Source organism: Pantherophis guttatus, chromosome 3, assembly GCF_059756535.1.
Source record: "Pantherophis guttatus breed Tessera chromosome 3, ASM5975653v1, whole genome shotgun sequence".
Taxonomy (NCBI): Eukaryota; Metazoa; Chordata; class Lepidosauria; order Squamata; family Colubridae; genus Pantherophis; species Pantherophis guttatus.
This window is the reverse complement of record NC_142065.1, coordinates 81,911,184-82,045,478: the sequence shown is the minus strand read 5'-3', so window position 1 is coordinate 82,045,478 and position 134,295 is coordinate 81,911,184. Positions and strand designations below refer to the sequence as shown.

The following is a 134,295-nucleotide window of genomic DNA, read 5'->3' as shown; positions in this document are numbered from 1 at the left end:
CAATTAATAAAAACCACAATAGCTTTATTTTTAAATTATTACTGAAAAAAAAATACTTTCCCCCCAAATTTTTATATCTGTCAATTACTTGTATTGACTTTGCATTTTAAAATTAAGTGTGTGTTTGTGAGAGTATTGCCATCTTTGTTTATAGTTTTAAATACTAGTATTTCAAATTGTTTTTTATTCAGCAACGTTAAGAATGGGTTGGATCCAAATATTTTCATGAATTAGTTTTTTTTAATCATAGAAAAAGTTTTTTACGAATAAAAGGAATCCCGCCATAAGCAGAACCCTTCTGTTATGACCAGAATAAAATCTTTGTATTCAATCAGTCTAATATATTTGCATCTTAATTGTAGAAATAGACTCAGAATGATATAAAATGTATATTTTAATTGGAGATTAGGTTATTAGCACATAGAATAGAATGGTACCGTATTTTCCGGCGTATAAGACGACTTTTTAACACATGAAAATCTTCTCAAAAGTCGGGGGTCGTCTTATACGCCGGGTGTCGTTCCCCTGTAACCAGGCAGACCAGCCCGAAAGGCTCTGACGATCCCAGCTCTGACAATCCCAGCTGAGTTCCCTGCAACTCAGCTGGGATGGCCAGAGCCATGTAAAAGGGAAAAAGTTTTCCCCCTCCAGCTTGCTTACCTCAGCTGCTAGTTGTAACGCTTGCCTTGCTTTGCTTGCCTGAATCTATTCAGGCAAGCAAGCAACTCCCTGCCTGCAATCAAGCAAGGAGTTAGTTGTGGACTTCAACTCCCAGAATTCCTCAGCCAGCAAAGCCAAAGCTGGCTGAGGAATTCTGGGAGTTGAAGTCTACAAGTCTTAAAGTTGCCAAGGTTGGAGACCCCTGTTCTATTGGGTAAGTTTTTTCCCCCTTTGGGAGCTTTAAAAAAAATAGTCAATTGGGGTTTTTTTAGTTGTTCTTTTTTAGACTTAGCCATTTAAAGTTTAGGAAGTTTTAAATTTAGCTTTCATATAAAAATAAAAATAAAATAAAATAAAACAATATTTGTGCAGCTTTCTGAGATTTAGTGTGTTTCTGTAGTGTTTCACTCCAACTACACAAACACACAAAATCTCACAAAGCTGTATGTGGAATTTTGTGTGTGTAAAGTGTGAAAGTTGGTTTTTTGGACTTTTTGTGGCTGTGTGAGGTTCCTGCTTGTTGCAGGGGGCATTTTGGGTCTAGCACAGCTGCTTTTACATTGTGGGTGAGCCAGTTGTGTTGTGTTGTGTGTGTTTAGAGTGTGAAAGTTTTTTGGGGGGGCTTTTTGTGGCTGTGTGAGGTTCCTGCTTGTTACAGGGACCATTTTGGGTCTAGCCCAGCTGCTTTTACATTGTAGGTGAGCCAGTTGATGTTTTTTAATTTTTATTTGGTGTGCATTGGAAAAGGGGCAGTCTTATATGGCGAGTATAGCCCAAACCCTATATTTTAACAGGAAAAGTTGGGGGTCGTCTTATACGCCCAGTCGTCTTATACGCCGGAAAATACGGTATTTACCCAAAAAATGAGCATACTGTAAATATATGTACGGTATGTATGTTTCTCAGATGTTCCTTCTCCATGCAATTCTGCTGACCTCTAAAAAGCCCTTCCTCAATATTAGAGGTTCTACTTTAATTTTTAAAAATGTACTAAAGAACAAACCACAGCACATACAATAATCTTTGGACATTTATGTTTATATATGTGTCAATCATAACAGCAGAAATGTATAGCTCTAAGAAGTACTGTTCAAATGTTTGTAAATATTCCATTGTCATTAACTGAATCTTACTATGTCTCCAGTTTGTATGCAGAAACTTAAGAGCAATTGATAGATTCTTTGAAAATGAAATTAAATTTCTTGAGTGTTAACAGATCCAAGTTCTAAGAAACTAATTCAGTGATCAAAATAACCAAAGAAACAAGTCTTTTTAATTTTGCTGTGGCAATTAGTATATATTAAACTCAAATCTCTGTTCTTTCTTCTTTCTTCAGTCAGACCTATTACTTGTTCTTCTCTTCAGTCATCTGTGGCCATCATTTCAAAATTAGATGTTAAAATGATTTGTAGCCTACTAGAGCTTTCCACCATCATAGTGGAAACAATTGATCAATATAAACAGATTTAGTTCTACTGTTTACTTAGCTACCTGGGAGAAAATCCAATGGCATAAGTGGAGCTTAATTCTTAGTAGATTTATAAGGATTATCAGTCTGACTCTTAGATGAAATGAATGGAATATTATCCTCCCACCTTACATTTTGGGTAGATTTTATATCAGATAGCACCATGGAAAAAATAACTCTCCAAGTTACTTTCTTTTTCTTCTTAAATTAAATCTTGCCCAAGGGTGGGATTAGTAGTTATTAATGTTTTTATTTCAGTCTTAAAAGTGATTAATGTTCAAAAGATAAATTTGAAGTTTCTTCTTACAACTTTTTTCTTTATGTAATATCGCCTTCATTTTTCATATGCTGCTCATCAATAATCTTTCTCTCATACCTTAGGGAACAGCTTCAGTTCTTTTTGCAATATACTTTATACTGTTCTTTTTATTTTAAGATGCTTTAATTTCCATGTTCTACTACAGGATAAAAGTAAAATCCATCAGCAAGTTTTTGAAGTTATGAATGATAGAATATATTTCTGGTAGACTGTGTCCAATAAAGCTTTTAATAAACAATTTCTACTACATCCTCTGGTAACTACATTTATTGTTAAGAATTTCTTATAATAAATATGAAATCTACAGGGCTATTAAATCTGTTTCTGCCAAACAAAAAATTGTGTTGGTTTCCTCCACTAATTAATTTTAGTTGGTTTCATGTTTCTTTTTGAGTCCAACCTCTCTCCATAAATCAATTTCAATACTTTCTCAATTGTTTTTTTTTCCTGGTTTTATTTATTAATTAAATTTTTACATTGCCCAACTCCAACAATGGGTGTACTTCTGCAATCTCCACTTTCCTATCTCCCCCATCTCTGCCCTTTTGGTCCACAACACTCTGTCAGTTTTAATAGGATTAAATTGGAGACAATTCTTCTCCATTTATACTTGCACAGGCATATTCAACAACAACATTGAGTATAATCATAAAATGTAAATGATTACCATTATATTTATCTTTGAAAATAATCATTATCATCCTCAAATCCAGTTGTCCCAAATTTACTTTTTCTGTTTAAAGTTAATGTCAAACCCTGTATGTTGAATAGGAACAGAAACCTGGCAGTTTCACTTGGCAGGCCCAAGGTTGAAAGATACTGTATAATTGGGTATCATCGGTGTACTGATGATACTGAACCATAAAATAGTGGATGGCCTTGCCCAACATGTAGATGTTAAAGAGGAGGGGAAAGACAATAAAATCCTGTGGCACCCCACAAAAAAGCCTATTGAGCAACCTCTCTCCCCTAGAGTGAAACCACTCTGGAGAAAGAAAGAAAAACATTGTAAAATGGTGCCTCCTATCTCCAGCCCTTGGAGCAGGCAAAGGATTCCATGATCAACCGTGTTGAAAGCCACTGAGCAATCAAGGTGCACAAGGACCTCCATCTTGGTTTTGCCATAGGTTATCTACAATACTCAATCCTGGTCTGAAACCTGACTGAAATGGGTTTAGATAATCCACTTCCTCCAGTGTTCTCATCAACTGCACACCAACCATCTTCTGAACAACCTTCTCCAGAAAGGTTGGAGTTGGAGACTGGACATTATTTATTGAAAATAGGTCCAAGAATAGAGTCTTGAGAAAGGGTACACCATCTCCATTTTTCAAGGCAAGAAGTGTTTTGTAAAGAGATTTGACACCACAACATGGACCAAACCACAGCTGACTTTCCTGGCAGCTTTCATGACCCAGAAGATGTTCAATCCAGTAAACAGGTAGCTGGCTGTGCTGACATTACAGAGAATCCAATGTACTTCCTCAGGAATCACCCGCTCAATCTTATCGCATCACAACCCGATTGTGGCTCATGCACCTCAGCCTGACTTGCCTGTTCAGAGTCCAAGTTGGAATGGATTTGAATGATTTCATCCACTAGATAGGCTAAATAGTCTTCATGGTGGCTCAGTAGATGTTCCAGGGAGTCCTCCTTATCCAATAGGGAACAGAACTAGATGGCTATCAATGGACACAATAATAGCAGAAACACACTGAAGTTCCTTAGTCCTTATCACTACAAGGTAATCCCTAATGTGGGCTCTAATCTGTCTGGTCAGACTTGCTTCAAATTTCCTCCAATGGTACTCAGTGTTTCTTCTGGTGTTTCATTTCCAGGAGCTTCTCAACAAACCAAGAAGCACCCTCAATCGGCACCTAGGGAATGGCCATATAGACTAAATGTGTCTCAAAGCCTCAGATAAACTACCCACCAAATCCTCAGGGAAAACCTCAAGATCTCTCTGTAACCATACCAGCATTTCTTAGGACAATGGAGAAAATCGGGCAGCATCCTGATTTTATGAAAATTTTATGAAAAATTTCCATATTAGCTCTCTAATTTCCAGGAACGCTCTTTGGCCCAACCTCAGCTTGTTCCTATAATTATATTTGAGTTGGTTTTATGAACCCTATTGTGGTGGTTCATTCTCGCCTGCATCAAAGGTTCATCAGAAATAAACAACATTAGGAATAATGTACTGTGGAAAACTGCAGGATACGATTGCCTTAGGCCTTCCCCAAGTTAGAAGGTAAAAAAGAAATGTCCACCTTGCATATGCTTTTAGTTGCTCTGTTTACACCTTTTGCCAGGTAAGTCTGTTTTGGCCAGGAAAGCAGAAGAAACAGATCTTTCAGATTATACCTACATGTAATTTTGCAGTAGTGGAGGTTTCTATGACTCTTTAAGGAGTGGGATAAGGAAGGATGCAACGGTCATGCTTTGTGACTTTAAAGTCTTCAGCTGATTGATCGCCTTGATAAAGTTTCAGCTTGTTCGTCAACCTCCAAACATTTATTATAGGAAAATAATTTAATAAATCCTTCTTTAACTAATCATAATACAGCTACCGAAAACAATAATCATAATAAAAATAATCATTTTCCCTAGACAGTCCCATTGAACCTTGAAGTTTGATACTGACCACTTTGAGGTGCCCTGTTTTAAAGCCAGGAAAGAAATTTTGGAACTTTGAGTGCATACAGGTAGTCCTTGAATTACGACCACAATTGAGCCCAACATTTCCATTGCTAAGCAAGACAGTTGCTAAATGAGTTTTCCTCCATTTTACGACCTCTCTTGCCACAGTTGTTAAATGAATCACTGCAGTTGTTAAGTTAGTAAAACGGTTGTAAAGTGAATCTGGCTTCCCCATTGGTATTACTTGTCAGAAGGTCACAAAAGGTGATTACATGACCCCGGGACACTGCAACCATCATAAATATGAACCAGTTGCCAAGCCTCCAAATTTTGATCATATGACCATGGGGATGTTATAACGGTCGTAAGTGTGAAAAACAATCATAAGTAACTTTTTTCAGTGCCAATTTAAACAGTCAGTAAACAAATGGTTGTAAGTCAAGGACTCCTGTACCTTTATAGTCTCTCTAAAAGATGATTACTGAAACAAAGTTTTGCTAGAGTTACATGGAACTCATACGGGACAATGATCTAGCTACTACAGAAATTACTCCAAGTGAAGATGCTTACTTAAATCATTAGTATAACATATTTCTTGAACTAAAATGTAACACTATATGGTGTTCTTTATTCAGAAAGGAAAGAAATGAGATATCTAACTCTCAAATGATATAGTAGAATGCTAAAGCTGTTATTCAACAGAGGAGTCTATATAATTTGCATCACAACTATATTTTTCTTATAACAATGTAAACAAAGGAAAATTCAATATAACAAGAGTCACATTTACAGATATACTGGTCTGAGTTTGGTAATAAACTACTCTACATGTTGATACCTGCTTTTAATTTTATTTCAGCACCATTATATGTTTTCTTGTCTTACCAGGTATATTGATTTGAATTATAAAGTGAGTTTGACAGAATCTGCACCTGAACATGAAAGAGAAACAATTTTTTTTTTATTTTCCTTCTCTGAAAAAATCAGGAACTCAAAGGAACTGCCAGAAAAGTACTTTTGCTTTTACTGCTTAGACACGCTTCCAATAACACATCAGACCATACAATATCACACATCAGATAAGCTCAGTAATATAGAGGCACATTGTTTTAAGAGCAACATGCAGTTTTACATTTTGTAGTTTATTTTGAAATGAAATAGTTCAAAATAAAAATATAAAATAGCCAACAAAGTGTTTTCCGTTATATTTGATTTGGCCCCAAGTAAATGTTGAATAATAAAAATTAATTATATTTGTTGCCTGATATTCATTACTATTTTACAATTATTTCTAACAACCTACTTGTTACATCATATTTTCTTAATTCTTTTAGCATCACACAAATTTTTATGCCAAACTCTGTTCAGTGTTGTTGTTGTTTTTGTTAATTTTCTGACCCCACAGTTTAAAATTCCCCTAATCCAATTCGCACTGGTTGGGGAATTCTGGGAGTTGAAGTTCACACCTCTTAAAGTTGCCAAGGTTGAGAAACACTGATCTAGATGGTTCCAGAAACCAAGCTTCTCCTCTCATTATACTCACTTAAAGTCAATTTCTTGCTTTCCTTTTTCATCTCTTTCCATAGACTTCAATAATGGATGAAAACACCATCTGAACTTCCAGAATGTTATACTTCCTTCCTAGATCTTTAAAGTTTACATGATATATTTATAGCTTCCTTATCTCTGTGTGAATTAACAGGAAACAATGGCTTTCCATGGATTTTACCTTATGAACGTTGTTTCTACTTTTTGTAAGCCACCCAAAGTGGCTTGGAGTCAGACAGCTTCCAAAATGTATTAAATAAATAAACATTGACAGTTGTTCTGTCACAATTTTGCTTTTGGCAGACAATACATTTCACAAACCTGCTGGCACCTATTTCTTTCAAAGCCTTGGAATAGTGAGGTATCAACTACTCCAATATTTCTGAGAAAAGTAAGAAAAGGACCAATTTGGATCTAATTTTAGCTTTTTGTCAAAGTGAAGGTAAGACAGTACTTCTGTCTTATTGCAGGACATAGATGCTCCCTTCATTCTATAATGTCTTAATTACTTTCCCTGAAGGTTCAGATCCACTTCTTCTGCAAGACCCCGGATGCTTTCTGAATTGCAGGGAAACAAAGACCTCTTCTATGTCTCTTATTTCTAGTTGCTATTCTCAACCAGTAGGGTTGCTCCTTTATTCACTTATCTTCTTTGTAGAGAGTGTGTTCTTTGTCTGCTTCTGCTATAAACTCTTATCTGATGTGACAATTTTATTGTCACCTGAAATGGGGCCATTCACTTCAAGGACTGCTGCAAGATTGTACTTGCTACAAATACGTCCCCAAATACTGTCAGGCAGTGATATAAACATACCACGAGATCTGCAGACTTCTTTCTCTCTGTTCATTTTCATTTGTCTCTAGTCTAGAGGCATTGCTGGTAGTAGCCTTATATTTTCTTTATTCCCAGGCTTTCAGATTAAGTTTTTGATTTAAAAGGGAAAATTGCCCTGGCAAACTCCCATTGCCCTGGCAAACTCCCATTAACCCTTCCTGTTCACTTTCCCTGTAGAATTTGGGTTTTTTCTACACCTTCTGCTGGCTCATTGGGAAGCAATCACTCTGAATGAACCATCAGCAACTCTTCAGGACATGAATCTTCTTTGTTTGGATTTGTTCTAAAATAAGTGTAACACAACTATCATGGCTAGTTACACTTATTTTAGAACAAATCCAAACAAAGAAGTTGTGATTTATGGGGTAAATTGTGCAATCCCAGCATACTGTCCCTTGGTGAAGACATCTTCTGTAGTTAAAGTTAATAATCGGATAACTAGGCATCTTTGATTTGGCATTTGATTAATGGTTAAGATGCTAGCCTAGAAACCAGGAGACGATGAGTTCTAGTCTGGCCTCAGGCATAAAAGCTGGATGGGTGACTTCAAGCACATCACTCTCAGTTCCTACAGGGCTGTTTTTGTGGGGAAAATAAGAGGAGGAAGGAGGATTGGGTATGTTCACTGCTTGGAATCACTTATAAAAGTAATAAAGACAGGATTTAAAAAAATCTAATAAATTAAATAAATTTGGAAATCAGAGATCTCCTCTCCCCAGAGCAGGGCCACCTGTTCTGAATGCCTGTAGAAGTGAGGGTTCCAAATTCCAACACAGACAAGGAATCGATATCATAGCATTTTCGTAGCTTTAGGTGGTCAGACAGACAGCACAAACAATGAAAAGAAAAGGAAAAAAAAGGGGGGGGGGAGGGCCAAAACAGAAAAGAATATGGATTGCAAATTAAGAGAAATGATGTTAGTTCAATTTTCATGTTAGCATTTGACATACATAGGAATGCACAAATAGATATTCTGATAATTCAGATAAAAATAAGCAAAAACTTAACAACCAGAAGTATGGAACAGATCTAGAAAAATATTGTCATGCTTTCATAATATTGGCCCCCCTTGAGCCAGACGTGGGCTTCACATAATTTAACAAACGGTTCACCCCAGCACTGAAAATGTGAGTGTGCTGCTCTCACGCACACTTACATGCATGTGTGTGGCTTAAAAAACGCAGCTAAATAGTACAACATAGCACCGGGACAGGTGGGTGGGCCCACAGGTGGGTCCGCCCACCCGCGGGTCACAACTATCGGTTCAGGCGAAGACAGGGGTTCAAGGCAAGGGTGGGATTCAGGGGTGGGATTTAGTTAGTTCGTACCAGTTCGGGTGAATCGGTATGAACCGGCTGAATCCTCCCCCTGCCTTGAACACAGATAAACACTGCCTACTCAGTTAGGGGCAAGGAGGGCGGAAGAGAAAGAACCCTTCTTCAGATATAGTGGCAACTATTACCAAATACATTCAGGGCCTGCGAAAGAAAAAGGCTGCAATTTTTGAAGGTATTATTTGCTACGAAGAAGGCAAAGCCAACTACCAGAGCAGACTGGGGCGGTACCTAAATTAATATTTATTTATTTATTTATTTATTTATTTATTTATTTATTTATTTATTTATTTATTTATTTATTTATTTATTTATTTATGGTTATATTTGAATACTGTCAATCTCCCTCATACAGCGACTCTGGGTGCTATATAAAAAGATTAATAAGTAAGTAAATAAATAAGTAAATAAAATATATTTGGACAATAACAACAACAAAAATCCATCTGCAAAACTGGCCCATTTTATTGTGTTCCCTGAAAATGTCATTTTCTGGAGAAAGATTTCCTTAATGTATCTATTTACCATTCCTAGTTCCTAGTAGTCCCTATTTGACTAACTCAAAGAGTTTAGTACAAGTAATATATACACTGTAATTCTTCAAGCAAGTACGCCATGTATAGAAAAATTCAAAAACTCTTTGTTACTATCCAGGCTACTTAGAAGATAGTGGTCTTTTATGCCTTCCTAGGAGGATGGTTCATTTTATAAAATGTCAAACATTACAACATTTAGAATTGTGTTTTGTTTTGTGTTATTTTTTAAAGCCTCCTTATTCTGGATGGCAAACTAATATATACACGAGGAGAAAGCTTTTGTTTCTGTAAATGAAATTGTGATTTACTTGTAACTGTGAAACTTTCTATTAAAAGATGCCTAGCTTCAAAATATGAAAAGAAACTTGCAACTGCAAATTGATATGATCAATTTGCTACTCCCCCACCTGTTTAAAGCCAAAATCTATTTATGAGATATTATTAAGTGCAAATAATTCCCAGAGCTTCAGGAGAGAAGATACAGCTGCAAAATGTGGTCTCATTTGCATATAAATGACATGATTTCAGCTCAGAGAGGAATATTGAAAAATATACGTTTCTACAGTGCAAGTTTGGAGAACTCCACATATTAAGGTCAGATTGTGTCATTCCCACTTTCCCCTCCCAAGTTTATTCTTGGCAGTGGCAGCAATTGATTGCATTTCCAAAAGTGTGTAAGTAGTGTCAATTTTACCCATGCTGTATATTTTTAAATCTGTACTAATTAAACTACCTTTTTGTAAGCTTGCATGGGCACACATATTAAAAACAAAACTAAAATGAAACACCATTCTCAATCTGGTGATTGCTAATGAATTAATTCATTGCCCCCAGCCAGCATGGGGGCAATGAAAATTCTAGTCCCATAAAACTGTAGAGTGCCGTGTTAGGAAAGGATTATTTAAAAAAAAAAATAATTTGAAAAATGCTAAAAAGAATTCTAGGAATGTTAAATGTTGATACGCTTCCTTCTAGTTCTAAAAAGAAATGATGGTTTAGGACTGAGCAAAGCTTCAGATTCAATTCCCAAAAGAAAGAGAGAATGTACAGAAGAATGAATGTACTACATACTTGTGACTCGTTAATTGTACAGTGACATTTAGCAGCATTTTATATCAGCTATGACGGGGATGTCAAACTCGCGACAACACGTTGTCATCACATGACGTATCACAACTTTTTCCCCTTCACTAAACCAGGGGTGCCCATCATGTGACACATCCAGCCTATGGGCCACAAGTTTGACACCCCTGAGTTATGAAGAGGGTTCTGCTTCAGCTGTATGGTTTTGGAGCTGCTTTAATGGATCATTGACAGGTGTCATCTTTGTCTTTGCCAGGCAATCAAAAGCAGCTTTTCAGAATTAAAAATAAAGTTTTAAACAAAACTACACAAACTGTGATACTACAGGAAATATGCATTTAGAAAGCCCTCCCCCCCCAAATTAAGAATACAGTTTTATAGAAGTGTGTGAAGATAATCCAAGGAATGCAAGAACCATGAAGTATGTGACAATCCTAGAAAAGGAGAAGAGGTGAAAAGAAACTCAAGAAAACCGCACTTTGATTTTCTTTAGAATGAAACGGATGCTCCGGCAGAATTTCAATGTTCAAAATTCTGTTATTACACATATCTATAACAATCCAGTAATCCAGTAATCTGTGAATTGCTTGTTCCTTAATTTGAGGAACAAATTAAAAGATGACAAATTTTATGTGTGTATATCTAAAGTGAGATAAACATTTCCCCCAAAGTGTTTATAGGTGTGCAATGTAATTTCACCACTTTATTTACTGGAAGAAATGTACAAAAGATAAAGGAGCCAACAGAAGTACTTTATTTTTCCAGGTGGAATTCTAGCAATGTAAGAAGACAAGACATACCTCAATTACAGCCTTGGAAAGTCAGCCTTGCTTTCAGTCTTTTTAATCTTCCACTCACCTTTGGATGGTGTGCATTTGTGTAAACCTCAGTGGCTTTTATGGTCCAGAAAAGCAACACAAAATGTTGGGAGAAGAAAGAAACCAGATTGACTCTCTTATTGTGAGTTCCTCAGTAGAGCACACAAGAGAAACTGGTGACAGAGCTATTATATCAGATATAAAATCTCACTTTTAAAACTAATGGGAAATATTTCTTTCCATGATATGCCTATTCTTTTCCTTAAAGTTCTTATCCTAATAGGTAAGCATTCTATGGCTACTTAGTTGTTAGTTGCAAAGTCACATCCAACCCATCGTGACCCCATGGACAATGTTCCTCCAGGCCTTCCTGTCCTCTGCCATCCTCTGGAGTCCATTTAAGCTCACACCTACTGCTTCAGTTACTCCATCCAGCCGCCTCATTCCCTGTCATCCCATTTTTTATTTTTATTTTTGCCCTCAATCTTTCCCAGCATTAGGCTCTCCTCCAGTGAGTCCTTCCTTCTCATTAGGTGGCCAAAGTATTTGAGTTTCATCTTCAGGATCTGGCCTTCTAAAGAGCAGTCAGAGTTGATCTCCTCTAGGACTGACCGGTTTGATCGCCTTGCAGTCCAAGGGACTCACAGTAGTCTTCTCCAGCACCATAGTTCCAAGGCCTCAATTCTTTGGTGCTCAGCCTTTCTTATTGTCCAACTTTCACAGCCATACATTGCAACTGGGAAAACCATAGCCATGACTATACGCACTTTTGTTGGCAGGGTGATGTCTCTGCTTTTTTGTATCCTGTCTAGATTTGCCATAGTTTTCCTCCCCAGGATCAAGCGTCTTTTAATTTCTTGGCTGCAGTCCCCATCTGCAGTGATCTTGGAGCCCAGGAAAATAAAATCTGTCACTACCTTCATTTCTTCCCCATCTATTTGCCAGGAATTGAGAGGGCTGGATGCCATGATCTTAGTTTCCTTAATGTTGAGTTTCAAGCCAACTTTTGCACTTTTCTTCTTCACCCGCATCAAGAGGCTCTTTAGTTCCTGTTCACTTTCTGGCATTAGAGTGGTATCATCTGCATATCTGAGGTTGTTGATATTTCTCCCGTTAATCTTAATTCCAACTTTTGATTCATCTAGCCCCGCCTTTCTCATGATGTGCTCTTCATATAACTTAAATAGATAGGATGACAGTATACAGCCTTGCCAGACTCTTTTCCCAATTTTGAACCAATCAGTGGTTCCGTGTCCAGTTCTCACTGTTGCTTCTTGACCTGCATATAGGTTTCTCAAGAGACAAATAAGATGGTCTGGTACTCCCATCTCTTTAAGAACTTGCCACAATTTGTTGTGATCTACACAACACGCCATGACAAGGAAGTAATCCATGAAGGAGTCTATGACTACTAACTTTGGGGATTTAGAGGATTAACATTTTGAGACAATTTTAATACCCTCTAAATATATTTCCTGCTGCTTAACAGTGAGTTATGGAACAACTTCATGGTTGTTCAATATTGAAAGAGAGAGAGACAGAGAGAAAGAGAGGGAGAGTCAGAAAAAGAGTCAGTAAGAGAGAAACTTCATTTTAATCTTCTTTAACATTTTATCCTATTGTGTATGACCTTGGGTCTTGCCACAGCCTCAGTTCTGTTGGCATTTTTACACAATGAGTTATTATTACCCATACTTGGCTCTTTCTGAATTTTTCCTTGAGTGACTTCAGCTATGGATAAAGAGAAGAGAGGGGAGGGGACATTGGATCAAGACAGAGGGGTGGAATTTACTTCTGATTTTATAAGAAATGTCAAGCCAAAGCAAAGATTAGATTAACCTTGTGAAAATAGGGGACAAAAGTTGCAGTCAAGACTGAAAAAAAAGAGTCTGATAAGATGCCTCAAAGAGAAAAGGGAGAGTGGGTGAGCAAAACAGATCTCCTAGCCTAAACAATAGGTTGATGGCCCTAAAAGGGTATTCTTTTGGTTAACAAACAAAGAACAGATAAGTAATTGATAAGCATTTGTCTATTGCTCAGATTAACAAAAAGAATCGCCCGGGATGAATCTATTCCATATGGAATCTCTTTAAAGATATCCAGCCTCTCCCAAGACCAGCAGTTATGCAAATGGAAAGAATTTAGGGGGGAGGTTTGGAAAAATCATATTTAGGTCTGTTGGAAGAAATGTCCATCTGGGTTCGGTTCCAAGTGGGGAGAAAGACACTGGAAACATGGAAATTGCTTGGAAAGATGGTTTAATGGTGGACAGGACCACATGGGTTTTTTGGGTCCTAGGCAAAATGAGCACATGGGTGAGAGAGGGAGAGAGATTTATACCCTCTGCTGGGCTTTGAACTTGCTTCCTTTTCCTGTAGCAAGAAATGTATCCTGATTGGTTGTCGGACTCCCATGCTTGGTTGAATCTTGCTGGGTGATGTAATCTTCTCAGGTGTCATGTGGTGAGATGAGTAAAGGGCTAATCCTATTATGTCCTGAGGGTGAAGGTCCTTTGTGTTGTAGATAAACTGGCCCAGCCTTTTGTCTTGTAAATAACCAAAGTATCTGCTGGGGGCAGGGAGCTGGGGCTGAATTTCTGTTTTAAGATTTCTATTTCTCTTTTAGGGGAAATATTCTGCCTTTTTAATATTTCCTAGAATATTTCATTTTCCTAGGAGAGGGGTGGGTGCTAACTTCCTACAATCCCCTTTTTTTGCCAAAATATGTGGGTGGAACGCATATGTTATTGGCAAAAGTTTAAAAATTGATCAGATCAGGGAGCTTGATGGGTGCTTTTAATGGGGTGGGTGCTAACTTCCTATAGGTCCTTTTAATATCATTTTCATTCCCATTTGCTGAACGTGAGGGATCATGGTAAGGACAACTGAGGGCACACTACTTTATTTCGATTTGTGGTCCCTGCAGTTTTCTTGGCAAGGTGTTTCAGAAATGTTTGACCACATTTTTCTTAGGGCTGTGAGAGAATGGCTGGCCTGAGGTCAGCCAGCTGGCTTCCTGCCTAAGTTGAGACTACAACTCACAGTCTCCAGATTTTTACCCAATACCTTAACTACTACACCAAACTGGTTCTCCCCAACTGGACATACCTGCCAAATTCTCCTTATGCATAGGGTATCAATCAGTGTTGGGTTGCCCCCGGTTAGGACCAGTTTGCAAGAACCAGTAGTAAAACCGGAGGGAGGCTCCGCCCACTGTCTCAGACGAGAGAGAGAGAGAGAGAGAGAGAGAGAGAGAGAGAGAGAGAGAGAGAGAGAGAGAGAGAGAGAGAGAGAGAGAGAGAGAGAGAGAGAGAGAGAGATTTATACCCTCTGTTCTGCTTTGAATTTGAGCTTGTATTATGATTGGTTGTCAGACTACCAAGGGGCAGGGGTCTTAGCTAACTTTGTAGGCTGCCTGTGTCCCAGGCTTGGTTGAGCCTTGCTGGGTGATGTAATCTTCCCAGGTGCCATGTGGTGAGATGGATATAGGGCTAATCCTATCATGTCCTGAGGGCCATGTCTTAATCCCATCACCCTGGATCTGAAGTGCGGGCAGGGAGCTGCAGGAAGTTGCTTTGTCTTTAAAAACATGTTTATCCCTTTCTCATCTGCCTTTTTAATATTTCCCAGAATATTTCATTCTTCTAGGAGGGGGAGTGGGTGCTAACTTCCTGCAGCAGCTTCTGTGATTGCCCTCTAAAAGCATTGCTATTCTTGTGCAGTCAGCTCTGTTGAGGAAAGAGGACATTGAAAATGCATGACTGGGAACCACAAGCATGTAATTTTAATGCTTTTTTACTTCATCCCGTCAAAAAGTACAATCAATTCTCATTCTTCCCAGTCCTTTGCCTGAAATGATGCATTCTCAGATCCAGAGTGCTGAGGAAGGGTAAAGAAAGACTAGGCTGATTTACAACCTGCTCCTCTTGTTGAGATAAGTTTGTCCCAGGGGCTTGGCTAAATTCTCTCTTTTTAAAAAGCTGAACTGAAATGCCAACATGCATTGGGGATAATGGTGATATAAGTGTTTTTGGGTCCTTCAAGGAAATTACGTTAGCAGTTTAAGTTGTTGCAATACTGTTCGTGACAAGCTTGTTATTCCATAGAAATGAATCCCAGCCTCTGTAATTTATATCAACCAATCAGGATATTCTTAAAAGTTCAGGCAATTAATAATATCTCACATCTTGGTAGCTTAAGGAAAACAGTTTTCAAAATTACTGTAGTGTGGGAACAATAAATTCCCGCACTGGAAAGGCTGCATGCCATATAATTTATTTTAGATTTTCATCTAGGGTATATTATGACACTCTGCTTGAAAGTCAAATTGTCCATGTAAAATGTTTTCCAGGTGATAAGTTTACCCTGGGGGTTTCAATAAGATAATAGATTCAAAGTTATATCCAACTCGGATATCTATAAAAGCTGGTTATCAGGGTTTTTTTAAAGCATCTTATGAGCAGGAGCCAAAAAAAAAGAAAAAACCAGTAGCATTTGGACACTATAGCATTTTCTCCTTAATAAGGGAGCAATTAGCTATTTCTGGATTTGGCAATAAATATTCTGATGACACCCAGGGCTGGAGTTCTGAGTTATTCAAAGTGGGTTTGTCTAATCTTATTCAGGAGGACAGGACAAGTAGTAATGGGTGGAAGATCATTAAAGAGAGATTCAACTTAGAACTAAAGAGACATTTCCTGGCTGTGAGAACAATTAATAAGTGGAACGGTTTACCTCCAGAGGTTCTGGGTGCACTGTTGCTGGAGGTTTTCAAGAAGTGATTGAACAGCCATTTGTCCAGAATGGAGTCTCCTGCTTGAGCATGCGTTGGACTAGAAGACCTTCAAGATACCTATTATTCGATGTTCTATGTCCATGATGGCGGACCTATGGCCATATTGGTGGGCATGCAAGTGTTGCCCTAGCTCAGTTCTAGCACACATCTGCACGCTGGCCAGTTGATTTTTGGGCCTTCTGGGCCCATCGGAAGTCGGCAAATGGACTGTTTCCAGCCTCCAGAGGGCCTCCAGTGGGGGAAGGCTATTTTTGCCCTCCCCAGGCTCCTAGAAAGCCTCTGGAACTTGGGCAGGGCAAAAAATAGACCTACCGTGCCCACCTCATGCTAATCACATGCCAAAAGTGGGGGGAGCATGGGGGGTCACACGCGCATGCATGGGGGGGCGGGGCACATAGAATTATGGGTGTGGGCACGTGCGCGCGCAACTACCCCGCACTCCCCCAGCTTTTGGCATGCGATGGCAAAAAGATTAGCCATCACTGTTCTATGTAGACTATATTAGGCTTCTAGAACTTGAAATGTTTTTGCCAACTAGATTTTTAAGCAGATTGTTTACAGTATTTTTTTTTTTACTACTGTACTACTACTAATTCCAGATCATTGCAATTTAACTATTGGATTCTATCAGTCACATCAGGATACAGAACAAACAAAATCATCTTTTTTTAATGTTGGTGTAAGGAGGGAAGGAAAGAGGCAAAAAGCTTCTGATCAGCAATGTCACTTTCGTTGTATTGTTTTCCGAAACTGCAGTCAAAAGGATTAAAATCTGTATTCTGAAATATGATCTTGAATTGTTTATTGCCCCCGTTCAGTTGAGCTGCAAGCAATGCTATTTTTTTTTTCATGTGTGTTGCTTTGAAGTTTGTTTTTTAAAGCAAAGTCATTCATAACTCTTAGGAAAGTACAAATTAAGTAGATGGGAATATTAATCTGCTTCATAAAACATATTCAGCTAGCTCAGAAAAGTTGGACCGGTTCGGGAACTGATGTGGCTCTCCATCTTCCACATGGGCTTTTCAAAGAACCCTGTAGAGATTAGAACATTTCCCTTCCCATGTGCTCAGATGGAGAACTCATTCTTTCTTTTCCCAAGAATCCAGAAGAGCAAATCATTATTAGGCAGGCGGCAAGGTGGTGGTGGGGGGTTTCTACTGGTTCAGACCGGTTCAGGCAAACCGATAGCTCCGACAATCAGCTGGGAGTGAACTGGTTTGCTCCGATGATCATGTGGGCCTGCCCGCCTGCCCCTGTGCTTTACTGACCTATATCTTCTCAGCTGTTTCGCGCGGCAGAGTGGATTGCTGTGCCTCAGCTGTGTTACTCCCCAGCAATAACGCGGAAGGTAAGTTTTCATAAAACTGGGCACGTGCACATGAAGCGCGTGATCACCGAACAAGTTGTTAAACCAGCAGGATCCTACCACTGGCAGGCAGACATTATTAGGAAGAAAGAGGGCAATGATCTTCTTAGTCATGATCTCTACATTATTATTTCCTTTGCCACCAAATGTTTTTACATATGATTATTTAAAGCAGAGGTCTTCAAACTTGGCAGCTTTAAGACTTGTGGACTTCAACTCCCAGAATATGGGAGCTATGCTGGCTGGAGAATTCTGGGAGTTGAAGTCCACAAGTCTTAAAGCTGCCAAGTTTGAAGACCTCTGATTTAAAGCAAAAAAGGGGTTCCTTGCATTCTCTCTCTCTCTCGCTCTCTCCCTCCCTCTCTCTCAATAAAGTTTGATTTTCTTTCTGTTGTGAGGCTGATCTGTCTCCCCAAGTGTTAGATGTGCACCAACACTTATCTTATTGGGGAAAAGAGGCTTGTAAAATATCTGTATTTCAAAAAGTCAGTACAAATATGTCCATTCGGGTGAACATATGCATGTATATATTTATATATGTATGTATAACTCTGGATGATTTGGGACACAGGCAGAGTGAAACCAAAGATTCCTTCTAATGTGTGTCATGATGTCAACAGATGTGAAAATCACATCTGGTGACACTGCGGTCAAATTCTCAGAATCCTGTGCATGCAAATTTGAATCTAGTTACTCAAAAGCCACATCTGAAACGAGCCCAATGTGACTGGTGCATCCTTCAAACAATATTTTGAGCAAAACCAAAGAAAGTGAAACATCCTTCTCTCTTTTCCTCTTATCTTTTTCACAACACGTGTTTTTTACTCCTTTGAAGAAAGACCTGCTGGAAGCATCTCTCATCCCTGCATTTATATTCTCCTGTGTTGCAGAATTGAAATGAGAGGTGTCTTTGCTAGGAAATGGCATTAGCAACATCATTTCATGTCCTGGCTAACATCTGTAAACATCTGCACTCGCCTACCAATTTCAACAAGAGGTTTCAAAACATATTTGTTTAAAAGGTCAAGAAGGAATACAAGCCTCCTGATGCACCACACACTAAGTGGTTTAATATGGCGTTCATACAGGTCTCATATTGGACATTTTCCCTTCCTAATTATGCTAACAGCCTCCAGCCTGAGGCATGCTTAAAAAATCTCCATCTGTTTGGGGGGTGGGGAGAAGCAAGAAACCTCTCTCTTTTGAAACCCAGCATTATTTTTTTCCCTGATACCAGCCCTTAAAGGAACATTACCTGTTTTTAAAAGTAACTTCAGTGGTGGGTTGCTCCTGGTTCGGTCCGGTTCTTGTGAACCGATAGTAATGATGATGGGAGGCTCCGCCCACCCGCCCTGATGTCATCACTGGCGATCTGCACATGCACAGAAGCTCCCGTTGCAAACCGTTAAGGTAAGTAGAACCCACCCCTGAGTAGCTTCCTGTGAAGTCTCCTAACTCTCTAAAATAGCTTAGCAAACCTATGGCATGTGTGCCACAGATGGTACGTGGAGCCATATCTGTGGGCATGCAAGCATTGCCTTACCTCAGCTCCAGCACGCATGTGCGCGCTGGCCAGCTGATTTTTGGGCCTTCCGGACCCACTGGAAGTTGGGAAACAGGCTGTTTCAGTCCTCTGGGGTGGGTGGGTAGGCCGTTTTCGCCCTCCCCAGGCTCCTAGAAAGCCTCTGGAGCCTGGAGAGAGCGAAAAATGGGCCTACTGGGCCCACTGTGCCATCGTGTGCCAAAAGCAAAGGGAGCATGGGGAGAGCATGCGCACATGCGCGGGAGGGCAGGGCACAGGGGGGCATTGAATTATGGGTGTGGGCACACACGCACACAACACCCCCGTGCTCCCCCCACTTTTGGCACACTATGGCAAAAAGGTTAGCCATCACTGGCTTAGCATATTAAGAAAATTCCCTCTGCTGGATACCTCTAAGCATGCTTGGCAAGGGGTAAGTCCCATCGATCACAGGGGGCTTCCTTCAGAGAAACAGAATTGTATGTGTGTGCATGTATTTTAAAATGAAAAGCTGAAGGATTAGCCTAGCGGCCTTCCAGAGAAGCAATAAATACCACCTCCGGTTCCATTGTTTTTCCTTGTACTTTCCTGTTATGGACCTCAGCTGTTCTTTCTCCTTTGCTGCATCTTGGCTCACACATGGGAACGAGCAGACAAGGTGCCTAAAACAAGAACCCCTGGCACTAGATTAAAATCTTGGCAAGGCAACTGTTCCTGTACACAGCAGGCAGGCAGATGAAAAGCGCTTTGGTCTTGTCTTTGCAGAACCGGTTGAGAAGGCAGGGCTGCAAGAATCAAGGATCAGAAGGCCCCGTGTGCCTCTTTCAATGCTGAGACCAAAAGCGAGGAGCAGAGCTACCCAATGTTTTTATGTGCTGAGCTCTACAGAGAGAGAACCTACTTGTGAATCATTGAACAAGAAATGTAATCCGACTCACTGTGTTGAAATGTGACCAGGTGAGACTCAAATACCGGTCTCTTGCCCAGAAGCTTCTGATGGTTGATATACACCTATATGCAAATACATCCACGCATGTAGCCACCATGTGATTACTTTCAAGGTAAGTAAAATTATGTATGGTGCATGAATAAAATAAGAAACACTAAATTAAAGGCCTGAAATGGGAAAAAGAAAAGAAAGCAGAGATATAGTTCACCCCAGCATCACTTACTGTGCTTTGCTATACCTTGTAAATCATCCTTGCTTATCCAACGACAAATAAGGGTTAGAATAGAATAGAATAGAATAGAATAGAATAGAATAGAATAGAATAGAATAGAATAGAATAGAATAGAATAGAATAGAATAGAATAACAGAGTTGGAAGGGACCTTAGAGGTCTTCTAGTCCAACTCCCTGCCCAGGCAGGAAACCCTACACCACTTCAGACAAATGGTTATCCAACCTCTTCTTAAAAACTTCCAGTGTTGGAGCATTCACAACTTCTGCAGGCAAGTTGTTCTACTTATTAATTGTTCTAATTGTCAGGAAATTTCTCCTTAGTTCTAAGTTGCTTCTCTCCTTGATTAGTTTCCACCGATTGCTTTTTGTCCTGTCCTCAGGTGCTTTGGAGAATAGCTTGACTCCCTCTTCTTTGTGGCAACCCCTGAGATATTGGAACACTGCTATCATGTCTCCCCTAGAGACATCAAACTACATCAAACTAAACATACCCAGTTCCTGCAACCATTCTTCATATGCCTCCAGTTCCCTAATCATCTTTGTTAGAAAGCCTTGGGATCACAGGTGATATTCTGCCAGTTCTAACTAGTTCGGGTGAACTGGTAGGGGCGGTGAGAGGCTCCGCCCACCCACCTGGACATAATCATGTCCTGTTTTCGATGTTCTGTGCATGCACGGGCACTCACTTCTGCGAACCGGTAGTGAAGGTAAGTGAATACCACCACTGCTTTTGTGGTATCTTGGCTCTCTATAGGTGTTGCAGAGTTTTGGGTAGGAAAGTTAAAATTCAATGTAATGATTTTAAGACTGAATTAGAAGTTGATGGGAAGGAAATAAATGTATGAAAATAAAGGTGACTTTGAATATTTATTTCACACATCCATTATTTGCTTCCCACTTCTCCGGCACCTCCCACAAACAAATGGGGCCCTTGTCCCAGAAAAGGTTGTGCATCCATTAAATATTGGAAGTATTCCAGCAAAGGACAGTCCATCAACCACCCATCAAATGGCCAATCCTTTTTGTTTATTTTGTTTATTTCAGTGACCAAAAGAACTTGGCGGAGTGCTGAATGGAGGAACTTATGACTAGTCTTCAAAGCGCTGGCCACTGTAGCATCCCACGGTGCATAAGGCAATTTCTGGGGGGAGAGAGTCAAACAGGCAGTGCCAATCCCATGAAACAGATGTGGAAGGGCGTCCCAAAGGTGACTGAATGATGGGGAATGGAAGGATTTATATAATTCAAGGTGTTAGTTATCACCTTAAAGCGCTCCATGGCTTAGGACCTGGGTACCTACGAGACCGTCTTTTGCCACCAATAGCCTCCCACCGACCAGTTCGTTCTCACAGGGAGGGTCTACTCAGGGTACCGTCAGTCAAATTATGTCGACTGGCGACTCCCAGGGGGAGGGCCTTCTCTGTGGGGGCTCCAACCCTTTGGAATGAACTGCCCCCGGAGATACGGAATATCCCTGATCTCCGTGCTTTCCGCCGTGCCCTCAAGACCCTGATGTTCCAACAGACGGGGCTAAACATACGAACATGTGAATGGTTTTTTAAATGTTATCTAATTCTGGGTTTTATTTAATTGACCAAACTAAGTAATAATTTTAATTAGCAATTTTATGATGTTTGTGTGTCTATATTTTTCTTGACTGTACACCGCCTTGAGTCCTACAGGAGAAAGGCGGTATAGAAATATAATAAATAAATAAATAAATAAATAATATAAATCCTTCCATTCCCCACCATTCAGTCAGAACGGAAGAAGCTTCTTGGATGAGAAGTGAAATGTCTTCAAGGAAAAAACCAAGAAAGTCCAGTTGCCTTTTGGAGAAGCATCTTCAGGACAAGCATGACCTGGATGATTGAAAATCTCCATAGACACATGTGGAAGAAGTTGAAAGAATAATTGATTTCATTTTTTTTAGGCTCAAAATTTATCTGGGAAGGCGACTATGGCCATGAAATTTAAAAAAAAAAAAACAACAACAACAACTCTGCAACGTTTGTTTCTTGGACAAAAGATTATTGAAATGCAGGAGAATATACTGGTAAGCAAAGTATTATTAAGGTCCTGTTTTTTTCAAGTTATAATATATTCTCCTGAAAGCTGGACCAATAATAAATGATTAATAATTATATTTCAGACTGAACAATGTTTAATTTGCCTGTGCAACGTAATGGCAGCAGTGAATCTCAAATCTGCTTCTATATAAATGTCACATTCTCTTGAGCTAAGTAGCTGTATCCTGAGTTTAATTTCTTGGTAACATGATAGCATGACCCTGTATACGCTACATGTTACATTCACGTGTTCATCTTAAAAGCTTCCATATTAAACTTTCAGAGGCAGAATGAATTAATCCAGATGGAGCTGTAAATACTTAAGACAATCCAAAGGAAAATTTCCATAGTTTTCTCATTTCTTTTTTTCAATAAAAAATAAAGCCTTCTGCACTATGATAGCCGAGAGAAGAAAACTTGCATACTGGCATACATAGAGGTTGATTAGCTTGGGAAAATAATGAGAATACTAAATGATTACTAATAATACTTAATCAAGATGCTGGTAAGCCTTTCCTATATTAATTTTCTCTTTTGAGGATAGTTTGAACCCCGCTTTATTAAAGAAAAGAAAAAGTAACTCAGGAGTAACTATTTAATCTTCAAATGGAAAATGTAATTTTGAAAACCATTATCTTAGGAATGCAGTAATCAAAGCAAGTAATCATAGGAGTTAAGCCTGCTTTGAATGTTATTTAGAATAGGTTCTGGATGAAAGCAACAATTGGCAGGCCTATCCCAGCATCTGTTAGACTGTTGTTTTGGTCTATGCAGTTGCACATTTAAGCAGTAAATGTGTACTCAGATATATATATATATATAGTGTGACAGTGCAATTTTTTCTAAAATGATCGAAGCCCATGTTAACCTTGCGAGGTGGTTCCCACACACCATGACATCTCAAAAGTTATTGGTATGAATTATGAACATTTTCATTTTCCATTTGCTGCTATGGAGATGGTTAAAAAATGAGCCTGGATAGCTCAACAGACTAAAAGCCTGTTATTAACATTCAGCTGTCTGCAATTATTGCATGTTCGAATCTCCCCAGGCTCAAGGTTGACTCAGCCTTCCATCCTTTCTAAGGTAGGTAAACTGAGGACCCAGTTTGTGGGGGCAATAAGCTGACTTTGTATAAAATATACAAAAGTATGAAGGCTATTGCTTAATGCATTGTAAGCCACCCTGAGTCTCCAGAGAAGGGCGGCATATAAATCTAATTCAAATAAATAAATAAATAAAAATTAGACCACAATTACTGTGCCAACAGCAGCAAACCCCATGGGGCCTACATTGCTGAAAATGCACAGTGGAGCTCAAGTCAAGAGCTGGCCAATATATACCTGGAGCAGTGGTGGGTTCCTCCCGGTTCCACCCGGTTCCGCTGAGCCAGTAGCGGTGACGATATGACATCACCAAACCGGTTCTCCCCCCCGCCCCCACCCACCCCCGCCCCCGTGTTATTCTTACCTTTTTTGGCCCCCAATCTATTGCTGCCTCCTGAGTCCCAGCTGATGGCTAGAGGGAAAAAAACTGTTTAAACTTTTGCTGCGGGGCTTTAAAAGGCTGCCCTACAGCTGATCAGTATTAAAATAAAACAAATGAGTAGATCAGTGCCTGCAAAAATACATGAGTAGATCAGTGCCTACAAAAATAAATGGGTAGACCAGTGCCTGCAAAAAATAAATGGGTAGACCGGTACAGCTCTGCAAGCAGTTAAAAGCCTGGTAGACCAGTACCTCTGCTAAATTCTAAATAATTGTCACATGACCATCAAGCCACGCCCACAAAATAAGCCACACCCACAGAACCGGTAGTAAAAAAATTTAGAACCCACCCATGACCTGGAGCACTCAAACTATTTGAAGCCAAGCCAAGAGGACAACTTCTTTACAATGCCCAGCTGGGCTCCTTGTCCAACCATGCACAATTACAGGTAGCTCTCAATTTACAATCATTCATTTTTTTTTTTTTAATTTGATTTATATGCCGCCCTTCTCCGGAGACTCAGGGCGGCTTACAGTGCATTCAGCAATAGCCTTCGCAACTATTCGAAGTTACAATGATGTTAAAAAATGTGACTTATCACATTGATGACCATCACAGTATTCCTACCATCGCCTAATCAAAATCCAGACACTTGGCAAACCGGCATGTATTTTGGATGTCCCAGGGTCATGTGTTCGTCATTGGCAACCTTCCCAGATGGCCTCTGACAAGCAAAGTCAGTGGGGGAAGCTGGATTCGATTAAGAACCACGTGATTCGCTTAAAAACTGCAGTGATTTGCTTAACGATGACGGCAAAAGAAAGGTCATAAAATTGGGTGCAATTCAGGGGTGGGTTCTAATTTTTTTTACTACTGGTTCTGTGGGCGTGGCTTATTTTGTGGGCGTGGCTTATTTTGTGGGCGTGGCCTAATGGTCATGTGACAATTATTTAGGATTTAGCAGAGGTACTGGTCTGCCAGGCTTTTAATTACTTGTACCAATCTACCCATTTATTTTTGCAGGCACTGATCTACTCATGTATTTTTGCAGGCACTGGTCTACTCATGTCATGCCCTCCCCTCAGCTGTCCTTGAAGGCCAATACAAAGACCTGTATTGAGGACCCAGATTGTTGGGGACAATATGCTAACACTGCAAACCACTTAGAGAGGGCTGTAAACCTCTATGAAGCAGTATATAAGTCTAAATGCTATTGCTACAGAAAATAATTGTCTTCCTATCCAGAGATTATGCTCCTGTGACTCTAGACACACAAAAACAACACAGCATGTACTCCTCCGGTCCCTGTATTACAGAGACATTCATATTAGCATCATTTCACCATTTATGTGTGAGCCCAGAGTACACAGACAATTCTACACCTCCCTGTTGCTTGCAGATACTGATCTTGCTACAGCATACAATTTTTTTTTACATGCAGCAGTTTTCAAAATCCATCAGATGATGACCTGTGCCTCAAACTAGTTTTAATGAGCATCTCTAGCTTATTATTTAAGAGCACCATGCACTGTAATAGATTTGGTTAGCTGTATACCAACTTTTATGCTCTCCTTATCCATTTAATGCTTTTATCCCTCCATTTATATATTTTTGGTAGTTTTTTGTTTTTATATATACCTTTTAGCACTTTCCAAATGTATTTTTATGCTTTTTAGCCTTGTGTAATTTTGTTTGGATTTTTTTTAGCTTTTTAAAAATTGTTTGTATCCCATCCTCCTTATGATGGACTGTGACCATAATAAAGATTTGATTTGTTTTGACCATAATTACAACTGTTTTTTCTTTTTATTTTGAAATCATATACTGAGAGGAGTACAGTGATTTTCTCCAGCAGCAGAATGAAATCTCAAGATTATACAGAGGAAAAGTATGAAAGTAGAATATGGCCATTTCTATTCTAATACTGAATTTTAATCTTTTTTATGTCCATCTATAGAAATGGGTAACTCTGGATCTCCCATAAAACAAGGTGCATATTACTGTGGATGGCTTTCACCTATTAGTAGTTGAAACTCCTATATTTCCATTGTATTCTAGATCAGTGTTTCTCACGCCAGCCACCTTTAAGATATGTGGACTTCAACTTCCAGAATTCCCCAGCTAGCTTGGCTGGCTGGGGAATTCTGGGAGTTGAAATCCACACATCTTAAAGGTGCCCAGGTTGAGAAACATTATTCTGTGTAGTTTTGGGATACATAACTTTGGCAAAATGTGCAGCCCTCCAGCAAACCAGAACTCCTGAAGAGGCTGGCACTGATTTGCAATTTGGATGCAAAATTATGTCAAGAATATTTCTCTTCTATCTGACTTCTATCTGAAAGGGATAAAGGAATTAGAGAAAACCAAGCTGGATTTAGAACTGGCCATAGTTGCACGTTCCCTTAATCCAGTTATGGTGTATGTGTGTGTGTTACTGGGAGGGATGATCAAGGAATGCCAAGAGTCCAAATGTATTTAAGTCCAGAAGGGTCATCCAAGGTGTGAAGGCACTCCCAGCTGCCAATTAAAACAAGCAGGCATATAATTTGTGCTAAAGAACAGTAGAGAGGAAGCATTGTGAGTTTTTGCTAGAGAAATGTGAAGATAAACCTATTTTTGGTTGACTGCATTGCTATATGATAGGGCAGAAATGTACTTGTTTGCATGTTAAAGATTCCAGATGTAATTCCTTGCATGTCCAGCTAAGACACTTAGGGAAGGCTTTATTGTGTTGGAGATTTTTTTGGGGGGTGGGGATGGGAATGGTAAAGCAAATATTGTAGGCATGATGGCCTAACTACATCCAGTTTGTTTTTGTCAAGTATGAGATCTGGATGTATTTTAAAATTCAAATTCAAATTAAGGTCAATAGGAGTGGTACCTGTGAGCAATGTCACAAAGAAACTGCCTTATAATAATAAGAAAGTGCCATCTGCTGGCAAGAAAATGTAATGTGGAAATGTAAAATGGAATGCATTTTATATTTATGCAAGAGGCCTTTTGAACTCTTATAATTGTATTACACAAGGTATACAGTATGTTATAGTGAAAGCAAGAAGTTATAACTTGCTTTGCATGGTGGAAAACCTAAATATTGCTGAACTATAAGAGTCTGCTACATCCTTAACCATTAGTTTTGCAAACGGAAAGGTCTGAATTGTAATTTAGCAACATTTGGAAGGCCAGAAGTTTTCCCAGGGTTGTTATAAAGTATATCCCATGAACTGGTAGTTTCCCTTATACTCTCATATGGTATCATTTAAACAAATTGTGAGTAATCCAACCAAGTTAAAATGTTTGTTTGGACTTTATTCCTCCCGTTTGGCTTTGATTTCCTTGCAAAAGCAAAGCAAAGCAAAGATTGCTGTGACCATGTGTTCATACCGATGTTAATTTCCCAATCTTGCTAGAATTCCAGAGAAGCAAGATTTCCCATATAACCTAAATGCAAGCAATAATGACAAAATGTTTGCCTCCTCCTTCTCTCCCTCCCTTCTCCACTGGTGAAGACAACAAGTGGAAAGGGATTAAGTATGAAAAGAGGCAAGAGAAGCTGGGCCATACAAAGATCTACCACAGGAAAGAGCCATCCATGGAAAAGAAAGAAAGTTCTTTACCATTGGTAGGAGGAATAAAGAAGCAGCGGAATCCACAAAGTGAAGTCTGGAGAGAACAGTAGATCATGACCATGAGATTTGAAACGCAGAGGAGGATTTATTAAGCTAGTTTCATTTCTAGCTGGTTAAGCAACTGGAGTCGTGCATTTTAAAGCTATAGTGTGGAAAAGCCCTGGGAATTTTTCTATAAACTTGCAGAGCAAGTTTAAGAGGGCAGTTCTTTCTTCTCGAGACCAATTCTCTTTTACTAATGAAGAGAAAGCTACCATAGCCTCTGCCTCTTGTGATGCCTTTTTAAAGGTCATTGGGTTGCAGTCTAAAATAAAATGGAAAACACTGAGTATTTCCTGATAACATTGGCCAAAATGTCCCAAGGTGCTTTTTCTGGAGGCAACTGGATTTTTTGGTTTTTTCCCCTTTGAGGACGTTTCGCTTCTCATCCAAGAAGCTTCTTCAGCTCTGACAGGATAGTGGGGAATGGAAGGATTTATTCCTTGCAGACAGCTGGTCATTTGCATCCTTTTAGAGGGTCGAAGCACTTCGAGGTTTATCTGTGTCCTCAGGGTCACCTGAGTAGTATTCCTGGTTCCTGTAGTCTACAATTTTTTTCCTCTGGAAATCCATTCCTACTTCCACACCTTTCAAAGGGTGTTCATCCCAAATTGTATAGCTAAAAGTCTGTAGAGCGTCTCAGTGATCCAGGTCATGGTTGTCCCAAATTGGCCAAAATGATTGGATGAGAGTGATGTCCCAGTGTCTGGAGGCCGTGTGGGCCTGGATGGGGAGGAACAGGCTTCGACTCAACCCTTCCAAGACCGAGTGGCTGTGGATGCCGGCGTCCCGATATAGCCAGCTGGTGCCATCGCTGGCTATTGGGGGCGAGTCATTGACCCCCACAGAGGGGGCTCACAACTTGGGCGTCCTCCTGGACACACGGCTGTCTTTAGAAGAGCATATGATGGCCGTGGCCAGGGGGGCTTTTTATCAGGTTCGCCTGATACGTCAGTTGCGCCCCTTTCTGGATCGGGACTCCTTATGCACAGTCACCCATGCCCTCGTCATGTCTTGCCTGGACTACTGCAACACTCTCTACATTTATTTATTTATTTTAAATTTATATACCGCCCTTCTCCCTGAGGACTCAGGGCGGTGTACAGCCAGAATTAAAAAACATAAAATACAAATATTAAAAAACAATTAAAATATATATAAATTTGGCCCAAAATTAAAAATACAAACCAATTAAAACATTTAAAATTTCTTCTTAAGCCAGCCCGGCTTGCTGGAAAAAGTGGGTTTTAAGGGCACGGCGGAAGGCACTAAGGTCTTGGATTCTCCTTATCTCTGGGGGCAACTGATTCCAGAGGGTAGGTGCCCCCACAGAGAAGGCCCTCCCCCTGGGGGTCACCAGCCTACATTGATTGGCTGATGGCACCCTGAGGAGGCCCTCTCTGTGGGAGCGCACGGGACGATGGGAGGTCGTCGGTAGCAGCAGGTGGTCTCGAAGATAGCTAGGCCCGATGCCATGGGGCGCTTTAAAGGTGATAACCAGCACCTTGAAGCGCACCCGGAAGACCACTGGGAGCCATTGCAGCTCGCGCAGGAGCGGTGTTACATGGGAGTGCCATGCTGCTCCCGTCACTACCCGCGCTGCTGCATTCTGGACCAGTTGGAGCCTCCGGGTACTCTTCAAGGGGAGCCCCATGTAGAGACCGTTGCAGTAGTCAAGGCGAGAGGTGACGAGGGCATGAGTGACTGTGCACAGGGAATCCCGATCAAGAAAGGGCCGCAACTGGCGAATCAGGCGAACCTGACAAAAGGTCCCCCTGGTTACAGCTGTCAGATGTTCCTCCAAGGACAGCTGCATATCCAGGAGGACTCCCAGATTGTGAGCCCTTTCTGTGGGGGCCAAAGACTCGCCCCCAATAGTCAGTGATGGAGTCAACTGACTATATTGGGATGCCCGGAGCCACAGCCACTCAGTCTTGGAAGGGTTGAGCTTGAGCCTGTTCCTCTCCATCCAGATCCGCACAGCCTCCAGGCACTGGGACATCACTTCAAGGGCATCATTAGGGTGGCCTGGAGTGGAGATGTACAGCTGGGTATCATCAGCGTACTGGTGGTATCTCACCCCGAAGCCACGGATGATCTCGCCCAGCGGCTTTACATAAATGTTGAACAGAAGGGGCGAGAGGACCGATCCCTGCGGCACTCCACAGATGAGAGGCCTCGAGGTCGACTTCTGCCCCCCTGCCAACACAAACTGCGACCGGTCGGAGAGAAAGGAGGAGAACCACCGCAACACAGTGCCTCCCACCCCCAACTCTTCCAGCCGGTGCAGCATGATACCATGGTCGATGGTATCAAAAGCCGCTGAGAGATCTAACAGGACCAGAACAGAGGAGCAACCCCTGTCCCGAGCCCTCCAGAGATCATCAACCAACGCGACCAATGCCGTTTCCGTGCTGTGCCCAGACCTGAAACCTGACTGGAACATGGGGGTCCCCTTGAGGAGCACCCGGAGGCTCCAGCTGGTCCAGAATGCAGCCGCGCAGGTGATTATGGGAGTGACGTGGCGCTCCCATGTAACACCTCTCCTGCGCGAGCTGCACTGGCTCCCGGTGGTTTTCCGGGTGCACTTTAAGGTGTTGGTTCTCATCTTTAAAGCGCTCCATGGCTTAGGGCCAGGGTACCTACGAGACCGCCTGCTGCTACAGATAACCTCCCACCGGCCAATACGCTCTCACAGAGAGGGCTTCCTCAGGGTGCCATTGGTCAAGCAATGTCGGCTGGTGGCCCCCAGGGGGAGAGCCTTCTCTGTGGGGGCACACGCCCTGTGGAATGAGCTACTTCCTGGAATATGACTGATCCCGGACCTCCGGACCTTCCGTAAGGCCCTGAAGACTTATTTATTCCAACAAGCCAGCCTAGCCTAAATGGTTCTTAATGGGATTTTTAAATTTTATAGACTTGGGATTTAAAATTGGGTGGCCGATTGATTTAATCTTTTTTAATTATCTTAACTTTTGTATTGTATGTATTTTAATTTTGGCTGAGTCCCTTTGGGAGAAGGGTGGTATACAAATTAAATAAATAAATAAATAAATGAGATGAGAGGTGAGGTGAGGTGAGGTGAATAAGAGAGAGAGAGGGAAAGAAAGGAAGAAATAGATCATAGACCATTAAAATATAATAAATGTAAATATGACAAGTAAAATTCAGCAAGAGATTTTATTAGAGAGAATTACAACTGTGTGTTATTTAAAATTACCTTACAGTGTCTTTGTTTTTGAAACTTAAATATAGCATCTAGTTTACACATAGACACTAATGTATGTATGTGCACCAGTGTCCATAAGAACATCTTTTGCCATCAGCTTGTTACTGTATCCAATACAGCTTTTAAATATCATCACCACCACCACCATATTCTTCATCAGATTGTATTAATTAAAATGGTTGGAAAGTAGCAAGCAATCTTACTCATTTACCTTCTGATAAATAGCTATTCTGTGAGCAATCGTCACCCGACTGCTATTGTTAAATGATTAGGCAAGCTTGCCCTTGGCTTCCATTTTATAAATGTCTGTTACATACTCGCAAAAATTCATGTATGCTTCCCAGCTCTAAAATGACTAAAGTCTGTTTCACGATGAGTTTGACTGTTAGTATCTCATAACGTGACTCTTACAGAGTCATATTCACATGGTTCTCTTGGCAGTAATGCTAAATTAATGTATTCACTGTTTCTTCCAAGAATCTAAGTAAGATCATTTCACAATTTATGACTTATGGCATCATCTGCAGGCATCCAACTAACATTCCATCACGATAACCATACTGAGGACAGATTTATATATTTTAATGATGGCTGGATGATGCTATAAGATGCAATGTTACAATTGAGGAAGTTACATTCCTACACTTCTGGATCTTCCTTATGGTGCCTCATCCATGTCCTAACCCAGTTTTCTTAGTTGCTTAGTTTTCTAGATAAGGCAAGCTTCGCTAAGTGCTTCCTACTCCATAGCAGATTTTTTCCAACCTGGTGTTGTCCAAATGAGTTGGAACTACAATTTCCAGATTTTTCAGTATCTGCATGGGATAGCAATTCTTGGAGTTGCTAACACATTTGTGGGCGCCAAGCTGACGGAAATGCAGTGTAGAACTCAGTTACCACAAGAATTACTGATGAGAATTGTTCCATTTCAAACTTACCAAGATTGCGGGGGGCGGGGGAGAGCAGGGGTAAAATCTACTTACCTTCCCTATCGGTTCGGAAGTGCGTGCGCCATGTCACGTCCGATTTTTTACCTTTTGTGCATGCACAAAAGGCTTTGCACATGCGGAGAGGGTTAAAAACCAGAAAGTAACGTGGTCCGAGTGGGTGGGCAAAGCCTCGCGCTGCCGCCACTACCGGTTCGTGCGAGCTGGCCCGAACCGGCAGGATTTTGCCACTGCCGTGTGGGGGGGGGAGGTAATTTTTCTCAGTTATGGGTTTTGACATATTGGGAATCCATATGTTATTGTGGTTAATAGAAATTTTAGGTTTTACATGCCCAACTTGTAAGGAAGATGACTAAGGTTTTCCTTTAAGTGTCTTATTTAAATAAAATAGCTCCCCCTTTATTTTTCAAACCAATTCTAGTAATTCTCAGAGCACTCAGAACAAAGTGGCAAGTAAAAAATAGGTCAGCTCTGGATTTGAAATTGTAGATGAACATGTATTTGCAGTGTTCCTAAGATTTGTTTCCTTAGAGTAAAGTTGGCAGGTATGAGAGGAAGTTAAAGATTTATTTTTGGTGCTACTTACCAGATGTCATACTTGTTCTTCTGAGACAGTTGCTTTCATCTTCAACAGTATCAGTTCTAGTAGCAATGAAAACATGATTTCCATTCCATTTTAAGCAGTATAACACCCCCTGTTCGCATGCCATTAAAAGTGGGGAGTTGAATTGTTTGAGAGGTTGCAAGCAGAGAATTAGCTGTCATTTGAAGACTAAACATATTTATACCAGCTTTCTTGACTTTGGAAGAATCATGAAGGCATCCTTTATTCCCAAGATAAATGCTGTCCATATGTATTGTTTCATAGATTATATTTTCAGTATGACTGACAGGCCAAATTCTCTGGGTAGATTAATTAAGTAATCTGAACAGAAGAAAGAAAAGAGTAAAAGGTATACTGTAAAAGCTACTATCCCATTAAAGTACATTAATGTACTCTAGCCATTAAAATCTTTCAATATGAGAGAAGAATGAAGTCTTTGGTTGGCACTGAAAAAATCTCTCTGTGGGGACTAGACTCCCCCACTCCCTCCCTGGGAAGGCTATTCCACCAGCAGGGCCCCAGAAGTTAGAAGCCTCCGTCCTTAACATTATGTGGTACAGAGTATCTGGAAAAGGGACATCAAGAATAAACGGAATACCTGGGCAGGTGAATATGAGATATTTCTTATGATATCCTAGCTCTGAAACATTCAAGGCTTCACATTTCCATACTGATGCATGAGGGGGAGAAAAAAAGCACAAAACTGGAAGCCAGTGTAGCTGACAAAGGACTGGCAGGGATCAGAGCAGCCGGTTCTGTTAATAAGCTTTGCTTTGTACAAAGTTTTTGAGTCACCTTCAAAGCTGGTAGAATGTATTGCAGTAATCCAACCAGAAAGTTACCAGAATATATATAACCGATGCTATATTAACCCTGCCCGGGAAACTTTGCAGTTAGAATATTAGCCTAAGGATATGAAGCCCAAGATATTTAATTGCCTGAGGCAAAGAATAAAAGGCTGCCATTTTGTTCTCCCATTCCATAGCAACAGAACAGTATTCATCTGAAGGCTGTTTCAAGAACGCGATAGCATAAAACGTAGCCTCCCAGCATCTGCCAGTTAAAGGACTACCTCAGTCTTTCTAGTGTCAGGGCTGGCCTTCAGAAGAAAGAGGTGAAGAGAGAGAGGTTCTCTTCACTGCACACAAATGCTAGGTGGTGATCTGTCCAAAATCCTTTAGCAAATTCTGCATTAATGACAGTTGACTTCTGACATTTCTTCCAACTTTTAGGACTTGGGCCATATGGAAAGTCTAGAGCTATAGGTATGTAACCTCAGTCGTGACATAGCATCAATATAGCATCATCCATACATTATTAAACTAATATGATGGAATGATATGTAGATGACACTAGAGGTCACAAGTAATGAAATGATCTTAGACTCTTGCAATCACCAAGATTGGAGGAATGTAGAAAGCAAGAAAATGTGGGGGAGAATCCTATTGATAGCCACCAATGAATAAAATACTGAAGGAATACTAGCTGTTTGGGAACTTCAGGCAGGTGGTGTTCCTTCCCATAGATATCCCATTTGACTCTGAAGAATGAGAAAGCTGGATTAAATACGCATTTCATTGAATCTATTATAGAATAGAATAGAATAGAATAGAATAGAATAGAATAGAATAGAATAGAATAGAATAGAATAGAACAGAATAGAATAGAATAGAATAGAATAGAATTTTTTATTGGCCAAGTGTGATTGGACATACAAGGAATTTGTCTTGGTGTATATGCTCTCAGTGTACATAAAAGAAAAGATACGTTCATCAAGAATCATAAGGTACAACACTTATAGGTCTTCTTTTGCTTATTTAGGTACCAGAAGCATTGAAAAAAATGCTTTTCAAGTTATAGGTTGGAGGTTCTCTCAGTTTAAACAATTTTGAGGCCCTTTCGCTGAAATAAGATTCTCAGGGATTTTCAAATGCTATTAAGATTTGTTCCAACAACATATTTGTTTACTTCATTGACTATAAAATTCTTATTATCTGCCTGATATATTCTCAAGTGTTGGTTTACTCTGAAGAAGGATATAAGAGAGGAAGGACTCAGCAGAATAGAGAACAGCGTCCAGGGTTTAGCTAGTTCAGAACTCTGCAATAGCATATTTCTTCAGTGTCAACCAGAGCGTAATCCAAGAACTTCTGAAATGATAATATAAAATAAAGTATATTTACTTTGCCACTAAGGATCATTATGGAGTTAGGTCAGACGGGAAAAGATGGAGATTATGTTTAAGTCTGAAATTCTATTCCATCACACACACATTGACATCTCCTAGTGTTTTTTTTTCTTCTGGATTTAAAACTGCCTTACTTGAAACGAGCTTGAACAGTAGGAGAAAGACCTAACAATTTGTCAATCAAAACAAAACAGATGGTCCTTACAGCTTGTAGAAAATAAGGATCTCAAGAGTGATGTTGTAGCTAAAGGATTACAATATCTTTAGATCATAGAAATCCTGCTGATTTCAAACTGAAGTCCATGAGGCTTCTGAATGATAGTGATCACAAGATCACAATAGATTCATCTGAATAGTAATGAGATCCCCTCAGCCTTGTCAAAGTGAACGAATGCATTCAAAAAATGCTTACATTGACATATGCTGTACAAGCTTCTAACTTCCTTTTTTTCATATTTTAAAATTAAAGATACATAAATAAATGGGAACCTGGAAACCAAACTGCCAGTCTCCTGTACCATCTATTTCTAAGAATTGCATTTTGTGAGATCGCCCACAACATGCTTTTAAAATGCCAGATGCATTCACCAACCTAAACCGCTGCCGTAGGTAGTGCTTACTCTCTGTCTTGAAGAATTCTTCACTTTAAGGACGAAGAACCACCTACAGCAGCTTTTTAGGTTGATGAATACATTTACAATTTTGCAAGCATATTATGGATGATCTCACAAAATGCAGTTCTTAGAAATATTAGTCTCCGGGTTTTATTAATGTAAAATAGAAGTGGGGAATGAACAGATTTGGTACAAAGTAAGTGCTATAAAACAGATCAGGGAAATAACAGATAAGGGGCATGCACTTATAAGCAGTGAACGCCATCTGCCACAGGGAGACTCACTATGCAATTAATACTTAGAACCAGCATGATTTTCTCAAAGAAACAGACTCTCTTGACCTTTTGCATAGTATTAGTATTTTGCCCTGAGACTTATAGATTTAATGTCTTTTTTGGACTAGAGAAAAAAACAAAAACCCACCATTGTATCACAAAAAAAAGAGAATTTTTTTCCAAGGTCTGGGCTAATAGTGTTTTAAATGAAAGTGATGATTTATTTATTTATTTATTTATTAAGAAAATTTATATGGCTGCCAAACTCACATTGATTCCAGGCAGCTTACATAAATCCCCAATACAAAACATAATAAATCCTTATGATATTATTGTGTAGTGTGCGGATGGCTGATCACTGTACTGTTTGTATAAGTTTTTATGGTTTTTATTATAATTTATTTCATGACTAGGAATCACACAAAGTTTATGAAAGGGTAGTGTGTAATGCTAATTTGTTTATTTCCATTGTTTTCTAGCCCACCCAATTCCCAAAGGACTTCAAGCAATAGGCAGGATAATAATAATACAGTATTCTCAGAGGATGAGCAGTGTTTGAAACAATTAATGGGAAAAAACCTAAATTCTAGGTATTTGTCAAAATGAAACTTCATGAATGACTAATACCTAATCAATTTGGCAGCGTATGTAAAGCAGCTTCTGAATCTTATTCTGCTGGCTGATTCGTCCAGGAAGATGTGAGACGATTAGTCTATGAGGATCATCTCCCTCCCTTTCTGAAAATTAATGTTCCTGCTTGAAAGCAGTTCATTAAAGCATAGAAAATTTGAATTTAAGTGTGAAGGACAGTACAGAAATATTCTCCACACATCCTGTGCTTGAGCCTTTCAGATTAGAAAATTAAAATAGTGGAAGATGTCAGTTGTGTGGTAACACGGATTCCGTGTTTTATCTTATTTTGAAAGTCAGACCTGTCAGGAATTTAGACTGATGCAGACAAGGGAGGATTCAATTTATAGGTATCAGGAACGTGTGAGGGGATACAGTAAAAATAAGAGACTATTACTATATTAATCTCTGGTGGAGATAATTAGCATGTTGTGGGATGTGGTAGGCAAGAACAGATAGCATAGATATAACAGCATTTATTGACTCAACTGGAACTCTGCAACAATAGGCAAATTCCTGTAATTTATACTCTGGGCCCACAGGGCCTCAACCTATCATAATACTTGAAAAAGCCCACCCAAATATGAATGTTCTAAATTTCCCTCCAAAACAGTTGAAGTTAACAGTTAGAATCATCTAAAGGTTAGTTTCACTTTAGCATGGCTTAACACAACTATATGTATTCAATATATAACAGCCCTCCCCCCTATGATAGTTCTTACCCTCAGTCTGTTCAATATTCATATTCTTTAAAATAGGCTGGGGGCCCATGGATCCAGGTCGACCACCATAATGTTACTGTTTAAGTGGAGCATTGTCCATCTCCAATTAGACAGAGTATTGATGGCCTTTTTGGTTGCCCGTGAGTGGCGGCAGCTCTATGGCCCTTGGTACAGAGGTGAAATGCTCCCGGTTCAGACCGGATCACCTGATCCGGTAGCGATGGTTCGGAGAACCGGTAGCAAAAATCCCTGCCCCCCCCCATGCCCAGATGAGCTGTGCAATCATCAGAGGCTTTTTTTTTTTACTTTTAAAAGCATTTTTTCGGCCAAAGAGGTTGTAGAAAAAATGCTTTTAAAAATAAAAAAAAGCCTCTGATGATTGGGCGGCTCAGTTGGGATCCTCAGAGGCTTTTAAAAAAAAGCTTCTGCCAATCAGGCAAGTCAGCTGGGATCGTCAGAGGCTTTTTTTTTTACAACCTCTTCAGCTGGAGAGGTTGTAGAAAAAATGGTTTTAAAAGTTAAAAAAAAAAGTTGGCCACGCCCGCTCAGTCATATTACCCCCCCACCAAGCCACGCCCACAGAACCGGTAGTAACAAATTTTACATTTCACCACTGCCTTGGTACCTCTGTTTCTCCGGAGGTGGCCTCAGGTGGCAAACTCAGAGGAAAACAGTTCTCTACTGCAGGGGTGTCAAACTCAAGGCCCTTGGGCCATATCCAGTCCACGGGAGGCTAAAATCTGGTCCATGAGGCCATCCTAGAAACAGCAAAGGACTAGCCCGCGGTGCCTCTGCCACCAAAAATGGAGCTCGGGATGGCCACACGCAGCTTCCCCAGGCTCCGTTTTTGGCTGTGACGGCCTCCTGCAGCCCTCTGCCAGGAAAAATAGAGGACAAGGCCCTCCTGAACTCTGTTTTCCTTGGCAGAGGGCTGAAGGAGGCCATTGTGGCCTAAGCAAAGTCACATGCGGCCCTCCTGAACTCCATTTTTGCTGGCAGAGGGCTGCAGGAGGTTGAGCTGGCTACACCCACCCTGGCCATGTCCACCCTGGTTGTGTACCCCCGGCCTTCTGAGGTCAAACACAGCCCTGATGCGGCCCTCAATGAAATTGAGTTTGACACCCCTGCTCTAGTGGGTATGATAAAGCCTTGGTATCCTAAACCGGCACTGGCCCGGCCTGCCGACACTGTGATCAATGTGGCATCTAATGGTACGATCATCCCCCAGAATGACAATGGGCCTGTTACCTTAATTACCCTGGCTGCCACCCAAGGTGCCCCACTTCCATAATTCCTGGCTCAGATCAATTCATCTGGCTGTAAGTTCCTGGGAGGGGTTGGCTGAGCCATCTCCACCACTACTCTGTCTGGGTAAAGTTGGTCAAGCTTCGTTGTGAACCGGCAGCCCCACCTCACCTCTTCTGGGCTGCGACCTGTTGCTGTACTGGGCGTTGTGTGTTGACACAGGAGGAAGTTCGCCAGGTGGTGATTCCAATCCCCATTCATCATCTGCTTGAGCGCCTCCTTTATGGTCCTGACATTCGTTCGACTTGACCGTTGGCTGTGGGGTGGAATGGAGTGGATGTTGCATGGCAAATCATGTTGGCATTGAGGAATGACTGAAACTCTGCAGCCATGAACTGTGCCCCATTGTTGGATACGATTACATCTGGCAGACCATGTGTGGCGAACAGCCGGCGCAACTCTCGGATGACCCTGGTCGTGGTCATCAATGAAACCAGTACCACTTCCAACCACTTGGAATAACTGTCCACTACTATCAGGAACACCTGCCCCTGGAAGGGACCTGCAAAGTCAATGTGCACACGAGACCATGGGGCGTGCATAGTCTCCCAGCGGTGCACTGGTGCTTGTGGCATCTCCAGTTGGGTTTCTTGGCAGACCTGGCAACTCCTTATTTGCTTCTCTATGTCTTTGTTCAGGCCTGGCCACCACAAGTAGCTCCTGGCTAGAGCCTTTATCTAAACAATTCCTGGGTGCCCCTCCTGTAGGGAATCCAGCACCTTGGAGTGAAGACTGGATAGAATGATTACCCTGCTGCCCCACAGCACACACCCCTTGTGGCCCAACAGTTTGTTTTTTTGAGAAGTGTAGTGTTAGAACTCAGAGCCTGGCCAGGCCTTTGGCCATCCCCCTTACACCCAGTTGAGAATGCGGCTAAACATTCTGTCCATAGTGGTTTCAGCTGCAACATCCCCTGCATATAGGGGTGTGTCAGGCAGGTCCTGGATCGCCAGAATACGACAAGCTGGGGCCGGATCCGGCTCAGTCTGTGGTAGAGGCAGTCGGCTGAGAGCATCGGCAAGGCCCATTTCTGGACTAGCTGGTACGAGTATGCGGCCATGATATGCGGCGTGTGTGTCTTACTGGCAGGCAGGGTGGAGAGCATGGTCCCACCAGGGCTCTTTACCCAGTCTGACACCCAGTGATTTTGGTCTCTTGGTTAGCAGCAGCTCTCTCCTCTGCAGCATCCCACCTTTGTCGCTACTATTATATTGTGGGATGCGGTATGCAAGAACAGACATCATAGATACAACAGCATTTATTGACTCAACTGGAACTCTGCAACAACAGGCAAATTCCTGTAATTTATACTCTGGGCCCATAGGGCCTCAACCAATCATAATACTTAAAAAAGCCCACCCAAATATGAATGTTCTAAGTTTCCCTCCAAAACAGTTGAAGTTAACAGTTAGAATCATCTAAAGCAGGAGCTTATAGGAAAATTAGCAGAGATAATGCTGGAGATTTAGTCCAGAACTTGAGGAACAGAGATATTAATAAGGATATGTTGGACATCAGAATAACCAGATTCAAACACTATTGTATCTAGGTTAAGGCTTCCCAACTTTAGCATGTTGGCTGGGGAATTCTGGGAGTTGTAGTGCCAGAGCTGGAAAACCTTGATTTAGGTGCTTCAAAGCATAGGGTATTCACCAGTATATGACTCAAACACTCCTGTAGCCTTGACTTTGAACTACTTTAAGAACTGTCCAGTGTTACAGACTTGTGGAATGACAGAATCCAGAGCTATGTCCTGCCCTTCACCATTAGTTTCATTAAATTAATCTTCCAGCTCCTGCTTTTGCTCTGAAGCAGATATATCTCACCTGAAATGTTCACAATTGTAGTTTTCTTCACATACATAGGTACTCTTTCTTTCATGCAATTTGTTGTGGAATATGCAGAACTCCCAACAGTTGTTCATCCAGGCATGGCCCAAACCCATACGTGCTTAATGTCAGGAAGTGAGCAAAAGCTAGAAAGAATGGAATAAAACTGGTGAATCCTGAAGTACATCTTCAGCCCTGGAAACTCACTAACTCTAAGCCAGTCATAATGTCTCAGGCCAACAAAGTTATTTTATGGGAGAAATGCTAAGGCAGGAAACCTAGGAGGAATGGTGGGATATAAATCTAACAAATACGTAAATAAAATTTGAAATGGTTGCTGCTCATTTAATTAAATTAAATTAATATAAACACAGAAGTGTGTTTATATTAATAGAGTATTAGAATATCCTACAATATTCCCTATGTTAATGTATCTGTGGGCAACTTTAAAATTAAAGTCTTAAAAATGACCAATCCATTCTATATTTTTGTATCTAGTATCTCTTATTTCAAGAAAATATGAATACATTTTGATGTATAGAGAGATGCAGCAGTATTTTAGATGATCTATGGAAATTAATATCACATTTCTTTGAATGCTTCAAAGCTCCCATAAGAAACTTCCTATACTTTTAGAAAGTCATGGGGACTAGAGCCTTTAGTATTTATAATAACAAGCAGCAGCACTTGCAAGATGTTGATGCTGTTATGAGGAAGGCGCTACTTTATTTTTATTTATTTATTTATTTTGAATTTGTATACCGCCCTTCTCCCTGAGGACTCAGGGCGGTGAACAGCCAAGTAAAAACATCAAATACAAATATTAAAATACAGTTAAAATATACATATATAAATTTGGCCCCATTGATTAAAAACAATAAACAAAACACTTAAAAACACTTAAAAAAATTAGGCCAGCCCGGCTTGCTGGAAAAGGAAGGTTTTAAGGGCACGGCGGAAGGCACCGAGGTCTTGGATTCTCCTTATCTCTGGAGGCAATTGATTCCAGAGGGTAGGTGCCCCCACAGAGAAGGCCCTCCCCCTGGGGGTCACCAGCCTGCACTGTTTGGCTGATGGCACCCCGAGGAGGCCCTCTCTGTGGGAGCGCACGGGTCGATGGGAGGTCGTCGGTGGCAGCAGGCGGTCTCGAACATAGCTAGGCCCTATGCCATGGAGCGCTTTAAAGGTGATAACCAACACCTTGAAGCGCACCCGGAAGACCACTGGGAGCCAGTGCAGCTCGCGCAGGAGCGGTGTTACATGGGAGCGCCAGGCTGCTCCCGTCACTACCCGCGCTGCTGCATTCTGGACCAGTTGGAGCCTCCGGGTGCTCCTCAAGGGGAGCCCCATGTAGAGAGCGTTGCAGTAGTCAAGGCGAGAGGTGACGAGGGCATGAGTGACTGTGCACAGGGAATCCCGATCAAGAAAGGGCCGCAACTGGCGGATCAGGCGTACCTGACAAAAGGTCCCCCTGGTTACAGCCGTCAGATGTTCCTCCAAGGACAGCTGCCTATCCAGGAGGACTCCCAGATTGCGAGCCCTCTCTGTGGGGGCCAACGACTCGCCCCCAATAGTCAGTGATGGAGTCAACTGACTATATCGGGATGCCGGGAGCCACAGCCACTCAGTCTTGGAAGGGTTGAGCCTGAGCCTGTTCCTCCCCATCCAGATCCGCACAGCCTCCAGGCACTGGGACATCACTTCAAGGGCATCGTTGGGCTGGCCTGGGGTGGAGATGTACAGCTGGGTGTCATCAGCGTACTGGTGGTATCTCACCCCAAAGCCACGGATGATCTCGCCCAGCGGCTTCACATAAATGTTGAACAGGAGGGGCGAGAGGACCGACCCCTGAGGCACTCCACATATAAGAGGCCTTGAGGTCGACCTCTGCCCCCCTGCCAACACGAACTGCGACCGGTCGGAGAGAAAGGAGGAGAACCACCGTAATACGGTGCCCCCCATCCCCAACTCTTCCAACCGGTGCAGCATGATACCATGGTCGATGGTATCAAAAGCCGCTGAGAGGTCTAACAGGACCAGAACAGAGGAACAACCCCTGTCCCGAGCCCTCCAGAGATCATCAACCAACGCGACCAATGCCGTTTCCGTGCTGTGTCCAGGCCTGAAACCCGACTGGAACGGATCTAGATAGGATGTTTCCTCCAAGAATTGTGGAAACTGTCGCGCGACCACACTCTCAACAACCTTCGCCAGGAAGCGAAGGTTGGAGACAGGACGATAGTTGGCCAATATTGCCGGATCCAGGGACGGCTTCTTGAGGAAAGGCCTCACCACCGCTTCTTTCAAGGGGGCGGGGAAGTGACCCTCACTCAACAAAGCGTTGATAACACCCTGGAGCCAGCCTCGTGTAACCTCCCGGGAGGCCAGTACCAACCAGGAGGGACATGGGTCCAGTAAATATGTGGCCGCACTAAGTCTCCCCAAAATCCTGTCCACATCATCCGGAGTCACAGCATCAAACTCCTCCCAGGTAACATTCTCAAGACTATTCCTCGTCACCCTGCCCTGATCTACCCAGTCAGAGTCCAAATCCCCCCGGATCTGAGCGATTTTGTCATACAGGTATTGTCCGAAATCCTCCGCCCTGCCTTCCAAGGGATCCTCCCGCGCTCCCGGATGGAGCAGGGAGCGGGTTACCCTGAACAGGGCGGCCGGACGATTCCCTGATGACGCAATAGAGGTGGAAAAGTAGTTAAACTTTGCCGTCTTTATCGCCACCAGGTAGGTCTTAATATGCGACCTTACCAGTGTTCGGTCAGATTCAGCGAGACTGGCCCTCCAACCGCTCTCTAGGCGTCTTTTCCGGCGTTTCATCTCCCTCAGCTCCTCGGTGAATCAAGGAGCCGCGAGGGATCGACACCGGGTCAGAGGCCGCAAAGGCACGACTCGATCCAAGGCCCCACCAGCCGCCCGATCCCAGGCAGCTACCAGGTCCTCGGCCGAGTCATGTGCCAGATCTTCAGGAATTGGCCCAAGCTCCGTCTGGAACCTATCAGGATCCATCAGGCGCCTAGGGCGGATCCATCTAATTGGGTCCGCCTCCCTGCGGCGGGGTGTAGCGGTTCGAAGGTCCAGACGAAGGAGTGAGTGATCTGACCATGACAAGGGTTTCATATCTATATCCCCTATAATAAGACCACTCAACCACTGGCCAGAGACAAAAATCAGGTCCAGCGTGTGTCCCCCCCCTGTGAGTGGGGCCATGAACTAACTGGGTCAGGTCCATGGCCGTCATGGAAGCCATGAACTCCCGAGCCATCTCTGATGTTTCACCAACGGACGGCAGATTGAAATCACCCATGACCATAAGCCTGGGTGTATCAACTGCCACCGTGGCTATCACGTCGAGTAGCTCGGGCAGGGCCATTGCCACGCGGCAGGGAGCCAGGTACGTAAGCAGCAAGCCCATCTGAACCCCATGACCCCATCTCACAAAGAGGGACTCACATCCGGCAATCTGTGGCACAGTGGTCTCCCTCGGACCCAGACCTTCATTAATAATAACCGCCACCACCCCGCCCCTCCCCTGGGCCCTCGGCTGATGGAATGCTCTGAAGCCTGGTGGACACATCTCAACCAGAGGGACCCCTCCCTCTGGGCCCAACCAGGTCTCCGTAATACCCGCCAGGTCCGCTCCCCCCTCTTGAATAAGATCGTAAATGAGGGGGGCCTTATTTACCACGGACCTGGCGTTGCACAGCATCAGCCGGAGGCCCAGGTCCTGAGTATCTGAGCCACCTAGTATCCGAGGGGAGCCTTGAGGACCGGGGCATGCAATCGCTCTCAAGTAGCGAGTGCGCACCCCCGGCACAAGATAAGGTCCTCTGCTCCCGCCATATCTGCCCCTCCCATCCACCGTGCTGATGACATCCCCAATCCCTCGTCCTGCGCCCTCCAGACCGTTACCCTGTGCCAGGCTGGGCCCTGACCTAGGTGGATTACCCCCCCCCCATCCCCTTTGGTCACCCTCCCAGTTCCCCTTAAAAGATTATTAAAAACCCTAATTAAAAAACCCCTCAATCCCCGCTTTAAAACATGCCACCTCTCGGGGCTCCAAAGCCCGTCCTTAAGGTAGGCCTTCGATAGAGTGGAAGGCCATCGCCGCGAGAGGGGGGCATCTCGCAGCGCAAGCAAATCTGCCGAGGTATAAACCATACAAGTATGATGAGATGGAAAAGGGGAACCTTGGATGTCAGCGAAATTTAAAGATAGTTATTGAGGTGAGAGATGGCAAAAGAGGCTGGCCAGGATGAAGCTGGGGCCCCTTCACTCTCTCACAGTGATGGGGCGACCAGATCAGATGGTTGCAGTGCAGGCGGATGGCCACAGCCGTTCTCTCACCGCGGCTGGATGTAAAAGGCCAACAATAGTCACTCTCTCCCTGCAGATGGAGCAGCAGTCCTTGACCTAGACTCTCAGCTTCTCCCTCCAGCCTGCAATCTCTCCTCCCCCGAGCCAAGGCCTAAAGGTGGAAATCGGGCGGCAGGAATAAACTAGCTAGAAATTATGCTATAATTTCACCAGAAGTCTTATTTTCTACCTTTTTCCACTGAATCAACATGGTCCAAATGTGGAAGTGGTAAAGTGGTTTGTCATTTCAAAGAAATTGAATCACTAAATGGGAACATGGAACATTTAAACTGACCACTTCTACATTTAGTTTGAGCTAAAAAAGCAATAGTGGATGAAACATAATTCCAAATGGAATAAATACAATGACTGAAATTTGTACACGCTTATAGTTATCATATTTAAATGTTATCATCTACTTTGAGCATGAAATATTTTTAAAAATATTATCTACATAAAAATGTAGGAACAGAATTTGTAAGGAAACCATGCACATAAGAAACAGGTTGGATTATACACCATTTACAACAGGGGTGTCAAACTCAATTTCATTGAGGGCTGCATCAGGGTTGTTTGACCTCAGAGGGTTGGGTGGGCGTGGCCAGCTCATCACTCGTGTCGGGGACACCTGTGGCCAAATGCTAAGGTAGGACTTCCCTCAGACATTCCCTCACTCTCATTATAATCTTCTTTCCTCCCCTTTTTTTCCTTTCCTCTTCATTCTTTCTTCTTCCTTCCCCGCTTTCCTTATTTTTCCTTCTTTGCTTTCTTCCCATCTTCCCATCTTTTTCTTTCCCTTTCTCTTTTCCTGTCCCTTCTTGCATGCTCAAATGCAAAAGGGGAAAGATTTCCCGTTTTGTTTTGAGTTTGTTTTGCTAGCCCTCTGCCAATAAAAATGGAGCTCGGGGGAGCACGCACAGCCCCCGGGCCCATTTTTGGTCACAACGGCCTCCTGTGTGCACCCCCACCACCCCCCGAGCTCTGTTTTTGCTGGCAGAGGCATCGCAGGCCAGTCCTTTGCTGTTTCCAGGGCGGCCCCATGGGCCAGATCTGGCCTACGGACCTTGAGTTTGACACCCCTGATTTACAACATGATATATTCATTTCTATTTATTCAGTTGATTATGCATCCTTTTTTTGGGAGTCTACTTTGTTTGAAGAAAGAAAATTAGAACTAATTCTAAATTTTGTTGAGAATTTTAGTTTTACATATCAATTATTGTACAGAATGTAATGTGAGATTACAAAATGTTTTAATGAAATGTGTTCACATTTACCATACAAGACTTAATTTATGCTAGTTGTTGCATGATATGATGTACACGAAATGGCATATATCTGTCGCTTAAATTTTTACTGAATATCTTATTTATTTATATGAAGAACCAGAAACTAACTTAGACATCAGTAGAAGTCTAATATGTTCGATTGGTAGATAATACATTTTTGTGTGTGTTAGCTCTTTGGACATTATGGGATGTGATACTGCATTATCTGAAAATTAAATAAGATGTGGATACTTTTACAATAACCAAATGCCATCTTGCATATCTGTAAACTACTGTAGAATGAAACAGTATTAGATATCAGTGGCTGAAAAATGTAATGTCCTACTTCCTCATCTGAGAATACAATTATAAGCAATACATATTTGATTCTGTGAATGGGTATGTTATTACAATGAAAGGTATCCTGGCTGTTGGCATGCTGGAGTGGGAATGTTTTCTGTTGACATCATAGCAAATGAGTATTCAAAAGACATAGGACTAATTATTGGGACTATATGACTGCAAGAGTTTCTGACTTGTGTCTGAATCCAACCAATGATGTTAAATATTACCTTTAATCTCTAAATGCCTTAGAATCTAACACCTAAACATTGCCTTCTCCAATACAAGCTGCCTTAACTTATAACCAGTCATTTAGTGTTACGACCTACCAAGAAAAAGGAAGTTATGACCCAGTTCCAAAGTTCTGACAGTTGGCTACCCCCACCCCCCGGGTGCTCAGCAAATGGCCACATTTGCCGTCATTTTTAGTGTCTTGTAGTCACACGACTGCATTTTATGACAGTTTTGCTGAAAAACCAAAAGTTTCTCTCAGTTTTCAGCAAAACTGCGGCATAGCAAATAATGAAACTAGAAGAGGTGAGTTCTAGCCCTGCCTGAGGCACAAAGCCATCTGAGTGACTTTGGGCCAGTCACTCACTCTCAGCCCTAGAAAGGAGACAATGGCAAGCCACTTCGGAAAAAAACTTTGTCTATGGAGAATCTCAGTCATCCAGGTCATGGTTGTCCCATAGATGCTTTTTCAAGAGGCAACTGGTTTTTCTTTGAAGACATTTCGTTTCTCATCCAAAAAGCTTCTTCAGCTCTTTCCAAAAAAATCGTAGGGACTTGTTCAGGCAGTTTCCAGGAGCCAACATTGATTCAAAGGCACCAAAAATAAACAATAAAACTAGTCCACGGGCATAGGGGTCAGATATTCTCAGGCATCACATTGCTTGCACACGGAACCTAATACATTGAATTTTTTTATATATAAGAGCAAACACTCAAAAAAGACATTTACGTCCATATTGAAATTAAAGAAAACATCTGGAACCACATCGTTTAATTTGTGGTGTGGATGGGTGGGGGGGGGGCGGGCTGATTTTCTATTCCTTTATTTGTGTACAAAAAAATCCACCCACCATTCCAGAACACAATTAATATACTGCCTTCCTAAACCTTTTTAAAGGAAAACCTCTTGGAAGATGGGAGCAGAGGCCAACGACCCCAAACTTGAGTATCCAAGAATAGAATAGAAGAGCCAAGACATGGATCCAACTGCCTGGCTCTAGCTCAGCAATGGAAGGAATAAGGCGAGCGCCTCTTTTCGCGGCTGAGGTGAACTGGGAAGCCTCCCTTCCAACTGCCCAGGGAAGGAACATTTTTCTGGGAGCTGAGAACCTCCGCACATGCGTCCTACCGGGCAAAGTAGGGCGGAGGATGTGCTTGATGAGGGGGGAATCCAAGGCGAGGTGGCGTGATGTCGTCATGACGCTTCACGCAACTCCCCCATTCCGTCTGACGCACGCCCTGTTCGAGCCCGTGAGTTTTCCGTTATGGTTATTATTATTATTGTTATTTTCAACGGGGGCGGGGGAGGTGTGGGGAGGGGGGGAACAGGGAGAGGTGGGGGGCGGGGGGCGAGGCGGAGAGAGGGAACCTCCCGCGGGTAGCCAGGACCGAGAAGAGGTTGGAATGGAATGCGCGCGCGAAAGGGAGGAGGCAGAGCGGGGAGAAGGGAGGGGGGGGTCTTGACTCCATCCTGTCGCATCAGAGAACATGGCGGCTGCCGCTGGTGCGGCAAAGGGGCTCGACCAGGCCGGGCTTGGGCCGTTGGAGGTAAGTAGCCGAGAGCCGGGGGAAACGGCGGCTTGGCAGAGGTGGCTTGGGAACTAGGCCGGTCTTTTGAAGACTTCGGGGCGTGGAAAGGCGAGGGAGTCTCCGGCCCCGTTTGCTTTCTTCCACAAATCTGTTGCGGGTCGGACTGGGCCGGGCACAAAGAGCTGCTGCGCTGAGGAGGGTTTTGTTCGGCGGTCACATGAAACGGCGTAGCCAGTGAACGCGGAGTTGGGAGACGCCGCTGGCCCCCCGAAAAGGAACCTCGGCTGGAGTCGGGAGGGAAGCCCGGAGCAAGAATGACTTGGGCGACCCGAAGAAGGCCGCGGAGGGAATGAGGTCACCCTGGCAGCGCCTGGTTTTGGGGGGGGGGGTGGAAGAAGAGAGAGAGATCGTTCCTGTAAAGCAGAATACTGTAATGTGGAAGAAGTCCCGGGCTATCGTTGTCCTCCAGTTCCTCCTCCCCTGGGAGATAGCCTGATCTCTCTGATATTATTTCAAAATTATTCTCAGCATTAAACCTGAGCTCGCGTACCTGTGTTGAAGCTGAAGCATACATTTCACAGCCAGGTTTTTTTAAAAAAAACAAAAAAAAAAAAAAAACAAACCTCTCCATATTGGTGTCAGACCTTTCGACCCCCTCTGTACGTTTCTCAGTACACAGTGGCCATTCTCACTGCCTATGGTGCCCACTAGCCAATTTTAAGAAGTTCAGGTGATCCTGAAATTATCCGACTTATTGGACGTAAGGTATGGATGGAATGTACTTTGTCTCCTCCTGTTCCCTCTCCTCTAGTTTCTAAACTTTCTATTGCACCCAGTATTCTCCACTAAAAACCCAGGCAAGGTGTGTGTGACTTTGGCTTGCTTTCCAGTTTCCAAAGCAAGGTACTGTAGTACATTTATTTTAATCCGTGGAAAAAGTAAATAATACATATAATCTGATGTAGGAGTAAGTAATATGGGGAGAACTGTACTTTTCAAATTGTCAAGGCAATTTACTGGGTACTAATATACACACAGACACACACACACACTTGTTGCCTTTCTAAGTGTTGGTATTTTACTTTATATTTCTTTTTTTTTTCCTTTACTGTATCATTGATGAGGTAACTTATAGTATAGGGATCCACACAAACATATTTAAATTTGGATGGGTACACTAATGTTTGGAATTCTTTACTGCGTATTTCTCCTTGATAGATGAATGATTCAAGATGTGAAAATATTGGGCAGAAGAATTCTGGTGCTATAGCATAGGTAAGATTTAAACAGACCATAGTTTTATACATTGCCTGATGTGAAAACTCAATATTCTCAACAGAGCAAATACTCCTAAATAAAACAATTTGATTTTTAGGATTTTGTAACAATTTTTAGACCAATAGACAGTATTAATGGCTCTAAAGAGTTTTGGATTTAGGAGTTAAGTTTATTCTGGATGTTTTCATGGATCTGAGCATTTTGGGATAGCTATCTTCAAATATTTATAAGAATAACTAGAAAGGAGCAACCAAATTTAGGGCAAAGAGATGTAATCGTGGCTCACTTGTGGATTATACTATTTTGCAAATAGATGATTTTAGAATATTATCATGATTTTCTTGTAAAAACATTTTAAAAGAAGAGAGAAGAAAATACATAGAATATAGATATTATATGGAAAAATCTGCAGGGTAGTATAAGATAAACTATTCCATTGGGAAAAAACACATTAATTCTTATATATCACCTCTGATTGAAATCAAGATAAAGATAGTTTCACAATAGTTTAACCTTTTAGCACTTTCAAAACTGTTATATTTAACTGTTATTAAAGTTAAACTTTAGATTAGCTGAGAAATCTATACAATATAAATAAAAGTCACAGTTAAAACATCAAGAACTCTTATTTTTACGAGGATTGAAACCTTGGATGTGGTGGCAAGCAATGTACAGACTTGTTCTCCGTTAACAGTTTCCAGGTTAAATTGAAATTAATAAACTTCTCATGTACAACTATGGAGATTCTCAGTCATACAGGTCATGGTTTTCCCAAAGGTGCTTTTTCAAGAGGCAACTGGACTTTCTGGTTTTTCTTTGAAGACGTTTCACTTCTCATCCAAGAAGCTCTCAGCTGAAGAAGCTTCTTGGATGAGAAGCGAAATGTCTTCAAAGAAAAACCAGAAAGTCCAGTTGCCTCTTGAAAAAGCACCTTTGGGAGTGTCATGTGTACAGGTATTTTGGACATTGATGTGTATTTCTAGAGATTAAACTCATTCTTCTAATTAGAGTATTGCATATCATTTCCAGGAATATGCATATGTTATCCTGGTGGTAGTTACAGTATGGCAGCTCAGTGTGTCTAATGATTTCCTTAGGATGGCTATGAAATGGTTGCCATTCCTGTTTAATTTTACCACGTTCTTGTGCCTGGAATCTTAAATTCCTATAACATACAAAATATTTTCTAATATTGTAGTGCAGAATATACATTATTATATATTTAACAGATTCATTTGAGCTTAACTGGTAAAAGTTATTTGAGCAGGTTTTATGTCTTGATGTCAACTGAAATAAACGGGAGGTGTTCATGAACAGCATAGGTAGAGTATGTGACACTTCAGATAAAACATAGGTGGACTGAAGGATCATTACTATAAACAGTTAAACCAATCTGTATAGCTGGAGTTGTCTCCAGTTACATTTGTGTTCATGTAGCTCTCCAAAATATAATAGGAATCTGAAATTTGACCTATCTCACTCAGTTACATAGTTTACTGGATATTCCAAGGCAGTCATTCTCTCAGTTGACTCTCCCTTAGAGTTATGTGAGGATAAAATGAGATCCAGCATTTATTTTGCCCTGAGTTCCTTCATGAAACAGCTATACAAATATGTCCAACATTCATGAACAGATTTCCCATCACTTGCATTTTCCTTGGATATACTCTTTGTCTTGTCTTAGAGAGTCCCTCAGCTTCTTGAAAAATTTCCTGGGAGAAATATAGAGGAACAATATGCCACTGTTGGCTTCAAATGATGAAGGGAGTTACTATTAACGGCAGTGTTGATTTTGCTCCTGAAATGTAACTGTTTGAAATGTAGTGCAAACATTATTAATTAGCAGATATTGTTAAGTATATATCCTCCTGTATATAAGAGTGCAGTAATCCACATTATAATTTGAAGAATGAAATAGGTTTGCAGTAGAAGGAAGAATTATTTAAGATTTAGCATATTTAACATATTTTATGTTTTAATATACTTATATCCCTAATATTCTATATTCTTTGAAATACAGACACATGAGTCTCTGTTTTATTATCCTGTGTGAATCACTTCATCAATGTTGAAGTAAATAAAAGGTACTGTGGAGGATGAGTGGGTATGTATTCAGCAATTGCTGGCAATTCCTTAAACCAACGACATCTTTTCCTTGTGTAATTGTAGAGGACAGACATGATCCTGGGAAAAGATGTGGCTGCTTTGAAGAGTTTCTGACAGATTCTATGTGAATGGTTCTGTGTTTTAAAGTTTTTTTTAAAGCTTAACCCAAATGAAAAAAATATTTTTTCTTCACATTTAAGAAATGTGAATCGAAACCTGAACATAAATTTTGCGTTCATACAAAGTTTCTTTAAAACAACAACTAAGTCCTAGGTTAATTATTTAGTGCAGACCTACATATTATTAGATCTAATCTTGATCATCAGATATCCTGTTTTGAGAATATCTTGAACTTTGCAAATATCATTTTCTCCATCTGCTGATAAATGTTACCTGTCTAAGTGGGAGCAAGTTGGATGTGAAAAGGTGCATGTTTGAGTTAAGGTTCAAACACCAAAGGCATAAATGTAGAATATAAAACAATGCATTTTCATATAATCTCCAGAGAGACCTCTTCACCTAGTAGAGGGTAGAGAGGAAGACATATGAACCAGATAACCAATAACGTTTCCTAACTCAGAAAAAAAGAAGTGTCTGAATAGTTGTCATATTCTGTGTTTCTGTGCCTTTATCACGTTCTATTTTACTTCCTGGAAAAAATGAAAATGAACACCTGTACAAGTCTTCAGGATGTAGCTTTGTTTAAAAAGAAGGATAGAAAGTCAGTTTGGTGTTGTAGTTAAGTCATCAGGTTATAAACTGGGAGACTGTTGAGTTCTAGTCTGTCTTGGGCACCAAGCCAGTTGGGTCAATCACCTTTCAGCTCTAGGAAGGAGGCAGTGGCAAACCATTTCTGATACTTACCAAGAAAACTGCAGGGACCTGTCCAGGTGGTTGCCAGGAGTCAAGCTTGGCTCAAACACACATGAAAAAAAAAGATATATTCTGAAATTTGGGTTCAGAACTTTGCTGTTCTTTAAAGTGTGAGAGGCTATTTGTACAGTAATTCAGACTTCTGGCCCTGTACCAATAGTTCTTCAAAGCTAGAAGGAAGAATGAGAGTTCAGTTGATTGTTACAGGCAAGTTGTTGTCTGCAAGGTTGTGGTAAGCTGATAGTCAGAATATGTCAGATTCATGTCATCATAGCAGGATTTACCAAAAAATAAAATCAGCTTTTGAAGTTGTATACAAATTTCATTTAGTTCAGTAGTTGCCTATACTACCCAAAAAAGCACTCTCAGAGCTAATAACCCATTTTTCACATTGTTCTATGACTTGTTGTGTAAAGAAAAAATAACAATGGTATATGCCATAGTATATGCTATGGAATTTGCTTAATTACAGCTAAATGGTGCTAAAGACTTTCAAATATATTAGTGAATAAACCACACCATTAGTTTAAGTTTTAAATGTTTTGTTTTACAGTGTTTAGCTGTTTAATGAAAAAGTATGCATATTTTTGGGATCCAAGTCCAATTGCAAACTGTTTTAAATACTTTGGATTTCTTGATAACAAGTGCCAAATTTAATACTCTTCCTATAGAAGAAATAAAAGCTAAGGAAGTGGAATCCAAGCTTGGTATCAATATGCCAACGGTTTTCCTATCTGGGAACTGTAAGACAGTTTTTCATCCTTTTTCCATCACCAACTAAAAGATGACATACATTTATGTACACATTTCTTTTCTGCTTTATGTGTACATATCTTCTTATATAGTTGTGCATGTTTCTATTTCTGTTGTACTTTCTATATGTATTGTAGTTGTCTGCTGTAAACTGCTGGTGTAATCAACTGTAGCAATGACTTGTAACAGCTTTCTGAAACTGTAACTGTTTTTTTTTAACTGTGAATCTGCACTTTAAACCACAAAATGACATACAAATATCTTCTTTTAGCTTTTGAATATGATAGCGTTTTAAAAACAGGCTAAAATGAGAGTTGCATTCTGCTTAAAGAGGCATGTCAGATAAAGGTATCTGCTATTGTTATTTGTAACTATATTCCTGAATTATTATTGCTTATTTTTAAATGTGAGTGGTATAATGGTTAAGGGAAGATGTTAGGTTGCCTGGTTCAGTTTTAGTAGATGAAGATATCCCCCAGGTGCTTTTTCAAAAGGCAACTGGACTTACTTTGTTTTTCTTTGGAGACATTTTGCTTCTCATCCAAGAAGGTTCTTCAATTCTGACTGAAAGGTGGAGAATAGAAAGATTTTATTTCTTGATTTATATTCTTTGACCCCTCTTTCAAACCAAACAAAGCAAAGTCCACATTTTGGCAGAGTGGACCACTGGTTTGAAAGAAGGGTCAAAGAGGCCATCTACATTAAAATTGAACAGCCCTCAACAGAGGGGAGGGATATAATACCACTTATCTCCTATCTAATATAATTCTTTCAGCAGTCCCAAGAAGGTTCCACACCCATTTGCACTATCCAGGTGACCCTGAGAGCACAGATAAAGTGGCCTTAACAACTCTCTGAAAGAGTGCTAACAAGCAAATGACTGCAAGGAATATAAATCCTTCCATTCTCCAGCATTCAGTTAGAACTGAAGAAGCTTCTTAGACGAGAAGTGAAATGTCTTAAAGGAAAAACAAAGAAAGTCCAGTTGCCTTTTGAAAAAACACCTTTGAGATAACCATGACCTGGATGACTGGGAATCTCCCTAGATAGATAGAGATTCATTTTTGTTTCTTTTGCCCTCAAAAGACATTTATTCAAGAGATATCAACTTGGAGATGACAACAAGAGCCGAGGTGGCGCAGTGGTTAGAGTGCAGTACTGCAGCTACTTCAGTTGACTGCTGGTTCAGCAGATCAGCGGATCAAATCTCAACGGCTCAAGGTTGACTCAGCCTTCCATCCTTCCGAGGTGGGTAAAATGAGGATCCAGATTGTTGGGGGCAATATGCTATTTAGTATACTGTCTTTGGTGTAAGCCGCCCAGAGTCCTCGGAGAGTGGGCGGCATAGAAATATAACTAATAAAATAAAATAAATAAACAAACAGCAGCTATTTAATTCATGTTAAATGTGTATGTGTGGCAAATCTGAAGTATTTCCTTTTTCCATTGGCGGGAGTTAGCAGTGGACATGTCACTAAAATTGGTGTGTTGAACTCTGTGATGCTTATTATGCATATGTTTCTTTTTATTTTTCCATCAAAAAAGAAAAATTACATATCCACATCTTTATAGTTTTCTAAGAGTGATGCAGCCTTCTATGAAATAGGTGCTGCAATACTTTGACTTTTAATGGGCTGCATACCTCAGATTTAGCCCAACATTGGTACAGGCATCAGCAGTATATGTTTGCTATATAAAAATCTAGTTTTTGATACCTGCTTTGGCTTCATGGTTTATAACTATGAAACAGAAACATTAGTTTTGTAGAAATGGAAACTAATGCTTCAATAATTTCACCTGGCTAGTATTGTTTATGCTATCTCAGACATGAAGCATAGTGAATTCCTTATTGACTTCATGTGCATGAAGTTGGAATTGATATGATTGGAATTTTCTACATATATTAAAACTAGGGTTTTATTTTGACCTATCTTAAATGTGAAACTTTATGAAATTCCAAATGTAAAAACTTGTCTAGAATGGAGAATGGAAAATGGAAAATTTGGATCACTCTGAAAAGGTTTTGTACTCAAAATGAGAAATTTTTACAGTTTCACATTAAATCACTTTGAAGTGATTTAAAACAGTTTTTGCACACTCCTAATTAAAAACGACATGCAAGCATCATCTGATATAGATTGACAGGAAAACTTTTTTGTTAATGTAAACTGCATATAGCTGATCTAACACAATAATTTAATTTGTCTCTGGAGGAAGAACAATAGGTAAGAATTAGAATTAGGAAGTTGTGGCCCACATATGTTACCCAGGTTCTTGTTTTATGATTCCAGGACATCTTTAAATCATGATTGAAATCTGTGTTTTAAAAACTTTTTGATGGTAAAAAAGGTGCAAAATAGTTGCATAAACTCTGTGAAGCTTAATGCATCAACTTTATCCCTTCCAATCCTTTGAAAAAAAAAATCAGAATGGAAGAGTTGTCCTGTGTTTTTTGGTAATGTTTGACCCACAACCCCCCTCCAGACTTCATTGACCAGAAATCTTCTGCCCTATACTGATTTCTCATGGCTCAGATTGGTAGTAATTGGTATAATATACAGTAGACTAATTGAAAATGAGTGTTCAGAATATTTGCGGTTATGCTGGAATTGAAGTATTGCTAGCTCTGCAGAGTAAATGGTACTATGATGATATTGTAAAATATAAAATTGGAGAGACTGGATGAGACTTTAGCTTAACAAACATCAAAAACTTCAGTTTTACATTAAGGCCAATACCCTTATCAAGATATTGCAGTAAAGAAGTCTAAAGAAGGATGAAAGTCTGGATTAGACACAAGAAAGAGGCTAGCAGAAATACTTGTGAAAATCAGAATAGGCCCAAGTATAGTGAGATGGAAAGATGGCAGGAAAGGTGCAACAAGGTATTGCAAATAGTAACTACGAAATTAATCTAGTAAGATGTGGATGAAATGAAAATTCTGTAAGAAAACTTGGCAATGCTAGTTATTCCTGATAGGATATTTTCTGGTGAAACAGGAAAGTCTACATGTGCAAGGATTTCATAAGTTTTTCATTTGAAATCTATTGGGTAGGGTACAAAGAGAAAACTAGGAAAACACAGTAGTTTCCAATTGTTTTCAGTGCAGTAGAATACAAAGAAAAAGAGTTACAGTTTACAACCTCAACTTTTTGCCTTACATTTCTAAACATTTCAAGCCATTTCCCTAAACACATAACTATTCTAATCATCAAAACCTAAAATCAAAGTTTCATTGTTTTCAATTTTGAGCAAAAACTGAAATTCTTCTTTCTCTTAGCTTTTAAATTTTTGTTTCTTTTTGTATTTTTATTTTACAATGAATTGTAATAAAATGTTTTTTTTTAAAAAAAATGAAATGTATTTGGAGTGAGATTATTGTATTTTACCGATATTTGAAAATGTAGATTAATTAAGGTGAAGCAAAATGAAGTATGTCAAGATTTATACTGGACTATAAAAAAGGCTGAATTAGTTTTAAAATAGGAATGCATTTGGGTTTTATTTTGTTTTTTTGCAATTATACAGTATGAGATACATGCATACTGTATTACTACGTAATTGTTACATACTGTATAATTGCAAAATTGATTCAGTCTTTTTGTAGTCCAGTATAAATATACAATATATCACAGAAGTGAGTACACCCCCTCACATTTTGTAAATATTTAAGTATATCTTTTCATGTGACAACACTGAAGAAATGACACTTGGCTACAATGTAAAGTAGTGAGTATACAGCTTGTATAACAGCGTAAATGTGCTGTCCCCTCAAAATAATGCAACACAAAGCCATTAATGTCTAAACTGGTGGCAACAAAAGTAAGTACACCCCTAAGTGATAATGTCCAAATGGGGCCCAAAGTGTCCATATTTTGTGTAGCCACCATTATTTTCCAGCACTGCTTTAACCCTCTTGGGCATAGAGTTCACCAGAGCTTCACAGGTTTCCACTGGAGTCCTCTTTCACTCCCCCATGACCACGTCACAGAGCTGGTAAATGTTAGAGACCTTGCGCAACTCCTCCTTCTGTTTCAGGATGCCCAACAGATGCTCAATAGGGTTTAGGTTTAGAGACATGCTTGGCCAGTCCATCACCTTTACCCTCAGCTTCTTTAGCAAGGCAGTGGTCATTTTGGAGGTGTATTTGGGGTCGTCACGTTGGAATGCTGCCCTGCGGCCCAGTCTCTGAAGGGTTAGGGCAGGGGTCGGCAAACTTAAACACTCAAAGAGCCACTTGGACCCGTTTCCCCCAGAAAAAAAACACACCAGAGCCACAAAACCTGGGTGGGCGTGGCCAACTCGATGTCACTCACCCAGTCACATGACCCCCCAGCCATGCCTACCCAGCCACAAAACCATTCTGTCTGCCTCTGCCCCGCCAGCTGGTCTGGGTGTTCTGCCGGAGAAGTGGCAGCACGAGAACTGTTGTTGCTGGGGGCAAAGGGGGGGTGCTGGCAAGAATAGGCAGTCCAGGGCTTCCCTGTCTCCCCGCCCGAGCGGGCTTTTGGCATGGCCCAGACCTCCAGAGTCCAGGGGAAGGGATTGAAGCCCCAGTCTGCTGCTCCTTCCGTTGTACGGAAAGACCAATATACTACTCAAATTATTTGTTCCCTCCCTTCCCTCAATCCCGTTTCATGGCTTCCCAACTTCCTTATCCTTTGCTTTCTCGCTGTTTTCTCCAAGCAGCCAAGAGAGAATGGGCTTGCCCGGCTGTCACAGTCCCCCATGCCTGCGATGCCAGATCTCGCCTCCCGCCTGACTGAGAGACTCTGCTTTCCTTGGCAAAGCGTTTCATTATTGCAGGGCAGGGGACAAGGGCGGCGCCAGGGGATCCGTGCAGCTATATCCCACCCCTCCTCAGCCTCGGTCACGCCATGAGGCTCCAACTCAAGGAAGAGAAGACGGAGGAAGAGGGGGGCAGGGGAAGTGTAAACGGCAGCTACCTTGAGCAAGCCGCAGCGCTATTACGCAGGGCTCCAAGTGGTTGGAGAAACGGCAGAAACAGCATCCAGGGCTGCGCTTTCAGCAGGTAAGCAACGCTGCCTTTGCCGCGAGGAACTTTGGAGAGAGAGGGCGGGGGAAGGCTGTGGCCGTTCTCGCCAGCTAAGAGACAGGTTGCTCCCACAGCCTGCCCCACCCTCTCTCCAAAGTTCCTCACGGCAGAGGCAGCTTTGCTTACCCGCTGAAAGTGCAGCCCTGGCTGCTCTTTCTGCCGCTTCTCCAATCACTCGGAGCCTTGCATAATAGCGCTGCGGCTTGCTCAAGGTAGCTGCCGTTCACACTTCCCCCGCCCAGGCTGCGAACTCCAGCCTGAAGCGGCAGGAAGCAAAGGCTGCCTTACGTGCAAATGTGGCGTGAAGGTAGGTACAGGGCAGCTTCTCTCCTGCACTCTCCTCCTCCTCCCACTCTCGTAATGCCCTGGTCAGCTGTGGCTGAGCCGGGAGCATGCACACACGTGGGGAGATCCTCCTTAAGCAAGCCACTGCCCACCCTGTGTACACCTTTCCTGAGCTTCGGCACTCCCTTGAGGAGGATCTCCCTGCGCGTGCGCACACTCCCGGCTCAGCCACAGCCGACCAGGGCATCATGAGTGTGGAAGAGCCACACTCAAGGGACCAAAGAGCTGCATGTGGCTCGCAAGCCGTGGTTTGCCCACCACTGGGTTAGGGTTAGGGTTAGGGTTAAAAGTGGATGAAAATGTCAGTGCATCGTATAGACTGAATACAGCCCTGGTTTTGACCTCCCAAAGCCCCCCCTGCATATCCCTTTTTTGCAAAGTGGTGACGGCTCAGCCCTGGCTTGCCTTCCCTGGCAGCCAGTTGTGGGAGGAAGGTAAGGATGCGTCGCGTGGTGAAGGGAGAGTGGGCGGTGAGCAGGCGGCAGATCAGGGGCAAAGCTGGAGCGGGGGAATGGTGCATTCCCTGACCCAGTTGAGGTGGGCAGCGAGCAGGTGGTGTTTCTGGGGCCTCAGGGAATGGCGTGTCCATGGGCCCTGGCCCTTGACCCAAGGTGAAGGGCGAGCGGGCGGCATGCATTGCTTACCTTTGGTGAGCTGCCGGAAGGGGTGAGCAAGCGGCCGGAAGGGACGAGTGGTGAGTGGGCGGGCATGGACGGGGCCAACCAGACTGCTTCGGTGAACCAATTTAAATCGTCCCTACTGGTTTCCCCAATCTGGTTGAATTTCACCCCTGACGCGGAGGCCAAAAACACTCCCCCTTGTTTTCCTCTTTGAAATCTAGGTGCGTCTTATAGTCCGAAAAATACAGTAAATTGTTTCTGCATGTTCAAAAATATGTTTGTTTGTTTTTTAAAGTCAGTCTTCCCATATCAGTTGGGGACACATCCCAGTAACCCACTTCAGCTATGGAGAAGTCTTGATCTTGAATTGCTGTGAGATGAGGCCATGGCAATTTTAAGCAATTGGATTAAATGGAGAGGGGGGTATATAATTATATATACCATGTTTCCCCAAAAATATCTTGTCTTATATTTTTTTGAACCCTGAAATAAGCACTTGGCCTTTATTGCCATGCGCTCAAAAGGGCAATTGGTCTTATTATCAGGGGATGTCTTATTTTGGGGGAAATAGGGTATCTAGTTTTGTAAAATTACACCAAAAGATACCATACTTTACAGAAGTGCATGCATGGGCTATTCTGTTTTCCAGTTCCTGCTGTTTGATTATTTTTGGGGCAGGAGGAACTCAGTAGAATGAGCAATATGCAGGAAGCACCTTTTATTCGGCTCTCAAAGAGAGTGCAAAGCTACAACTAGGATTAAATTGGGAGAAGATAGTCCCAGCCACTGTGTGGCTGGCACAACCAGTTTGTTTGTTCATATGCTTGCTTAGGTTTAAACACTACTTCAATCCAAAAACTCCAAGCAGGTAACAGTTTACTTTGATTGGATTTATATACTGCTGCTATCCAGATTCTAAGCAGTCAATAATCCCTCACATTACAATAATTAGATTTAAAATTGCAACTTCAATTCATTCCACAATTGCTGTTTAGATCTTGCCCTCAGCAAAAGTCAATTTATTACCTTTCATTTGGCACATTCCTGATAGCAGCATGCATTTTGGGGAGCCACTTTGTTACCTGGATATGTTTTAAAAAAACACACTAATAATTTCCAACCTTAAATCTGATAATCTTTCTTAGTAATGAATTCTGTTTCCTGGTGTCTCCTGGTGATGTGATCTGATGTCACCTTAAGAAATAGGACCATAACAATGCCTCTTTGTAAATCTCCCAGGTATTTTAGAAGGAACTCTATAACAACATAACAACATGATATACATATGACATAATACCACGATACACATATAACACTGTGTTCCTGTTTTGTCCGTAGAAGTTTCCCTGAACAGACACCTTTCAGATGTGTTAGATATAATTGCAAGGCTCTTCACTCAGTATGATCATCATGGTCATGATTGCTGTATATACTGTAAATTGTAATATGACACACACATAGATTCCTATTTGGGGAAGATGATTTATAATTTCAGTCTGTTGCGTAGCTTCAGTGCCATATTGTTGTACATATTATTTCTGAATTATGAGATGTTAACAGAAAATTTTCATTCTGGTAGAACGATATTTGAGCTGCTTCAATTTTGACTGATTATACTTTATAGTAATAGATGTAAATGTGAGGAAAAAATGTTGAAAATCTAATTATAAATCAACTTGTAAATACCTCCAGAGGATATGAGACTGGCAGTCCCTTGGAATATATGAAACTGATTTATTAAAATGAATAGAATAGTTAATTGAAATGATCCCCACAAAATACAATTAGACATGAAAAAAATCTATATACTGCCCAGCTTTCCTACTTATTAGACTTGTGTGCGTGCACACATGTGCGCACCAGGGGTGGGTTCTAAAAAGTTTTTACTATGGTTATGTGGGTGTGGCTTATTTTGTAGGCATGGCTTGATGGCCATGTGACTGGGCATGGCTTGATGGTCATGTGACTGGGTAGGCATGGCCAACTCAATGTCACTCGTCAAGGGGTGCCTCCCCTGGCACCTCCCCTACCAGCCATTCCTCATCACACCCAGCCTCAACGTATCTATAGTTCTGTAAAAATGTTGTTCACCTTTTTTCAACTTTTATTATCTACATATTATAGATGCACTTTCATGGACCACTGAAAGGAGGAAATGGCTCACATGCTTTGCTCAAGAATGTGATAGGCAACAGGCTTTTAAGGGGCTGCCAGAAAGAAGCGGGGGGCAATGCATTTTCTAAAGCACCAGAAGGCAAAACAAGAAGCAATGGATGGAAATTGAACAAAGAGAGAAGCAACCTAAAATTAAGGAGAAACTTCCTGACAGTGTGAACCAATATAGGTGCAGAAATATTTCAGTCATAATTTCACATATAAAATAGCCATTCGTGTAATACAACCTGCATATTGTTCAAAACAGTCATTAGTATTATGGCTGATGTTTGACAGCAAGCCTAAAAGTCAAAGATTACAAGAGTGCTTTCTTTCTTTGTATGTATACAAAACATCACATACCAGGAATAGCATATTAAGATGGAGTTATGCAGTGGTGGGTTTCACCACTGTAGGTGTGGCTTGGTGGGCGTGGTGTGGCGTGGTGGGCGTGACGGGGGAAGGATACTGCAAAAATCCCCATTCCCTCCCCACTCCAGGAAAAGGTTACTTCAAAATCCCCATTTCCTCCCCACCCCACTAACCTGCTCTGGGAAGGAATCAAACTCCCCCCTCTTCATTTCCCCAAATAAAATATTACTCATAAGAAAAGGCTCCCAGAAAAGCAAGGAAAAATCAAGCTGCTAACAAGGAACCTGTCTGATATTCATTCCATATTCCTGCCAGCTACATAAAGGAAACTTTGTAAGAAGAAAACAGGTACCAGTACTTAGAGATAATAGAAAGGGGAAGCCGGAAGTTCGGCTCCATTTACAAGCAGGCAGAAAACTCATTCAAGACAGGATATTTCACAATGGAAATCGCCCAAACCGTTTTAGAAACACAAAACCCATGTTGCACAAATCCCAAAACTTCAAAAACATAGACCATATAAGAATCCCTCCTCTTATCTAGTTTGTTGTTCAGCTGACCCAGAAACGAACCGCTGAATGTCACTTCGCTTCTGCAAGCAAAAACCTTCTTCCAGCAGCTGTTTCTTGGCTTCTCAATTTAAAGAAGCCAATTTAAGCCAATTGTCAATTTAAAGCGATGGCATCTTTTTTTTTTCCTTCTTTGCCAAGTGGTCTCCTGGCTGAAAAGCGAGCCGATTTTTTCCTTCTAGCCGATCAGTTGGGAGGCTTCTTGGCTTCTCAATTTAAAGCCACAGTGTCTTGGTTTATTCCCCCTCTTCTTTGTCAAGTGAGCCCTGATTTTTTTCCTTCTAGCCGATCAGCTGGGAGTTGGGAGGCAGCGAATAGATTGGGGGCGGTTAGGCAGAGGTGGTATTTACCGGTTCTCCGAACTACTCTAAATTTCCACTACCAGTTTGCAAGAACCGGGGAGAACCGGTAGCAACCCACCACTGGTGCACACCCACACGCACATACACAGAGAATGTGTGCATATGAACTATTTACATATTTCTGTATATATACATCTATGTATGTACTGGCCATAAGCTGTATCCAGATAAAGGCCAGAAAAAAATATTAATTAAATTAATAATTATTGATTAAAATTACTTATAGCAAAAAATGACCCATCTGCAAAATTTATAACCCAATCTGTTGACAAAAAGCCTGTTGAAATGTGGCTGAGCTTACTCTATAAGGCCATTCCCTAGGCTTTTACTGTTATCAGGGAGATACCTTTTTAATCCAATTCTATTCTTAGAATAGAATAGGAATACAAATACAGATACAAATACAAATCTTCATTGGCCAAGTTTGATTGGACACTGGGAATTCTCCATAGTGGTGGAGATAGCATCCAAGAATGGGTTGATCTTATCTGCTTAGCTGATTGGACTGAGTCTGTCAGAACTATTAGGACACGCCTCTGTTGCTAGGGCTCCCCAGCTTTTGACTCAGTCCCTCAGCTAGGACAGACGTGTCAAGGCTTTCTCCAAACCTTTGATAGGAACAGTCCTGGATCCTTTCTTCATCACTTTCTTCAGGTTTCGTGAGTTTTAGCCCAGTTGACTCCCGCACATCTGGTTGAGTTGCTGGGATCATCTCAGCGGTGAGGGTTTCGGCTTGAGCCACCGGACAGTGGTCTTCTTGGCTGGCAGGGTAGCTGGCAGGGGTCTTTCCTACACAGTTCACCCCAGGATTGCCTGATGAGAACAGTACTCTTTGCAGCCAGGCAGCGGAACTTTCACACTCCCAAATTGACAGCCAGGGATGCCAGACAGAGGAGCTGTCGCACTCCCGACTTTGCGGCTGACAAAGGAGCTTCGCACTCCCAATTTGATTGACAGACCGGCTGGAGAGTGGAGCTTTTGCGCTCCCAGCCCAAACTTTGACAGTGGAGCTTTTGTGCTCCTGAATTGACTGCTACTGGGGACAGATTGTGGAGCTTTCGCACTCCCATCATTGCTGAAGTCGGGCAGTCATTATAGGAACTTCGCGCTCCAAGAAGAGCGGTGCTGTGGCGCCCAATCTTTTAAACGACAGGCACCTTGTCAAACGGCGTCAGGAATGGTTGTGGAGTTTTGCGATCCCTTGGCCCATTCTAACAATGCACCGAGCGGAGCTTTGTGTTCCCAGCCGGGCAAAGCCACAGATTCCTGATTTAAAGGAGTCACAGCGCTCCAAGTTAAGGAACCGAGCTGTTTGGAGCTTAGCGCTTCCATTTCACCACACATTGCCTCATTTCCTTGGCCTGGGGCTCTCCTTACTCCCAGCCCTTATCCAGAAGGGAGAAAAGGGCGCAAAAAAGGGAGCATTCAAAATTCCGGATAAGGCGGCAGTTGGCAGCAAAGCAGGGACAAGAGCTGTAAAAACAGCAGCCACCCAGGAGACTGCCTTGAATGGAGCCAGATCTGCCAGCAGGTCTAAAGCTCCAGACAAGGCTGCAAGCTCTAAGGCAGCCCAAAAGGATGAGCAGCGCAGGTATAAAGCCCTGGAGAAGCTGTGTGCCAGGTCTGACAGGGAGAACAACCTGCTTTCAGACCTCAGTGGTAATCGAAGTCAGCCCAATAGGCTGCATTCTCTGGGCCTGTCACCAGGGGGAACTGGAGATCAATTCTCTCCACAATGCTCCTTATTGCCTGCTGCTAATACAGAGCTCTGGGGCTCAGTGTCTGGCGTGCAAGAGCGGTTCTGGAGGCTACCTTCACACCAATGGCAGCTGTTCTAAGACCAGATGCAGGGACAGACTCAGTCATCCCAGAAAACATGCAGGCAATTATCGCAGAAGCAGTCGGGCAGGGCATGTCTGCAGGGATGCAGCACTCTAGACAGGCATCATCAAGGGCTTCTGTTTTTTTCTGTGAACCCCAGCCAAGGTAGAGCATCCCAATTCCCTGGGGACTTTCTGACCATCCAGGGGCCATATTCTCCTGCGCCCTCCCACGAGAGCCAGTCTCTGCTCTCTGAGGAGGTAGAGACAAGGTGTTAAGGATATTGTTGTTGTGTTACCAACCAGCAGAGTGTAGAGCACAGAGAAACGTTGCTGAGAGCAATGAATAAGAGATATGCAAACTGGTTTATCAAAAGTTTACTTTACAGTGAAAAAATAATCTCATAGTCTTTAAATCAATCCAAGTCTTTGCCAGTTAAATCAGTCCAGTGATACATAAATCTTCTTACCACACAAACAGTAGTTGGTTAGAATAACAAACTCACTCTGGTTCACAAACCACGATGGTAGCAGAGCCATCCAACGATGATAGCACAATGGATAGCACTCCTCACACAATGGTAGCTTATCATCAACTGAATACTTTACAGTACCTTCCTTAAATACGTTCACAACTAATTACAGCATGACTCAGCATTACAATGAATCAGCAGGAAAACTTTAAAGTCACACAGTACATACTCATATTAAAGTCACAGAACACGTATATTGCCTGGACAACTTGTTAGGCTCAAACCATATCCTAACACAAGAGATTTGGATCTCTCAGACGATGAGGGCCTAATTCCAGAGCAATCTACATTTACTGGGCTGTTTCCTCATGGGTTATTCAACTTGCTTCTCTTCAAAGCAAAAAAATCTGCCCGGATGGGGACTCATTTGGCGCAGCCAGAGACTGAGAACACACCCACTCCATTGGATCCGCCTTTCTCTGAGCCTACCACACAGGCGGAGTTTATTCCATCACCAGGCCTATTTATTGATGTGGTCAAGTGACAGTGGACCTCTCCTGGGGCGGGCCCAAATCCATCATCAGCCAACAGGAGATTCTATAATGTAGCCCCTGAGCTTGTGCGGGTGCTCCACACACCAACTGTAAATGCTCCAGTGGCTGCCTTACAGTCGTCTTCCACCATACCGGGGGAGCCCGAGGAGAACCTGAGGCCAGAGGACAGGAGGGCGGAACAGTCGCTACAGAGGGCACATCAAGCAGTGGCATGGGCCATCCGGGCTTCGACTACAGCCTCCTTTTTCAACAAGGCCTCCTTGCTCTGGCTCCGCCAGCTGCCAAAAAGAATCCTGGCTGCTGATGTCAGAACACACCAAGACATCAACAAGCTCGTGGCAGCGGCCAGTTTTCCATGGATGCCATGCTGAACTTGGCCTGGTTTGCCTCAAAGACCATGGCCTCCTCTGTAGCGGCTCGCCACCTGCTCTGGCTGCGACATTGGCAGGCAGACGCCCGCCACAAATGGCGACTGGCCTCAGTCCCCTTCACAGGGGAGAGGTTGTTTGGGGAGTCTCTGGACCAGATATTAGTAGAGTCCAGAGATAAGAGAAAAATCCTGCCTACTATGCAGAGACGGGGTAATTTTCACCCCTCCCCATATCCTCACTGGCCCTCCTTCCAGGCAGGGGACTCAGCTGCCGGATTCGCCCATCCCCAGGGGAACTTAATCTGAAGCAGCAGCGTCAACTTCAAGATAGGCCAGCCAGGGGACGATAATTTCAGTCGAGATGGCCCTTTCATGGCGGAGGAGCTCAGTCCTTTCGCCGCCCCAAGTAACTGCACATCCAACTTCCCATTGGGGGTCACTTGACCCTTTTTGCCGACTAATGGGAGGAGATTACATTGGACACTTGGGTTAGGGAGATGGTGAGGTCAGGCCTCTCCCTAGAATTACTTTCCAAACCACCGAGGTTTTTTATTCGCTACCCAGTGTCAAAAGATCCTTCAAGGAAGGCCCTCATGGAATGTGCCATACAACACCTCCTGGATATTCAAGCAATCCAGCAGGTCCCAGAGGGCCAGCAAGGGCAGGGATTTTACTTGATCATTTTTGTGATCCCCAAGCCCTCGGGGCTGCTGGTGGTAGAGAGCTATTCTGAACCTCAAGAATTTGAACAGCCATCTTGTACACCGGCAGTTCAAGATGCAGTCACTTCAATCAATCTTGGGGGTCGTTCAGGAGGGTGACTTCCTCACATCCATTGACTTAACCGAGGCCTATCTACACATGCCCATTTTGCCACTACACCGGCAATATCTCTGGTTACATTACGTGGGCCGCCATTACCAATATAGGGCCCTACCATTCGGACTATCGTCAGAGCCAAGGGTGTTTACCAAATTATTGGCAGCCTTGGTGGCTCATCTTCGGTCCTTGCCTGTGTGTGTCCAGTGCTACCTGGATGATATCCTGATCCAGTCCTCTGGCCTCCAGGACCAGGGGTCATTGTCCAGGTACACAGGTTCTCTATTAAGAGTCATTTGCAGCCTACCTGCCGGCTCTCCATCTGGGAGCTATTATAGATACAAGCGAGTATAAGCTGTATCTGTCGCAGGAGTGGCAGGACAGCCTCAGGGATTGAGCAGGCCAAGAGAGAGAGAACACTTCCCTTGGCCCTGCTCTCCCAACTGCTAGGAAAAATGGCGTCCACCATCTCCATCATTCTGTGGGCATGTCTGCATGCTAGAAATCTTCAATTGTTTCTTTTACCTTTCCAGAGGTCAGGCAGGAGCAGTTCACCGGCCATGGTCAGCGTCCTGAAGGAGGTAATCCGGTCCCTCAACTGGTGGATGTCCCCAGCCATTACCAAGGGCTGCCAGTTCAAGGAGCTGGAGCGCCTCATTGTCACGACAGGCACCAGCCTCTTTGACTGGGGGGGGCATCTCCAGTCGCAGATGGCTTAGGGGCAGTGGACCCAGAAGGACTGGACCCTAAACATCAACTGCCTGGAGCTCAGGGCAGTTTACCTTGCCCTCCAACACTTCCAGCAGTCAGTCTCCGGCAAACACATCTTAGTGCTGATGGACAACGTGGCCATGAAAGCACACGTCAGTCGTCAGGGGGGACCTGCTCCAGATCCCTCATGCTGGAGGCCAGGTGGCTGGACCTCTGGGTGGAGAAGCACCTGTTATCCGTCACAGTGGAGCACATATCCAGGGTGTCAAACATGCAGGCAGACTGGCTCAGCAGAGCATCCATTGACCGTGCCGAGTGGTACCTGTACCCATCCCTCTTTCAGGAACTGACAGACCATTTTGGCCTCCTGGAGGCGGATATGTTTGCCACCCCAGACAACTCTCAGCTACCAAGGTTTTACATTAGCTTTCTGGCACCGGGGCGGAGGGAGTCGATGCTCTCCGCAGCCTGTGGCCTCCAGGGTTATTGTATGCCTTCCCTCCTCTTCCCCTTTTTCTGTTCTGCCCCAGCTACAGATCCCAAAGAACACAGCACACACAAACTCTGAACCAAACTTAGTTTACTCAAATAACGCAGTTTTAGCAAATGCCGGCTGTTAATAAAGTGTTCTTAACAGCCTGCCAGAATTCCACAGATAAGATATTCAGAGTCTTACTGGAGTTGGCAGAAAGCCCAGAAACAAGGTTTGCAGAGACATCCCAACACAATGATTAGCGAACAAAAGTTGTTTCCTGCAGCTTGTTACCAGCTGTGTACTTTCTTAAACAGGCTAAGGGAGTGGCCAATTAGCCCCAAGCCTTACTCTCAAGGAGACCTCCTCCTGAGAAACCACTCCTGCCTTTTGGCAGCTCTGCATGCCCGTGCATTGAGAAGAGGCTCCTCCTCCTCCTCTGCATTTAAAGGAGCCTCTGGAGGTTCTGAAGGCCCTGGCTGAATCCCTGCCTCTGGCACCACATCTTCTTCAGCCTCCTCGCTGTCCGACTCAAGCGCCGGCTGCACAGGCTGCTGGCGCAACACCACACCAGCCTCCTCATCGTCAGGATCAGCAACAATCCACGCAGGCCGCTGGTGGGCCACAACATATTCCAAGGGTGATACGGAAGATCCTAGAGGAGAAGGCAGAGGGCTCCATACAAGCCATTACGATCTGCCAGCCTGCACTGCCTGATCTGTAAGTGTTCCTTGTGGCCATTACATCACGTTCCTCATGGCCATTACATCGGCCAGGAGGGTGTCTGAGCTGGCGGCTCTGTCCATGAGACAGGACCTCTTTGTTTTTCACAAGATAGTGTGACTTTGCGGCTGGATCCTTCCTGCATATCCAAGGTGAACACCTGGTTCCACAGGGCACAGGAACTGATATTGCCTAACTTCTGCTCTCGCCTAGTCCACCTCTTGGAGAAAAGGTGGCACACCTTGGACATAAGGAGGGCCCTCCACATCTATGTCAAATGGACTGCTGACCTAAGGAAAACAGAGGCCCGGTTTGTTTCATTCCAACCAGCAACTTTGGGCAACAGGGTCACCCCTTCCACGGTGGGATGATGGCTTAGATCAGGGGTGGGCAATTGTGGCTGTTTTACAACCTGTGAACTTCAACTCCCAGAATTCCTGAGACAGTTTGGCTGCCTCAGAAATTCTGGGAGTTGAAGTCCACAGGTTGTAAAAGAGCACAGTTGCCCACCCCTGGCTTAGATCAACCATTGCCAAGGCCTATGACCTGCAGGCCCTTCATAGACCTTCCTGGATAACTGTACACTCCACCCGGAGCACGTCTATGACTGGCATGGCCAACGCAGGCCTCTATAGAGGAGGTTTGTCATGCTGCAACTTGGTCCTCTCCTTCCCCTTTCATCAAGCACTATAAATTGAACATCTTCGCCTCGGCAGAGGTGGCATTTGGCCGGTGAGTGCTTCAGCATGTCCATATGGAGGAGGGGACTGCTGCCCACCCGTAGGACAGCCAGCTTTGGTATGTCCCATTCCTGGATGCTATCTCCACCACTATGGAGAAGGGGCATTAGTCTTACCTGATACGCTCCTTGTCATTGGGTGGAGATAGCATCCAGCCCCACCCTGTTGACCATCTGGTCCTCGGTCTGGGATGGAAAGGATCTTCGAGAACGACATGTTGAGTCGGTCACTTTGTCTTCACCAAAAGCTGGGGAGCCCTAGCAAAACAGGTGTGTCCTAACAACTCTGACAGACTCAGTCCAATCAGCTAAGCAGATGAGATCAACCCATTCCTGGATGCTATCTCCACCCAACGAGAAGGAGTGTATCAGGTAAGACCAATGTCCTTTTGTCTCCGGTGCATAAATTCTTAATGTACATATAAACAACAAGGTAATATAATCAGTGTACATACATATAAGCATACAAGCAGATTGATACAAACAAGTTAACATACAAACAAAGTAATATAAGGGGCACCAATAGGAAAAGGTAGTATAAAAGATGAGAAAGATAGTCATACTACGTGGGTAAATATGCTTAGACATAAGGCTATACTATGCTAATTAGGTGTTCAGCAGAGTGATGGCATGAGGGGGAAATTGTCTTTGTGTCTAGTTGTTTTGGCAACTAGATGATGCAATGCTCTATAGTGGTGTCCTGAGGAGAGGAATTGAACCAGTTTATGTCCAGGATACGAGGAATCTTTAGATACTTTCTCAGCCCTTTTCTGACCTATGCAGTATATAGGTCCTCAGTGGAAAGCAGGTTGGTTGCAATTGATTTTTCTGCAATCCTAACTATCCATTGAAGTCTGAACCTGTCCTGTTTTGTTGCTGAACCAAACCAGACAGTTATAGAAGTACAAATGACAGACTCAGTAATTTCTCAATAGACTATATCAGCAGCTCCTGGGGCAGTCTGAACTTTCTGAGCTGACGCAGGAAGGGCATTCTTTGTTGTGCCTTTTTAATGATGGTGCTAATGTTAGGTGTCCATTTCAAATTCTGGGAGATTATAGAACGCAGAAACTTGAAAGTCTCTATTGTTAATACTGTGTTGTCTAATATTGTAAGAGGTGGTGGAATAGAAGGATGAGTCCTAAAATCCAGTTTTACATTGTTCAGCTCCAGATTGTTCTGGAAGCACCAGAGGGCCAGTTCCACCTCCCGTCTGTATGCAGACTTATCACCGTCTTGAATGAGACCAGTGACAGTTCTTTCATTTAAAAACTTCAGTATTTTAATCAAGCAATCATTGGCGATGTAGACATTGGTATATAGAGAAAAGAGTACAGGTAGTCCTCGACTTAATTAATTAATTAATTAATTAATTAAATTTATATCCCGCCCTTCTCCCCGAAGGGACTCAGGGCGGTGAACAGCCGAGAATTAAAATAACATACAATATAAAAGTTAAAATAATTAAGAATAAATTAAATTAAAAGGCTGCCCCAATTTAAAACCCCTAGCAATACAATTAAAAAAACTAACCCCTAAAATCTATTCAGGCCAGGTTGGCTTGTTGAAATAAAAACGTCTTCAGGGCCTTACGGAAAGTGCGGAGATCCGGAATCAGCTGTATTCCAGGAGGTAGCTCGTTCCAGAGGGCGGGTGCTCCTACAGAGAAGGCTCTCCCCCTGGGGGCCGCCAGCCGACATTGCTTGACCGACGGCACCCTGAGGAGGCCCTCTCTGTGAGAACGTATTGGCCAGTGGGAGGTTATCGGTAGCAGCAGGCGGTCTCGTAAATACCCTGGCCCTAAGCCATGGAGTGCTTTAAAGGTGAGAACCAACACCTTGAAGCGCACCCGGAAGACCACCGGGAGCCAGTGCAGCTCGCTCAGGAGAGGTGTTATATGGGAGCGCCATGTCGCTCCCGTGATCACCCGCGTGGCCGCATTCTGGACCAGTTGGAGCCTCCGGGTGCTCCTCAAGGGAAGCCCCATGTAGAGAGCGTTAGCGTAGTCCAGGCGAGAAGTGACGAGAGCATGAGTGACTATGCATAAGGAATCCCGACTCAGAAAGGGGTGCAACTGGCGTATCAGGTGAACCTGATAAAAAGCCCCCCTGGCCATGGCCGTCATATGCTCTTCTAAAGACAGCCATGTGTCCAGGAGGACGCCCAAGTTGCGAGCCCCCTCTGTGGGGGTCAATGACTCGTCCCCAATAGCCAGTGATGGCGCCAGCTGGCTATATCGGGATGCCGGCATCCACAGCCACTCGGTCTTGGAAGGGTTGAGTCGAAGCCTGTTCCTCCCCATCCAGACCCGCACAGCCTCCAGATACTGGGACATCACTTCAAGGGCATCCTTGGAGTGGTATGGGGTGGAGATGTACAGCTGAGTGTCATCAGCGTACAGATGGCATCGCACCCCAAATCCACGGATGATCTCACCTAGCGGCTTCACATAAATGTTGAACAGGAGTGGCGAGAGGACCGACCCTTGTGGTACCTCACAAGGGTAACCTTAATAACAGTTCGCTTAGTGTTCAAAATTACAACGGCACTGAAAAAAGTGACTTATGACCGTTTTTCACAGTTACAATCTTTGCAGCATTCCCATAATCATGTGATCAAAATTCAGATGCTAGGCAACTAATTCATATTTATGATGGTTGCTGTGTCCCAAGATCATGTGATCACTTTTTGTGATCTTCTGACAAGCAAAGTTAATGGGGAAGCCAGATTCACTTAACAACCGGATTAATTTATCAACTGGGTTAATTTATCAACTTCAGTGATTCACTTAACAACTGTGGCAAGAAAGATCGTAGAATGGGGCAAAACTGACTTACCAAATGCCTCATTTAACAATAAAAATTTTAGGCTCAATTGTGGTCGTAAGTCAAGGACTACCTGTAATGAAGAGAGCACACAGCCTGGGGGGGGGCACCTTTGCTAATTGAACGGGTATTTGATGTGATTTTACCTAGCTTCTGTAAATCAGAACAGTGGCTAAGTCAGTGCTGGCTTTATTCTCCTTATTCTTCATGTGTACAGCATGGTCGCCTAAGGTAAATAAAGTAACAGTAGCATTTCTCTTTAAAATTTAAAGAAGGAGCACATCAGAAAACTTGAAAGGAAATTGAATCATTAATAGATTCAATAAAAATGTAGGTACAGATATTAGCATGACATACTATATATTTGTTACCAGAAGAAATTAGTAATTGTCTCCTTATGAAGTTTGGCTCTCAATAATGAATATGGTATAATGGCTTTGAAAAAATATTATAGATAATGTTAATTTACTATTATAGGCTTGTCTGAGTTTTGAATCCAGATTTGAAGCTTAAAAACGGACAAAACAAGCATTGGTGAGTAAAGAAAAGTTCATTAAATATCTAATATTTTAATATTTTAATTTGAGTGTTAAGGAGTTATTGATTTTATGGAACTCTAATTTCTCTCCTTCCCTGTCTGGGTCTATTTTCCAGTAAGGAAACTTGTTACAGAAAAGGCCCATGGGGCACGTAATTTGAGGAGGAGGTAAAATTAAGGAAGATAGATAGGATCTGCAACACAATGCAAGTCTGTTTCTTATACATGCATTGATGTCACATTGCTCTTTTTCAGAAATGTATCTGGCTTTGAAGTGCTATTTATTGCATGTTTATGACTGGCTTTGATTTCATTTAAATAAAAAATGTGTTCTACTTTCTACAGTGTGGCTTTATTTCTTCAAACATAACTTTACCTCCTACTATGCTTAAGGGTAAATGAAAAACATTTCCCTATCCTGCACTTTCCCTGTGTGTTGTTATCACTTCAGCTATGTTTTATTTAAGCCACATGGCAAAGAAAACAATTGATTTCTCTATGTGAGAATGAATTTGAGTATCTTAATGCTGGGGCATAGCTAATTTATTTATTAATCAAATTTATATAGTTACCCATCTCATGAAAATGACTCTGGGCAGCATACAATAATCAATAATTAAATTTAGTTTAAAAAATAAAAATCAACATTAAAAATAGAGATTAATTAAAAGTAAAATATATACAAATCCCAAGTAGAGAGAGAATGAATACATCCACCTCAGTAATGGAGCCATCTAAACAAGTCACTGGCATAACCAGATTTTGAGAGAATGTTTTGTAAAGGTAGGCATTGTTGCTAAAAATGGCCTTATTTCTATGTGAGATTAGATTGCTGAATGATTCAAATGCTGAAAAAGTGTGCTGTGATTAAAGGAGTAGCTCCAGTTATCATACAATACAATTTTGAGAGGTGGTGATTCTTTTTTCGGTGCCTTCAGTGTTGACTCCTAGCAATTGCCTCAACAAGTCCCTGTGATTTTCTTGGCAAGATTTTGGAAGTGGTTTGCCATTGCCTCCTTCCTAAGGTTTAGAGAGAATGACCCACCTGGCTTTGTGCTTAAGGTGGGACACAATATAGTTTGTAACTTGGTACCTTAACCACTGCACAAACCGGCTCTTATAAGACTGTTATTTTACTATTATTGCTTACAGAGTGGTAGTAGTATTTTAAGACTATTTGAATCCAGAGATGAAAAGATGCTTCAAAGGGGATGTGAACATGATTGTTTTATCTGTCGAGACTCTTTAATGAAGCTTCAGTTTTACCCGGATGCACAGCAGTTGCTGTATGCAAGAAAAATGCTTGTTTGTGTTAAGAAACCATCAAGATGCTGCAAACAAATTGTGCCATGTCATCACCACAAGGTCTTTGTGTTAGCTTTTTAATTCAAATGTATATTTTTCTGGCATCTTTATTGTCAAACGTGAAGCAAGCATATTCCATTCAATACAACCTACAACATTTTTGTTTACTTCAAATTCATTTTCAATGTAAATTCTTAGATCATTTATTTTAGCATTATAAATAGTGGTAAGTAAAATAATAGCCACAGTAATTTAAATTAAACATGTTAAAAATTAACATTGAATTCAATATGATTTTTGTAATTTCTGAATCTTATCCACCTACTTTTAAGTATTTGCATTCCTAATAACATTTGCTAATACTAAATTTAGTTTATTTCATGATTGATAGTGAAACGCTTTCAGTCTGCAGAAGTGATTTTTTTATTTAAGTGGTAGATTGTATTGTCTGTTGAACACAGACTATGACTACCACTTGGTGGCACTACCTGGTTTTAAGTAAAGCAAGCAATATTTTGGTTCTGGAAACTGAACAGTAATTTATACAAGAAGAATCGCTGGAGCTGATGCAAAATAAAAATATGTGTAATTATCTGAATTAAAAGGTGAAGTTTAACTTTTCCTTACATTCTTTCTTGGATGTGCATCCATTGGTTTTACATATAACTTGAGGTGCAAACTTTTAGAGCCTGCTGCTTTGGTCATTTATCTCTTCCAGGCAGCTCAGTATAACTTGAATTAGTTGAGGTGTCCCAGTTCCTTCTTAGGTGAAGTTGTCATGGGAATCAGTAGGTTCCTATTCCCAGAATACTTGACAATCTTACCTTGGTTTTAATAAGGGAGAGTAGAGAATAGATTCCACACCTATACAGGTCTAAATCTATACAGATTTTGACTATCTCTATACAGATTTTTGTAAAGGGAATATTTAAGTATCCCTGAGAAATTGAATTTAAAACATAATTTGGCCAAATGCTAATCCTTTATTCTTATACTCATCTTCCTTTTTTAAAAAAAAAAAACTCTAGAGATTAAATTACTATAAATTGTTTTAACTGAAATTCTATACTTCAAATTTACTGTATATTTATTTGTTGTACCTGTTTTTTGAGATAAATTATTGTGCATATGATAGACTTTTAGAAAGAAACATCAAGACTTGGAAATGGAAGGACTATTTTAAAAGGACTAATTTTTTTTTTGTTTTAAGGAGAGAAAATTCCTTTTATTTTGAAATCCTTCAGGTTTGTCTAATAGGAAAGATAAACTTCAGATATTATTTGATAGTTACAATATTAGATGATGATTTGAAAATGTATTATATAACATTTATCTCCATAATATAGAGTTTTCATACATGATAGCAATGCTTTTTAATGGAAACATTGTGAGATGGGCTGAAAGGGGGTGACTGGCCCAATTCATACATTCGTTTATCAATCATTAAATGCAAAATTAGCAATTGTGTATAAACATGGAGAGGCTTTTAAATATTTTACGTTGGAAGGGAAATTGTTCAAATAGGTTCGCTAAGTGCTTCAGTGTTAGGATTATGATTGAAACAAAAGTAGATCTATGTCCAAAAACGTTAAGCTTAGAGCCAGTTTGATGTAGTGATTAAGGCATCAGTTTAGGAACAGGAGATTCAGAATTCTAGTTCTACCTTAGATTCAAAGCCAGTTGGGTGACAATTACTATATTTTTTGGAGTATAAGACACATCTTCCTCCCCCCCGCCAAAAGAGGGTGGAAATGTTGGTGCGTCTTATACACCAAATACAGCCATTTTTGGCCTCCCGAAGCCCCGCCCAACTTGTTCCATTTTTGCGAAAAACAGGCCCATTTTTTTGCAAAAACTGGGGCGTTTTTGCCCTCCCCCAGCCCCTAGGAGCACTCTGCAGGCCTCCCAAACCCTCTGTGTGCCTTGTTTTTTGCAAAAACGGGCAAAAACCAGCCTCCGTGTGTGTGTGCGCATCCTTTCCTCCGCAGCTGCAGGAAAATCTCCTCCTCCCCATCTGCAGATCATTCTTTCAAAGAGGTGCCCTGCACAGATGCACATCCAAAAACGCTCCCTCCATGGCTTTGGAGCCTCCAGTCTTGCAATCCTGGGCAGGGAAGGCAGAGGTTTGCTCCAAAGCTGCGGCAGAGTGTTGTACAAGGAGAGCTTCGCAGCTACAGTAACATTTCTGAAATGTTAACTTTTAACACTGTACTGGGCTATGTGGGTCGGGACGAAAAAACAGTAAAAAAATTGTGGATACTGGTAGCTGCTGCTACAGTACCCTTTGGAAGGCCAGTGCAAGATGCGTGGGGTCTGTCAGTTGGCCTCCTGCTGCTTTTGCAGCCGCAATCGGCTGCAAAAGCAGCCACGCTTGCTGGAGGCCACAGCCTGAGTGGCACCCACAAATCAGATGTTTCGTGGATGGTGGGATGGCATGCTGCGACCCTTCAGAAGACAGGCACGAGGGGCCACTTGCCCCGTCCCCACCTCATACCAGTAGATGGGGTGGAAAATAAGGAACAACCTCCCCCCCCGAAAATAAGGCCAAGCCCTTATTTTGGAGTTAAAAAAAAATATAAGACAGGGTCTTATTTTCGGGGAAACACGGTAACAAGTTTTATCTGTTTTTCTTCTTTCAACATAAGCTTTCATCAAATCCGATTAAAGAGGAGAGAGTCAGTTTTAGAGTACATTGTATGAATGGTGTATAAATCTTCTGTGTTAACGCAACTACCGGTATAAAAATGTAGTTTCTATTCTAGATGTTTTTCTGATTAACATAAATAATGGTTGTTAGAGCAACATCTATGGGTATGGTCTTAAATTATTGAAATTTATACTAAACGGATCTCTCAGCAATCGCAAGTGAAACAAAAATTGCGTATGTAATAAGCAAAAACTTGTTAGCAGCTTTAATGAGTGTTGAATCGCAGCTAGAGGAAACTGCTAGTTATTTACCACTGAAAAGATACTCATTTTAAAGATAGTCATGTGACAAAGGTGCATGCTATGCAAATTCTTAGTACACAAAACAGTAACATTTCACTATTCTAAATTGAGAAGATTATGGTATTAATTTATTTCACGTAATTGTTTTACCCTTTTCAGATAGGTAAGGTTTGTTAATGGAACATAATGTATGTTATTAATGTTCAAAGAGACTAACCTACTTTAAATAGATTAAAGGTTCTGGTTAGATGTAGATATGGCAACGTCTAATTTAGTTTAGTTAATGTCAGGACTGTACTTGGATAGGAGACTAGTACATTTTAGAACATATCAGATTTGGATTGTGAAAAACATTTGGAGAAAAGAAGAAAGAAGTGGCATATTACTTCTATATTGTTGATCAGAAAACTACAATGTTGTTTCCATAAAGGCACCAGAAGTTAAGCTCAGTTCAAGAGGCATTACATTTTTAAAGGTGGCAGAACCTAGCCAATTTTACTGATCATGAAAAATCAAGCAATCCTTTGCTCGGTGCAATTTAACAGATTTCCATTCCTTTCCATCCATAATACTTTTGAAGACACTGCCTAAATAATAGCAACAGCGCTTAGACTTATATACTGCTTCACAGTGCTTTACAGTCCTCTCTAACTGGTTTACAGAGTCAGCATATTCCCCCTAACAATCTGTGTCCTCATTTTACCAACCTCGGAAGGAAAGAAGGATGAGTCAGCCATGAACTGGTCAGGATCGAACCCATGTCAGTGGACAGAGTTAGTCTGCAATACTGCATTCTAGTCACTGTGCCATCACAGCTCCTAAATAAGACATATACTTATTAATAGGGCTGAATTGTGACTCGAGGCTGGAATTGGGGATATTACTAAAATTGAAAAAAGACAGGGAGAAGACAGGCACACAATTATATAATTATTGTTCACACAATTCAGAAAAAGTAGAAATAAATAATAAAGTACCTAGTGATTTAGAGGAGGGAAAGATGAGAATTCAGGGAAAGAAGACAACCCTCTCCATCCAAAAGATTCAGATTTATTATTGTAATAGAAATGAAATTCCTTTTATCTTCAGTGCAAGCATACAGGGACATGAATGTTTATTTTTTTAATACAATGAAACTGCTGGTAATCTTATTTTATTCTGTCTGCTTCCTTACATAAGCATTCTTCTCCGTGAACAAAGTTTCATGAAGCTCTCCCAAGTATAATGGAAATAAGGGAGAGAGGCTTGTGAGAGAACAGTGAGATGTGTGAGCCTGGAGAATTCAGCAGTCAGCCTTATTATTTTGTCTAGAGGATTTTTGCAGTTACGAGAATCAGAGAGGATATCTATCTCTATTGATTGAATTGCTGGGGAACTCTCTGGAAAGGCGTGGTGAATGATTTCAGATAAAGAGAAGAAAATTGGGTGACCCCTAACCTTGATCACCGTGTTTTCAAAAGATGTACCATTTTCCTATTTTTTCTTTCTTTCTTTAGAACTAAATCTTATCCTTGAATGTGATAGAGGCTACAGCAAGAGCCTGATGATTCTTGTTAATGTTTTATTTTGTTTAAGCAAACCTTCCATTTGTCTGAAATGAGGAAAAATTGTTTCAGAAAAGGGCAGTTATATAGATCATATATAATTTAGCCAAGCTCTCTTTTCCATTCTTAATCTTGAGGGTTACTCTGCCAAACATTGGTTTACCCATTAGAAACCCTCACACTAACTATATGTGACTACATTTAAAGTTAGGTGTGTTCCCTTCCACACCATCTGCCCAGTGAACATCTGCTTTTTATATGGTTCATATTGAAATTTATTTATTTATTTATTTATTTATTTATTTATTTATTTATTTAATTTCTATACCGCCCTTCTCCAAATAGGACTCAGGGCGGTGCACAGCCAAGGTAAAAACAGAGCATACAAAATTTAAAAACAGTATTAAAATAATTAAATATTTGGCCGTAAATTAAAGCAACCCAATTTAAAATCAATTTAAAATTTAACTCAAGCCAGCCCAGCTAGTTGAAATAAATAGGTTTTCAGGGCCCGACGAAAAATCCAGAGGTCTGTTATTGTACGTAACTCTGGGGGAAGGTTGTTCCAGAGGGTGGGCGCCGTCACAGAGAAGGCTCTCCCCCTGGGGGTCACCAGCCGACATTGTCTGGCGGACGGCACCCTGAGGAGGCCCACTCTGTGCGAGCGTACTGGCCGGTGGGAGGCTATTGGTGGCAGAAGGCGGTCTCGTAAGTACCCCGGCCCTAAGCCATGGAGCGCTTTAAAGGTGGTCACCAACACCTTGAAGCGCACCCGGAAGACCACCGGAAGCCAGTGCAGCTCGCGCAGGAGAGGTGTCACATGGGAGCACCTTGTCGCCCCCATAATCCCCCGCGCGGCCGCGTTCTGGACCAGCTGGAGCCTCCGGGTGCACCCCAGGGGGAGCCCCATGTAGAGAGGGTTGCAGTAGTCCAGGCGGGAAGTGACTAGTGCCTGAGTGACTGTGCGTAGAGAGTCCCGATCTAGAAAGGGACGTAACTGGCGTATCAGGCGAACCTGATAAAATTGTTGATTTTTTTATTGTTGATTTAAGTGTATTGTCTAGTGTTGGTTCCTCATATCATGACTTCTGCTTCCATGTGGACTTAGCTCCACTTAGTCATAACTAGCTTGGTCTTTCCATTATCATCCCTAATGAACAACTGCTATATGTTCTTATATATAATACATATATTAAAGTTATAAAGCATAAGGTAGAATCTGTTAGTGTCCTTTCAACATGAAGTGACACCCCCCCCAAAAAAGTATTGTGTAAGAAAATGGTGAGAAAGCAATGATCTATTAAGGGTTCTTGTTTTGTTTTGTTTGGAAATAAAAGAAGTAGTTATTTTGTACGACTACGTGAGTATATATATATGTACTTTCATTGCTAATCAGTTATTTTATATGCTGGTATCTATTTTCCCTCTGCTCATGACTCTTGAAATCCAATTTATGATAATTTCTAATTGAATCTGACAAATCTTTAACTTTACCTGTATTAGTGAGCATCAGCATAGCATTTAATTTGGTTATATGGTTAAATGAGCTAGCATTTGAATGAGGACACCCTTATAGCGTCTGTAATAATAATACCTTAGAAAAGGTTGTCACTACGTAGTAAGTATTCAGTGAATATTAACCTACTTGTAATAAATACAATTAATAATGTACATAGAAGAAAAATGATGTGCATTTTATTTTAAAAAATTCTTCGTCAAAAGAAATGGGCAGCATGGATATGACAGGAAGGTTGAATCTAACCTGAATTATAGAATGACCTAGGAAGTTTGCTCAGAGGGGATTGCCGAATAATTATGTTAATATGCAATTATCACCTCATTTCTTTTGTAGTAACTTCAAGATGTAGTGTAGTAAGGGTGTTATAGCAAGTGCTGATAGTTTGCAAAAATAGTGATGTTTGTGATTTCCTAGACAATAAGACTAGCCTGGGGCATTTAAGTGATAATCTGTCATTCTGAAGATGGATCTGACCTTTGTGCTTCATTTCTTAAAGCTTACATGATATGACTACAGGCAGCTCTAACTGCAGAACTCATTAAGATTTTCTATAAAAATAAAATCATTTTTAAAAGAACCACTTTAAAAGTTTATTTTCAGTTTTGAAGGGAAAAGGAAAAAATATCTCAAGACGATTCTTTATAGAGCTGTCTATTTGAACTAATTTGGGCTGCAGTTCAATAGCTATCAGTAAATGAAGATTTAATATATCGCTTGGGTAAAGAGGATGTCCCTTAAATCCAAATGGCTGTTAAACCTGATTTTATGTTATTTGTTCCACTATGCGGTTCTTAAAAATAAGATTATTTGCAGAAAAATCTTAATGGGCAAACTCACAATTTAAAAAGTTTGAATGAAATATTTGTCTGCTACGTATCAAGGATTTAATGTAAAGATATAACATTGATTGGCCTTGTCTGGACTTAGAACTTAAGGAGAGCCAGACATTAATATATGAATGGGAGATCACCAGAGACTACTAGATGTGTAAGCTAAACTGAAAAACGTTCAGAAAAAAGCAATGTTAACCCATTGGTATCCTATATTGTTGCCAAGAAAACTATATTGATTTATCAATACAGTCACCAGGAGTTGAGCTTGACTCAGTGCAACTTTTATCTATAGTAGAGTTTCCCAAGTGTAGTGGTATACCTTCCTAGAGTAGGTGCAGAGCCCAGAGGAGGCATGAATAACCCTTTAATTATCTTGTTGCAATAAATCCACATTTCCCAAAGTTTCATGGTATTTTCATTGTTCATTTATGTTCACTTTGGTATTAGGATTTTTAGGATAGGTCTGTACATTAAAATTGCACAAAAACGTGATATGATGGCAAAATGTTTTAAGAACTGGCCCCTTACCTGGAAGCAAGCTATATTGAAAACAGTGTGACTTACTTCTAAGTGCCCTGTTTCCCCCAAAATAAGACATCCCCTGATAATAAACCCAATCGGGCTTTTTTGCTCATGGCAATTTTCAGGGTTCAAAAAAATATAAGACAGGGTCTTATTTTCGGGGAAACACGGTAGATATATAAAAAACTAATTTCAAAAAGTAATCTTAATAAGCCAGCTATGTGTCAGTGTTATTGCCTATTTGAATGTGAAGGAAGTATGATATCAGTATGCATATATAATGTCATAACTGGATTTGAATGTATAATTTATAATTCAGTGGCTAAAAAAGAGACCATAATTAAATGAATTTTAAATATTTGTGTCATCTTATTTTAGAAGTATATAAAGACAAATGCATTTCAAAGTGCATTAATGGAAGGGAAATAAATTATTTGTTTTAATGTACTTATTTGTCGTGTAATGTTTTATCCATTTGTCATCAGTTTTTTGTGAAAAAAATGTTTTTAAATACAGGAAGGAAAAGTACTTTCAATGTTGGTATAGATGGATGGGAGTTTTACAGTATAAAACTTTAAGGAGATAGTGGAAGCTTATTTTATATCTCATCTGCACAACTTGATTTCCTTAATGCTACACCTGTATAAAAGGATTATTCAAAGATTAAATTTGAAGATTCAACTCAAAGGTTTTTATATTACCCATTACCCAATCATATTTGAATCAAAGCATCTGATTAATTTTCTAAATCAGTAATTCAAATTAGGATGGAACTAATTTAAAAGCTTTCACTAAGTAATAAAATCTTATGGCATTTATTAAATTTCTTAAATATAGTTCTTTTTGTATTTCTATTCAGATTTTCTAAATTGTAATCTAAACTGAATGTTAAATGTTGAAAATATTCTAGTTTACACATAAACTGAGTATACTGAGTTCATTAGTTTGTGTTAGCATAGAACTGAAAAGGACACAAATGCATTGTAGTCTCTTCTGTGGTTAATCTTAGAAACTTTAATCTATATTTACTATGGAATAACAAAGTTAGAATTTTTAATTGTGAGAATCTGCACTTCAATTTTCCAGAGTATTTCAGAGCACTATCAGAAGTGTTGGAAATGTCCTGTAAAAGGGATTAAATTGCTGAAATCAACAATTTGAAATGGATGATGTAATACATTCTTTCTGCATAAATTAATAATTTTGATAAGAAGACTACAGTTTAAAATAGTTTGATATATGGACAGTGAATTTAATACATTAATTAACCGATTATTGAAAAAAGTGATGCATAGCTATATTCTTAACTTGATGTTTTTTCTGACTATTTTATCCAATTGTTTAATCTTCAAAACACTTTATCCAGTTAAATGTCAATTGAACAAGCTTTGTTGTGTGTAAACAAAATTTTACATAGTATTTACAGAATATAATTGAATAATTATCCAAAAAAATAACCTTGTCCATTGTATTTTTCAATTTTGCACTTAAAACAATAATATTAGAATTAGTAGTGCAGCTTGGTATCTTCATGCAGAGTTAGGAAAATTCTCTTGAAGTCATTCTGAAAACGATAATTTTATTTTTGAAGCAAATATAATATTCTTAGTTTATCACCCTGCTGTTCAGGGGGCACCAGTAAAATTGTTTTAAATGGGAAGCGTCTGTTCTTTTTTTGAACCCCTAACACTAGAACAGATGGGTGGAACATGGAACATGAAAGGTTTTACCTCAGAGGTGGCAACAGTGAAGCCACTCATTAACACTGAATTTACCACTTCGTTAACAACGTTGCTTCCTGTTGAGAAAAGCTAATATAGTTTCTCAAATTGACTGAGCATATATTTGTCTAGGTCTGTGAATGTCATGAGCTGGAGAAAATACAAATATTTTTACAGCATAAATATTCTAAAAATTGAAATAATTTCTCTACTTGCATTTTGAAGAATAGAAATGTGATGCTTCAGATTTCATTTTTTATTTTACTTGCAATATTTTACTCCTGCCTGAGCTTGTTCTCATTTTTAAATTTCTATGCATAAGATTTACTAGTTGAGATGCTGCATTGTTGTCATTTTTATACTGATTACACAATACATACTTTGTTAGGAATGAGTGTTTATTCTTTTGTAGACTTATAAAATTGCAGGGAATTCTAAAAGTGAAAATATTAAGCAATTTTATCTAATGGAGCCATATCCATTCATCTAATGGATATTTCATCTTTTCGTATGTATTGCTTTATTTTATATGGAAATCAGATAAGCTTTAGACTAGATTTAAAGCATAGTTCTGACATTGCTTATGTACTGTTAACAAATTGGATTTGAAATCTATTTACAACCTCTCCTAGATTTGTTTTTTTTTTTTAAATTGTCTAAAAACATTTTCAAATCATATCGCAGACGATTATATTATCGGATGCTAAAATAGCAAACTTTTTTAGGCAGGATTGTGCCTACCATACAGGAAGGGGAAATGATTGGTTTTAAGGTATCTGCGTGAGGAGGAGGGCATGAATGGGTACAGGCAAAATCAATTTACTTAGGATAGCAATTCCAGTTGCGGTTGTTAAACGAATCATGTGTGGTCATTAAGTGTAATGTCACATGACTGTGTTTTGCAACTTTTGCCAGCTTCCCCATTGACTTTGCTTGTCAGAAGCCACAAAGAAAGTTGCAAAAGGCGATCATGTGACTGCATTGTAACAGCAACAGTTGTCAAGTGATCGAATTGTGATCATCTGGATGCAGAGGCGCTGCAACAGCCACATCTTCAAGAGTCATCTGTAAATCTTCTTCAGCACTGTAGGGACTTCAGAAAGTCACTGAATGAGTGATTGCTAACTGAAGACTACCTGTATAAGATAAACATAACACATCCTTTCTCTGCCAGACCATGCAGGTTTGGAAGGAAAAATCCATCTGGTTCAGTTCCAAGCTGGGAGAAAGGTGCTGGAAGTAAAATGGAGGCTGATTGAAAAGAAAGTTTATTGATGAACAGAACCACAACATGCAGTTCTGGGACAGATGATCAAATGATTGAATGAGTGGATGGGTGTTTATAGATTTCTGTGATTTTGAAGTTTGATGTTCTGAGGAGTGTGCAATGAAGGGGTTTGTGTCTTTTGCTAAATAATGGTAGGTTAATCTTATTATGTTCTAAAAGATAATGTCCTTCCTTAATCCCATCACCCTGGAGCTGAAGATGTTTTGTTTATGAATAGATTGGCCAGGATTTCTTAATGGGCCCAAAATCTCCATGTCTAAAGATTTCTGCTGGAAGCTGTATTACTATGCAGGAAATTGGGATTGGAACATGTTTCTCCATTTCTCCATTGAGAGTGGAGACAGCAGCCAGTGTGGGTACTACTCATCCAATCAGATTGAAAGACTGAGTCAGCCAACAACTTTAAGTCCCGCCCTTGTTGCCGGGCAGGCCCAGCTTTGGCTCAGTCCTTCAGTTGGACTGGCGTGTGGGTTTCTAGCTCTGGCTGTTTTCTCCTAATTATCTGTACTTTTTGGATATATTAGTGTTTTTATCTGGACCTGGACTGTTTCTGACATTTCTTCTGCTTCGCCCTATGGACTTGGTTGCCTTTGGACTTTGTGAGTTTTTCCCTGTGTTTCCCTTTAAGACCTATTAATCCTCTGGTGTGAGGGCTTTTTCGGTTTGTCCCTTTGGGGACCCCTGGGGGGCTTTCTGGGAGTCCCTGTCAGGCTTGGCAGTCCCTTCCTTTCAGGATCTGGCCCTCCCTGGCTAAACGTTCCCCCCAGGGTCTCGCATCTAATTTTTCGGCCGTTTTTTCACGCGTTTTCTGTGGCGGCGGCCATTTTGTTGCCTTCCGATCTGATTCAAAAGCCTCCGGATTTAAAGAATTTTTCTGCCTGCTGTTTGGGGACTTTGGACTGCTGGGTCTTCTTGCCTTACCCCTCTAAGAGCTGGATTGGCTGCCCTCGTGGTCCCTGATTGCTTCTCTGCTATTTGAACCCGACGTTTCTGCAAGCGCTCTTTTCGCCGCTCCGAATACCAGCTGGGCTAATTAGTGGTCGCTGACAGCCGACTAGCAGCTGAGCCGAGGCTGCAGGACCCCTTTATTTGCACGCTTCCCTGCTGCAGCGTCTGGGCGGCTTCCTGACTGTTTGGCCATTGAAATCTTTGAGAGTGGAGCTTTGCGCCCCCCCCTCCATCCTGTGATAGTGACTGAGCTGCTGGTTTTTTCCTGACAGCTGTTGGCAATTTTAAGGGGCATCTGTCTGCACTGCACTGGACTGGGCTGGCTGTGCGGGTGTTTGTGGAGCTTCGCGCCCCCCTTCCTTTGGCTGTTGGACCTGTCAGTATCCCCGCTGCCCTTGCCAGCCTCCATTTGCTGCCTTTCTGACCGCAGCGGCCATTTTGTGGAGTGGCTGCGCTCCCCTGCCTTTCAACCATTGGACCGTGCACGGGGCTTGAAATTAGTGGAGTTGCCGCGCTCCCCACCTGGTCCTTAGATTGTGACTGCTGCTTCTGTTTTGGACTCTGCCATTATGCCGAAGTCATTGTCCAAATCCAAACATGGTCGTAAGCACAGTTCTGCTTCTCAGAGACAGTCAGAGGATGGATCGACCTCGTTTCAAGATCCTGCGCAGTCACTTGTTGCCCCGTCTTCTCACGCCCATCACAAGAGCAGGAAGCATACCAGTGCACTGGACAAAGTGGAAAAGCGAAGGGACAGAGTCCTCACTCAACTTTGTGCCAAAGCAAGCTCTGACCTTCAAGCTTCAACGGCTTCTGCTCCGCTGCAGGGTTCTCGACCGGCGACTCCTGACCAGTTATCTCTCAGGGACTGTCCGGTCACTATTTCCACTTCAAATTTGTGGGGTCCGGCTCCTGCAGGCCTCGTTGCTGCTCCGCCTCCGGATGAGGATGTTTCTGATATTCCACCTCCTCTAGACTCCTCTGCGGTTCCCTCGGTTCCGGTCCTGCCCCAGGAGGTGGTGAGTTGCCCTTTTCCTGCCGACCAGCTGCAAAAGATGATTGAGGCTGCAGTGCAAAAGACTTTGGCAGCGGGTCGTCGTCCCTCCAGTGTCGCTGACTCTGTTCGATCGGCCTCGCCGGAGCATCCTCGTTCTTCTGGTCATGCGCCCTTTGGAGCGCCTCACTCTCCTTCCTGCTCCCAAGCTAGTCAGCTCTCCTCCCTGTCGGATGCGGACAATAGTGACTCTGGGTTGTCGGATGACGAGAACCTTCCACCTGATCAGCCGGCGACTACTGCCCTTTTTCCACAGGCCTTGTTTAGGTCTCTTCTGTTCAAAGCCGTTAATACGGCTCGACTTTCCTCTCCTGCTTCACAACCTTCTGTTTCTGTGCCATCCGGGACTTTAGACCCGATGTTCGCTGAGCCGGCCAAACCGATTACAACCATCTCCACTCCTCCCCTTTTCCTGGATGTCGTGAAACGACAGTGGGCTTCGCCGGGGTCAGCCCCTATCCCTTCTTCGTCTGACCGTACGAATTTCCATGTCGCTTCTGAACTGGACACTCTTCTGCAGCTCCCATCAATAGATGCTCCCATCGCCGCTCTTCTGTCTTCTGCCACTGTTCCGGGCGATCCTGCGGAGAACTTACGACCTGATGAACGTCGTGCGGATATGGTCCTCCAAAGGGCGCATCTGGGGGCGGCCTGGGCCATTAAGGCGGCCTCTACGGCGTCCTTTTTTAACCGCTCCACTTTGTTGTGGCTCCGCCAGTTGCAAGAGAAATTGTCACCGGAGGATGCTCGTATTAAGCATGACCTCAATAAGATTGTAGCTGCGGTTCAGTTTTCAGCGGACTCGACGCTCAGCGCTGCTCGTTTTGCTGCCAAATCGCTGGCCTCTGCTGTGACAGCTCGCCGTTTGACCTGGCTCCGACATTGGCAGGCGGACGCCAGGCATAAGTGGAAGCTCGCCTCGGTCCCGTTTGGGGGGTCCCGTTTGTTTGGGGAGGCTTTAGATCCCTTTTTGACCGAAACCAGGGACAAACGGAAAGTTTTGGCGGCAGCTTTCCGTAGGGGGGATTCTCGCTTCTCTCCATATCCCCCTCGAACCCACCTTCGAGGTAATGATGTTGGCGGGCCCTCTTCCTCTTCCTTCCCCTCGCCCCGGCCGTACACAAATTTTGGCAGACATCGGGGTTCACAAGATAGGGGATTCCGGGGCAGATCGTTCGGGTCTAAACGGCCCTTTCGAGGAGGAGGAGGTTGTTTCATCCGTCGCCGGTGCTAATTACACTGCTAATCCTCCCATTGGCGGCAGATTGGCCATCTTCATGGCCGCCTGGGAACGGTCCACCTCTGATCAGTGGGTCCTAGCCACTCTTCGCTCTGGTCTTGCTATCGAATTTGTCTCCACCCCCCCTGACTCCTTTGTCTGTTGCACGATTTCTCGTAATTCGGAGAAAAAGTCCCTTATGGACGCAGCAGTTCAACATCTCCTGACCATTAGAGCTATTCAACTCGTCCCTACGGGCCAGGAGCGTCAGGGTTTCTATTCCCGGGTTTTCCTGGTTCCCAAATCTTCAGGGGGGTGGCGCCCCATTTTGGACCTGAAACGCTTAAATAGGTACGTGGTGTACCGTAAATTTAAAATGCAGTCTTTACAAACTATTCTAGCCGGTGTTCGGAGGGGCGATCTCCTCTCTTCCATAGACCTTACGGAGGCTTATTTGCACATCCCTATCCTTCCTTCCCATAGGCGTTTTTTGCGTTTTTGTTACGGGGGGGTCCATTATCAGTATAGGGCGTTGCCTTTTGGCCTCTCCTCGGCCCCCCGTACTTTTACGAAGGTGTTGGCTGTTTTAGCGGCATCTCTTCGTATCCGTTCTGTTAGACTTTTATGCTACCTCGATGATATTCTCCTGTTGTCCCCTTCTGTTGTTCAGGCAGTTTCGGATGTTCGCCTCACGGTAGAGACCTTGGCAGCCCATGGTTTCTCGGTTAATTTAGATAAGAGTCACCTCTCCCCTTCCACCAGTTTGGTCCATTTGGGGGCCCTTATCGACACTGTTCAGGGTAAGGTGTTTTTGTCCCCCGATAGACAGGCGGGTATCCGTCAGTTAATTTCCAAGGTGGAGGCTTGTAGGGCCGTTTCCCCTCTGGTCCTTTCCCAGTTGTTAGGGAAAATGATTTCTGCCATCTCCATAGTTCCCTGGGCACAGCTGCACGCACGGGAACTTCAATGGTTTCTCTTGCCGTTGCAGAAGGCGGGCAGAGGCACTTCATCCAGGCCGGTTCCGGTCCCTCCTGCTGTTCGTCGGTCCCTGAGGTGGTGGCGTTCCCCGGCCCTAGCTGCGGGGTCGTTTTTCCTGGAGCCTCAGAGGGTTGTAGTGACCACAGATGCCAGTCTCCTCGGTTGGGGGGCCCTTTGCCAAGGTCAGTTAGCTCAGGGCACTTGGAGCCCGGCAGAGTCCCGTCGCCCGATCAACTGGCTAGAACTACAGGCGATCTTCCTAGCTCTCAGGGCCTTCCGAAACCTGATATCCAATTCCCATGTCCTCGTTCTGACGGACAATGTTGCAGCGAAAGCGCACCTGAACAAGCTCGGGGGGACCAGGTCGAGGTCGCTTCTACTGTTGGCCCTGCGACTGGGATTCTGGGCAGAGCGGCACCTTTGCTCTCTCCGTGCAGAGCATATTTCCGGAGTGGACAACGACCAGGCGGACTGGCTGAGTCGTCGTCGAGTGGACAACGCGGAGTGGCGCCTCCATCCCAGGATCTTCCAGGAGCTGTCTCGGCGGTTCGGCATGCCGATTATCGACCTCTTTGCAACGCACATGAATGCTCAACTGCCTCGGTTCTTCGCCCGATTTCCAGATCCTCAGGCAGCGGGCGTCGACGCTCTTCGAATCCCCTGGCCGGAGGGTCTGCTCTACGCCTTTCCTCCGACTTCCCTCCTGCCCAGAGTGGTTCGCAAGATTTTGTACGAGCGGGCGGAAGTGGTCCTTGTAGCGCCTCATTGGCCCCGGAGACCCTGGTATGCGGACCTTGTGTCCCTCGCGGTGGCCCCATCGTGGCGCATTCCCCTCGAGGACGACGTTCTGTCTCAGGGCGCTCTGTTGCACCCGGACCTGGCCTGGCTCAACCTGACCGTTTGGCGGTTGAGCGGAGCACTTTGACAGCAGTACATATCCCGCCGGACGTTATTCAGACATTGCAGGCTTCACGCCGCTCTTCTACGGATCGGATTTATTCTGCCACTTGGCGTGCCTTCTGTTCCTGGTGTTCAGTGTCTGGCGTTTCCGCTCTTCAGCCATCCATTGTGGACATTTTATGCTTTCTTCAGCAGGGTCTGGCTCGAGGCCTCTCTTCCAATACGTTACGCAGGCATGTGGCCGCGTTGTCTTCGGTCCTGGTCTGCGGAGCTCTGCCATCATTGTCACATCATCGTCTAATCCGGCGTTTTCTTCGAGGGGCTACGAATTTGTGCCCTCCTGTATTACACAGATACCCGACCTGGGATCTCCCTTTAGTATTGGAGTCGCTTATGGGACCTCCGTACGAACCTTTGCGGACTACTAGTCTCCGTCTGCTCACCTGCAAGGTTGCCTTTCTTGTGGCGATAACGTCAGCCCGTCGTATATCGGAGATAGCAGCATTGTCTATCCGTTCTGACCTTTGCATCTTTCATTCGGACCGTGTAGTACTCCGCTTGGACCCTACCTTCGTCCCGAAAATCAATTCAGTTTTCCACCGATCGCAGGAAATCATTCTGCCTAATTTCTGCCCGCATCCTGCTCACCCCCGGGAGCGCAGATGGCACTCGCTCGACGTACGGCGGGCCTTGCGGATCTACATTAAGAGGACATCTGTTTTCTGTCGCTCGGAGTCGCTGTTTGTCTCATTTCTGCCCGTTTCCCAAGGGTGCAAGGTCTCCTCATCTGTTGTTGGTCGTTGGATTCGGCATACCATCGCTTCGGCCTACGATCTTCGTTCCCTACCGCGTCCAGCTCGAGTGACCGCTCATTCCACCCGTAGCGCTGCTACGACGGCTGCATGGGCGACCCAGGCGCTCTTGTTTGAGATCTGCAGAGCGGCCACGTGGACTTCGCCGGTTCCCTTCATACGTCATTATCGATTGGATCAATTTGCATCGGCGGAGGCGGCGTTCGGACGAAGGGTGCTTCAGCGTGTCGTTGCCGGGGAGACTGTTGTTGCTGACCAGCCGGTTCCCACCCTGAACTCGGGACAGTGAACTGGGGTATGTCCCACACTGGCTGCTGTCTCCACTCTCAATGGAGAAGGGGCGTTGGTCCTACCTGATACGCTCCTTCTCGTTGAGTGGAGACAGCAGCCAGACCCTCCCTTGCTCCGGCTGTATTTTTTTCTGTCTGTCTTCCTCTTCTCTTTACTTACCTGGTGGCAGATAATGTTTTCTGTGCCCACACGCCGAGTCAGTCTTACGAGTCTTCGCCAAAGCTGGGCCTGCCCGGCAACAAGGGCGGGACTTAAAGTTGTTGGCTGACTCAGTCCTTCAATCTGATTGGATGAGTAGTACCCACACTGGCTGCTGTCTCCACTCAACGAGAAGGAGCGTATCAGGTAGGACCAACGCCCCTTTTCCTTTGGGGAAATATAATATTCTGCCTCTTTTAATATTCCCCAAAATATTTCATCCTTCTAGGAGGGGGGAGAGGGCTTCCCACAGCAGTTTTCATATTAATTGTAGACGCAAAGTCCCTTTTTCCATAGTTAGTGCAGAATGAAGCAGACTGGTTCAAATAATAAGTCATTGAGTATTGTAGTGTGTGCGTGTCTTTGTGTGTCTGTGTGGCCACAATAGGAACTAGAACCTCCTGATTTTACAAGCTTTTTGCCACAGTTATTGAGCAAACTTGGCTTCCCCCATTGATTTTACTTGTCAGAAGCCCTCTAAGACAGACATGTCAAATCCACGGGCTGCATTTGGCCCGCAACAAGCCGCAGAGTTGGCCTGTGGAGCCATCCCAAAGACAGAGGGACTGGCCCCTGCCGCCCAGGGACCAGCCACGCTCCCAATCAGCCATGCCCAAATTAGCCCTCCCAAAGGGCAAACAAACTCCTGATGCGGCCTGTGATGGGATCAGGTTTGACACCCCTGCTCTAAGAGGACCTCATAAGTAGCAATCACATGACCCTAGAATGCTGCAACTGGTAAATATACCCTGGTTGCCAAGTGCCTGAACATAGTTGCCCACTGGGACATTGCAGTGGTTGTAAGGGTGAGGACCAGTCATAAATCATTTTATTCAGGACTGTCATAACTTTGAACAGTTTTTCAATGAATGATTGTAAATCAGGGACTCTCTCTGTATGTTCTCCAAATATAATTTTAAATTGAAATTGATAATACTCTAGACATTATTTTTTCTGAATAACCTTATGAACATTTGTCCTTGGTACATTAGTCATGCAGCAATATCTGGAAGGTTGCAGGTTTTTCACTCTGTATTAGTAATTAACTTTTTTTACATGTGTATGGTAGCTCTGAATGGGAAAATAAATCCATAATGTAGCCTTGATAGAACATACAGTGCAAATCCTTTATATTCCTTTTAATTTTCTTATCTCCTGGTTTTTCCATTGTGTTCATTGTGCCTACAATATTAAATTGGACAAGGTTTCTTGATTTACTGCATATGCAGTGGCAATTATAATTTAAGAGTACAACTTAGCATTTAAAATCTCAACTCTTTATTACATGCAGAAATTTCAACAAGATATTTCTCATATACTGAGAAATTTTACAAGTGGTAAGCACTTTAGCTGATTTTACAGTTTTTAAAAAAATCTAATCTCATATATTGACATAATGGGCTTACAAATATGATTACATACATGAGTACTAAGATGATTGTAAGGTAGACTGTTGACTAGAAATGATCATCTTATGTAGAAGTGTTTGTCGAACTTCATCTTTATTTGTGATCTTTATTTTTATTTTTTTTCACAATACTGTGAATAAAAAATATTTTTATTTTTTTAACAATACTGTTAAAAGTATTGTTTTGATGAAAATATGTGGTGCATTCATTATATAAAATGAATGATGCTTTGCTACTCAACTATGTATATTATAATATGGTGTTTTATTCTGTTAAACATAAAATCTTCCTTGATTTTAATTTGTGGAATATTTGTAATAAGAGTGAAGTCCATCTGAAGAAATACTTCCAGACAAAGTGCATATGTAGTACATGAAGCTTTGTGTACATCTCAATGCATCTCTCTTGAATGATTTGTGCATGTCTGCTCTATAATTCTACATTGAATTTAAATTTTGGAACTAGGTACACTTCTGGAGTTATTAATCTCTTCATTACTATGGTAATATGTTTTTGTATGTGTGATTTTCAGTGACATGAGATTTTTGAACTATCATGTTTAATCTTAAAACTATTGTTATGCTAATGTGCATTCTAATATGGATCTTTTTATTTTTTTACTTTAGAGTAAAAGTGCTTAATGGACAGAGAATGTCAGCAGTATGGATGAGGCAGAAATCAACACTGAGATCATTGGTGCTAAAGAACTGCTAGATGACAGTAATTTCATCTCTGAGAAGTGTGGCATTCCCAAATTAGAAGAGAGTGAAACATCATTTCAGAATAATACATTGACTTTGCCTGAAGATCTATCAACAGACAAGTCTGAAAACGCCTTAAGTGGGGGCCAGACATCTATATTTATACATACTGGGGCTCCTGCTGTTTCTAGTGAAAATTTTGTTCTGCCTACAGAAACTTCTGTTAATGGACCAGTTCCACACTCCAGTTTAACTAAGATTTCCATTATGAAACAAGGCAGCATTTCATTAACTAATGCACAAGCTGTGGGTCATCAAACAGATTCTTCTTCATCTGTCACAGTGGTACCTGATCTTCAACTTCCCACAAAACCATCAGCCCAAAATTCAAGTCCGGTTTTGTTCTTGTTACCTGAAGCAGCACATGCTAAGAACCTATCACATTCCATGAAAAATCTACCTCCCTCTGCTTCAGTTGCTTGTGATGTAGAGCCATCAATAGGAAAAAGCATAAAATCAGATAGCACTTTAGTAAGCCAAGTAGATGTGAGTGAGGATAACAGAAATTCATTAGGAAAAGATGATGGTAGCAAATCACTAACAGGGATTTCCTCAGCTGCAGGTGACTTCAGATCAGAAAGTGATGTAAGCTGGGATCCACAGAAAGAATACATAGAATTCCTTATGACAAATGAAGAAACGATAGAAGAGCCACCAATTCAACCTAAAGTTGGCATACAGAAAAGGAGAAAAAGAAAGATGGATGTTAGCAAAATAACTCGCTATACTGAGGACTGTTTTAACGAATCCAATTATATTCCTGACAATTCTGAATCAGTAGATATTGAGTTTTTGGAGCAGAGTGAGAATGTACAAGTAATAGAATCACAAAAATATTCATTAGCAAGAGTAAAGCCTGAATCTACAGATGAGGAATTGGAAGTTGTGGATGCCATCCAGCAACTGATTTATAATCCAAGTAATAAGTGTGTAGATGATATTTCCCCTGTTCACAGTAGCACTTTTCTTTCTAATACTTTATTGAACAAATGTGAACAAGATGATTTGGAATCACCATCTAATTTCATTTCTGATGAGCCATCTTTTTATCCCTGTACAAAGTGCAATGTGAATTTTAGGGAAAAAAAGCATCTGCACAGGCACATGATGTATCACTTGGATGGCAACAGGCACTTTCGTCATTTAAATGTTTCGAGGCCTTATGCATGTAGGGAATGTGGCCGGACCTTTAGAGATCGCAATTCCCTTCTTAAACATATGATAATTCATCAGGAAAGAAGACAGAAATTGATGGAGGAAATTCGTGAATTAAAAGAACTTCAGGATGAGGGTAGGAGTGCACGGTTACAGTGTCCACAATGTGTGTTTGGTACCAATTGTCCCAAAACCTTTGTGCAGCATGCTAAAACCCATGAAAAAGATAAAAGATACTACTGCTGTGAAGAATGTAACTTTATGGCTGTGACAGAGAATGAACTTGAATGCCATCGAGGGCTTGCTCATGGGGCAGTAGTGAAATGTGCAATGATCACTACAGACATTACCCAGAGAAAAACACACAAAAAGGCATTAGTGAAAGATTCCTATATGGAATCCTCAAAAAAGACAGTTGACTATATGTGTAAAATGTGTCCTTTTACTACATCAGCCCGAAGCATTTTAAAAAAACATGTGGAATATTTGCATCCATCAGCTTGCATAGATCCCTTTGGCAGTCGCCTGAGATTAGATAAAAGAAAAAGGCTCGGAATAGAGGAAGCTTTAAATTTTGGTAGCAGGACTAAACATTTAATCAAGCAAGCATCTGCCTTTCCAAAGACTTCTGTTTTAAAACAAGATCTGAAACGACCATTTGGCTCTGCATTCCAGACAAGTCACTTTGCAAAACTCCACAAGAGACCCTCCAGGATACAGAAGGCTCGGAAAAGCGTTGCACAGTCAGCTGTAAGTGTGTATAGTCAAAGCTCTGCAGACAGGTTTATTTTGAATAGAAATAGTAGTGACCCAAATCCTAAAGATTTACATCATGCAGGAAATCTAAAAACTATGCATGTATGTGTTTGTGTATATATATAAATACATATATACACACATACGCATACATACATACATACACACACATAGGCATATCTAGGATTGTGAAATCTAGCGGTCCTTTTTTTTTTTACACTTAAAAGGGGATGCTACAAGATCTGTCAGGTTGTTACCTTTATTGTCTTAAAATAATTCTTAAAATAAGGTTTATTGTGGATTCTCTTAACTGTGATGAAAAAAGACGAAGAGTCTATAAAAAATAAGCATGTAACTGTAAAAAAAAAATTGATTAAAAGACCCAAAAGGGGAGGATCTGTAGCAGGAGATGATTTGGACAGTTTTCCAGGCATTCTACATAAAATGACTGTTGTTGTTTTGCAGAAACTTGCTGGGAAAAAAGACAGCTATGAAACGGACGATGAAAGTTCATGGGATAATGTTGAACTGTGTGATTACACTACACGGTCTGTGGAGGATGGCTCTTACAGTGATATTAATCAGGACCATGTAAACCTGTTCCCTTTATTTAAAGGTAAAATGGAAGAAGAAGGTGGTGGTAAATCGTCTCTTAGATATGAACAAAATGATGGATTTTATTTTGAATATTATGAAGATGGAGAAGGTAACAATTATCTGCATGATTTCCAAGATCATCATCATTTGGAAAACATAGGTACAACATTGCCAAAGCATAATTCCGTTTTTCACTGGACTGATTTATCACTTGAGAAAAAAAACTGTCCATACTGTCCAGCAACTTTTGAAACTGGTGTTGGATTGTCTAATCATGTCCGTGGACATCTTCACAGAGCTGGGTTAAGTTATGAGGCACGCCATGTTGTCTCACCTGAGCAGATAGCTACAAGTGACAAAATGCAGCATTTCAAAAGAACTGTGACGGGTACCCCAGTGAAACGAGTTAGAAAAGGTAAGATTTTTCTTCAGGTTTTCAGCATACAAGAAATATAGACTAACATGAATATTACCTCATTTTATAGTATCCTGACTACTTTTTTATTTGTTCTCTTGTTTGAATGTTTTAACGTGTATGTTTTAAGTAAGCTGCATCCTAATGTCTGGCAAATGGATAAATCACTCATTTTTCTTTGTAGCAATTGAGAAATCTGAAAGTTCTACAGAACACACATGCCAGCTCTGCGGAGGTTGGTTTGACACTAAAATTGGATTATCTAATCATGTGCGAGGACACCTAAAAAGGCTTGGTAAAACCAAATGGGATGCGCATAAATCTCCAATCTGTGTTCTCAATGAAATGATGCAAAATGAAGAAAAATATGAAAAAATCCTTAAGGCATTGAACAGTCGTCGTGTTATTCCCAGACCATTTGTTGCTCAGAAACTTTCATCAAATGATGACTTTTTGTCTCAAAATGTTATACCTCTTGAAGCATACCGCAATGGCCTAAAGACTGAAGATATATCGGTGTCTGCATCAGAGGAGGAAAGGCTGAATTGCCTCAATGAATATGATGAAGCAAAATCATTACTGCATGATGAAAAAAAAACCCAGTCACTTACACTGATAGAACTCTTGAAAAATAAAAGGATGGGAGAAGAAAGAAATTTTGATATCTCCCCTCAAAAGATTCATAATCAAACCGCAAGAAAGAGGTTTGTTCAAAAATGTGTTCTTCCATTAGATGAAGATGGTCCTTTGATGTATCAACCACAAAAAATGGATTTGACTGTACAGTCAGGTAAGATATTGTTTTTGTAACTGCTGTTCTATTAGATTATAATTGAAATCTGTTTTGATACATATGTTTGTGTCTATATGTATTTCTTTATTCCAAAATCAATTCTTATTTAAACTTTTTCTTTTGCAAAGTTCTTGTCAGGAAAAAAAATAATTTCTTACCCAAAATTACCTATATTTTGAACGTGCAGGCCAAGTTTTGAATAGAAAACAATTTTGCTTTGTAGTTGCCAAGGGATAATTGAAATAGGTACATGTGAACATCTTCTTAATTCTTTGTTTTATGTTTATTGTTATATTTGATAGAAAGAGAATACATGATAATTAATAATTTGATAAAATGTATTGACAGTCAAATAACTGAAAATAGCTGAGACATCGTTGTTTCGTTATCTGTAGTAAAAAATGTCAGCATTTCCCTTAAATTAATATATGCCTGATTGGTTAAATGGATGATGTGTGGTTATATGTGAGCTATTGGTAGGATATATGTATCCTACCGTGTTTCCCCGAAAATAAGACTGGGTCTTATATTAATTTTTGCTCTAAAAGACGCATTAGGGCTTATTTTCTGGTTAGGTCTTATTTTGGGGAAAATACGGTACTAAATGCACCCATCTGGCTGACAATCTTAACTGGGGCTTATTTTGGGGGTAGGGCTTAAATTACGAGCATCCTGAAAAATCATGCTAGGACTTATTTTCCGGTTGGGTCTTATTTTTGGGGAAACGGTAGGAAGGCATCTGTGGTAGCGATAGCTCTGTTTACCATCAGGGTTCTGATACAAAATCTCAGACTCTCTTTTGAATGAAGATTCTCAGTAATTTCAGTCTTTATTTCAGGGTCCTTAGTATAGTTTCAGAATGCTCTTCTTAAATATGTCTTTCAATCATAGTTGTCAGAGATTATGCTGGAGTTCTTTGCCAATATGTCTGCATAATGTGTATTCCAGCTACAATAATATCTTGCTCTAGTTTGAGTAATTATTTTGTAATTGCGGCGAAAATGCAGGATGTTGTTTTATGGGTCTTTCAATAGCAGTATGATGCAACAATCAGACTGTCACTGGAAGATATTACATGATCAGTAGATTCATGTGATTTGCTTGTTGTACCGCTACAGATTGCATGTAGTGAACCAAATGTTTATTAGGCCTGTGCAGATCTTTCAGTGACCAAACTGCCTCTCTGGATTTGTGGCATGAAATTACGAAAAGCTACATCGCTCAAAGACTGAAGTCAGCAGCTTGACACTCTCTTGGGGTTTTACGAGCATGTGGGTACTGTCATATTCTGGATCCAATAGAGTATGTTGGAAGAGTGATGTGAAGAGTCCTCTTTGAAGGATCTGCTTATGTCTAATGTTTATATGGATTAAATGCATCCTCATATAAAACTTGTTACAATTAAAATGATGTGTCTTAAATGGGAAAGCATTCAAGTGTTTGATTCTCTACTTGCAGTCTGAAATTATATAGTAAGTCACCAGGTACAGTACATGAGACTGCTGATTATGCTTTTACTTTTACCTACGTAGATAACGTAGCTTTACAGGAAAACCTCTATTAACTAAGTACAAGGGGCTGAAAAGATGAGTAATATGAAATGCATGAATAATGCAATGAAGTGCTTTAAAATAAGAGGTAGGAGCTCAATAAAGCCTGTCAGACAATAGTTGGCTAAAAATAATGTATTTGATATTTGTGTTATGCTGCCTAATACTGATTAGCACTATCCTCTAGGCTTCAATCAAAAATAATGAAAGAAATTGCATAATACCAACTGTTATTAAAAGAACTTTTAATTCCAATTAATATAGGATTTGATTGTTAATTTATACTGCTACTTAGTTATTAAAACTTTTGTAACCCTGATTTTGAGCAGTAATGTTTAAATTCATGAAAATTAGTTTTTGTGTTGCATACATCTAAAAATGAAATCTTAAAAGCACCAAATTTTTTCTAACATACTGAAATGTAAATAATGTGAAAAATTTTTTTGACAGTGTTGACTAAACTTTTATATGTGCATGGAAATACAGTTAAGAAACCATTGGCAGTGTTTTTTTTTTCCTGATGTAGTTTGGTATTGCTTCACTATGTGTTTTTTTCTGTGATAACTAAGATGTTTGTTGATCATTTATTTAGCACAAAGATTTTAGCAAAAACTACAAATCATTAACTTTCATTATTGATTGCGCATTCAGAGTAATGAAGATAAAATGCACCGAACGAAATGTTTTGTCTAACAGCTGTGCAGTGGTGTGTTTTACCACCTTTTTCTCCAAGCCCTCATCAGCAACCTAATTTAGTATTGAGCCTTTTACAGTCTTGTGGGTAAAACACTTTAATTACCACTTTGTCAACTAGACTTTCTAATTCTCTTTATTGGGAACATTGCAAGCTTTCAAACTTCTTAACAGAACTGTGCCTATTCAAATTGCAGAATTGTATTTTGGAGTTAGGAAAGGAATCTGTGTAATGCGAAAATCAGCAGCAAAGTGATAATAGTTGTTAAAGTCAGCAAAGTTTAGGGATTCAAATCATGCATTTCATTTTTCTTACCCAAAAGGATGTTTTGTGCCAGATAAGTAAATAATAACCATGAGCTAGTCCTTCCTTATGAAACAATTGCACTGACGCACTGAACATTCTTAAAACAATTTTTAATCCAGGGTTTTTCAAAACAAGTTGAGAGTTTCATTTTTAAAGAGAGAACTGGATTATAGTTTTCTTTTGAATGATAGGTATACCTGTGAAGCTTAGAACGTGTGTGCATTGCAATACGGCGTTTACAAGTGCTGTTAGCCTGTCCAACCACTTACGCGCTTATGCACGAAAGAAGAGTGCTGGACTTTTGACTGGGACAGGTATGTTTGTTACAGATGTAACTTCAAGTCTGTCTATCTACATTTTCCTCATCAGACTTGAAAAAATTCATATAATTCAGTTGACATTTAAAATTCTCTGAAGAAATTGAATTTAAAATTATAGCAACGTATTAAAAAAGTGTGTTGCTATCCCATTTTTTCATGAATTGTTTTATTTTATTTTTTTATCAAACATTTTCATGTATATGAACAGTTCAGGAGTGAATGCTCTGTTTTCTGGCTAAATGCAAAAGGAGCTGAATTTTTAATTAAAGGAATTTGCCAAGTTTTGATCAAGAATCTTTACCAATTATTACAACTCATTCTTTAAATAAATTAATATCAGAGTAAACACAGGCATTTATGTGGTTTCTACAATTGTCAGTACATCATGTTCAATCAAAACTCCATTACTTTCTCATATTTGTTATATATGTATATATTTAGATATTTATATTTAGACAGGCAGGTAAGAGTAACAACACAGTTATATCTGGTGTGTGGATTCGTTTTAATACTTTGTACTATGTGTTGGATTTTAAATGTGGATTTAAAGTTGGATTTCTGTGAATCCAACTATTAGACTGTTTCAATAAAAGCAAACAAAATTCACAAAGTACAGATAGTCCTCAACTTACAAACACAAATGGGACCAGAATTTTGGTTGCCAAGCGATGGCAGTCATAACACTGGATGTCATATGATTGCATCACTTAGTGACCACAATCCCAGTAGTCCCTGTTGCCATCATTAAGGAAATTTTACCAGTCATTAGCCAAGGACTCATCCCAATTCAAGCCATTATGAGCTTGGTCCATCCCAGCCCCAAGCCTCAATAAGGTAAGGGATTGCTTCCAACACCACCCCCAGCCCATCTATCTCTACTCCATCTCTGCTCTTTTGGCTGCCCTGCCCTTCATCTTGCAAGGTAATAAGCAACCCCAGAAACACATGGCTCCACAAGCTGCTTGCCACAGTCTGGAAACTGTAGCCTCCCCAGCTCAGTCCATGTCATCCTTGCCACCCTGCACTCTGAGATGCTTGCCATCTTGCATTTTACCTCACCTTCTTGTACCTGCCTGGGTCTAGCCTCACACTATGAAAAGGGGGCTGGAGGAGAGGTTGCTTTTGGCTTTTCTTTCCTTTTTCTCAGCACAAAGTCAACCCCAACCCCACCCAGTACCTCTTTACATGTAGCACTTCCTTTGCCAACAGCTCCTGGATGGGTAGGGACTGGCCTTCCATTGTTGGGGGAGGGGGGAAGGCTGCTTTCCGCTTCCTCCCCCCTTTTGGAGCCCCAGCCAATCCAGGAGCTATTTGCAAAGAAACGCCCCTTTCAGAGATTCCTGGGTGGGGCAGTTGCTTTTCCCTAAATTGGGGGGAGGGGGGAGAGAGCCCAATGCAGCCTTTTAGTCCCTTTTTCAGAGTGAAGCCGGATCATCCCTGCCCTTGAACTCTTTGCAAAGGGATGCTATGGCTCAAGGACTGCTTTCGTCTCTTCCCTCTCTAGCCAGCCTCAGACTGGATGCGCCTCATTAGCAGTAGGAGCAAGAAGATGGCAAAGGTGAGCTGGGACAGCAGAGTGCAGGGCAACAGGTGGCCAAAAGAGCATAGATGGGGCAGATAAGCGGATGGCTTATCCCATACGGGATAAGTGCAGATGGGCTTGCAAGTGGCCAAGTTTTGATTACATGATTACAGGGGCACTGCCACAGCTTCAAGTACAGGTCATAAGTGCCTTCATTTAGTACCTTCATAATTTCAAACAGTCTCTGAACAATTGGTTGTAAATCAAGGACTGTCTGTATTGGAATAAGCAGATGTGTAATATATGAACACTTTTTTCTTTAAGTAAGAGGACCAGCAGTGCCACGTAGAAATTAATAGGGTTGTTCACAGGAACTAAGTTGTTTGGCAAGGAACATAGTTCAAAAAATGCTATTAGTTCCTGTCTGCATCCTTGGTCATAGAGGAGTAGCTGATTGTTGGGAAGTCATAGATACTACTTTGGGAGTAAGGTGTCTATAATTGCTGAAGTTCTTGAAAGTCATTCTCTCAGCCCTTTTCAGACTTGGAACATAGTTAATCTTAATCTCATCAATGAATGATCTTCTTTGGGAAAGTCTTAGAGTGCTGTCAATGCTTTAGATGCTTTTGATTTTGTTGATGATAGCATTCTAGATTATTTCCTAAATTGGAAGATGAAGTCACTAATATAATTCCTGCTTGCAGCATACTGGCAGTTTTGGAGTAGATACTTGTACTTTGTTACTATTGCAATTTAATATTTAATTGAAGTTCTTGAGGGCAAATGACAATTTGAGAGAGGGGGCAAGATGTTTTTAATATACCAGTGACATTCAACTCTGTAATGTCAGTCGAGAGAAGCTATGCATATTCTGAACTAAAAGTTGTCTAAACTAAATTATGGGGTGTAAAACTAATATATACGGTTAATATTTACATATATATTCTATAAGTAATTTTATATTTATGTATCTATTATATATGTAAATTTATATAAGAAATAAAGCTCAGCTAATAAATTGAAGAAGAACTGTAACAATGTGGAAATACACAAAGGTGATACCTTGATTGTGAGAACCAGTAGGGATTCTTTGTTTAAAATGGGATATAACTTTAGCAAGAATATGTGCATCATTTTAGAGAGCTTGTAGAGTTAACTTTCTCAATGGAAATTCGGGATCGTATCAGTGATAAATATATCTGGATGAATAGGATTGCTTTTTTTATTTTTCTTCTTTTCCCATCTTTTAATGAATATAGCTCATGTAAAGTATTCAAGTGTATTACTTGTTTATGTGAGATGACACAAAAATATATTAAATTAACTGATACATTAATAATTGGCAGATTTTGAACATTGATGGTAGCATTGAAGAGTAGGATTTAAAGACTAATGATAACGCACGTCTTGGGGGGGAACTTTATTTCACTGCAATACTTGAACAAAAACTCCTTTCTAGAACAGGGTAAAACAGCTGTTAACTGGCTTCTTTCAAAGTTAAAATACTTTTCTCCATTCTCCATTAGTGGATCTCTTCTTTAATTTATAATCTTTAGTTTTTTTTCTGGTTGCCTCTAGTGTCCAACATTCAAAGTCCTTTTATAGTGTTTTTCTCTAATCAATTTCTTATACTTAGATTCAGAATCTTCATATATATTTTAATAAGATTTTAAAGAACCCTGGAAGGATTCTTATAATTAATTTCAAAATCTTATTTCCAATCCACCTGGCTCCTTAGTCCATTTTTAACTTTCCAAAATCAATATTCCAAGAATACTTTTTGCTGTTTTATTTCAAAATGAAATTTTTTAAAGTCCTTAAATGTCACTCAGGATTGAAGGAGAATCACCTGGTGTAAGAAAACTTGTCATTCTGAAGGTTCTTAATATCCAAAGAGTAGTGAAGAAGCAGTTTCCAAAAGTGATTAGGAAAAGGAGTAAATGAACCTGATGTCTGTTTGAAAGCTCTGAACTGAAGCTTGGGCAAAGCTAACCTCCCTTCTGCTTCCAAAATTGTAAAACCTACCAAAGACCACTGTTTTATGGTCTCCCCAAGGGAAGCCTTGTATGGAGTGTGTGTGGTGATCCCAACTCCTCCCTGTTATCCAGAGAAGAATTAGGAGGCACCAATCTATTTGCCAGCTCCTCTTTTGCTGCAGTCATCAGTTCCGCTATTAGCAGAGCTATCCTTCCTCTGGCATCAATATTTTGAGACTATTCTCCATTGTGGGTGGAGACAGCAGCCAGTGTGGGTAGTACTCGCCCAATCAGCTAAAGGACTGAGTCTGTCGATAAGCCTAAATCCTGCCCTTGTTGCCGGGCAGATCAGCTTTTGACTCAGTCCTTCAGTTGGACGGGCATGTGGGTCTTTAGCTCTGTGCTTACTTCTACCTGTTATTCATTCTGCGACTTAATTTTTTGGTGTTTGACTCGGATTTCCTTGACTACAAATTCTTCATTAACCTTTTTGGCTGACTTCGGACTGTCTGACTTCGTTGTGAGTGTTACGATTCGGTTTGGACCTTCTCCCGGTTGCTAGCTGTTCCTGGTGGCTGGGGGTGCTTTCCTGCCTGCCTTCTTCGTGGAGGGCGGCTTCTCAGCTGCAGTGCTTGTTATTACGGCGGTGGGCTTACCAAGCCCCTTTCTAGCTCATTGCAGCTCGGCGCACTTCTAGCTCCTGATCTATCAATTTACGAGATATTTCGCGCCTTTGGAGCGGCAGCCATTTTAAATTGACTTTCACGCCAGAGCACTATTTCGGCTGCATTTGGACATTTCTCCTGAAAAGCGAGCCTATTTAGATTTATCTGTCAACGATTCTTCGTCAGATTCCCTACTGAGCTCGTCCTTTCATCGGCCCTCTTTGCAGCCGCTTGTTCTTCTGAACTTCAGTAACACGCAGCGCTTTGCCAAGTTTGATAGTGAAGCTTCACGCTCCCGTTATTGACTTCCAGTGGCTGTTGGGACCTTTTTTTCTTGGAGCGGCTGGGGCTTCCTCATTGCTGTCAACAGTCCTCCCTTGTGAGTGGAGTTTCACGCTCCCCGTTTGGAGCGGTGTGTATATTTGGAGTGTCTCCTTCCTGCGCTTTGTGGCCGCCATTTTATTGGCTCACCCCTGGGCATCAGTGGCCATTTTGTGGAGTCTTTGCGCTCCCGTTTGACATTGGAGGTTTTTTCCTATCTCCAGTGGCTTCTGATTGGTGGAGTTTTCTGTGCTCCCATTATTGCCTGACCTCTTTCTTGCTGGACTTACCCTGTTTGCCAATTACAGAGGTCTGATTGCCGCCCTGATGCCAGAAGCCGTGGCAAAGTCCAAGCACGGCCGGAGGGCCGGTGCTCATGATTCTGGTCAATCAGACACCTTGTCTGCTATCCAACCTCTTGCCCGGGAGGTCTCCAGGGAGCCATCCCCAGCTTTGCATTCGTCACGCTCCCACCACAAGTCCCACGGCCATCATGTTGTTTCTTCAAAGGCTGAGAAACGGAGGGACAATGTCTTAACCAAACTGTGTGCCAAGGCTAGCGCTAACCTTGTCTCAACGGATCCCCAGGCTCCAGTTGTTGTTGGAGATTTAGTTCCTTCGACTGTTCCTTGCCCGGTTAAGCCTGACCAGTTGTCACTTCAGGACTGTCCGGTGGCTATTTCAACTGCTGACTTGTGGGGCTCAGGCTCTTCGCCTCATCTTGAACCTTCCGGTCTGGTGGTTGTTCAGGACTCTACTACCATGCCGCCTCCGGTTATCCCTCCGTCTGCAGCTGTGACTTGTCAACTCCTTCCGGAGCAATTCCAACAGCTTATTGAGGCCGCGGTGCAAAAGACCCTGGCTGCAGGGCTTCACCCTCCTAGTTGACATGGTTTGGCACGGTCAGCCTCTTCGGTCTCTCCGGAGCGGGAGGTCCAGGGGTGTGCACAGTCGGTCCGGGCACCCGACTCTCCTACATGCTCTCACTCGAGCCGTCCATCGGTTCTGACAGAAGCTGAGTACAGCGATTCCGGTTTGTCGGAGGATGAGAATCTTCCACCGGATCAACCGGCCTTTACCAGCCTCTTCCCGCAGTCGTTGTTTAAGTCTTTACTTTTCAAGGCTGTTAATACAGCCTGTTTGTCTTCACCTAACGCTGATCCGGTACCTGCCTCTTCTTCTGGAGGCTTGGACCCTATGTTTGCGGAACCTTCAAGACCGGTGACTTCGATTCCTACCCCTCCTCTCTTCTTGGATGTGGTGAAAAGACAGTGGTCTTCTCCAGGGTCTGCGCTGCTCCCTTCCTCTAATGATTGTAAGAACTTTCACGTGGCCGAGGAGCTAGATTCTCTTCTTCAAATCCCTTCTGTGGATCTCCTGTAGCTGCATTGTTGCCCAACGCCAATATTCCGGGGGATCTGGACGAGGGCCTTCGGCCTGACGAGTGGTGATCGGACTTGGTTCTTCAGAGGGCGCATCAAATGATCCGCTTGGGCGATCAGAGCGGCAACCACGGCATCCTTCTTCAACCGCATCACCCTCTTATGGTTGCGGCAACTGCAAGACAAGTTGCCTCCGGAGGACTCGTGAGCCAGACAGGACCTGAACAAAATTGTTACAGCCTTACAATTCTCTGCAGACTCCACTCTGAACGCCACTCAATTTGCCTCCAAGGCTCTGGCCTCCATCGTTACAGCTCGCTGTTTAGTCTGGCTCCGCTACTGGCAGGCAGACGCCAGGCATAAGTGGCGTCTGGCCTCTGTTCCTTTCAGGGGGTCCCGCTTGTTTGGTGATGCTTTAGACCCTTTCCTTACTGAGACCAGGGACAAGAAGAAGGTGTTGGTAGCGGTGTATCGTAGGGGGGAGTCTCGCTTCTCACCGTATGCTCCTCGTTCCCAATTTCGAGGTGCTGACACCGCGGGGTCTTCTTCATTCTCTTCCCCTCGGCCATTTAATAATTTTGGCAGGCAACAGGGTTCCCAGTATAGGTCTCTCCGGGGCAAGTCCTTTGTTTCCAAATGGCCCTTTCAAGGGGGAGGAGGTCGTTCCTACTGCCGCCGGCGGTAATTGCATCTCCGGCCCTCCCATTGGTGGCAGATTGGCCCTCTTCGCCGCCGCTTGGGAGAAGTCCACTTCTGACAAATGGGTCCTGGCCACCTTACGATCTGGGTTGGCCATTGAATTTCTTTCCCCACCCCCCCAAGCACCTTTGTTTGCTGCCCGCTTTCTCGTAATTCTGAAAAGAGAGCGCTTATGGACGCTGCGGTTCAGCATCTCCTTGCGATCAGGGCTATCCAACTTGTTCCTCCCGATCAAAAAGGGACGGGATTCTATTCCCGGGTTTTTCTGGTGCCTAAGTCCTCAGGGGGGTGGAGACCCATTCTGGACCTAAAATGATTAAATCGGTATGTCATGTACCGAAAATTTAAGATACAATCTTTGAAATCTATCCTTGACAGTGTTAGGAGGGGCGATCTCCTCTCTTCAATAGACCTTACCGAGGCCTATTTGCACATCCCTATCCTCCCTTCCCATAGACGGTATTTAAGATTTTGTTACGGGGGGTCCACTATCAATACAGGGCTTTGCCCTTTGGGCTTTCCTCTGCTCCCCGTACCTTTCCAAGGTGTTGGCGGCTCTGGCCGCTTCCCTCAGGAAAGGAGTCTGTTAGACTCCTTTGTTACCTAGATGACATTCTTGTCTTGTCTTCTTCCACCCAACAAGCTGTCCTCGATGTTCAGCTCACTCTGGAGACTTTGGCTTCCCATGGTTTTTCGGTCAATCTGGAGAAGAGCAACTTGGTTTCTTCTACCTCCCTGACTCATTTAGGGGCCCTGATTGATTCGGTTCAGGGTAGGGTTTTTCTATCCCCTGAACGCCAAGATGGCTTATGAGATTTGGTGTCTAGAATTGAGGGGTGTCAGGCGGTTTCCCCTTACGTTCTTTCCCAACTTTTGGGAAAGATAATATCGGCCATAGCCATTGTTCCCTGGGCTCAGCTCCACGCCCGGGAGCTTCAATGGTTTCTCTTACCTTTACAGAAGGCGGGCGGAGGCACGTCAACCAGGCCGATTCCTGTTCCCTCCTTGGTTCACAGATCTCTCTGGTGGTGGCGGTCCCTGGCCCTGTCGCCGGGCTGCCTCTTCCTCGAGCCCCAGAGGGTAGTGGTGACATCGGACGCCGGCCTTTGAGGCTGGGGTGCCCACTGCCAGGGTCAGCTGGCACAAGGAACGTGGACCGCATTGGAAGCTCGTCGTCCAATCAATTGGTTGGAGTTGCAAGCTGTCTTTCTCGCCCTCAGGGCATTTCGCCATCTTGTGTCTGGAGCTCATGTCCTTGTGCTAACAGACAATGTTATGGCCAAAGCACACTTGTTCAAGTTAGGGGGCACCAGGTCGAAGTCCCTGTTGTCCGTGGCCATGAAATTGGGCCTCTGGGCGGAACGCCACCTCGGATCCCTTCGAGCAGAGCACATATCCAGGGTTGCCAATACTCAGGCGGACTGGCTGAGCCGGCAGCAGGTGGACAATGCGGAGTGGCGTCTCCATCCACTGATCTTCCAACAGCTGGTCCTTCGGTTCGGCACTCCGGTTTTGGATCTTTTTGCAACGCACTCAAATGCCCAACTGCCCCGCTTCTTCGCCCGGTTTCCAGAGCCTCAGGCAGAGGCCACCGATGTCCTTTGGGCTCCTTGGCCGGAGGGTCTCTTGTACGCTTTTCCTCTGATGTCCCTGCTTCCCAGGGTCATCCGCAAGAACCTGGACGAACGGGTGGAGGTTGTCCTCTTGGCTCCTCACTGGCCCCACAGGGCATGGTTTGCGGACTTGGTCTCCCTCTCGGTCGCTCTCTCCTGGCACATTCCTCTCAAAATGGACGCTCTGACACAGGGTGCTTTGAGCCATCCGGATCTTCCTTGGCTCAGTCTGACCGCTTGGAGGTTGAGCGGCTCTCTTTGAGAGGTGCAAATGTACCTAGCGACGTTATTCGGACAATCCAAGCCTCACGTCACCCTTCAACGGACCGAATCTATTCTGCTACCTGGCGGGTCTTCTGCTCATGGTGTGACCGAACGGGTGTGCCTGTTCTCCAGCCTTCTATTGTGGATATCCTGGTGTTCCTCCAGTGAGATCTATCCGATGGGCTTTCGCCTAACACCTTGCATCACCAGGTGGCGGCTATTTCCTCTGTGCTTACCTGCATGTCTCTCTCGTCTTTGACACAGCATCCGCTGATTCGTCGCTTTCTCCGGGGCGCCACGAACCTGTCTCCTCCGGTCCTGCACTGTTATCCTACCTGGGATCTTCTGTTGGTGTTGGAATCGCTTATGGGGCCTCCATATGAGCCCCTGCGGATGACATCTCTCCGGTTGCTGTCTTGTAAGGTCACCTTCTTGGTGGCCATAACTTCTGCTCGCCACATTTCGGAGGTGGCTGCCCTGTCCACCCGTGCCGATCTCTGCATGTTCCATGCGGATCGCGTGGTCCTCCGTTTGGATCCTATCTTCGTGCCAAAGGTCAACTTGGTTTTCCACCACTCACAAGAGCTCATTCTCCCGAACTTCTGCCCACGACCCTCTCATCCTCGTGAGCGACGTTGGCACACTTTGGACGTCAGGCGAACACTACGAGTCTATCTTAAGAGGACTGCTACCTTCCGACGATCGGAGGCGCTGTTTGTATTTTTCCTCCCCATCTCCTTGGGTCTCAAGGTGTCATCTTCTACCATAGGCCGCTGGATCCGGCAGATGATCGCTTCGGCCTACAACTTCCATTCTCTTCTGCGACCTTCCCGTGTGACTGCACATTCCACCCGCAGTGCGGCTACGTCGGTGGCCTGGGCTACTCAGGCCCCATTGCTGGAGATCTGTTGGGCGGCTAAGTGGACTTTGCCAGCACCGTTTATACGCCACTATAAACTGGACAAATTTGCTTCGGCGAAGGCCGCGTTTGGGCGGCAGGTGTTGCAGCAGGTCATTTCTAGGGAGGATGTTTGGGACCAGCCTGGTCCCCCCCCCAGGTTTTGGGACAGTGAACTTGGGTATGTCCCACACTGGCTGCTGTCTCCACCCACAATGGAGAAGGGGCGTTGGTCCTACCTGAGACGCTCCTTCTCGTTGGGTGGATACAGCAGCCAGACCCTCCCTATGCCAGTCTGGTCTTTTCTTCTCTTTGTCTTTCTAACTCTTCTCCCACACGCCGAGTCTGTCTCATTCAGTTCTTCGCCAAAAGCTGGTCTGCCCGGCAACAAGGGCGGGATTTAGGCTTATTGACAGACTCAGTCCTTTAGCTGATTGGGCGAGTACTACCCACACTGGCTGCTGTCTCCACCCAACGAGAAGGAGCGCCTCAGGTAGGACCAACGCCCCTTTTATCCTTTCAATGTGATCTGCAAATTCAGTTGCAATTTAAGAAAAAAAAATTAAATTGATTGTGATGAAAATATAATGCTTTTGGCATCAAAGGTCATGCTGGGTTTTCTGCCTTTTATAATTTCTTCAATTTGTACTGCTTTTTGATTTCTTTGCACATTTTTAAAGAAAATACCATGGCCATAAGTCCCTTTGAGCATTTTGTTACTTTGTGCCCCAGTTAAATATTTGTATGCATAAATGACCTTTATTTTATGTTTGACAGTTGCTATAGGAGCTTTTTATATTTTGTGTTTCAGCAGAAGAAGAGCTATCAACTATCAAAGTCATTGATGCTGAATGGAATGTCTTCCCAGGGCTACAATTGCTTCTGGCAAGACACTGACTTTTTTTTTTTTTTACTGTCTGTCTGTTTATTTTGTGGCTTGTTAAGAATATCAGTATACCCCTTTTTTCTTAATGGGTAGTACACCAGTAGCAGATAGAGATGCTACAGTTGGATGAGCTTTTAAAATAAGGGTTGTCAGTGTCAGCCTCAAACATTGCACTGTCCCTGGCCAGCTGCTTAGAGAATTGGCCTCTCCAGTCACGATGCCTTCGTTTTTGCTAGCTTGATGTTGAGAGAACTAGCAGAGCTGAAAATTCTTGCTCTTTGCTTATAATTTCAGTCTGGGACCGAATGAATGCGTACCCCAATTTTCTTAATTCATGCTGACTAAAACTCAATATTAGAACTGTCTTTTTAAGGGAAAAAAACTAGCTCTTATACATTTCAAGTGAAATAAGCTACTTTAAAAAAAATGAAATCTGAATGTAATATAAATAAAAAAGATAAAAGTGGAACTTGTGGCCCATTGACGAACTTGTTCAGGCTTACATTTCTTCTTTTAAAAAGGGAGTGGGGGATTTTTTGAACAAAATACAGTGCAGTTCTATTTATGATTTGCTACTATAGACCAATAGCTTGCAATTAATCACAAATGCTAAATACTAAATGATACCATGTTATATTTCATCACAACTGTTCATAAAATTAAAATATCTACTTCTATTTTATACTTGAGTATACTCAGCAGGATATTGAATTCCAAAATAACTATGATTCTACAAAAGTTTCATTTGGTGGATTTTGGAGCATTTGATATCAGATATAATTTCTATTTTATCATAGTTGTATTTCTAACACTAACATGCCATAACCTATCTCCAAATTTCATCTGCTTTGGAAAATGGGATAACATTAGTGATGCTTTGTACTTTTCCCAGGTTCATTTTATCATCATTAATATAGGATGATTACATCTATATTACATATCCCCAATATTATATAAGGGTATGATATTCATTGTTTATTTAGTGAATCACTAATATTATGTTGAAGATTATATGTGAAAAAGTTTGATAATTCTGAAGTATTTTAAGCTAGAATTTAAATATATTAAGTATTGGTACAGAAGAATATTATTCATTGATATCAATTAATGTCATTTGGAGTGGGACGATGGCCTAGAGGTGGAGCTCTCGCCTCACAATCAGCAGGCTGTGAGTTCGATCCTAAGTAGAGGCAGATATTTCTCTCTCTGGGCACACAGAATATATCTACTGAACAAAACTCCGCATTGGTGACAGAAAGGGCATCCAGCCATTAAAACACTCTTTTAGTTCCATTCAATTGCCCAGACTCCACCCCGCAAGGGATTGTGAGGTCGTTAAAAGAAGAAGATGATGATATCAATTAATGTCATTTGTGTTTTAGGACATAGTTCTTGGCACTATGATTCAGGACTCATAAAATAGATTGAATTTTACATATCATTGCTGGGGAGGTCTCTGATCTTTGATTGACAAATAGCTTTGATTTTTCTTTCTTTCTGGCATATCATAAAGTTCCAGAGTGGTCAGAGTTTCCAAGATCTGAAATCTCTGACCACAAACAGCTCCAAAACAAGATGTGGCGGACTGTGGCCCAGTCAAAAGTGAGGATATGTTGAATTCCAAGGCTTCCCATTCCTTAAATACGTACAACATTTCTGCTAGGTCTCCGATTTCTGCCCTCTAAATTCATAGAGATTTAGGGATTGTGTCAGTGTTTCAGTAGGAGCTTAACATGCTTTGCCCATTAAATGTCCAAATGTTCTGTCATTCTGGACTATTCTGACACTGAAATAGTCTGTTCTGGGGAATGCAGAAATGTCTGAACTTGAATGATCTGCTTCAATGTCAGGACACTTCCATAATAATTCTATTCAGAAATATTTTGTCTAAAATGTTCCACAATGGACATAACTACTATCCATATTAAAAATTTATCCAGGAAATATTTGCCAAATCAGAAAGCTTTACATATTTCTAGAGTTCCTATAGCTTACTTTGCATGTTGCAACTGTTTCATTATATCATCATTGAAATGAATTTTTGTCCAAGATGTAAGCAAATGCATTTAATACTTAATTAATAACACTTTCTAATAGAAGATTCATGCACTTTGACATTAATAGTGTCAAGAGCTATCTATAGATTACTTTAGGAAATTCTGGAGTTTTTAAAGACTTCTGAAAATACATCTGTTCTTGGACTGAACTTGCTGAGATGGTTTGCCCTGGCAGCTGTCTGAAATCTTTTCCATTCCAGGTAGTGGAATGATTGATATCCAATTGTTTGAGAATCTTTAAATCCCTTCTTAGATTCATAGTTATCTATAACCTCCTTTCTGAAGGCCTCAAAAAAGCTTTTTTGATCTATGCATGGGAATACCGCACACTTCTACAACAAAGAGCAAATCAAACTAAATGTCTGCGGTTTAAATAAGACAGTTCTTTAGCCATGTTCTATTTATTTATCTATTAAGTTTTTATACATACATACATACATGCATACATATATATAATATATATTAAATTATCTATTTATTCTAGCCATATTCTATTTATTTGCACCTAATCTGATTCTAATTTTGGGTATTTGTAGTAGTGAAAACTGTAAGGATGCATTTATTTTTACCATATACAAAATTTGCATTTATGTGTATTTAAATTATACAATTGATCACAAAATGATATTTGTTATATTTCATTTATGAGTAGTGCAGAAATGAATATCAATATCTGTACATTGGAATATGTCAGAAATTTCACTGTGGTGCATAATACATAGAACGATTTTGGGAGCTATTTGCCATCTTTAAGAGGAATGCTCAAAAAATAGTTGAGGTCAGAATAGTGTTTATTTTATATAAAAATTTGTTTAATACAGGATGACTCAACCTCAAAAGGTTTAAGACGTATGGATTTCAAGTACCAGAATTCCCCCAGCCAGCAGATGACATCCAAACATCTGTAACTGATTAGCTAGTCAATTTACTTGATTGCATGGTTTTCATTATTTGTCCCTTCTGTCATTTTATGAGTTCATCTTTTGAAGAGATCTTTTGAGAAGCATCTTTTGAAAAGTTCAAGCTTTAGGATTAAGCTTGAACTTGCCACGGGACAGCTTGCCGCAGTCAACTCACTGCAAGACAATTCAATGCAGGATAACTCAAGAGAGGGACAAGTGAATTGCAGCAGGCCTTGTCTTACTTTAGCTTTGAACTTGCTCAAGTTAAAAGTCATTGAGGCTGGGGTGAGCTGCAATTCTACTTGTCCCTCTCATGAGTTATCCCTCATTGAATTGTCCTACAGCGAGTTGTTCTGTGATGAGTTGGCCACAGCAAGTTGTCCCATGGTGAGGTGGCTGGGACCAGTCAGCTGGATCAAATTGTCCCATTCCTCTCTCAAACACCTTCAGCCTTGAGTAGTCCTTGGTGCTCTCTGAGCTTGATTATTTTCTTGCAGATGTTTCACTATCCAAAGTAGGTAACATCATCGGAGCACCAATGAGGTTACCTAGTTTGGGTAATGAAATATCTGCACAAAAGAACAATCAACTTCAGAGAACACCAAGGATCCTTCATTTGAACCCTGAGCTGCAAATATTGGTAACCTGAGCCATCTCTTGTGTTTCCCAGGCAAAAGTGCTAGTTTGGGTGATTCGGCATCAGCACAGAACAATAAAATAGTACTTTGACCTCTACAAGTGGATCTGAGTGTTTGTGTCTGTCATTGTCCTATCCAACAAGAATAGAGGTTACAAAAAAAGAAAGAAAGAAGAAAGAAAAGAAAGAAAGAAAGAAAGAAAGAAATAGATAGATAGACATTAGCTCCAATGACAACATAGGTTTTACTTAGGTTTTTTGTAAGTCCAAATGTATAAAATCAAAGCTTTATTTCAGAATAAGGAGAGATCCAATTTAAGAAATTGTCAAATTATCTTTACAAGTAATTAAACTAGTACTTCTAATTTTTAAAAAATGTTAATAAGATGTAAGCTTACTTTACTTCATCCTCTTTATAAGGTATTGTGCTGAATAGTAGATATTCATTTCAACACCTGCATTTGTTGGTAGAATTTTTTTTAATAATCATTCTAGTGCAGAGTTCCCCAATTTTTCCAGGTTTGCAAGCCAGCAGGGGGTGGTGGGGAGGGGATGGTTCTTTGTGAGTGGTGGGCAAGCACACATATGTGTAGCTCTTTTGCACCTGCTGCTCGTGCAATTGGAACATACACAAGCTCTCACCCACCATTTTGGGCAGATCAGTTCTGAACAGCAGTGGGCCGTGACCTGGGGGTTAGGGACCCCTGTTCTAGTGGTTTATTTTCATAGCATGTAAATATTTTGCATTTTTCATAGAATAATTCTCCAAATTTATTTACAGCATTTTTAAAGAAATGATGTTTACCTTCATTTGATCTCACTGAAACTTGTGGCTAGCATTCTCAGTTACCCAAGAGAATGTTATTTGGCTTATTTTAAAATATATTTATGCATTCTTACTGCCTAACTAAATATTTCTATTCTGGTATAAAGGAAAAAAATTAATTTGCAATAATTATTTTTCCCAAATAAAAATGAATATATTAATAATTCATTGTAGCTACTAATTATCTACAGCAGGTGGCAGCGCCTATCTGTCCTTAGTTGATTGAAAAGCTAAAGAGGATCAGATTTGGATTGGGGCTACTAATTTGGAAAGTCAAAAATAACATCCCACAAGAAAGCACTGAGAAACCCCTATAATACAGATAACCGAAAATTCTCCTTGTGGAGATATCTGTGTGATCAGTAAGGGTTGAACTTGACTCAAGGAGTCATATCTCTAGCAAGTAGTTATATGAAGGGAAAATATTTTTAATTGTAGCTAGTCCAGAATGGTGTTACAGGCATGCCATGGTTTGCTCATGTAATACCTCTGTTCCAGGTGTTACACTACTAGTAGGGTTTCAGATACAACTCAAGGTGCTCATTATCACCTACAAGACCTTTGGTGGCACAGGACTTGGCTATATGAGGGACCTCCTGTCTCTGCTGTAGTGTCTGCTGTTCTGTTAGATATGACATAATTAGCATGCTTTGGGATCAGCCAATTAAACTGTGTTATCTGGTGGGACCCAGGAAATGGGCCTTCTCAGTTGTAGTGCCTATCCTCTGGAACAGTGTCTCACCAGAGATTGTCCCTAATTGACTCATTTAAAACCAGATTTTTCTTCTTTTATGGATGTTCACCATTTTTTATTTGTTGTGTGCTTGTTTCCATCTGTTTTCGATACTGTACACTGTCTAGAGTCATGGGGTTGAGTGGTCTTGCAGATTTGACAATGATGTTTAAAAAATGGTTGACTTCATTCATGTTTAAAAGAAGTTAATATAACTATTCAACTAGAATTACCTTGGGAAAGTCTATACATGGAAGTATCTTTATTCTGTGGCAGAGACCTCTGTTGCACTTTTTTTATTGCAAAAAAGGTATACATATTTTCACATACAGGTAGTCCTCGACTTAAAACCAGTTGCTTAGAGACCATTCAGATGGACCCTGAAAAAAGATACTTATGATCCAGATTTGAAGATCTTCTAGCCATCACCCTCCTGCCCCTGGTTTTTTTGCTGGAAACCAGCATTTACCTACAGTTTCCAGTAAAAAATGCCCATTAGGGATAATGGTTTCACTTAATGATTGCAGATTCACTTAACAACCATGGTGATTGCTCAATGTGTGCTGCAAACAAATATAAAATCAAGTTGTAAAATTGACCTACTCAATGACTGGCATGACTTAGAACCATAATTCTGGACTTAATTACAGTCATAAGTGGAAGACTACTAAATATATAAACCAAAGAGGTTGTGTGGGCCTTAAGAAAACCCTAAAATCCACAAAGGAAATACTTTATTGAGTCAACTGAAATATTATCAAAGCTTCATGCTTTTAGATTTCTTAAATTTCATCATCAGATAGAAACATTTAAACTCAGATTTAAATACAATGAGGAATCTTTTAATCTATACAGAGTATCTTAAATGCATTGAGAGATAGCCTTCAGATACTGAATCTCCCATAGCTTGCTCTTTCTGCCCAATGACAAATAAATCAATTTTTTTTGGCAAGCAAGAAACAGAATAAAAATCAATATAGCAATTTATATAGTAACAGACCTGGAGATAATTTAAGCTATGTCATGAATTAACAATAGAGTCAAAACTATATAGACTATATTTATTTAATGGTGGAAAAGAATCCACCTCCAATATCAGAATCCCAGCAAAGATCATTCAGTTCCCATTATGTTGGCTTTTCTAAACTAAATTTCAAAATTGTGTAATGATGTTTCAGCCCATTTGTCAAATATTTACATTTATTCTTCAAGGAATATCTAATATATTGTTTTATTCTAGTTTATCCTGCATAATTTATGTTAATAAAGTTTGAGGAGAATATAACTAATTATTAACAACTCACCAAGTGAAAATAATAATATCTCAACAACTCTGCAAGCACAATGAAGTGACAGGGTCTCACTCTCCCTCACTGAAGGTCTGGGTGAAGACTTTTGTGGTACTTCTAAACATCAGCAGAGTGGAGTCCATCTGGATTTTGTGGGGGGAACCTCATTCCAGAGGGCAGGCATTGCTATAGAAAATGTAAGACAGCTGAGTGGCCTGTGATATGAAAGGTAGATATATGGCAGTCAGCATTAATCTTTGTTTCGTAAACACAATGTATTAGATTCATATTTATAAGCTTTGCTGATCAAATGCAGATGCAAATTTGTTATTATAATTCCTGATCGGGTGGCAATACCACTTGATAATATGAATTTGGAAATCAGATTCTAGTGTTTTGTGTTTGAGCCCTGCATAGACCATGTGTTGGAAATCATTCTGATTCATGGTTCCCTTTCTTGTAAGGCCTGTGGAAACCTACGTTTTTGCCTTCAGAATAATGTTTCACATCAGAGTCCCAGAACTATTTAGCTCTCAGTAATCTGTGTAAAAGAAGCTAGCATTAGAACAGATAACTAGTGTAATCTTAAATCCCTAGAGTACTTGCTTTGGCAGAAATCTAATCATTTGGTGAGAGTTGGGAAGCAGGGTGGAAAATTTGCTTTGGAAGCTGGCTATCTTGGGAAATCAAGTTTAAGAAAAGGTAAGGAATAAATCAGTGCACAGTAGTGGGACTTGCCTCTATGTTTTTCAAATAGCATTTTAAATGATACTTTAACCTAGTTTTAATGTTTTACCATTGTCATCCCTGAGACAAAATATACATATAGTTATGCTTCTTTACTTTTTTGTCAATGTCTGTCTTTTTAGTAATGTCCAAAAATACTATTTGTATACATAGTATGTTGTTCCTAGGAACCATATAGTTCATCTTTCATTCTGAGAAGAGAATCTGCATGTTCATATATCTGTACACAGGCCAATACATTTCTGCTTTTTTATATTATATTTTTTTCAATAACCTAGAAGGTAGTAGACTTAATACTATCAATTAGCATTCACATTTTCTTTTCTTTTCTTTTCTTTTCTTTTCTTTTCTTTTCTTTTCTTTTCTTTTCTTTTCTTTTCTTTTCTTTTCTTTTCTTTTCTTAAATCATGGAAGATGCTTGTCCTTAAGATTTTCAGATATTTTTGACACATTTGATTCTATCATATCTACTAATCTGACAAAGTGCCTGAAAGTTAGTCTGTAATAGTAAGTACAGATTTTAGTTTGAAATTACAAATGGTTCTGCTCATAGATTCTTGTAAGTGCTTTGGCAGAAAAATCATGGTGTCCTGTGTTAAGACCAGTTTTTGTACCTGTTGACATTTTTCCTGAAGGTTTGCACATGTATGTAGGAACTGTAGGCAGATTCCTACATATATGTTTGCACATATATGTAGGAATTAGCAAGTAGTATTCTTGATTTGTTTACAGCATTTTAGATGTTGACACCTGGGGTGGAGTTGGAGATGAAGAAAAAAGAGAGAAGAGAATAGGCAAGTTATTTGGAGAGAAAGGAACTTAGGTATATTATGCATTTGAATTTAAATACAGTATATAGCTAAGAGTTTATTTTTGCCAAACCAAAAATTTCCTTCTTCTTCCTCCTCTTTTTCTTCTCCATGTGAGCCAATAATCTGCATTATTCTGGTACACCTAATTTAAGAAATATTGAGCAATGACTATAGATGATGGCTGAAGTCTTTGACAACTTCCAAGCTTTTAAACTATAGTCAATATACGAGACTCCTTTTAGCATAAAGAACAGAAAACACTTCAAATTAATATATAAAAAATTCTAGTTATGAATTTTCTCAAAACATACTTTGCATTTAATCATTGATCCTTTTGCATTATGATTGCATGCTGAGAACAAATTATAACATTTCCAATATAATAAATAACATTTCAAAATTGCCCTGTTCGCAAGCAAAGCATGATGTTTGTGTGATCGGTTATAATAGCTTAAAAGTAGTAGTGTTTTTTAGAATTATGTATGTTGAAAAATGAAAGTTTAATAGCAAGTTCAAACATATCTTTAGTTGTGCATGAAGCTAGAAAACATACTGCAGCATTATGAAGAACTGTAACATGCATATTTTCTACAGCTTTGTAAAATAATAGAAAGTACCAAAAAAAATCTTAAATGTATTTTCAGGGGCAATAAGTTTGTCAAGAACAATATATATATATACTTATATCTATATATGAACTTTTTTTCTCTCAATAGCCATAGATTGTAAGCAAAAAAAATCAAGATCAAGATCTGGAAGCAAGAAAAAAATTCTACCATTACCTCATGGTGCTGATGAAGTTTACATACTCCGGTGCAGGTATATATAGACATATAATAAGTTAATTGAAAGAATAGTTTACTAGAGTTTTTATTTAAGTGGATCTATTTTCTGAGTATGTACTTGAGATGAATAACAATATTAACTGAATGACTTTCACTATTTTAATAATACAGATAGAATGTTAATAAAAGAAGACTGGAATACGTTTTGAGTCTGTGGCATATTGCCGCATGGTTCAAGATACAGATATGTTTGTGTAAAACCAGCAAACCCGAAGTTTTGCAAATTTTCAGTTAATACATTGATGAGAGCCAAAGAGGATATAAAGAACTAATAATGCTATGAGCAAGTATAGTAGTTAAGCACCATCATATCTGCCAGAATCTTCCAAAATTTTAGCAATTTTGAATCAGTTTTCTGCACCATTATTTAACTTTATTGGGTGGAGCAGTACTGTTCTTGTATTGTGTGAAAGCAGTATGCTTTGATCTCTTTCCTTTTGCAGATTGCTACAATGTATCAGATTCATGTCAAAACAAAACTTTCCAACAAATCAACTAAATCATTAACTTTTAATTCCAATTCAAATGGTAGTTATTAATTCTATAAAGTCCTGCTTCTGAATTTAGCATACTTCAGGAAGCTACCACTTTATAATATCTCAGGTTATTGCATTCTATTGCTCACTTTCTCTTCCATCAAATGTTTATCCAACATAGGATAAATCCTTTAGTTTCTCTCAAAAGATGCACTTTTAAAAGCTTTTTATTTGTTACACTGTCAGCGACAACAGATATGTTGGACTTTTTCATTGGGAGAACAGGAATTTCTGACATGGGGTTTTACTGTCACAATGTCTGTCCTTTGAAAACCTCAGGTTTAGATTGGCATTGGCCCTGGTAGCTTTTGGGAAAGCTTTAATGACCTGGATGTTTTCCCAGAGGTTAGGGAGGTTAGAGGTTAGGGAGAATATTTGAACACATGAAGTGGTACCCTTGTTTTTGTTCCTGGTTGGTATTAAACTTTTGTATATTGTTTATTCTGTATTTGGAATTTTTATGTTTATGTTATGGCCGCTTAGAATTGCTTTTATTAAGATGGGCAGCCATATAAATCAAACGAACAAATGAATGAAGAGTGTAGTATTATTTTAGGAAAGGTAATACTAAGTGATTTGTCACTAGAGACAAAGAATAGATGGTGAAGGACACTATATTGCACTAAATGTGGTTTAACTTTGTACACTGGTTATTTTCTACCTAGTTAGTAGAAATACCCCAATATTCTGCTAAGTGTGATATTTTTTGTTGATCTTAAGGAAAAGAATCGATTCATGGGTATAGCTGCACCTTGGACATTGTAATGTACAGTACCCATACTCCAGTATGCCAGAATCTTCACTTATGAATATTTTACCTTGTTTCACAGTTTACCTAGATCTATCATGTTTTTGACGTATCCAAAAATGAAATTCTTAGGGAAGAAAGCTTACCACTGCTAATGAGTCATTAACCATGGATTATGTACAGAGATAAAATTTGGGTATAAAAGTATAACAATTTGTACATCAAGGACAATTTAAATCCAGAATAAAAATCCACTGTCTTAACATACATAAAATCCATATTTGGACAATCTGTGCTAAAGCAAACCTTCCTTACGTTACTTTGTGCAATCACTATACTGGATACAAAGCTGCTTAAAAACATTAATATACTTTGTTTGGATCATTTAAAAACTATATAGGTTTTGTGGTCTAGTATTTCGAGGACCCTTATCTGTTCAAGAAGATTGGATAAAGCACCTTCAACGCCACATTGTCAACGCAAATCTTCCTCGGACTGGGGCTGGCATGGTGGAAGTGACATCACTGCTTAAAAAACCTGCCTCAATCACTGAAACTTCATTTTCTTTCCTGATGGCTGAAGCAGCTTCATAGAATATGGAAACACTTCATATTGCATTGGATGTACATTTGAAATCCTTTTGTTAGTTTTTTTAAAGTTAAATTATCTGTTTATAAAATTTGAAGCAAGAAAATGGGAGTGGGAGGAGAATGACAGTTAACATCCAAACAATTGAGTACTTAACACAGTTACCGTAAGTAGTCTTTATATTTTATATAGGGTGGAAGATGTATTTTTAAAGTTTACTATGTTTTTGGGTCAATTACTGTGTTCACTATTGATACAAACCCATCACACGTAAGAAGATGTTTTTAAATTGTTGCACATGGGATCTTAAGATACGTTTTATGAAATGAAAGCATTCTTTACAGTGTTACCAGAATCAATGCTTTGTTTAAAAAAAAAACTTGCTTAGTAAAATATTTTATTTTGTTTGTATGTATGTAGTGTTTTGTACAATACCAAGAAATGCTAATGCAATTTATTAAATTTAGGGCATTAAAAATCATGTACTTCATAGATCAGGAGACTGTTCCATTCAAATAGGGCAATTAGTACTATTTAGCTGTGTATGTGTTTTTTAATCACACAAGACTTTTTTACTAAAAGTGGAGGGAAACTTGTTAAACAAATTTCTAAAACATATGTACATAATACTGGAAATTATTTGTGGTAAGGAAAGATTCTTTACTTCACTTGCATTTCTCACTGACAATAAAATGGTGCATCCATGCTACCTCCAACTTTGTCAGCAGTAATGGTATTTACCCTTTCCATTTGTAGCATCACATACTTACTCATGGTTTTCTTTATTATAGAACATGCTAATGACATTGTTTCTTTATGCTTTGCTTAAAAGTATGTTGCTTATACAAGTCATTTTGTTGCCTTTTATTTAATACTATAGAAATGTATTAAAAGCATTGCTCACTACATGGCTTAGGTTAAACTAGCCTTTTTGCAGTTGTTTTTAAATAAATCATAATATCATTGGACACAAATAGAAAAGTTTCCACATATGAAGAGAATGTTTACAATTTGAATTTTAGAATTTGTTTTGGGTGTAATTATATGTATGAAAACTGTAACACTATGCTCATGCTAAGGACCTATTTACAGAATTATTAAAATAAATGTGCTGTGAGGATAGAAAAATATGGTGCAAGTGTCTTGATCAAAATTAATATTGGCTGTTGACAAAAATGTCACTTTTCAGCAGATAAGCAAATTCCTCTTTGAAAACTGGTTCTGTAATGCAAGTAATGTTTCCTTTTATTCATGTAGGGTGATTAATACTGTAGTTAAGCCAAGGAAATGCATTGATATTGTTTTGCGTGTAAATAAAATTATAAAACAGTTGAGATGTGAGGAGTATTTTGGTGGAGAATATACATACCTCACAGCCAGTGAAATTGCGTTCCTCATGGTATATCTCCATACCAAGACTATATCTCTCTAAATAAAAGGTTAAAAGAAAATGTGATATTTGTCTGTAATGTGAAGTAATTCTTGTTCTGCATTATGTACATGATCTGAAGTTGATTAATCTCTTCTAAATACATACTATAGAAAGTTTTAACATGAAATATGTTCAAAATATATCATTCACAGGGGAACTAATATCTAGACCAGTGATGGCTAATCTTTTTGCCATCGTGTGCCGGGGGGGGGGGCGGGGGAGTTACACATGCGCATGCTCACACCCATAATTCTATGTGCCCCGCGCATGCGCACATGCTCCCTCCGCTCCTGGCAAGCAATGGCCCGGTAGGCCTGTTTTTCTCTCTCCAGTGCCTCCCTAGGAGTCTGGGGAGTGCCTCCCTAGGCTCCAGTGCCTCCCTAGGAGTCTGGGGAGGCCAAAAAAGGCCTTCCCCACCCCCCTGGAGGCCTTTCAGAGGCCAGAAACAGCCCATTTGCCAACTTCTGGTGGGACTTACAGAATTGTATGTCACCAAAAATTCCACTTTTCCAGAGAAGTTTTGAAACCACAGGAATAAAACTCCACCAATTCAGTGTCGTTAAGATAGCAGGAGGAATAGATACTGTTCTACTTGATTTGATTTCTTGGAATGTTTAGAATAAATCAACCCTTTCAGCCTGGACCATTTTCAGTCGATAGACATCAGCTCCCCAAATCCTCAGCAAGAGCCATGTCGAAGTTCACATCTAGAAGGAATCCAGGTTGGGGAATAACTGTAACAGATCTATCAAAATAAATATCATGTATTTTAATCAAATTGTTTTTTATTTGATAATGGTTTTTAAGACCAGGCAATGAAGATTTCACATAACTGAGGCATGAAAAATCGCAGTACAGAAAAATCATATATATGGATTAGAGAGAAGTAGGTGGGACAACTACAAAGTTCATCATTGTCCATTGTATAAACTACAAAGCAAAAAATGAGTTATGGGTGACCCAGTGTTTTAGCAAATTAAATTTTAAATGGAAGAAAAAATATTTTTTTCTCCCTTATATTTCAGAAATACCAAATACATTTAATAGCAACATATGTGCTTCTCTATATTATCAATCACTATATGTTACATAGTCTATTCAGAACAAAAATTCATATATTTTGTTATGTTACTACAGCAAGGGTGTCAAACTTGCCACGTCACATTGCCGTCACATGTTGTTTTGCACATGTTGTTTTTCCCATTCGTGGAGCTGGGGTGGCTGTGGCCTGTGCATGACGCATTCGGCCCATGGGCTGCCATTTTGACACCCCTGTACTACAGCTTTGAACTGGTAAGTTTGGGCAGCTTTCCAATTCTGATCAAAACCTAGAACTAAGAAGAACTAATCAATTGGTTCCCTTGTATCACTATCAGTTTTTAAAAATTTCAGTAGGGATGTTGGCGTGGGCTTGTTTTATTTTCGGCTTGGCCTAGATAACTTTTGCTCTGGTCCAGTTCTGCCTTTATTTCTCGCTAACATTATTGTTGACCACACTATTCTGAGCCGGCTTCAGAGTCTCCATTTTATGATGGTTCTCTTCCTTTCTTCAATTCCAGTCAGTAGTGGTTGTTGGGGAGAGATCACTCCTAAACCCTCCTGTGTGAGATGGTGCCACAGGGTTCTACACACTCTCCCCTCCTTTCCAACATCTATATGAAATCACTGACATTATGCATCATTTTGGGGCTTGGTATTATCAATATGCTGATGGTACCCTATTCTATCTTTCAACACGGGCCCGATAAGTGAGGCTGTCAGGTCTGCCCCTGTGTGTGTAAGTTGGATGGGTTTGGATGGGGGAAGAACTGTCTCTGATGTAATCCTAACAGATGGAGTGACTGTAAGTGTCTGAACTGCCCAGATCTGGAAATACACCATCTTTTACTTTGGATGGGGTTGCATTTCTCCTTTCAAAGTTGGTAGGAAACTTGGGGGTCTTCCTGAACTTGCAGCTCCTGCTTGAAGAGCAAGATGTTAGCTGTGGCTAGGAAGGCCTTTGTACAACTCCATCTGACGTGACAGTTATGCCCTTTCCTAGATTTGGCTCATCAACTAATCAATTTGTGGCTTGATGACTACAATGCTTTCTGCATGGGGCTGCTCTTCAAAATCACCTAGAAGTTTCAACTACAGGTAGTCCTTGATTTACAACAGTTGATTTAGTGACCAAAGTTATAATGGCACTGAAAAAAGTGACATGACCATTTCTCGCAGTTACAACCTTTGCAGCATCCTCATGATCATGAGATCAAAATTCAGATGCTTGGCAACTGGTTCATATTTACGACCATTGCTGTGTCCCGGGGTCATGTCATCCCCTTTTGCGACCTGACGAGCAAAGTCAATGGGGAAGCCCAAGTCTGTTAAGTTAATAACTTATCAACTGCAGTGATTCATTTAACAGCTGTGGCAAGGAAGATCGTAAAATGGGTCAAAACTCACTTAACAAATGTATCACTTAACAACAGAAATTTTTGGCTCAATTGTGGTTGTAAGTCGAAGAGTACCTATAGTCCAAACTGGCAGCATGGGAGAGAGAAACTATATTTCATTTTGCTTGTCATCTTTTTTTCTCTCCTCCTTTAATGTTTTCTTCTAATTTCTTTGCTTCTTGTGAGCCAAACAGAGTTATTTAGAGTCGGGCAGCATACAAGTTTACTTTTTTTTTTTTTATTGCAAAAGTTTTACAATTACATTTTCACCCCTTTTCCCCCCCACCCCCCCCAAACTTCCCAACCTCCCTAACCCTCCCTAACCCTCCCCTCCCCCCAGACTTCCCTATAATGTACTCATAACTGGTAAAAAAAGATAAAAAAAACACACACACACACACAAAAAACCCCTTAATATAACACTTATATAAAAACTTGAACCCCTCCCTCCCCTTTATAGTTTTTCTTTTTACCCTCATTACATTAAAATATTTCTAATACATTATTTTCAAATAAAAGCTATTTGATACTTTCTAGTTTGATATTTGTTCTGAACATATTCTATCCATCTTTTCCATTCCCATTCATAAGTCTCTTGTGAGCAATCTTTTAAGTATGCTGAAATCTTCGCCATCTCTGCAAAACTGGCCATCTTCAAAGTCCATTCCTCAATAGTGGGCAAAGCTTCATTTTTCCAATATTTACCTATCAACAATCTTGCTGCTGTTATCATATACAATATCAGTTTTGTTTCACCCGATGTAAAACCCTTAACTATACCCAATAAAAACAATTGTGGAGAGAATTGAATTTTTTTCTTCAAAACATTCTGCATGACCCACCAAATTTTTATCCAAAAAGCCTTAACTTTCCTACAGGTCCACCAAACATGATAATACGTAGCATCCAAACATTCACATCTCCAACATTTTGGCTGAACATTAGGGTACATACATGACAACTTTTTGGGATCTAAATGCCATCTATAAAACATTTTATAGAAATTTTCCCTCAGGTTCTGCGACTGTAAATTTAACATTCTGAACCCAAATTTTTTCCCATGTTTCCAACATCACTGGTTCTTCAAAATTTTGTGCCCACTTAATCATACAATCTTTAACTAATTCAGTTTCTGAATCCCTTTCTAGCAAAACATTATAAAGCCTTTTGATATGCATTGGACCTTTCTCTTTTATATGTCTAACCAATTCTTCCTCGTGCAACATAATACCAGTTTTTTGGTCCTCTTTCCATCTCAATTGTAATTGATTATATTGTAGCCAAGTTAAATTAATCCCTTCGTCCAACAGTGTCTGCAATGTCTTCAGCTGCCATCTGCCCGCATCTGTAATAAGAACCTCTTTGTATAAACCCCCCCCGAGTGACATTATATTTGTATTCCACAAAGTATGACCAAGATCCAGCCATAGCGGTATTTTATAATCCCATTTGAGTCGGTGCTTCTTCCAAACTCTCATCAAAGAGTCTCTAAGTATATGACTTTTAAATACTTTATCAACTTTGTCATCATAAAATAAGTAAGCATGCCATCCAAATTCGAGATCAAAACTTTCTGCATTCAATATTCCAGCCTTTTTCCTTCCAAACCAATCACTTGCTAAAGTTAAAGCTGCTGCATCATAATATAACTGTAGGTTTGGAAGTTTAAGGCCTCCTCTTTCTGGAACATCTTGCATAATTTTCAATTTCACTCTCGGCTTTTTCTCATTCCAGACAAACTTATTGACTCCAGTTTGCCAGACTTTCAGTTGTTTATCACTTTTAAGCACCGGGATCATTTGAAACAAAAAAAGAAATCTTGGCAAAATGTTCATCTTAACTGCTGCTATTCTTCCAAGTAGAGACAGCTGCAGTTTTTTCCAAGTCTCCATGTCTTTCTGCACCTCTCGCCACAACACCTCATAATTATTTTGAAACAATTTCATGTTTGATTCTGCAACCTGAACTCCTAGATATTTTACCTTAGGTACAGTCTCAAAACCTGCCCTCCTTTCAAGCTCATGTTTACGATCTTGTGTCATGTTTTTAGCTATCATTTTAGTCTTTTTTGGATTCAGTCTAAAACCTGAAACATTACCATAGTCTTGTATAATGTCCTTCATCAGGATTATTGATTCCATTGGTTGTGATAGGGTAACAACCAGATCATCTGCAAATGCCTTTATTCTGTAGTCCTCTTGCCTAATCATTATACCTTTCAAGATATTAGAATCCCGTATTGTATTTAGCAAGACTTCTAGTGTTAAAATAAATAAAAGTGGGGACAACGGACATCCCTGTCTTGTTCCTTTTTCAATTTTAAACTCTGTTGTCAAACTTCCATTAATAATGATCTGTGCCTTTTGCTCTTGGTAAATTGCTGAAATCGCCTGTATAAATTGATCCCCAAAATCCATCTTTTTTAAAGTCTTTAGTAGAAAATTCCAATCCACTCTATCAAAGGCCTTCTCTGCATCCAAAAAGACCAGCACTGCAGGAATCTGTTTATTCTTCTCAAGATATTCCAATAAATCTATTACTTGCCTTACATTATCCTTCATGTGTCTGCCCTCGATAAATCCCGCTTGATCATCATGAATCACCTTTTGGATTACTGGCATCAACCTGTTGGCTAGTACTTTCGCATAGATTTTATAATCTGTATTCAAAAGAGATATTGGTCTGTAATTCTCTGGTTTTTTAGGACCAGCTTGTTCTTTTGGTATCAAAGATATGTAAGCTGTTGTCCATGATGGGGGTATTTTACCCCCTTGTTGAATATTGCAAAATAAATCTCTGAGTTGTTCCACCATTTCAGCTTGCAAAGTTTTGTAATACACTGCGGTCAAACCATCCGTGCCAGGAGCTTTGGCTGTTTTTAGCTGTTTAATTGCTACTATTATCTCCTCCTCTGTTATAGGATAATTCATTCTTTCCTTTTGTTGATCAGTAATTTTTGTAACTCTTTTATCGTTTAAATATTTTTCTATAAGTCCATTCTGCACCTCCTCTTTGGCATATAGTTTGGTATCATAGTCCACAAAAGCTTCTTTAATTAATTTTTGTTGAAAAATTTCTTTCCCTCCAATATCAATACTATCAATAGTCCGTATACTTTGTTTTTTCCTCAATGTGTAAGCCAACCATCTGCCCGGTTTATTAGCGTTACAAAATGTATTGTGCTTCGCATATTGTAAGTTTGTTGCAACTTGTTCCGCCATAAGCATTTGGAATTGGTCTTTCAAAAGTTTTATAGCACCACATATTCTTTCATCTGTTGGATTTTTAATAAGTAACTGTTCTTTATTCTTTATTTCTATTTCCAATTCAGATCTTTTCTTTTGTCGAAACAGTCTATGTTTAGAGTTCATGTAGATAAGTACCCCTCTCATATAAGCTTTGCTTGCGTCCCACACAATTTCTATTGGGGTACCTTTATTCAAATTTATTTCAAAAAATTCTTTCAAATGCTTTTTAAGTTCTGTTATGTTTTTTTCATATCTAAACAAGTTCTCATTTAATCTCCAAGAACGTCTCTCAACCTTATCCATCTCAATTTCTATCCATACTGGGCTATGGTCAGTCAAAATTCTTGGAAAAATCTTTGTTCTTTTTGTCTTGACAAGTAAATCATCTGTCAACAAAATAAAATCAATCCTAGAGAAGGATCTATGTCTAGCATACAAGTTTACTTGATGATGGTGATTAGATTTCACTTCATAATTATTCAATGCATGCAAATTTATAGATTTCCCATTCAATGTTTTATATACTACGGATATTAGAGCTTTTCTTGTCCTAATGTGGCTGGGCGTGTATATGTGTGTGTGTGAATACACTAGCATTTCAGGGGAATTTAGTAACATTTTTCAAATGACTTGATTTTTACAATTGTATTTTAACTCTCCCAAAGGGGCGTAGGTAGGATCCAGTTTTATCTTCGCAACATAATCACAATCCCATTTTGTCTATAGAGATTCATTCTTTCCAGCCTATTAGGACATTCAAAGTAATGACAAATTTGTACTTCCTAAATTCTAACCTTCATCTGCATTTCTAAAGTACTCTCAGCATATTGAAAGGTGGAGAATTCATTCCTGTAGACATACTTGGTAATACAAAATAATTACTGGTAGTTATATAGCTAAATATTTATTTGTGCTCTAAAAAAAACTTTGTAAGTGGTAGATTTTGAATAAATATAATTTCTAACTGCATTCTCTAGGTGACAGTATCTAACAGGTTAATTAAAGGAAAATTGATTTACTTCAGTCAAATGATTGGTATTGCTGAGTTTATAAAATATAGACTTCTGGCCACATTTTAATTCCTGACCTGTGCTCTTGATTAATGTTAAGTGTACAATTCATTAAATGGCTTTGGTGATGTGTGGTAGGAACAAGGAATCTTGTCCTCCAGATATTATAGAAATATAATTGTCAACAGCCTCAACGGGTATGGTCATTGATGAGAGATGCTAGGAAATATAATTGTGCATCATCTTCGTTCGTTCTTCTAACGCCTAAGGATTGTGCTGTATAAAATATTCCCATGTGACTAAGTCTTTAATGAACTGATAATATCCATAAACGAATGGATGCTCAATTATAAATGCCCTCATACAAGTGCAGGCGTGTGTGCCTTATTCCAGGCTCATTAAAAACACCTTATTTTCTTTCTGGTTCAATTTCATAAAATGGAAAGGAATTTATGGTTTTTTTTTTAAATAAATCAGTTTATTGTAATATTATTGCTAAAGCCTAACTGTAACTTACATCATATTTGGAAATTCTGAAACTGTCTTAAGATATTACAAAGATTCTTATGTTTCAATTTTCACAGTTGGCATATGTATGGGTGGCCTATTTTTCTTGGTATTTTGGTCAAAAATGTGAGGGTCCGTTTATCTGCAGATGGGCCTATGTGCCAATGTGTAGGGGATAAGCGGGATTTTAACAAAACCAGGGGGAAAGCCGGATGTATATACTTTTGGATAAGCCCATCTGCAGATAATTTGAACCCAATTTTGAGGGTGTGGGGGTATTGGCACCTAAAATTCTCAGCTTACCTATAAGTAGACACTAGTTACAGTGTAAAGGGAGATTAAATTTTGAGTGGTTCAGGTGAACTTTCCATTGACGCAGTACAGGTAGTCCTTGACTTACGACCATTCGCTTAGCAACTTTTTGAAGTTATGACAAAACTTTGGGTACATATGAGCCTTTTCTGATGTTCACACCCCCCCCCCCCCGTGGTCACATGCCCCCATTTCAGGAGCTTAATTACAACTGGCCTGCATTATAGCCATTTCCTTGCAATTTATAGCAAAACCAGCCCATAACTAATAATTGGTTTGCTTAACAATCACAGGGTTTGCTTAATGACCACCACCAAAAAAAGTTATAAAATTGTGACAGGCATGTGGGTGACCCAGTTTATGACAATCACAACTTCCAATCTGTCCGTTTTTCATTTTGGAATGTGATTTTGGGTCAGTAAGGATAGATGATGCCCAAGGTGAAGCCTCAACAGAAGAAAAAAATCAGAACTGATGACAGAAATCATGAGTGAGAAGGCACTTTTAGTAATTTTGGGGGTCACCATGAGAATGGCCTCAATGAGTTGCAATTTCCATGGTGTTGGCAACTGAGCAGTAATTCGGCACGAGACACGAACCTTTGTCAAGCATTTGCCTCCATGAAAGATTCCTTTGGATACATGGTGTACTGTAGTTGTTATAAAGCCTTGGTCCACGTTGTACCTTTGTTCTGCTTTAATTTGTTTTAATATATCTTCATTGTTGGCTCCCTCTTCAGGGACTGAGAACAACTGTTAATGTGAGGCGTGATCTTGGTTACCAGAAGATGGACCCAGTCTAAAAGCAGGGAGAGCATGCAGAATTGTCTTCTGTGTGAGATATAAATGTGTGATTCTTATAATTCATTTTCTTCGTTGCACTTCAGTGTTACTGGCTAATATATAATTGTTGAAATGGTTATTCTTGTAGATGAAGTTAATAGGCCACTGAATTGGGTGGGGCTATTTCCATAGGATATGGAAATTTAAGCCCTGCCTTCTGACTAGAAGAATTAGCTCTTTCCTGTCTGATCCATTTTCTAGAGAACAACAGCTTCTTAAGGTAAGTCAAGTGCTTTTTTATAATTAAATGCCAATTTATTCTTAATTTACACGAAGCTTATTTTTTAGAGAAAAGTTGTAATTGAAGTTAAGGCATTAGGAAATTAGACATTAAAAATGTGTAATTGATGTTGAGATGTGTGTATGTTGATGTGGGTGCATGCGTGAATGTGCCTTCAAGTCAGTATTGATTCCTGGTGACTGCTTGACTCTGCTTGGCCTTGCAAGATTTCAGAAGTGGCTTCCCATTGTCTGCTTGTCAGGGCTGAGAGAGAATGGCTGGCTCAAAGACTAGAACTCACCATCTCCTGGTTTCTATCCTCATGCCTTAACCATTATACCAAACTGGCTCTCTTAAAACATAAGTAGCCATATAAATACAGCATGTTTATCAGTTTTATTTTAGGCGGAAAAAAATCTATCTTCTGATATAGTGCTGTAGGATATAAACTAAATATAGTTTTTGGATCTGATTGAAATCCAATTGCCAGTGCAGAATGTCAATTAATTTAAGCAATCACACATGTTTGCAGTTATTGTCACCTTTTATGGATTTGGTGTCAGGAAACTCACATTCAGATGGAGAGACATTTACTTCCTCTTTATACATGTGTAGCAGCCAAGGGAAGTAACAAGACATAGTACTGATTAGCTGTTCAGATGGAAAAAGGACGGAATTAATGTTTTTTTTAAATGAAATGGTAATTAATGCAATGGCTAGTTCTTTGCATACATATGCATCTAGAAGTATATTATTTGATTGCCAATAGGGATTGGAGCTGACATCATAAAAAGAAGACTATTGTCACCTGAAAGGATTTCAATTCTAACTCCTTCCAAAAGCTAAAGATTTGTTCCTAGGCCCAACCTTTCTTACCAGCCTTATTTCTCAGTGTCCCTATTGTTCATTTTTTCTTATATGTTCTGTAGATTGTGGTTAGAGCTGTACTTTTTCCTTGGGCTTCTTGCCTGAAACCTTGCTCTCTTTCATCTACTTGTCATTATTGCACTTCTGTCCTGCTTTTTTTGGAGGGTGGGAGATGGGGAGCAAGGATTTGACATTTGCTTATTCACTAGAAAAAGAATTTACTTGAACTTTTAGCTTCATGTATGTAGCAAGTGACTCCAGTTTGTACAGTATAACCCAATATTAATAATTGCCATAGCTATGTGGCACAGTTGAGGGTTTTTTTTTTTATATTTCAAATTTATATACCGCACCTTCTCCCAAGGGACTCAGGGCGGTGTACAGCCAGATAAAAACATACAATACAAACATTAAAAGCAATTAAAAAGCTATATATTAATTTGGCCCCAGTTTAAAATAACAAACCAATTAAATTTTTTTTTAAAAAAAATATATTAAGCCAGCCCGGCTTGCTGAAAAAAGAAAGTTTTAAGGGCACGGCAGAAGGCACCGAGGTCATGGATTCTCCTTATCTCTGGGGGCAGCTGATTCCAGAGGGTAGGTGCCCCCACAGAGAAGGCCCTCCCCCTTAAATAGTGTGATGTGTGGATTGCTTGAGGAGTAGACAGCTAATGCCCATTTTGCAGCATCCACATTCTAATTTCTACAGTTCTTTTTCTTGGTGAGCGAAGTTGACAAAATGGAGCAATTAACTGGGTTTTGGGGTTTCCATTATTGGCTGATGAAGTTCAGATAGTTTAACTCTATGCAAGACTGGTTGTATTTTGGGCTCAGTCCTGCTCTGGAGGCAGAGTCAAAAGTTGACTGGATCAATGAATGCCCCTTTTCAATGATACTAACTATCCTTCTTTTCTTCCAGTGATATGGTTAAACATGATGAGAGAACCCGATCTGTAAGAGGTTACCAAGTGCTTATAGCAATGTAGAATTTCTAGTAGCTGATCCATCTTAAAGTTAAGAGTAATGAACTTTTTTTTTAATCATATGAAATTAGAATAATGTTTGCATTATGAAAATTTCTAATATATGGTGATTCAGAAAGGATACAGAACATTCTATTAAAAGAGCTGTGGTGGCGCAGTGGTTAGAATGCAGTATTGCATGCTAATTCTGCTGATAGCCAGCGGTTCGATTCTCACCAGCTCAAGGTTGACTCAGCCTACTATCCTTCCGAGATCGGTAAATTGAGGACCTAGATTGTTGGGGTCAATATGCTGACTCTGTAACAGCTTAGAGAGGGCTGTAAAGCACTATGAAGCAGTATATAAGTGCTATTGCTATTATTATACGGAATCTTCTTGCAGATTGTATAGCATACATCATGTTTTACATGTCTGGACGTGTGTGTGTGTGTGTGAGAGAGAGAGAGAATACTACTATTACTACTGAGATGCCATTCACAGGATCTGGATTATTAATATCTGACACTCAAAAGCTTTAATAGCAATAGCACTTAGACTTACATACCACTTTACAGCTCTCTCTAAGTGTTTACAGAGTGAGCATATTGCCCCCAACCCACCTCAGAAGGATGGAAGGCCGAGCCAACCTTGAGCCTAGTGAGATTTGAACTGCCAAATTGCAGGCTGCCGGCAGGATGCACAAGTAGCCTGCAGTACTGCACTCTAACCACTGTGCCACCGTGGCTCATAAAATAAAAGAAAGCTAGTAGATATCTAGTTATAGTTTTTATTGCTGATGCAAGATATTTTATTGGAGAAACAGGATGCAAAAAATACATTTTGAGAGAACTGTTTTTCTCCAACGCGCAGCTGGAGAATCCAAAGCTTCGGGTTGTTCAGTAGTTGATAGCCTACACTGAGTGTGTTCCTTTAAGAGATTTCTCTTCAGACACGCCCACTTGCTCAACAGAGTCCCAGTTTAGTTCACTCAGTTGAGCCTGTGACACTGTCTGAAAATTTCTCTGTTATCCTACTAAAACCTGTTCCAGAAGCTTTGGATTCTTCAAGTAGTTTTCCACTTTAATCTTCAGTTCTCTGATCTTCGTTATTTACTGCAGGGGGTGAGTCTGCCTGCTCCCTCAGGCAGGCTGTCAAGACTATTTTATCTCTCTGAGGCCGGCTAATTATCTGCTCCTCAACATCGCTGAATAGCCGCAGGTGTGTGGGTAGGCTTTCCGGTCTGCCGGCATTGCCGCCCTCGCCGTTTTTGAACTGTTTGAATTTGGCGGCTGGAGATTGACGCCCTGCTCTCAGTGGCGTCTCTCTCTCTCTCTCCTCTTCGTTGCGAGACTGTTTCTAGCGTCGGGATCACTTATGAGTGATCGCACACTGTTTTACCGAAGAGGCATCAGCGCGCGCCCCCCCACGCTCCATTAAGCCATCGGAGCGCCCCTCGAGCGCCGGAGCGCCCCTCAAGCGTCCCTGGACCCCCGGAGCGCTCTCCTGCCGCTGCCTAGCCCTGAAAGCGCTTTTGAGCCTTCATTGAACTCCCGGGCGTCTCGGCTGCTTTCCTTCTCCACTGGGGCTTGTTGGAGGCGGCGCTTGAACTGTTTCAGATTACGCGCCATTTTTAACCGCCTCAGCGCTGGGAGCTACGCTCACTGACAGCTCGCGCTGATTGACAGCTTTCCCCCACAAGCCTCCCGGTCAGATCGGACTTCCTTGCCGGCTAGTTTGAGTGCCCCTCAAGGTGGATTTATTGGAGAACCCTTCCTGTCTCCATTGTTTGCCTTGGCCTGCAGCCTTGCCTAGCGCCATTCCCCAGATCTTAAAGGACGGTGACTGTAACGGTTGTGGATTCTGCCTAGCAACCGCTTCCACGCAGGCGCAGTTAACTCGTAGAGGACAAGCCTCTTCTCTGCTGGCATTGCTGAATTTAACTAGCTTGTCTCTGTGGAGCAATTGGCTAGTTTTTTCTCCCTAATCCTCAACCCACCCCCCACCCCTCCTGGACTTACCTGCCAGTCTTTGGCTCTGATCATTCTCCACTGTTATTCATCAGTTGTCTCCTGTTTTTAAAAAAAAAAAAAAAAAAAAAGAAAGAAATTCTATAAATAGTTATATTAATACCTATCGACATAACAATTAAATATAAGATACTTACCTGACATTCATCTTCATCCTCTTCCAAAAAAAAAAAAAAAAAAGAGGAAAGATATTAATAACAATATTAATAGAGTAAAAAAACTAAAGTCATAACATGGCGGAACGAGATCTCTCGTCTGAACTGGAGGACAACAGCTCCCCAGAGCGCCTTCGCAACCAGACCAAGCAACGCAAAAGGTCACGACATCGCTCAGCACATTCATCTTCGTCTGCTGCTCCACTCCCTAAAAAGACCAAACGTTCATCAGCTGCGGACAAGGATGCCTCCAGAAGGCACAAGGCCTTGGAGCGTCAATTTGAGAAGGCGCGCAGCCAGGCAACCCAGGCTGCATTCTCGCTGCCACCAGCCCCACTCTCACCTGTGGCTGAAGTTACCGCCCAACCCATCCATCAAGTGGCGCAACCACCTCTACGGTTGTCACAGCCATCACCAGCCATGGAAGTTTTCACTGAGACGGTGCCGACTCACTGCATGGAACCAGTGGACCTCTCGCGCAGCGCCTCCCTCTCGCGACGGCCACAGCCGGAGGCAACTTTCACTCCCACGGCTGCGGGATTGCGTGC

The 134,295-nt window shown here is 41.2% G+C and overlaps 1 protein-coding gene across 15 annotated transcripts; it reads left to right on the top strand.

The window, feature by feature from the left end:
• The first annotated feature begins 47,024 nt into the window (after window positions 1-47,024).
• Window positions 47,025-121,181, top strand: ZNF644 (zinc finger protein 644). 15 transcript variants are annotated; one of them, XM_087889939.1, is made up of 9 exons: window positions 47,359-47,433; window positions 48,634-48,690; window positions 53,512-53,673; window positions 92,064-94,103; window positions 94,575-95,121; window positions 95,306-95,911; window positions 98,656-98,778; window positions 117,730-117,832; window positions 119,543-121,181. In XM_087889939.1, exons 4-9 carry the CDS (start codon window positions 92,100-92,102, stop codon window positions 119,733-119,735), a joined length of 3,576 nt encoding a protein of 1,191 aa, XP_087746065.1. In that variant the 5' UTR covers window positions 47,359-47,433; window positions 48,634-48,690; window positions 53,512-53,673; window positions 92,064-92,099; the 3' UTR covers window positions 119,736-121,181. The 15 variants fall into 15 exon arrangements, with proteins under 15 accessions (XP_087746062.1, XP_087746071.1, XP_087746073.1 ...); XM_060690032.2 differs by lacking the exon at window positions 48,634-48,690 and adding an exon at window positions 71,887-71,943 and having other exon boundaries at window positions 47,362-47,433; XM_087889938.1 differs by lacking the exons at window positions 47,359-47,433; window positions 48,634-48,690; window positions 53,512-53,673 and adding exons at window positions 47,068-47,136; window positions 71,887-71,943.
• The last annotated feature ends 13,114 nt before the right edge of the window (window positions 121,182-134,295 follow it).

Coding starts and splice junctions, on each gene's coding strand:
- ZNF644 (XM_087889936.1), top strand. CDS start 92,100: ATGGATGAGGCAGAAATCAACACTGAGATCATTGGTGCTAAAGAACTG. Junction 95,122..95,305: donor AGTGAAACGAGTTAGAAAAG/GTAAGATTTTTC, acceptor TTTTCTTTGTAG/CAATTGAGAAATCTGAAAGT. Junction 95,912..98,655: donor GGATTTGACTGTACAGTCAG/GTAAGATATTGT, acceptor TTTGAATGATAG/GTATACCTGTGAAGCTTAGA.